At 37.2% G+C, this 128,128-nt stretch overlaps 4 protein-coding genes, 1 long non-coding RNA gene and 3 pseudogenes across 14 annotated transcripts; 4 read left to right on the top strand and 4 right to left on the bottom strand.

Moving 5' to 3' along the window:
* Positions 1 to 18,976: 18,976 nt before the first annotated feature.
* Positions 18,977 to 21,062, bottom strand: LOC126632907 (uncharacterized; annotated as a pseudogene).
* Positions 21,063 to 22,450: 1,388 nt separating this feature from the next.
* LOC126632282 (mechanosensitive ion channel protein 3, chloroplastic-like) lies at positions 22,451 to 28,262 on the top strand. Of its 5 annotated transcripts, none has more exons than XM_050302631.1 (14): positions 22,451 to 22,647; positions 22,966 to 23,199; positions 23,283 to 23,342; positions 23,617 to 23,774; positions 23,973 to 24,096; positions 24,186 to 24,283; positions 24,420 to 24,533; positions 24,925 to 24,985; positions 25,331 to 25,480; positions 25,650 to 25,760; positions 25,977 to 26,144; positions 26,244 to 26,357; positions 26,627 to 26,683; positions 27,195 to 28,262. In XM_050302631.1, exons 2-14 carry the CDS (start codon positions 23,122 to 23,124, stop codon positions 28,029 to 28,031), a joined length of 2,130 nt encoding a protein of 709 aa, XP_050158588.1. In that variant the 5' UTR covers positions 22,451 to 22,647; positions 22,966 to 23,121; the 3' UTR covers positions 28,032 to 28,262. The 5 variants fall into 5 exon arrangements, with proteins under 5 accessions (XP_050158588.1, XP_050158590.1, XP_050158586.1 ...); XM_050302633.1 differs by having other exon boundaries at positions 22,452 to 22,651; positions 23,293 to 23,342; XM_050302629.1 differs by having other exon boundaries at positions 22,452 to 22,651.
* Positions 28,263 to 38,180: 9,918 nt separating this feature from the next.
* LOC126631269 (uncharacterized) lies at positions 38,181 to 43,045 on the top strand. The gene is made up of 2 exons (XR_007626348.1): positions 38,181 to 42,070; positions 42,695 to 43,045. It is a non-coding gene; the product is annotated as an uncharacterized LOC126631269 (long non-coding RNA).
* A 1,719-nt stretch (positions 43,046 to 44,764) lies between these two features.
* LOC126631464 (O-fucosyltransferase 31-like) lies at positions 44,765 to 50,331 on the bottom strand. Its single transcript, XM_050301588.1, has 10 exons — positions 50,216 to 50,331; positions 49,262 to 49,394; positions 49,081 to 49,143; positions 48,356 to 48,440; positions 48,204 to 48,274; positions 47,991 to 48,085; positions 47,691 to 47,894; positions 46,480 to 46,747; positions 45,535 to 45,762; positions 44,765 to 45,250 (listed from the first exon to the last, which is right to left on the bottom strand). The coding sequence occupies exons 1-10, from the start codon at positions 50,329 to 50,331 to the stop codon at positions 45,236 to 45,238; spliced, it is 1,278 nt and encodes a 425-aa protein (XP_050157545.1). The 3' UTR covers positions 44,765 to 45,235.
* A 12,899-nt stretch (positions 50,332 to 63,230) lies between these two features.
* LOC126631820 (probable ubiquitin-like-specific protease 2B) lies at positions 63,231 to 76,364 on the top strand. 2 transcript variants are annotated; one of them, XM_050301975.1, is made up of 16 exons: positions 63,231 to 63,520; positions 64,643 to 64,977; positions 65,080 to 65,167; positions 65,275 to 65,324; positions 65,813 to 66,007; positions 66,096 to 66,171; positions 66,844 to 66,949; positions 68,245 to 68,301; positions 69,014 to 69,145; positions 70,452 to 70,652; positions 70,741 to 70,796; positions 70,875 to 70,968; positions 71,546 to 71,636; positions 72,448 to 72,567; positions 73,899 to 74,324; positions 75,067 to 76,364. In XM_050301975.1, the coding sequence occupies exons 1-16, from the start codon at positions 63,379 to 63,381 to the stop codon at positions 76,186 to 76,188; spliced, it is 3,291 nt and encodes a 1,096-aa protein (XP_050157932.1). In that variant the 5' UTR covers positions 63,231 to 63,378; the 3' UTR covers positions 76,189 to 76,364. The 2 variants fall into 2 exon arrangements, with proteins under 2 accessions (XP_050157932.1, XP_050157931.1); XM_050301974.1 differs by having other exon boundaries at positions 68,242 to 68,301.
* Positions 76,365 to 81,603: 5,239 nt separating this feature from the next.
* On the bottom strand, positions 81,604 to 92,400 carry LOC126631821 (MADS-box protein AGL24-like). Of its 5 annotated transcripts, XM_050301977.1 has the most exons (10): positions 92,252 to 92,400; positions 91,813 to 92,165; positions 90,897 to 91,099; positions 84,292 to 84,370; positions 83,840 to 83,901; positions 83,640 to 83,739; positions 82,992 to 83,033; positions 82,786 to 82,827; positions 82,487 to 82,665; positions 81,604 to 81,877 (listed from the first exon to the last, which is right to left on the bottom strand). In XM_050301977.1, the coding sequence occupies exons 3-10, from the start codon at positions 91,085 to 91,087 to the stop codon at positions 81,868 to 81,870; spliced, it is 705 nt and encodes a 234-aa protein (XP_050157934.1). In that variant the 5' UTR covers positions 91,088 to 91,099; positions 91,813 to 92,165; positions 92,252 to 92,400; the 3' UTR covers positions 81,604 to 81,867. The 5 variants fall into 5 exon arrangements, with proteins under 5 accessions (XP_050157934.1, XP_050157938.1, XP_050157937.1 ...); XM_050301981.1 differs by lacking the exons at positions 91,813 to 92,165; positions 92,252 to 92,400 and adding an exon at positions 91,423 to 91,716; XM_050301980.1 differs by lacking the exons at positions 91,813 to 92,165; positions 92,252 to 92,400 and adding an exon at positions 91,410 to 91,715.
* Positions 92,401 to 92,641: 241 nt separating this feature from the next.
* Positions 92,642 to 100,099, bottom strand: LOC126631822 (MADS-box protein AGL24-like; annotated as a pseudogene).
* Positions 100,100 to 124,226: 24,127 nt separating this feature from the next.
* LOC126631463 (F-box only protein 13-like) lies at positions 124,227 to 125,006 on the top strand (annotated as a pseudogene).
* Positions 125,007 to 128,128: the final 3,122 nt, after the last annotated feature.

The following is a 128,128-nucleotide window of genomic DNA, read 5'->3' as shown; positions in this document are numbered from 1 at the left end:
TGGGATAGAACAGAACGGAACGAAACAGAACAGAGGATCCGTGTTATGTTTGGTACATACATGACAGAACGGAACGGTTGTTCTGTTCTGTGTTTGGTAAGCACAGGACGAAACGAAATCAAAAGATTAAATGACTAACTTACTCTTGTTCCGTCTATTGTTTGGTCAATTTTTTTATATGGAGATTAATTATTAATTTCGCATTAATTAATAGTTAATTTAAATTTAAATTTCAGATTAAATCCAACAGTAGTATATTGTTTGAATTTGAAATTGAATTTGAATCTACCACGTGTCTGTTGTGAAAAGGCATCTGATTGCCTATATATCTGAAACCTACTACCGCATTATTTTAACTGCAACATTCATATAAATTTTCTGGGACAAACACTAAGGAATTCGCCAAAATCAAAGTTGACTTTGATGATAGATAGTTGAACTTTGGTGGAGTTCCAACATACGTATATAAAACTACAAGCACTAAGCAGGGGTAAAATTCGGTTTCAAAGACATTGAAAAATTTGCAAGCCTCTATTTGCAAAACTCGTTCGTTCATTGCTCTCAATTTTGTTTTATTTTTGTTAGTTACTCGATTGTAATATGTATAATTTCATTGTTGTTTGATTTTAATTTTTAATAAAATAATATTCACTGATTGTTCGTTTTACCAACAATAACAAATATACTGCGATTCATGACCACCAACACTTGGTGAAAATGATAATTGACCAAGAGTTAGTTACATATATAGATATGAAAATTTTCTAAAGGGATACTTTGGATGTGGTCCCTAATCTTTAACATTTTTTTACTAAAACCTTAATGGTATTCAAAGTTTGATCAAAGTCCATTGACTTTGTACACCTCATTATATTACAATTAATATTTATAGTTTTATAGTTTTGACATTAATTGTTTGATATTTTATGAGATTTATAATCCTATAAATTTAAAATCCCACATTATAATACTAATAGAAACGGTTACAATACAAAAATTCAAACATTTTAATTGAATAAATGGATAAAAAAAACTATGTAAAAATAAGAAATAATAAATGGCAAAAGAATGTATCCATAGTGTTAAAAAAATTGGTACATTTCACATAGAACAAAGTGGTACATTAATAAACAATAATGGGTACATTATAAATATATTACGTACAGATAAAAGATTAAAAAATTATGAGTACAAATGAATTTTTAAAAAATATAGGCGCTAAAAGAAATTAATACATGGGTACAAAATAAAACTAAAAAGAAAATACTACAAATTTAAAAAAATGTTGCAAATTAAAAGTGGGTACAAACTAAAAATATAAATATATGATACAAAGTTTAGGCATAAAACATAAATATACCATATGTAATTTTTCTATCATTGATTACATATACAATGTTATGTGACGGAATACACATGGATACAAACACAAATAAAACTTTAAAAAATATGGGCACAAAAAGAAACTAATATATGGGTACAAATTAAAAATGAAAAAAAATTGGTATAGATTAAAAATAGGTACAAACTAAAAATAAAAATATATGATAAAAATTTAGCCATAAATATAAATATACTAATTGTAACATTTTTAACACTAAAGGAATCTATTTAAAAATAAAAATATTTTATTATTCAAATAATTAATGATGTTATTAATATCCAAGGACCTTGATCAAAAATTGAAAATGAATAGGATTTTAATCAATGGAGTAGAAAAAAGAAGGATGTGAACCTAATTTCTCCTTTTCTAAATTACAAATGTAACTACTATTTTACCCTTTATATTTTTTTTAATCTAATTCTTTTCTAACAAAATTAACATTTGTTGGGATCTTAATTATAGCACATGTGTGATTGTGTAAATCATTAGTATAGGTATTTAGGATTCCTATATAATCTAAAAGATCTTATTCCTTTTAGATTTGTATTAGTTCCAAGGTAAGACTACTATGTTTGCTATGAATAAATGCACAAGGGATGGGAAACATCATCACATAAATTACTCAACTCTCCATTTTCTCTTTGTCGTCGTACCCGCTCTCTCCCTTCAGTAAAATAGGCCACAAAACATTATAAAGCACGCTTCTGATGTTACGCTAAGGAATTGAAAGTTATTCTCCTTCAAACTCGTTCATAAGATTCATCATTGGAATCCAAGTAACTTCAAAAAATATGGTCTACATGTTGATATTCTTTCAACATTGATTGCATGAAACATTCAACATTGAGCTTAAACTCTAATTTTCGTTTATAGAATTATATATTCTACTTAAATTATTGCTCGTAGATTATACTGTTGTCCAAGTAATTCTCTCAATTATTTAGTATACATAAAGGCACAAGGCGTGAGTAATAATACACAAGTTTCCTCAAGCCCCTTATCTCTCTAGATTCCCTCTCAACTTTCTATTACAATAATTTATAACATTTTTAGTTTGATTTGTTTTTCTATTTATTAGCACAATTTTTCTCATTTTTAAAAGGGGCGTTTTAATATAGACCCCTCATTTTTAGACTTCTTAGATTAAACGTCTATTCATTTTAACAATTTGATTAAACATTCTCCTACAATTTTGGTGCTATGTGTATTTTAATTAACCCATTGTAATGTACCTAAATTACATATATATTTTGCCAAGGCCTTTAACATATTTGTTTCCCATTTCCAGTTTATTCACGCCAAAATGCACACAAGGTTCCTAGACTCTTGCTAACTAATGTCTCAGAGTTTTAATCCGAGAAGAATACTGATTGTTGAATATCAGAAGGATTTGAATTTAAGGATATTAATAATGTTATTTTTCTAGTGAATCTTAATTATCTAGTGAGTTTTAATCCAAGAAGAATACTGATTGTTGAATATCATAAGGATTTGAATTTAAGGATATTAATAATTTTATTTTCCCACGCCAAAATGCAATTTTGGCTTTGTTGAAAATATAAGTTGACTTTGTGCCATATTATTTATGTTTGTGCATTGGCTCAAATGTACCAGTTAACATTTTTAGTTTGGTACATTATTGGACTGCGACCTTGTAATGTACCAAGAGTTTTGTCACACCCTGATCCCGACATACGTCTAGGATCGACACATGACGTCACCAAATACCCGTATCTCAACCTACCCCGCCTCTGAGATATATACATAGCATAATTCAAGATCCAAATCTTATAGAAATTTTTGTATATTTTATGGCTGCATCTAACCTCCTCGTTAGACTGCCTACGTACCCTCAATAGGGATCAAGCCATTCGTAGTTCATTGTTTCACTACAATCGAATATCCATTGTTGGAGATATGCCCCGAAAGTCAATCTTTGGAAGAAACCTTTCAGGACAATGAATGAGTGTATAGATGACTCTTATACATCAAAAAGCAAAGATACTAATTAGGACTGTCTCAATAAACGATATATGTCCTAAATAGTGAATCCATGGACAATTGATCGATGGAAGAAGTAATCTAATGATGTTAGACTGCAGAGACCTTCTTCACATAATCATCATGTCCAAAAAGGTTCCTAGTCATAGGATTGTCAGGGGGATACTGACAATGCATAGACCAGTACATACTATGTCCCCTTCAATTGGAAGGATGGAAAGTCTCATCCCATTCGTGTAGTGACACTAAGACATGTATGTAGCTGCTCATTATGGGAATGAGTTCACTGAACACAATCGAACGAGAGTACTTGCATGGAGGTCTACTCACATGTCAAGCAAGTAACTCTAATGGTTGGAATAATGTAAGTAATCCTTTGACCTGAGACATCATAGTTGTCTTGGGGATACGTTGATGATCATTTTGATAATGAGACGTGACCACACCTCATCTTGGGTGTGTTCTATGCATTGTTGGGGTCAATGATTTATTCTCAGAGGCATGTGAATGATCAACAAGGGATCTCTAATCCTTGTTATGAGAGGATGAATACTCTAAGATATGATTCGGGAATCTTCGGCCGAAGTATCAAGCGTAATAAAGGAAAGCGTTCCTATACGACTCAATTGAATCATATAACATGGAATAATCACATTAGGGGTTTGACATAATATATCCATACCCTAATAATGTGATTGAGAGTATTGTTTTAGAGAATGATCGAATTACATTGTAATTCCAACTGAATAGGTTCTCCGAACAAATTCTACACTAGCTTGGGTAGCCATGATATATGGTTAGATGTCACTCATGGCTTGTGAGTTCTTGTAGATGATTAAATAAGTAGTCGTCAAAGAAGAAGGAGAATTAAAAGTACGTTTTAATTCACTAAGTGATTGGATTAAATATAATCAATTAGATTGGTGTCAATCACCTCACTACCTTGCTAATTAGAACCTAAAATGATTGTACACCGATACACTCTTGTAATGAGACAACTAATGGATGATGGAATAAATTAATTGGATTAATTAAGTGTTATGATTAATTAGAAAATCTAAAGAAATCATAGAAGTGATGAAAGATAGTTTTTTGGACTTAAAGAAAAGTTCGGGTTAATATGGGCCCATTAAGCCCAAACCCATTGGGCTTTTATTTAAGCATAGGATGACTTGAAATAATAAAAGCCCAAAGCCCAAACAACACTAAAGGGGCCGGCCAAATAAAGGGAAAGGGAGAGAGAGGTAGTCAAGTTGTTGGCTAACTATCTTTGAGATATAAAAGGAACTTTTAGTGAAAAGTTTCATTAGGGTTTTGTGTGTTCATTTTTCACAAAAGAAAAAAACATCTCTCTCCAAAAACACACACAAGGCCGGCCACCATAAGGGAGAAGTAGCTAATCATCTGCTCTCCCTTTTGGTTATTCCTCCATCTATCTCACTACACTAGTGAGTGTGGATCTTTAGAGGTCTTCAACCTTGGAGACTAAAGGAGAACCAAGGAGCACTCATTATAGCAAGGTGGAGGAAGTAAGGAGGGAGGCTAGGCTCAAGGAGTTCCAAGAACAAAGAGCTTGGAGGTGGTCAATCATTGGTCTCAAGTCTAGACCAAAAGGTATAAAACTATACCTTCACTTTGTTCTTCAATAATTTCTTAGATGCATCATATATGAACCTATGCTTCTTGAAGGGGATTTGCATGACTATAGCTTTGATATTATGTGATAACATGCTTCCGTTGCTAATGTATATAAATTTGGAATTGTATATGCATGCTAGTCACTAGGAATCCTACATAAATCTCATTATTTCCCTTCATCCATCACATAAAATGTTTTGTCCCTACAATATACCACAATGCATATTATGCGATATATCAAAGAACAACGACGAAACACAACATATTTTCTAGCCATATTTATCAACAAGTCTAATCATAACAAATACAATGATATCCAACATAACCATCCCACATGACGATTAACATTTCCACCTCATCCATCACATAAGTCATCATGTTTCACATATCACCGCAAATCATAGTATGCAACATCTCAAAGAACGGTCAACGAAGCACAATGTTATTATCTAGCCACATTGGTCAACAAGTCTAATCATAATGGCAACAATCACAACCAACATCATTCACAATCACATCAATCAATATCACATATCATAGACCGAAATGCAGGGCTAGAGCGACACAATTTGGCCGAAGACTACATTTCTGGAAAGGGGATTTTGGACCATCCAACAGAATCAAAGCACCAAAGGGGACTCCAGACCATCACTCAACGAAATCCAAATCAGGATACGATTCCGGACCATCACTCAACGGAATCGCGGAGTAGAAGGGATTCTGAACCATCACTCAACGGAATCCAAATCAGGATACGATTCCGGACCATCACTCAACGGAATCCAAGCAGAACTCAGTTCTGGACCATTCAACAGAACCGAACGGAAGTCCAAGAAGCATAACTACGGCTTGAAGGAACAAGACTTGATTCAAGCTAGTCAATTCACGAAAACTAAACGAAACGAAACAATATCGAGCAACAAATCCCCATCACAATGGGTTATCAGTCTATTACCAGACCTCACATCACCCAAGCAATTCAATAAGCATTTCAATCACATGTCACAACCATTTCCAATACACAAGTCAAATCACATTTCACTACATCATACCAATCACTATGTTTCCAACATTATATCTCAATCCATAGCTTGTAACATATTAAGGAATCACGAAGCACAATATTAATATTTAATTACGTTAATCAATCAGTGAGATAGCATATCATTTCACGAATTTAATTAAAGAATTCTACATAATTCCCTACTTGGGTTATGAATAATAACATGGTAATTCTAATTTGTATTCACAAGATCCATTGTGGGTAATTCTCATTCACTCGAATCTAGGGTTCTAGACTAATCTTATGGGAATTAGCGAAAGTAAGGATTCTGGACCACTCAACGGAATCCAACAACATCGGGTTCTAGACCACTCAACGAAACAAAAATATCAAGCGGTTTCTCACAATCTACTCATACATGTTATAGGTAAAATCAATGCCTACATCATGGAAATGGTGCACTAGCCAAACGAAACTCGGATAAGCTGCGGAGCTCGGGTGAGTGACAATAATTCAAGTATGAGATATTCAATAAAAACAGACCATCGATCACAATCTATAAACATCAAGTATAGAATCATGCTTTATGGAATCATAATCAAGTCATTGAAAACTCTGTAGGAGTCACCCAACATCCAATGGCTTTTCCTATTCAACCAACCAAGATTCCCAAAACCCATCGTTCATAAGTGCATTAAAAACTAAAGCTAGAGGGACGCGGTTCGGCCGAAGCCTACATAAGTAACCAAATAGGAAGTGGCCCCCCCAATGCAAATTAACCAAGCAGAGTCATTCCTACAACTATTAGAAAGTGATCACCCAATGCGGATTAACCAAGCATGATCACTCTTAAGTATACATGGTCATAAAGATCGCCCAACGCGGATTAACCAAGCTCGATCCATATATAGTATGGTCCCCCAATGCGGATTAACCAAGCAGAACCACTAATGACCCCCCTAAAGCGGATTAACCAAGCAGGGTCAAGATAATCAGGTAGGTAGTGATCACCTAATGCGGATATACCAAGCATGATCACTCCTACAATGCGTATAGTCCCTTAATGCGGATACACCAAGCAGGACCATCAATGAACAACTACTACATGGTGTAGTAACATCAACACACAACCCACGTACCCTTATCTCATCCGCTATGATTTACATCGTAATCACTTGCACTATCAACTTCTCATTACCACTATCTTATCATACAAGCATAAAAGTTCTACATAAACTTCTCATAAGATTTTGGGTTCACATCATCATAAAAACAATCATATACATCATACTAATCATACATATCTCATAAACGTTTCCAAGCTACAATCGATTCACAATTAATAAACATAGATCGATGCTAAAAAAAAAATAAAGATAACAATTCAATAGAAAGTACATTTAATAAACAAGTATAACTCAATATGGTGCCGCTAAGACGTATATCGAGACATGTCAACTGGAAACGACAAGTCATCGTGATGAGCCAACTAAGCTCCATCAAGCCTCAACAACAAACTAGAGATAAGCGACACCCTAGAGTAGAGCACGTTGACTAGAACATCAACCGTCGATAAGGTAGGTCCATTAAGGTCAACAACCTAAGGTTATTCAATCCGGAAGATCCGCACATCGGATTTTCGATCTGTAAATTCTCAAAGGTCCAACAACTGACTACTAAGGTGTTCACAAAATTGTACAACGAACCAACGATCGAATTGTCATCAATCACACAAATAAGTGGCGGTCCAATTTGATCACTACACCAAACAATTGAATTTCGGGAAATTGAGCTAGACATAGATTCACAGGGTCCCGAGAAGGTATTTGGTACTTAAACAACACTCGTGGACGGTCCCACGCACCGCCACACGCAAGTTAGTCAAGGTGGAGGGTTTAGAAACCCTAAATTTTCAACATTAACTAAATAAGCTCAATTTTACGTGGTAGCTAGAGCTTAGTAAGGGAAACACTTTTCACAATTAGGCCGACGACAAATTCTAACCAGAAACCGCCCAAAATCACCGGTGAAAACCGGATTTCTAAGGTTCTACACACCCAACTCTAAAATGAATACGAAAGCACAAACTAAGCATACCAACTTGAAGATTATGAAGAGTAGATGAAGTTTCATACCTCACTTGAAAACCCACGGGACTTTGCTCCCTCGAACTGGAAAAATTGATAAGAAAATGGAAAATCTAACACTACAAAGTTGTAGGGCTCGTCAAGGGCTTTCCATGGACACCAAGATCACCCAAAACGGAGATCGGATGGAGATACAAGTGGCTCAAGTTTGTGATTTTATGGGTCGAAAACGCCCCAAAACGGGTCAAAAAAAAATCAGACCCCTCCTTCCTTTTTTTTTTCTTTTCAAAAAACTCCTTTCTTTCTAATTGGTCCCTCCGTCTTTTATTAAACTCCCTTAACCTTTAACCCACATGTGAGAATTACATAATTCCCACAATCTATAATTCACAACTTCAAACATCTGTAACTATACCGTTATAACTCGGATTCGCAAACGGCTTTCGCTTATGTGCTCGTGGCTTCGAGACCTATTCGAAAATGTTACTTGTGATCTCAAAAGGTCAACGAATTTTTGATAATTACCTTCCAAACTTCAAACTTCGTAACTAATTTAATTAAAATCTAAATCCAAATAAATTAATATAATTTCTCAAAAATAATATAAAATCTCAATAATACAAATATGTATATTATAATAGTGAAATCCAGGAACAAGATTTCGCAAGTTTGGTATGTCATTTAATGTTATGCTGACATATATTGACACACCCCGTCCCGAAGGAGGGCATGCTGGCCGTCACGTGAGAGTGACGTAACCATTTGCACAGTACGGAAGCTTTAATTAAACAATTTATAAGTTGATACACCCGAAGGTGAGTCCTAATTTTGTCCAATCTGTCAGAACACCGTCGAATTCCTCGTAGTCACCATACCTTTGTGATTCCTGAACCTGGAGGGGCGCAAAACCAAAATTGAGTGGGTCAGTAAAACAATTTTTTTCCAAATCCAAACATTTCTCAAAACGTTGTAACCCCTCTCCGTAAAACCTGTATACTTTCCCAGAAATGTAAAATATAAATATACATATATATTCTCAAAACTTCATTTTTACTATCTCAACATTATCTCTTTATCAATCATGCCATGCCATGTCATCTCAACATTTCTCATATTAATTATGCCATGCCACATCATCTCAACAGTAATAAGGTATGAATGCATCAACATAATCATATCAGGTGCAAGAAAGTAATCAACCGTAGGCCCTCTAATAGCCCTATACGGTTGAACCTAGAGCTCAAAATCTATCATTATCACTCTACCGGAGTCACCTCTGTGACCCGTCCGGCCTTCTGCACACAAGTTACGCTCTAGTGCTTCTCATAAATCATCTGTGCACATAATCTAAGGTCACCCACCAGTCGGAATCTCACTAACACTCTCGCGACTGGTCTGTCGTACCCACTCCGCGTGGACTGTACGACTAGCATCTACTTGGATCCAAGGCGAGCGTGCGATGCGGTGAATACTATAAGCACTAAACCATGGTGCAGGATTTGAGCTCAATATATATCATCATCATCATAACAGTAATTAAATACTCATCTGTGCGTCCACCGCACCATTTCATACATATGCATCATAAATCAATTCTTACCTGTGCGTCCACCGCACCAATTCATACATATGCATCATATATCAATTCTTACCTGTGCGTCCACCGCACCAATTCATACATATGCATCATATATTAATTCATGCATGGCATTTCAACTCACATTTCTATATACTTTTCATATCAATTCTATGCATGGTATTTCACTTCCCGTTTTTCCACATAACTCATATGCATTTCATTTTAAACATAATTTCATGCATTTTCAATTTCTGGGAAAACGTTAAGTATATATATATATACGGAAAACAAAACTGCCCACTCACCTGGAGTTCATCCAACAACTCCCTAGCACCACACATCAAGGCGTCACGACGATCGCCGCCTAGAATAGTAATCAAATCCAACCTCAGAATTCATATCGATAGAATATTTAACTTATATAAAATACGTCACTACGTAGTTCGATCCGGAAGATCTGCCACTCAGATTTTAAATCCATAACTTCCAGAGGTTCACAATATATCTCTAGGATAACATCCTAAAATTTCATTACCATCCAACGGTTGGATTTCCGTCAATTTCCAAAACTAAGTGACGGTTAACATTTTATATTATGGACTTACAATTCCAATTCCGGAAGATCCGTAACTCGGATTCCCAATCCGTAAGTTCCAATAATCCTCAAATATTACGTATTATAACGTATCAAAGTTTGGTGATGATCCAACGGTCGGATCATCAATTCACATTTTCACCTAAATGTGAAAACTATAAAACGTTATTTGAACACCTAACCAACAATCTTCAATAACTTTCTCATACGGTGTTCAATTTAGGTATATGAATATACCACAGTGATCTACTCGACGTCACGGACGTCGACATATTTTTAAAATAATTTTTTTTTTATTTTTTTATTTTTACTGTAGCACCTTCTTCTTCCTTGGGTCGCCGGACTGGTTTTTCCGGCGGCCGTTTTCTGAACAGTTTTTCAAATTGCCATAACTTTGTCATTTCTCAACGAAATCAAGTGATTCAAAAACGAAAGTTGTAGCCCTTGAAGAGACAAAGAGAATGGTACCTTGCAAAACACCTAGTTCGCCGTGGTTTGGCCGGAAACTGCCTCGAAAGCCTTGGAGGTCGCCGGAAACTGGGTATTTTTCAAATGAGTATAACTTCTTCAATACTCAACGAAATTGAGTGAAAAAAAAAGGAAAGTTGTAGTACTTGACGAGACGAAGAGATTGATACCTACCTCGACTCCTAATTCGCCGGGGATTCGCCGGAAAAAGCCTCGAAAGCTCCGGCCAAACTTTGAACTTGTCGATCTCCGTGTTCTTACGTCCAAAAACTTCCAACGAAGCACTCCGAGCTTCCTTGGGATCTCACTAAGCTCACTATGAGCTTGGATTGTCCTAAAAATCAACCAATTCAAAGCTCATGAACAGTACACTTTCATGGGTTTGTTTAGAATCTAGGTTTTCCGAAGTAAAACTTACCTGAAATGGATACCAACGTGATCGTGAAGTCCTCAGGATTCCAATGGTGGTCTCAAACTTGACGTTGGTATAGATTTAGGGTGGTTTTGGTGGTGGTCCGTGTGAGTTCGAAGGAGAGAGACAGAGAGAGTGAGAAATCGTGAAGGAGGAGAGAGAAAGACAGTGAACGGGAAATGAGGAGGGTTTTGAGGGATGTGGGGATCCCACGTGGTCCTTATTCCAATCTCCAAACACCAAACTTTAACATTTTAACCTAAAAATCTAAGTTCCATCCTTATTAAATTCCATTTTATTTTCAAACTTAGGAACCTAGATAATTAGCAACCTGAGCTTCACAAATTTAGTATTTCTTAAGGGCAATTTCGTCCATTCACAGCCACGAATATAATAATTTGGAACGGGCTGTGACAATCTTCCCTCCTTATAGAATTTCGTCCCCGAAATTCCAGCAACCAACCAATTCATCAACACTTATACCAACCTCGGTAAGTTTTTTTTTCATCCGATTCTTTTTCTCCCACGTAATTTTCTTCCACTGAATGATTCCTTCACAAAACTTTTACCATTTACTCTATCTTAACTCTCAGGACCTTCTTTTTCCAATCCAAATTCTACTTTTCTAAGGTGAACACTTCTAAAATATAAAACCATTTACCTTATATACTCGATTAGTGGCATATCCATCTGTTGATGTCTTTTGTCATTCCTGGTTACTTTTAGGTTAACTTAATCACCTGAATACTTTGAGGAGACTCATCAATAGTCTCAGGGTCTACTAAAACTCTTTCTCGATCGAATCTTTCTCTACCCAGAAATATTCCATTCACAAGTCAACAAAACACACACATGACACACTTCATGAACCTTATGGCTTCACTTCGGAAACTGCGCAACCAACATACTTAAGAAACTTAGCAGTTCCGTAATCCAATTCTCTTTCCATTTCCGTTTCGAAACAGAAAATAGCTGTCTCAATCCAAAGGTTTATTTCTTTCTGCCTCAATCTGCTGACCAATAAAAATGTCGAATGGTATGATAAACCTTATTACTTTCGGAATATTGCAGAAGTTGAACAGTGAACTTCGTCCAATATTTGCTTGCTTCAAATCCTCAGCATTAGGTACATACTTTTTGTTTTCTTGTATCCACATACCATTTGAGTCTCGAGTACGACCTTACCAAAAGGCCTAACTTGAAACTTAGCAAGTATAACTTCTTCTCGATCTTTCATTCTTAACTTTACTTTAGTTGATTTCCAATCCACAAGAAGATAATCTTGGCAAGCGTACCAGATATTAATTCTTACTGCAGTCTTCTTATCAAGTGCTTCAGCTAGAACAAACTTTACGATCACCCTGATCGTACAATCATGTTCATTAAGCAATACAATTCACTTTCGCTGCCTCATATCAAAATCCTTCCAAGTAATGGATATTGAAGACTCTTTTGATTTGTAAAATCTTGCATTCTCACTAAAATATAATGTCTCCATAACTTCACAGCAAGGATGGTAATCGTGACTTCCAAATCACTAGTAGGGTAATTCATCTCATGAGATTCCATTTGTCGTGAAACGTATGCAATCACCCTAACATTTGCATTAGTACATATCCAAGAACATTTAATGTAACATCACCATATACCGATAATTATCGCTATCTTCTGGGAATATTAAAATACGTGCATGAGTGAGGAAATACTTCAGTTGTTGAATCCTTTGCTTACAATTCCTTCCCACTCATACATAACCTCTTTTCTCATCAGTCTCGTTAATGACAAAGCAATGACTAAAAATTCTTTCACAACCATCCAAAATAGCCTGGTAAGCTAAGAAATTCCAAATCTCAATTACGACTCGTGGTTGTTCCAAATTCTCAATTTCTGCTATCCTTTAAGGATTCACTTGAATACCTTAAGCAGACATAACAAATTTTAGAATGCCACTTGATCCATTTAACTTTAGCTTTTGCTAAACTTAGCATACAACTAATGTTCTCTCAATCTTTGCTTCATTGACTTAATACGTTTACATACTCTGCTCTGGCTCAGAATATGCCAGAATATCTTCAATGGAAATGATATCAATTTATCAAGGCATTATTGGAATACTTCATCCAATAACTCATAAAACAGCATGAGTATCCATATAGCATCACCAAACTTCATAAAAACTATAACAAGTCCAGAAAACCATCTTATGATCAACGTCACTTATAATATTCAATTGGTAGTAACCAGATCTCAATTCAATCTTTGAATCTTCGCAATTACTTTTGAGCTGGTTAAATAAACATCAGTACATCACCATGGATAACGGTTCTCAATCGTTACCCGACTCCATTATCTATAATCAAGGAATAGTCTTTAAAGTCCATTTTCTTTCTCACCAACAAACTGGTGCTCCTCAACAGTGTTGTACTAGGTTGAATAAAACTTTTATCAACCAATTCTCTCAACTGAATTTCCAATTCCCTTAACTCATCATGAACCAATCTTTAACATAAATTTATACCTGGCAACAAATCAATAATGAACCTCATATCTCTGCCTGAAGACAATCCAGGTATACTTTCAGAGAAGACATCAAGAAAAGTCTAACCCTTTCGACATTATTCACACTACTCCAAACAACATCATTTAGCACCACATGAGCTAAGTATTTTTGACAGCCTTTCAAAACAATCTCTTTGCTTTCACAGCATAAATAATGGCTGAACTCACTTCACTTTGCATACTTACAAAAGTAATCTCTGGTCATCCAGATCGATGGAAAGTGACTGGTTTCCCGTAACAATCCATTTAGTCACAATTATAACCAACCACTCTAATGGAAATAATTTAACCGACACAATACATACTTTATTAATACTGAACATTCTAAATAAGTACAACACTAACATAAAATAACCTACCGGTTTGCTTGCTTAACGAATCCACGAATGAGTTATTAATATTACGGTCTGCAGCCCGCAATACTGATAAATCATCGTTGTCTCGATAAGTAGGCAACCACTCACAAAGATATAACATTACTATTTTGTCACTCAATGCAAAATACATACACTCGTCTCAACTACATTTATTTACCACTCTCTAGGTAATATCATACATAATAAGAAATATATCAGCCGAAGTCAACTAGAATGACCAATACGGTTGATTCAACTCTTATCTCAATAATACGTCGGCCGGATCCACTCCGCGTGGTCGGCACGGCCGAGCCTATAACTCACCAATTTCTCATGTGTCAGTCAAATCCATTTCTCATGGTCCGTACGGCTGAACATATAACTCATCAAATATCTCTGTACTCACGGTCAATCCGACCAAACTACTAAATCCATAACTCTGCTGAATCGACACTATGATTTCATGGAAAATTGTTGAGTACAACTGATTCTAGGGACGATTCACAACTCTGTGTCCCTTCTGTTCACATAAACACATTCATTAATTTCACATTTCCCAAAGTGTTAATTTTGTACCTGCTGCACAAAGTACATTTCCTTTACTCGAGACACCTTGTCTCAAATATCTGGGATTACCAGTATATCCATCACTTTTACTCTGACCAGCGACATTAAAACCTCAGCTGGAAGAATTAACTCTAGCTTCACTTCTTTCGAAGCTCTGAATCCTTCGATATTCTTGATATGACGAATCATTAACTTTATTGTCTTCCTTTAATTCCCATTCTTTTCTTATTCTTCTTTATTCTCGTTGCTCATGTTCTCAGAGTCCTCAAGGCTCAACAACATCTAGCATACTCCTGATAAGAACTACAATGGATAGTGGTCACCCAAAATACCACTTCCCTTTTTGCCACCCAGCTTAAAACAACATAACACCTCCACCAAATTAACAACAATATCTGGATGGAACGAGGCAAGTCTGAAAAATTTCTATAATATCCCTTGATCATCACCTTCCTTGTCTCATATTTGTAAACTCTTGTTTACTACCATCAATAAATGCCGGAGGGATAAACTTTTCCTTAAAAAATTTTAAATCGGCTGATTCCTCTGGTGACAACAATTAACATTCCTGTTTCCACCAGGATGCAAATTCATACCCAAAACCAGGTAGTCGTCTCGACCCACCTGTCAGAAGGAAATTTCCTTTGACTTGCATAATCTGAAACATCTTTTCCAATTGGTTAAACCGTCACTCCGCTCCCTCAGGTTCATCATTTCATAAGGTGATTCAAATTCAACTCATAACCCGTCTTAAAATGTCCATTTTGATAATATACTGAATCACCATAATAATAGTTTCCCCCAAACCGCTAAATCAGGGAGACTAAATTCCTCTAACTACGTGGTTTGCTACGAGGCGGTGTAGTTCTGACAGAATTCACTATAAACTTCTCAAGATGTCCAAGATTGCAACCATGCTCTGATACCAACTGACACACCCCGTCCCGAAGGAGGGCATGCTGGCCGTCACGTGAGAGTGACGTAACCATTTGCACAGTACGGAAGCTTTAATTAAACAATTTATAAGTTGATACACCCGAAGGTGAGTCCTAATTTTGTCCAATCTGTCAGAACACCGTCGAATTCCTCGTAGTCACCATACCTTTGTGATTCCTGAACCTGGAGGGGCGCAAAACCAAAATTGAGTGGGTCAGTAAAACAATTTTTTTCCAAATCCAAACATTTCTCAAAACGTTGTAACCCCTCTCCGTAAAACCTGTATACTTTCCCAGAAATGTAAAATATAAATATACATATATATTCTCAAAACTTCATTTTTACTATCTCAACATTATCTCTTTATCAATCATGCCATGCCATGTCATCTCAACATTTCTCATATTAATTATGCCATGCCACATCATCTCAACAGTAATAAGGTATGAATGCATCAACATAATCATATCAGGTGCAAGAAAGTAATCAACCGTAGGCCCTCTAATAGCCCTATACGGTTGAACCTAGAGCTCAAAATCTATCATTATCACTCTACCGGAGTCACCTCTGTGACCCGTCCGGCCTTCTGCACACAAGTTACGCTCTAGTGCTTCTCATAAATCATCTGTGCACATAATCTAAGGTCACCCACCAGTCGGAATCTCACTAACACTCTCGCGACTGGTCTGTCGTACCCACTCCGCGTGGACTGTACGACTAGCATCTACTTGGATCCAAGGCGAGCGTGCGATGCGGTGAATACTATAAGCACTAAACCATGGTGCAGGATTTGAGCTCAATATATATCATCATCATCATAACAGTAATTAAATACTCATCTGTGCGTCCACCGCACCATTTCATACATATGCATCATAAATCAATTCTTACCTGTGCGTCCACCGCACCAATTCATACATATGCATCATATATCAATTCTTACCTGTGCGTCCACCGCACCAATTCATACATATGCATCATATATTAATTCATGCATGGCATTTCAACTCACATTTCTATATACTTTTCATATCAATTCTATGCATGGTATTTCACTTCCCGTTTTTCCACATAACTCATATGCATTTCATTTTAAACATAATTTCATGCATTTTCAATTTCTGGGAAAACGTTAAGTATATATATATATACGGAAAACAAAACTGCCCACTCACCTGGAGTTCATCCAACAACTCCCTAGCACCACACATCAAGGCGTCACGACGATCGCCGCCTAGAATAGTAATCAAATCCAACCTCAGAATTCATATCGATAGAATATTTAACTTATATAAAATACGTCACTACGTAGTTCGATCCGGAAGATCTGCCACTCAGATTTTAAATCCATAACTTCCAGAGGTTCACAATATATCTCTAGGATAACATCCTAAAATTTCATTACCATCCAACGGTTGGATTTCCGTCAATTTCCAAAACTAAGTGACGGTTAACATTTTATATTATGGACTTACAATTCCAATTCCGGAAGATCCGTAACTCGGATTCCCAATCCGTAAGTTCCAATAATCCTCAAATATTACGTATTATAACGTATCAAAGTTTGGTGATGATCCAACGGTCGGATCATCAATTCACATTTTCACCTAAATGTGAAAACTATAAAACGTTATTTGAACACCTAACCAACAATCTTCAATAACTTTCTCATACGGTGTTCAATTTAGGTATATGAATATACCACAGTGATCTACTCGACGTCACGGACGTCGACATATTTTTAAAATAATTTTTTTTTTATTTTTTTATTTTTACTGTAGCACCTTCTTCTTCCTTGGGTCGCCGGACTGGTTTTTCCGGCGGCCGTTTTCTGAACAGTTTTTCAAATTGCCATAACTTTGTCATTTCTCAACGAAATCAAGTGATTCAAAAACAAAAGTTGTAGCCCTTGAAGAGACAAAGAGAATGGTACCTTGCAAAACACCTAGTTCGCCGTGGTTTGGCCGGAAACTGCCTCGAAAGCCTTGGAGGTCGCCGGAAACTGGGTATTTTTCAAATGAGTATAACTTCTTCAATACTCAACGAAATTGAGTGAAAAAAAGGAAAGTTGTAGTACTTGACGAGACGAAGAGATTGATACCTACCTCGACTCCTAATTCGCCGGGGATTCGCCGGAAAAAGCCTCGAAAGCTCCGGCCAAACTTTGAACTTGTCGATCTCCGTGTTCTTACGTCCAAAAACTTCCAACGAAGCACTCCGAGCTTCCTTGGGATCTCACTAAGCTCACTATGAGCTTGGATTGTCCTAAAAATCAACCAATTCAAAGCTCATGAACAGTACACTTTCATGGGTTTGTTTAGAATCTAGGTTTTCCGAAGTAAAACTTACCTGAAATGGATACCAACGTGATCGTGAAGTCCTCAGGATTCCAATGGTGGTCTCAAACTTGACGTTGGTATAGATTTAGGGTGGTTTTGGTGGTGGTCCGTGTGAGTTCGAAGGAGAGAGACAGAGAGAGTGAGAAATCGTGAAGGAGGAGAGAGAAAGACAGTGAACGGGAAATGAGGAGGGTTTTGAGGGATGTGGGGATCCCACGTGGTCCTTATTCCAATCTCCAAACACCAAACTTTAACATTTTAACCTAAAAATCTAAGTTCCATCCTTATTAAATTCCATTTTATTTTCAAACTTAGGAACCTAGATAATTAGCAACCTGAGCTTCACAAATTTAGTATTTCTTAAGGGCAATTTCGTCCATTCACAGCCACGAATATAATAATTTGGAACGGGCTGTGACATATATTGATCGTTTGGTACATAAAATTTTTATTTTTGAAACGTATCCTTCTGAAGAAAAAAAACGTTATATATGGTGTGTTTGTGATGTACCAAGACTTTGGTATGTTACTTAATGTTACACTGACTCATATTGATTGTTTAGTTCATGAAATAATATTAAATTAGATCATTCCAGGCGTTTGGTACGTAAAGTTTTTTTATTTTTGAAACGTATCTGTCTGGAAAAATGTTATACACTGTATATTTGTAATGTACCATGAGTTTGGTATGTTACTTAATGTTACAGTGACTCATATTAATTGTTTGGTTCATGAAATAATATTAAATTAGATCATTCCAGGCATTTGATACGTAAAGTTTTTTTATTTTTGTAATGTATTTGTCTGGAAAAACGTTGTACAGTGTGTTTGTAATGTATCAGGAGTTTGGTACATTACTTAATGTTACACTGACTCATATTGATAGTTTGGTTCATGATATAATATTAAATTAGATCATTCCAAGCGTTTGGTACGTAAAGTTTTTTATTTTTGAAATGTATCTGTCTGGAAAAACATTATATAGTGTGTGTTTGTAATGTACCAGGAGTTTGGTACGTTACTTAGTTACACCGACACATACTGATCGTTTGGTTCATGATATAATATTAACAAAATATTAATCATTTGGTACGTTATTTAATGTTACATAGACTCATATTTGTCTAGAAAAACGTTATTTAGTGTGGATCTCTTTAACATACCAACCTAACTTTTGGTAAGATAAAACGTCATCACCATGAACCCTTGTCATCGCCATTTCTTTTCCGTACCATGCATTGTAATAGGAAACATCCAAACCATAATTCTTTTTGAAATCATCGACTATCTAAATTGGTTTAATGTGTGGATTGGACCGAATTTGCTCAACCAGTATGGAACACACAATCTTTGAGGTCATCATCCCACTTTTACGTTCTCGAATGCGACCGGTGCATGTGTGCTGATTATTTAATGTTCAGATAACAAAATGGCCATTAGCACTACATATATATGCATGAACACGCCACGGACAACTTCAATATCTTTCTTAATGCAAGAAGTTGTTATCCTTTTATACTCATTTGCGACATACTCAAATTCAAAGCCCATCTCAATATCTTTCTTAATGCCTGAACTCATTCGCTCCACCCTCATAATCCTGACCAGACTAATATAGTTTTTCCAAGGATGCAATAAATATATCTTAGCATTAGGTGTTTCAAATTTCCCCAAAAACTCATTCCCATCGGTGTGCATCACACCTTCATTCAAAAATGGTTCTGTAATACGAATATCTTGACTAGCATTGCCAATTTCATTTGATTCTTTTAAGCTCACCAATATATCAACAAAATACGTGATCTCCTTCGTTACAGGCATGTGCAATACACGCACATCCATGTCACATTTCAAAAGACAACATGCGCATCCATTCATAACATATGTAAGGTTAAATGAACCAACTACCAAACCATTGAACCTTGAGCTAACCTGGTTGCACAATTCAGAAAATGAAGTGTCCTCTCCATTGTTATTAGTTGCTTAATTTTTCTCTTGTTTATTTTGTTAAAAATTGGTGTAAAACATGACTTTCATACGCCTTACATGCCCAAGCAAAATGCATGCAGCACCAATACTTATTGGGGCATTTCATCGAACATGTGTTGGGCAACTTTCAAATCTTAAAAAACTCAGCACAACTTCTTCAGTGTGCATCTTCCAGTGTTATAACTTAACAATATAAATGAGCATTAAACAACAAACCCACAACAAAATAACCATTCCAAATCCCTTTTCAAACCCATACTAAAATCAACAAAACTACAAAAAGGCATTAACTTTATGATAATTATCTGAAACCCCATTAAGCACATTTATATCTAAACAACAATTATCACAATCACTATAAATGAGCTATAAGTATTTATCACAACATACCACAAATAGCAAGGTAGACGTTGTAGAGAATCTCAATAAAACATTCTAAACATATCAGCCTCAAGCCTCCGAATATATACATCTAATTATCTCACATGATATCAATATAAAATAGTGAAAACAACCACTAATTGAATTGGATAAGTCCATTAAAAATTAAAAAATGAGGATCACATAATTCAAACGTGGGAGAAGAATTCTGGAAACACTACCAACAAACCATACGGCTTCCTAGAAAAAAGGCCACGTACAGAAATATATCGGCCTAAAAGGATATATATGGAATTTAATAATTAACATTTAAAAAAAAAAAACACAATGTGTAATCTATATAAATATAAAAATGCTGACATGACTATTGTTTAGGTGCCCTAATCAAATTTCAAAATAGAATCAATGTTTAATCTAAAGACTATTAGAAAAGTGCAGAGGGATTCTAATTTTCCCTTTTTGAAATTAATTATAAGGGCAAATTCTTTTTAAGAGTGATGTGAAAGTGGATCAAAACATGAACAGTGTTAGTGTAATTTTTTAAATTCGAGATTTTTTTTTTAAAATATGATGAATCTCATAAAGTACTAGAAAAATTAATTATTATTTAACACGATTAGTTAAAATCCCGAGTTTTCCAAATGAGACAAAGAAAAGAAAAATCAAATTACTTGACTAATCATGCTACATGGTGCAATCTGACCTTTGACAAAATGACATAGAAGAAGAGGATGAGATTGAACATCTCTTTTAGAATGAATTCCAAAATGATAAGCAAACAAACATCAGCACACCATAAACGTGTCTCATATCCATCATCCATCGCCCATGAAAAATGATAGCAACTTAGGAAACGGACAACTAAAATTCACCCTCAAAATGTATGGTCATAAAAATAAAGTAATCAACTAAAAAATGCAGCCCAATCGATCCAGTTGTCAAAATCATGCAATTCTTGAACTTCACGGTTTTGACAACTGGAGTTTGATTTGAGCTCCACCTAGCAATCCCGGTTCAAGTTTAACGGTTACCTCATTAACGAAAAATCAAGAAGATATTTAAACTTCAAACATCTTTCAATAATTGAGAAGTTTTTTAATTATTACACTCTTTATAACTTTTTTTGTGGTTTGTGTACGAAAGAGCGAGTTTTAGGTTAATAGAAAGCATTCGAAGAATCAATCTCCATTAGAGCTCAATAACTATTAGGCGAGCCTAAACACTTTGGCACTCTCGTTTTGATTCGACTTAATTATAATTACACCTTTCAAACTTTAAAAACCTGATATTTATTTAATAACAAATTATAAAAGAAAACGAAAAAATATGGCATAATTTCAAAATTTATTATCTAAACCATCTATTAACAAGATTTCATTTGTCAACTAAAAGAGGACAAAAAGACAATTTGATCTTATATCACAAAATAAAATCACAAAGAGTATTGTAGTTTCGCACAAACCGATTATTATTTTTTTCTTCTTTCACTTACATGTCATCATAGCATATTTCTAATTTTAAGAAATAAAAATATAAATCTCTCTTCATTCTTCCCGTTTTCTCTTGCTCTCACACCCTCTCCCCTTTACATTTTTTTTTCCAACTCTTCTCTCACATATATTTTTCGAAAAAAAAAAAAAAGCAGCTTCCCACAATGTATGTGGACTTTGGTTAGTTTCTATTATCATTTGGGTAAATTGGGTAGATTCATAAGGAAATGGACCATCTCCGGATCCCTTCTACCAAATTCACCAAGTCAAGTGATTCAGACTCTTGAAATTTGATCAAACAACTAAAAACAAAGGCCCTTTAAAAATTATAATAATTTTAACCATTGAATAAAATTTCAATAATCCAGATTTTTGACTTTGGTGGAAGGGATCCAAAGAGAATCGCTTTCCAATTCGTAATTTTGATTCACACTACCCGTACAAGTCAACTGATAAAAAAAGGTTATATGTTGGACCGACCCGACCCATAGCCGAGAACAACTCGACGCACATGCATAATTATCACCGAGGCAAGAGACCAAAAGGAGGGAAGAACCGATGTCAAATACGCACAACGCGCAAGATAACACTCTACGCGCCACATAAACGATATCCCTCCCTACAGTAGAAAAGGCGGGTCCACGCAACCACACACAAAATCCAAAACGCTGCACTTTCATTTGACCACGCAGCCACCGCGGACGCGATGCCGTGTTACCTTGCACCTCCCGGCGCACGTTAGCACTACCCCAGCTATTTTTTGGGGCTCTAACCTTCTCCACAGTTCCCACACCTCCCTTTCCCTCTCCCTCTCTCTCTCTAAAAGCCAGTTTCCACTACAAGAAAGCCTCTGCTTAAATCCAGTAGGTAATTCCACTGAATTATTTCCTTGTGAATTTTATCATTATTTTACTTTTGCTTCCTCAGAAAATTGGAATTTCTAGTAATTTTTATTATTTATCTCTATTTAGTTCTGAATTTTGGTTTATTATTTCAGGATTTTTTTCACTATTTTTTTGTAGATTTTATCTGTGTAATTTGTTGTAGAATTTTAAGAAATCTAAAAAATTTAACAGTAAAATTCACTTACCTGGTTTAATTGCAAGTTCTTAGCTTTATAATTATGGGTTTTTGTTTATGATTTGAATATGAAGTGAGAATTTGAAGTTTGGGTTTGGCAGGTGTTGTGTTGGTGTACATATTTGGTAGTGTGAGAGAGAGAGAGAGACCCATAATTTGAAGACATAGTCTGCTTAGGTTGAAGGGGGTAATCTGATTTTCAACGACATTACCTTATTGTTGCTCAAAGTTACACCTCTACTGCTTGAGAATCAACCATGCCTCATGCGGCTGCTACGAGGTTTTTGTATGATTGGAGAAGTCACAATAATCGTGGATGCCGTAATCCAGATGCTGTATGTGAGATTTCTTTGTGGTCTTTTTTGCTTCATACTATCTTCGTACTAATGGAGTTTTGTAATTTTTGTTTGATTAAAAGTGTCTTGTAGGAAAGGGTCGAGTGCATATGGTTAGCATCAATCTTCCGTCACATGGTTTGGTATGGTTTTCTCTTTGGTTCAGTTCTTTTTTTCTTTCCAGTCGCTGTTCGTTGATTTGGTATGCAATATGCATAATTGTCACCTGAGTTCTGGGTTTTCTATTTCCCTTTGTGGAACTGTTTGTGTGCGTGCTCGTGTTTCTAAGATTTGCTTATCATTCCTTGTTTCATGGTTTTGTCGAGTGGATGATTATAGTGTAGTGCTTGCTTGGTCTGTGTGTGTGAGTTGAAGGCCATGAATATTCATTTTTGTTTTGTTACGTTGAATTGTTAGCGACAGGGTGCCTGCAGTCTCCATCTTTTAAGCAGTGTACGTGGCCCAATAGGTCCAGTGTCTTCCAGATGCAATGTCTTCGTTTGCAGATCTGTTTTAGGTCCAGGTGGAGGAAACGGGGTTCCTGTTCTGAAATCTGCTACTCTTGTTTTGACAAGGTATGTATACACGTTCCCATTTGAATTCTCAATTCCTTTTTTGTTTTCATTAGAGAACTGCACACACAGCATATAAGGTATTAAATTTTGGGTCCTCCATCCTGTTTAATTGGAAGCAATGCCTCATCATGTTTTCTCTCTCATTAATATTGAAATGTGTGGTGTCTAAAGAAATATACACGTTGACATATTATGCAGGTCCTATGATACTTTACGTGGAAGCCCTGCTTTACTTAAATTGATCCCAGCAGTGGCTATCATTGCTTTTGCTGTTTGGGGTATTGGGCCACTATTGCGTCTCGGCAGGGTTATTTTTCTTCGAGTACGTTATTCTTGCATCACACCTTGCCTGTAGACATGGTTTGATTATGTTATTGAGCTGAATAATTCTTCCATGGTGAGTTTCTGCAGCGGAATGATAATACTTGGATGAAAAGTAGGTCACACTATGTCATGACTTCTTACCTTCAGCCCTTGCTTCTCTGGACTGGAGCGACACTTTTATGCAGGTTCACTTCTACATTAGAAGTAGTTAGTTTCAAATTACAATTTAGGGAACGAAAAATGATGCTAACCTATTTGCTTGTCTTAACCTGATATTTGTTTCCAGTCTATCTGCACTAACTGCCGCAATGTTCATTTCAGAGCATTGGATCCTGTAGTCCTACCTTCAGAAGCTAGCCAGGCTGTCAAGCAACGTCTTATAAATTTTACACAATCATTATCAACAGTGTTGGCATTTGCCTATTGTTTGTCAAGGTGAGTACAATTCTCTGCTGTTATTGTGTCTCAAAAGAAATTTCTTTCATGATTTTGGTGGTCAACCAATAGATCGGTCACCGATGAATTTCATTTTGATATTTGTTTCTTTCAGAAGCAGTCAAGCAACTTAAAAGTAATTTGAACATTGAAAATGGTCCAACGGCCTGGTTCAACAACTTTAGTTCTTCTTATATTAGTTAAAAGTTAATTTCATTTTGTTGGCTTAGTTTTTTATTTTGCTGCTATGCTCTATACGCGGATGTGTCTGTGTGAGTGTTATTTTTCTTTTGCCCATACTGGTCCTATAATCATTGTGGTTATTGATTCTGATGGCTCTGGTTCTGGGGTTTAAAATTTGATTTTCTATAGTGATACTTTTTGTTTACAGCTTAATTCAACAAGCACAAAAGTTCTTTATGGAGACAAGAGACCCAAGTGACACAAGAAATGTATGTTTTTCTTACTTTCTCAGTATGCAACTCCTTTAATTCCTTGTTTAAATGTTATGTTTTCATACTTTGTTTTGGAAAAATTGATTTCCCCTTCCAATTCCAATGCTGAAAAGGAAAATGTCATTAGTGCTAATGCAAAAAAATAACAAAATGTTACTCATTATCATCTACATTAGCTTCTTTTTACCTTTTTTGCAATATATGTAGCATAGTTTTACTTTTCCTGTCAAATTTTTTTTATTTTGTGATTTTGTAATAATATATTAATATACCTATCTTGGTGGCACTTATAGCGTATAAGATCATTTTTCTTTACATAGTCATTGTATCTTGCTTGGACAGATGGGCTTCAATTTCGCTGGAAAGGCGGTTTATTCTGCAGTTTGGGTTGCTGCGGTATCATTGTTCATGGAATTGCTGGGATTCTCAACCCAGAAATGGGTAACGGCTGGGGGTCTTGGCACAGTATTGCTTACCCTTGCTGGTCGTGAGGTAGCGATCTTCCCCTGACTTTGTAAACTGAAATAGCTGCAGTTCGTTGATCATAACTACAAATATTTTATATCTAGTGTATCCTTTTGTTCAAATACTATTAAAATATATAGTTTCTTTCAAGGTTTTTCTGACAACGTTGACCTTAATATTTCTTTTTTTGACTCAGATATTCACAAACTTCCTTTCAAGTGTAATGATCCATGCCACACGCCCATTTGTTGTTAACGAATGGATCCAGACTAAGATTGAAGGTTATGAAGTTTCTGGTACTGTTGAGGTTTGTACATATCTTTGTTAATCTATCATCAAATGAGAACAACAGTTAGGAGGAAAAACATAATGTATGTGCATTATACCTTTGATTACTTCCACCTTAAACATAAGCGGGATTCAACAATTTAGTTCTTTCTGAAACAAATATTGGAAGTGAATTTCTTATCTGCAATTTGACCCCTTTTATTTATTTTTTGATGAATTTGATATATTTTACCAGCATGTGGGTTGGTGGTCTCCAACAATTATAAGGGGCGATGATCGTGAAGCAGTTCACATTCCAAATCACAAGTTCACTGTAAATGTTGTCCGGAATCTTAGCCAGAAAAGTCATTGGCGAATCAAGACTCACCTCGCAGTCAGTCACTTGGATGTAAATAAAATTAATGTGAGTATTAATTTAGTTCACCAGCTTGTTACTTGTTCTCTGGAATATTGTTTGTTCTATCATGTCATACAATAACCTCGGTGGCATTGCTGTCTACAGACTATAGTAGCTGATATGCGCAAGGTTCTGGCAAAAAATCCTCAAGTAGAGCAGCAAAGGTTGCATAGAAGAGTTTTTCTGGACAATATTAATCCAGAAAATCAGGCTCTTATGGTAAGACTTTTATGCTGTCATTTTTCAAAGTTATGAACTTTTCTACTCAAAAAAATACATGACGAAAATTGTTGGTCTTCCAATTCTTCACTTTCATTCCCAAGGTCTTCATAGAACAAATAGGAAAACTCATTTGATTTTCCAATTGATCTTCAATCTCCATATACTCCGCTCCTCCCTTTTGTTTTCTTCCTTTTTATTCATTAATTATTTATTTAATGATTGTTCTTATCTCAAGTTTGTCTTATAAACGTACAATTTTGTGACAGATTTTGGTGTCTTGCTTTGTTAAAACATCTCATATTGAGGAGTATCTCTGCGTCAAGGTAAATACTATTTTATTGGTAGAAGCTTTATGAAATAATGATGCCTGAAAAGCAAAATTATATAATAGAATCTGATATAGTATAAATCTAGACCAACTTTGAAATGGACACCGATACAAATTTCAGGAAGTTTTCTAGAGATGCTGAGTAATAATGACTTTAAAGCCATTGTCTGAGAGTAGGTGCTTTCTAGTTCTCAATTCTGAGAATTACTGCTGAGATTTATTTAGTACAATGGGAATCACATAACCTTGTCTGAATATTCCGACTGTTCGTCGATCTTCCCATCACATACTTGTTCCACGAGCTCATAGTGTTACATAACCTTGGATGCGGATTGTATCATTCGTGTTGTTTGCTGATTCTGGTCTCTTAGTTCCTTATTGTCTGCCTGAACTCTGTAGTTGTTGTTTATGGATATCGTAATACCTTTAAATATTTCATTGTAATTATAGGCTTTGAGAAAACCTTGAATGTATATCTCACGAACTCTATTGATGAAATAATACAGGAGGCAATACTTTTGGATCTTCTCAGAGTTATTAGCCATCACCATGCCCGGCTTGCCACACCCATCCGCACAGTCCAGAAATATTACAGTGAGGCTGACTTGGAAAATGTGCCATTCGCTGACACCATTTTCACTCGTTCTAGGGCAGCCACTAATCGTCCGTATCTACTTATTGAACCATCTTACAAAATCAGTAGTGACGACAAAGGCAAGGCTTCAACTCGCACAATGCGTACAAATGGAGAAAAACAGGCCCAAGCTGAAGCAGCCTCACCATCTGACTCCAAGGGATCAGATGCTAAAGCTGGGCCAGCCGTAACACATGCACAAACTGACGATAAGGTTGCAGCGACTTCAAGTTCCAACTCAAGTACAACCTCTAAGACTTCTGAAATGCCAACACCCGAACCCCAAACTTGGAATCCCACATCTGATGATTCAGTTAGAAACAACTCCGAAATGCTGCAGTCCAAGAACGAGAGTATAAAATATCCAGGGAAGGAGACAGGAGCTGATTCCAAAGGTGTGTCTCCACAAAAGGTGACGGCTAAGAAGCCTCATGTTGCTTCACCCGAGACTGGTAGCGAAAAAGCAGATGTTCCTTTGACCACTACACAGCCAAAGCAAGATGGCGAGAAGCCTGTTGCAGCACCATCGACAGCTAGGCCTCCATTAGAAGAGAATATTATCCTTGGCGTTGCTTTGGAGGGCTCAAAGCGAACGCTTCCAATCGAGGAGGATATGACTCCATCTCCTAATGCAGTATCAAAAGAATTCAGTGGCAGCCGTAATGGTGGCGGGTCTCCTTCCGTTGGCACGGATGTGAAGGATGGTTAGATGTCCATGCGAACTGAATAGCAGGACCGAGAAGGCTACGTACAATGTCATATTCTAATTGAAGTGTAAAAAATGCATGCGGCTGAGTTTTTGAAGCTGCCATTACATTGTCTTCCATGATTGTTTGAAAATCTGTTGGTCTCAGTCTGAAACGACCAGTTTCTCCCATGCCCTGTAATGAATAACTCAAAGGAAAGAAGAAAAAAGGTACCCTTTGGACGCGTTTATTAACCATTTTGTTTTCAGTTTCTTATTTTTATGTTTTTGCAAAATGAAAATTTAAACGAAAAACTTGTTAGGTAAGTGAACCAGCTTTCAAATGAAAAATGAATGAAAAATGAAAGGGAAATTCTATTTGGACCCAATAAACTTATTTCTACACCCATTAAATTTTTGTTAAATTTTATATTTCAATTATGCCCTAAAGAAAATATGGGTGTAGAAAGATATTATCAACTGGCGAAAAATCCAGCCACAATTGGTTGTCGGAAATTGGAAAATGGATTGCTGGAGGGTGGAGAAGAACAGCAAAAATATAGTGGAGGGCGGTTGTGGTCTTCGATGACATCAAGAGAATGTGTCGCCAGAGAAGCTAATAAAATCTCATCAAACCTTAATTTATCTCGTTCATCAACTCCATGGCCAAGGTTGAAGGATCCAAGGATTGTGCGTGCATCCTGAGCTTTTGGAGGAGAGGACATGCATAGCAAGGTTTGCACTAGGGGTGGAATTTTTTCCCGAAAATCCCGAACCGTCCCGATCCCGTCCCGAAATTTTCCCGAAAAAATCCCGAACCGAATTTCCCGAAACCTTCGGTACCCGAAACCGAACCCGTCCCGAAAGTTTCGGGTTGGGATTCGGCCACAGCTTTGAAAGCTTTCGGTAATCCCGAACCGAACCGATTATTATATATATATATATATATTTATTTATTTTTAATTTTTAATTAGAAATTAATTGAACCGTTGGATTTGTTAAAATCAAATCCAACCGTCCATTGAGTTAGGTTAGGTCATTTGTTAAGTGGGTGTTCTTTCTCTCTCAGACTCACTCTTGCTCTCTCGCTCACAGTCCCTCTCTTACAGACTCACACAGTTAGTCGGAGCGAACCCTCTCGCTGTCTCCTTCCTCTCCAGACGTAGTGTCCTCTCACGCTCGGTCGTGGTCCTCTCCAGACGCTATCCTCTCGCACTTGCTCTCCCGGCTGAAGTCCAGGTTCCTCTTCGTCTTCTTCTTCGTTTGAATCCCACCAGTTATTTGTGATTGCCTGTAAGGTGTTTGTCTAATTTCCTGATCTTTGATTTGTTTATTGAGTTTTGTTTTATTTTCGTGTGGAATTATGATTGCCTGTAAGGTGTTCGATGATATTTCTGATGCCCTGCTATTATTTCTTTTGTTTTGTTAAATGTGTCAATGGAGAATTGTGATTGCTTGGAAGGTGTTTGATAAAGTTTCATAGTGTTTTGTTATAGGTGTCTATAGAGAATTGTGATTTCCTGCAAGGTGTTTGATAAATTTCCTGAGTGTATTGTTATCGTTTCGGTTGTTTGGTTTTATGTGTCCATGGAGTGTCCACATTTCCTGCGAGGTGTTTGATAAATTTCCTCAGTGTTTTCTTATCGTTTTGTTCGTTTGGTTTTCTCTGTCCATGGAGTGTTGTGATTGCCTGTGAGTTGTTTGATAAATTTCGTCAGTGATATGTTACTATTCCATTTGCTTTGTTCTTAATTGCCCGCAAGGTATTTGATAAGTTTCCACAGTGACTTGTTACTTCATTTATTTTGGTTTATGGGTTCATGTAATTCAGGTTGGTTTTGTTTGGAATTGCAGGGTTTTAGCTAATGGCAGTTTGTGATACTTAATGGCAGTTTGTTTTTAGCTAATGGCAGTTTGTTTTTAGCTCAGATTTTCAAGTTTCCACAGTGACTTGTTACTTCATTTATTTTGGTTTATGGGTTCATGTAATTCAGGTTAACTCTGCCGTGTAAGTTTATCTTACATTGCCGGTCCCAAGCCCGGATAAAGGAGGAGGGGGAGGGCGTCAGGTAGTCGACAGCCGGTACTCCATGATCACGTCGAATCCTTATGAAAATGAATCCAGAACGAAATCGTGCTAAAGCTAGGGCGTCACCCGTAAGTGGCGCGCTGTGTGGCCCGAGCACAGTGATAAGTGAGCAAGGGTCGCTGTATCTCCATCGGCACCCGGATGCAGTGTTAAATGAGCAAGGGGGCTATAGAAACTTCTTTTCGAACGACTCCACTCAAAGTTGTTTGGGAGCATATGCTCCTATCAACTTTACACGGGACACACAAAAGAAGTACTTTGATCCTATTAGACGGGGAAGGGTGAAGAAGCTAGGACAGAAGGGTAGAGTTCAAGAGAGCAAAATGCGTTTAGGAACGTGGAATATAGAAACCTTGACGGGAAAATCTATGGAAGTAGTAAAAGTTATGATGAGGAGAAGGATAAATATTATGTGCCTACAAGAAACTAAATGGGTTGGTCGTAAGGCAAAGGATCTAGAAAACTCAGGGTTTAAACTATGGTATTCGGGCACAAATAGAATGAGAAACGGTGTTGGCATCATCGTGGACAAGACCTTGACACAAGATGTTGTAGATGTCAAGAGGGTAGGAGATAGAATCATGGCAATCAAGATTGTAATAGGACAAGAACTTATCAATGTGATTAGTGCGTACGCACCTCAAGTAGGGTTGGATACGAGTTCGAAGGAGAAATTTTGGGAAGACCTTGGAGACTTGGTGCAAGGAATTGCTCAGACGGAGAAGTTATTTATAGGAGGAGATTTAAATGGACACGTGGGCAGGGAGACAGGCAACTATGGAGGTTTTCATGGTGGCCATGGTTTTGGGGAGAGAAACGAGGATGGGGAAGCTATCTTGGATTTTGCAATGGCATATGATCTCTTCTTAGCCAACACCTTCTTTAAGAAGAGAGAAGAACATGTGATCACCTACAAGAGTGGGTCGTCAAAAACACAAATAGATTTTCTTCTAATGAGGAAAGGGGATCGTATAACTTGTAAGGATTGCAAAGTTATACTAGGAGAGAGCGTGGCTAATCAACATCGCTTGTTGGTGATGGATGTACATATCAAAAGAGTGAGAAAAAAGAACAAGACTTGGAAGTGCCCAAGGACTAGATGGTGGAATTTAAAAGAAGAAAAACAAGCCATTTTCAAAAAGAAAGTAATCACCCAGTGTGTGTGGGATAGAGAGGGGGAAGCTAACCAAATGTGGGATTCCATGGCTAGTTGTATCCGAAAAGTAGCAAAAGAGGTATTAGGAGAGTCCAAGGGCTTTGCCCCACACCAAAAGGAATCTTGGTGGTGGAATGAGGAGGTACAAACAAAGGTGAAGGCTAAGAAGGAATGTTGTAAAGCCTTATACAAGGATAGGACCGATTAAAATGGTGAAAGGTATAGAAAAGCGAAGCAAGAGGCGAAGAAAGCTGTGAGAGAAGCTAAGTTAGCGGCTTATGACGATATGTATAAGCGACTAGATACCAAAGAAGGAGAGTTGGATATCTATAAACTAGCTAGAGTAAGGGAAAAGAAGACAAGGGACCTAAACCAAGTGAGGTGCATCAAGGATGAGGATGGAAAGGTTCTTGCTACAGAGATCGCGGTTAAAGACAGATGGAAAGGTTATTTTCATAATCTTTTCAATGAAGGACATGAAAGGAGTGCTTCTTTAGGGGAGTTGAGTAACTCAGAAGAGTGTAGAAACTACTCTTTTTATCGTAGAATCCGAAAAGAAGAAGTGGTTGTAGCTTTGAAGAAGATGAAGCATAGAAAAGCAGTAGGCCCAGACGATATACCAATCGAAGTGTGGAAAGTTTTGGGAGAGACAGGTATAACATGGCTCACTGACCTTTTCAATAGGATTTTGAAAACGAAGAAGATGCCAAATGAGTGGCGAATGAGCACTTTGGTGCCTATCTACAAGAATAAGGGCGATGTACAAAATTGCATGAACTATAGGGGTATTAAGCTAATGAGTCATACAATGAAGCTCTGGGAGAGAGTCATTGAGCATAGATTGAGGCAAGAGACACGGGTTTCGGACAACCAATTCGGGTTCATGCCAGGGCGCTCAACCATGGAGGCAATCTATCTCTTACGAAGATTGATGGAAAGATATAGAGATGGGAAAAAGGATTTACACATGGTCTTTATAGATTTGGAAAAAGCGTATGATAGGGTCCCAAGAGACATTCTTTGGAGGATTTTAGATAAGAAAGGAGTACGAGTAGCATATATCCAAGCTATACAGGATATGTATGAAGGAGCAAAGACTGCCGTAAGAACTCATGAAGGACAAACCGAAAGCTTTCCCATAACTGTAGGATTACATCAAGGCTCATCCTTAAGTCCTTACCTTTTTGCGTTGGTAATGGATGAATTAACAGGACATATTCAAGATGATATTCCTTGTTGTATGCTTTTCGCAGACGATATAGTGTTGATAGATGAAACTCAGGAAGGGGTAAATGCAAAGCTTAACCTTTGGAGAGAAGTGTTGGAATCTAAAGGTCTTCGCCTAAGCCGATCAAAGACATAATATATGGAGTGCAAGTTCAGTGCAAATGGAGGCCAAAACGAGTTAGGGGTGAGGATCGGAGATCAAGAAATACCAAAGAGCGACCGTTTTCGTTACCTAGGATCTATCTTGCAAAAGAACGGAGAATTAGATGGAGATCTCAATCATAGAATACAAGCTGGATGGATGAAGTGGAAGAGTGCATCCGGCGTGTTGTGTGACCGCCGTATGCCACTGAAGCTCAAGGGAAAATTTTATAGGACGACAATAAGGCCGGCGATGCTGTATGGCACAGAATGTTGGGCGGTGAAGCATCAGCACGTACACAAAATGGGTGTAGCGGAGATGAGGATGCTTCGTTGGATGTGTGGGCACACGAGAAAGGATAAGATTAGGAATGAGGATATCCGAGGTAAAGTAGTAGTAGCCGAAATTGAAGGAAAGATGAGAGAAAATCGGTTACGGTGGTTTGGACATGTGCAAAGAAGGCCTACTGACGCTCCGATTAGAAGATGCGACTATGGGACAGACGTTCAGGGCCGAAGGGGTAGAGGAAGACCTAGGAAAACTTTGGAAGAGACCCTAAGAAAAGACTTAGAGTACTTGGATCTAACGGAGGACATGACACAGGACAGAACACAATGGCGTTCTAAGATTCATATAGCCGATCCCACTCAGTGACTTGGATTTTCCAAGTCTCCAACCGAGAAGTTTTCCTCACTCGGGAAATTAAGGGAACACTACCTCAACCTACATGCTCCACTCACAAAGCTTCAACATACAAGCTTCAACAAAAGAAAATTCAAAGAACTTAGCGAAGAAGGCTTTGGTGTATTTAACACAATACGTTGAAATGAAGGAAAGCTTATTTATTGATATCCCCGATAAGTTACAAATATGTACATATACTTGAGTCAAAATAAACAAACAAGAGGGAGCCTTCACAAAGGTTGCTTAGGAGAAGTCTCAGCAGTCGGTAGAGCCCCAGAAGGCATCGGAGGGGGATCATTCGGAGCCTCAGTACTGGACAGAACCCTAGAAGGAGGAGGCATCAGAGGTTGATCATTTGGAGCTTCATTACGCGGTACAGCCCCAGAAGACGAAGGCAATAAATGCCTTTGGAACAAACCCACAAATATCTGATGATCAAGTAAAACCTGACCATCAGATTCCTTCATCTGGTCAAGCTTCCTCTTCATGTTTGTAGCATAGTCATGTGCGAGTCGGTGCAACTGTTTATTCTCATGCTTGAGCCCTCTAATCTCCTGTTTGAGACTCATCACTTCAGCCGCCAATGATTCAACTTGGCGGGTTCGAGCAAATAGGCGTTGGGCCATATTAGACACAGAACCTGCACACTGAACACTGAGAGCCAAAGAATCCTTAACAGCCAACTCATCAGACCGTTTGGAAAGTAGTCTGTTATCTTTGGGAGTGAGAAGGTTCCTGGCCACTACCGCAGCGGTCATATCATTCTTCATCACGGAATCCCTAACGGTAAGAGGACCAGTAGGGGAGACGAAGGATGGGCGCCATATGTTGTCTGGAGAAGGCAGGGCTGCCTCTTCAACAAGGTTCAAGTCAAAACGACGGTCGGAGGGGCCAGACATTTTCAAAGGTGTTGAAGAGAGAAGAGGTCGGACAAATCAAGATCTTAGAAGTGCAAGAATGAAGCTTCTACTGGTGGATATTCAAGTGTGCTTTGGAACTTAATGTCAGCCCCTATATAAAAATCTGCACTCGACGAAGCTTCAGAAATCGAAGAGGCGCCTGCTCAGAAATCGAAGAGGCGTTTGCTTTCTCAAAAGCTGGGCTGCTCAGAGACCACGAGGGTCGATCTCAGAAATCGAAGAGGCGTTTGCTTTCTCAAAAGCTGGGCTGCTCAAAGACCACAAAGGCTGATCTCAGAAATCGAAGAGGCTTGCTTTCTCAAAAGCTGGGCTGCTCAAAGATCACGAGGGACGATCTCAGAAATTGAAGAGGCACCTACTTTTCCAGCCTTGTCAGCACCTGTCACACGCACACTCAGCTTTACGGAAATTATGGGCATTCTGTCGAAGATTTCTGGCGAAGTAGAAAGCACATGAATCGTACTGTTCAATCACCCACTTCCCACACGCAACAGTAACTCATGGGTACCACAGATAACTTTACCAAAGTTCTCTGACAAAGTTGAGACACGTGAAGCTTGCAGCTCCCGCTACATCGCTCTGACCAACAAGGGTAAAAGAATTGCAAAGAAACAACACTAACAAAGTTTAGACACATAAATTTTGAAGGTCTAGCTACCATATTATTACCCACAAGGGTAAAGGAATAGTACCACTGCTAGATAATTGGAAAGTCCCGGTGTGTCAACCTCTGTGCTTCGTGGCAAGGTAGACTAGCAAACATGCCCAACCTTTACTCACATTCGAGAAAACACTCCCAACAGGATTGCTTGCTCCAAAATCGAAGAGGCACCTCCCTCCGAATCTCGAGAGCCAGACTCCCAACATGATTACTTTCTCAAAAATCGAAGAGAGGGTAAAGGAACAGTACCACTACTGGATAATTGGAAAGTCCCTGTGTGTCAACCTTTGTGCTTCGTGGCAAGGTAGACTAGCAAACATGCCCAACCTTTACTCACATTCGAGAAAACACTCCCAACAAGATTGCTTGCTCCAAAATCGAAGAGGCACCCGCCCTCCGAATCTCGAGAGCCAGACTCCCAACATGATTACTTTCTCAAAAATCGAAGAGAAGGTAAAGGAACAGTACCACTGTTGGATAATTGGAAAGTCCCTGTGTGTTAACCTCTGTGCTTTGTGGCAAGGTAGACTAGTAAACATGCCCAACCTTCACTCACATTCGAGAAAACACTCCCAACAAGATTGCTTGCTCCAAAATCGAAGAGGCACCGCCATCCGAATCTCGAGAGCCAGACTCCCAACATGATTACTTTCTCAAAAATCGAAGAGACACCGCTCTCCGAATCTCGAGAGCCAGACCCCCAGCAGGATTGCTTTCTCAAAAATCGAAGAGGCATCGTTCTCCGAATCTCGAGAGCCAGATCCCCGACAGGATTGCTTGTTCGAAAACCGAAGAGGCACCACTTTCCCAACTTCAAGAGCTGGATCTCCTTGGATAAAGCTTGTCTGTAATCTTCACACGCAACATCAGCTTCCCAGATACCACAGACCACTTTTTCAAAGTGCTCTGACAGAGTTAAAACATGTGAAGCTGGCAGCTCCCACTACCGTGCTATGACCAAGCAGGGTAAAGGAATAGCATTATTACTTGATGTTAGGGAGACTCCTATATATGTCGACCTCCATCCCTAACGGACAGGCAGACCTGCAAAAATGCTCAACCCTTTCTCTTATCTGAGAGGGCACTCCCAACGAAGCCTTTCGAAATATTCAGCTTTCTTTCCCCCCGATAATACCTCTGTAAACAAGCTATACTAGAGCAAGAATATCTCATATCATCAGGGTTAAAAGCAAGAGTATCCCATATCATGCTTTTTCCCTGTCTTTTCCTTTGGCCTTGTTCTTAACTGCAAGACAAGGAGAAAGAGAGCAATCAGTCAGCACTTGGAATCAAGCTTTCAGCCAGGAACTGACTGCCTGGAACCCCTTACCTGATTACTTACCTGGCATTGCTCTCGAGTACTCATCTTCAACATATTATGCTTCCAAGGAAGATACCGCATCTGCCTGAGAAACAGATAGGGCAAGTGAGAAGGATACAAGGAAGCATGTGGAGACAAGCGTAACAGCACACGTGCCGATACATTCACTACTTTGTCAAAAGCAAAAGTATCCCATATCAGCAGGGTCGAACGTACTCTAGATTTGATGGACTTGTTTTGACCCTCAAATTCTTCAGTCGGCCTTATACTCTGGAGGAAACCAGAAAACCCTCCAGCCCGGTTCAAGAATAAGCCTGTGGAAAGTTACTTCTTCAAAAGCAAAAGTATCCCATATCATCTCTTCTCATTTTTCTTCTCTTTATCCTTCATGCTGCCTGCAAGATAGGGAGAATGTGAACAATCAGCCGGAGCTCTGATTGCTTACCTTGTCTGTCACCTCTTTCAGCAGATCCCCTAGCCCGGCGACTTGGGGGACTCCTACTACATGGTTTGTATCGCGCTTGACCAAGCCTGAAACTACAAGTAAGCTTCAAGTGAAATTGATACATTACCTTGTGCATCTCCACCAGTTACAGATACCACCCCTGGATGGAGGAAGAGTACTTCCAGAGAAGATGCCACATCTACCTATGAGACAGATAAGGCAAGTCAAGACGATACCACACTCCGGTACTTAGAAGTTTCGTGGTTACGAGATCATTCCCCCACAATATTTCCTAATGTCATTTGTACTAAATCATTCACTTGTACTCACTAAAGGAGAGCTTGAACCTATGTACTTGTGTAAACCCTTAACAATTAATGAGAACTCCTTTATTCCGTGGACGTAGCCAATCTGGGTGAACCACGTACATCTTGTGTTTGCTTTCCAATCTCTATCCATTTATATACTTATCCACACTAATGACCGGAGCAATCTAGCGAAGATCACAAAAAGTGACCGTTTTCGCTACCTAGGATCTATCTTGCAAGAGAACGGAGAATTAGATGGAGATCTCAACCATAGAATACAAGCTGGATGGATGAAGTGTAAGAGTGCATCCGGCGTGTTGTGTGACCGTCGTAGGCCACTGAAGCTCAAGGGAAAATTTTATAGGACGGCAATAAGGCCAGCGATGTTGTATGACACATAATGTTGGGCGGTGAAGCATCAACACATACACAAAATGGGTGTAGCGGAGATGAGGATGCTTTGTGGGATGTATAGGCACACGAGAAAGGATAAGATTAGGAATGAGGATATCCGAGGTAAAGTAGGAGTAGCCAAAATTGAAGGAAATATGAGAGAAAATCGGTTCCGGTGGTTTGGACATGTGCAAAGAAGGCCTACTGACGCTCCGGTTCGAAAATGTGACTACGGGACAGAGGTTCAGGGCCGAAGGGGTAGAGGAAGACCTAGAAAAACTTTGGAAGAGACCCTAAGAAAAGACTTGAGTACTTGGATCTAACGGAGGACATGACACAAAACCGAGCGCAATGGCGTTCTAGGATTCATATAGCCGACCCCACTTAGTGGGAAAATGCTTTGTTGTTGTTGTTGTTGTTGTTCATGTAATTCAGGTTGGTTTTGTTTGGAATTGCAGGGTTTTAGCTAAAGGGAATGAATGAATTTAAGCTTGGTTGTGGTTACATGCACTTTCTTGCTTATAATATAAACTATGTTTTGCTTTTGGATTGTAACTTAATCTAAATTCATTTGGAGTTTGGTTTGTAAAACCTAACTTATTTCATTTTGGTTGCATGCACTTTTAATTAACTAGTTTGGTAGACAATTTGGAAGTTTGGTTTGTAAAACTTAACTTATTTCATTTTTGTTGCATGCACTTTTAATTAAATAGTTTGGTAGATAGACTTGTTAGTTGCTTCCTTTATATGAAAATTGAAACATGTGGTATTGTGATATTTGTGGTGAAATTGAAACAGGTGGGCTGGGCAGTGACTGTAACCTTAATTTTTTTTTTTTTGGGCAGTGGCTGGCTGCAATCTTAAAAGCCCAACATTTTGGGCTTCAAGGCCCAATCCCGAAGTATCCCGAAAATCCCGAAACACTTTCGGGAATCCCGAATTTCGGGAAATGCACATTTTCGGTTCGGTTTCGGGATATAAAATCTCATCCCGAAATGTTTTGGTTTGGGATTTGGGAAAGGAGTTTCGGTTCGGGATCCCGACCCGAACCACCCCTAGTTTGCACCATAAGAGGGCTTTGAGATCGGCATGTGAGGCTATCGGTACCCATTGCAATCCAATTGTATGATCTTCAAGAAAGGCTTGGTCTTAACCAGCCTAGCAAGGTTGTCGATTGGTTGCTTGATGACGACCATAATCAAGTCCGGCTGTTGCTAGGGTAGGTGGTTGGGTGGGTTTATATGTTTGTGTAATTTTTTCAAGTTTATCAATTTTGTATTTAAGGGTAAAATGGTAAGTTTGTGGGACAAAATTTCTAAGTTGGGTGTGGAAAGAGGATTAATGGGTTTAAATAAAATTTCCCAAAATGAAAAATGGATCGGCTTTTAAAACAAAATATGTGCAACTCACACATCAATAAGAAAACAGTTTTTCAAGGGCCATAAAGCATTGTGGATAGCGTTGTTCTAAAAGTTTCCGTTTAGTGTCATCTAGGTGCTAGGCGGGTGACCATTGTTCCAATTAATTATTAGGCATTTGAAAATTAAGAAATGGCGTCTAGACTTGCCTAGTCATCCGCGTAGGTCTCGACTTTTACTTAGACATAAAATAATTAACTTTTATTTTGCATTTTTTTTCCATAAATTAAGAGACGTGTTGAGTACTATGACGAACACTCATTATATGTTTGTTCCCCATATTTTCAATATATTCTAATACTTTATAATTTATATGTCATTCTATTTTGCAATATATGTATTCCAATATAATAATTTTTTTTAATATGAATAGACATTTATCTATATGTGATATAATAAATTTAATTAAAATTAAAAAAAAAACTGCCTAGACCCCGCCTAGATACTAGACTCCTGTCTATCACACAACTAGTGGCTAGCGCCTTTTAAAACCTCGGTGGATAGATAGAGGGACGAAAAGAGTTTACCGACTCCACATATGTAGTGTACACTCTCTAGTTTGTCTTACTATTTTTTCTTTTGGCAGTTTCTGTAATTAGTAAGGTATTGATGTTTTTTTTTTGGTTTGGAAACCATCAATATTATCTACACTAAGGGGGAGGGGATGAGCTTAATCTCACAATGAGCTAGTAATAATGTAGTTCAAACTCGGTTTTGGCAAAAATCGAATCTAAAACCTCTTACTTACAAATGAAGAGGAATACCACTAGACGATAGTACTAAATGGTAGTAAGGGTATTGATGTTAGTGCCTATTTTTTTTGTATTTTTATGTCCGCAATGCTAATCAGGTTGTGAGTCCTATTTTAGGTTTAGGATTGGGTAATTTGTGTTATGTACATTCTTTTTTTATAATTAACTAGCCACTTGTTACACGCTGGTGCTTATGACAATTGATTCTTTTTTATTGTTTTTTCACTTTTGTTTCTTGTTTTAATTTTACTTATTCTTTGTAACAGGGGTCGGTCCATTATTTGATAGTTTGAGTTGACGGTATAGTTTTTTTTTTTTTTTTTTTGTCGATTGACTGTATAGTTTGGGAAAAGGACAAAAAAGGCTGGACTGGGCTCTGAGTGAGAAGGGCCGGATTTCAAGCCCATTTTACAGCCCAATTCCCAATTTAATTTAACCAGAGTTGTGAGTGACCCAATTTAATTTATAGCCGTACGACAACCACAAGCCCTAAATCGTAAGAAATGTGTTGAATATTAGGATGAACACTCATTATATGCTTTGTTCTTCATGTTTTCAATATGTTATAATATTTTATAATTTATGTGTCATTTTATTTTACAATTTATGCATTCTAATACAACTATGCATTTTTTAAAGTATAAGTAGACATTTATTTACATGTTATATAATAAATTTAATTAAAATTAAAAAAAAACTGCCTAAACGCCTAAACGCCTAAACGCTAGACTCTTGCCCGTCACCGAAGGATGAAAAATGTTTATACTGCACATAAATAGTGTACACTGTCGAGTTTATTGTATCACTATTTTCTCTTTTGGCAGTTTCTGTATTTATTATGGAGTATTGATGTTAGTGCATTTTTTTTGTTTGTATTTTGTGTTCCACGATGATAATCAGGTTGCGTGTTATTTTTTAGGTTTGGATAATTTGTGTTATGTACATTCTCTCTTTTTGGTTAATTAGCCTCTTGCCACACGTCTACGCGTGTGTCAATTGGTGCTTTTTTATTGTTTTGAATCTTAGTTTCTTGTTTTAATTTTACTTATTTTTTATAAAATGGGTCCATTATTTAATAGTTTGACTTGACGGTCATAGTTTGGGAAAAAAGGAAAGAAAAAAAAAAGGCTCGACTGGGCTCTGAGTCTAAGAAGGCCTGGGTTTCAAGCCCATTTGACAGCCCAATTTCCAATTTAATTTAACCGGAGTCGTGACCCAACTTAATTAATAGCCGTTTTTTACTACCACAAGCCCTAAACTTAACTTTCCCTCTCTCTCTTCGCGCGCTCGCTCGCTCTCGCTCTCTCTCTCGTCAGCTCTCCTCGCTCTCCTCCATCATATCTCTCGATCGCTACTGTTGATCACGACAGAGCTTGAGTGGATTTGGCGGAGACCTTCGCCGTCGCCGTTATCAGCAGGCCTCTTCGTTTGGCGTTTGTGGTGATATATATTCCTTTCTCCTTGTTCTCTCGATTTCTTTATGTAATTTTTTTGTTCGATCGTTTAATTCGATTGTTGGATTTGTTTGATTTGTTGAATTTGTTGAATTTTTTCGATTTTGCCCTAATTTCTGAATTTTTTACATGGCTGACAAAACTAATTTGCTGGCCGCCGATCCTTATTCGGAATTTCTAAGAAATGTGCATGACATTGTAAGGGAGTCGGTGGTGAGTAATGAGAGGCTTTTTCTTGACATTTTTGCTGTAAATGATGTGAGGGAAGAAGTTGAGAGGTTCAAGAGGACCCCTTTTGCACAGAAGGCGGAGAGGGACCAAAAATTGAAAATCCTTTTGTCTTTCCGCTGATTATTCTTTTTTTTTTCTTCTTCTGATATGTACTACTAAATTACTAATTGAGTTCTGTAATTTTGTTTGATAAAAAATTTCTTATAGGAAAAGGTCGAGTACATATGGTTAGCATCAATCTTCCGTCACATGGTTTGATATGGTTTTCTCATTGGTTTAGTTACACACATATCATGTATTTCCAGGTGCTGTATTTGATTTGGTATGTATAATTGTCAGTAGAGTTCTCGGTTTTCTTTGTCCCTTTGCGGAATTGTTGTGTGCGTGCTTGTGTATCTAAAATTTGCTCATCATTCCTTGTTTCAAGGTTTTGTCAAGTTCATGAAGCTAGTGTAGTGCTTGCTTGGTCTGTGTGTGAGTTGGAGGGGTGGGGGGTTTCTAAATAGAGTCGGTGGCCAGGGAAATTTGATTTAGTTTTGTGGCATTTAATTTTTAGCGACATAGGTCCAGTTTCTTCCAGATACAATGTTTTCTTGTGCAGATCTGTTTTTGGCCAAGTGGAGGAAACGGGGTTCCTGTGCTAAAATCTGATAGTCTAGTTTTAACAAGGGATGTATACACGTTCCCATTTGAATTGTCAGTTCCTTTTTGTTTTCATTAGAAAACTGCACACACGACCACATAAGGTGATATATATGTTCTCAGTTCCTCTTTTGCAGTAAACATACAAAGATCAGCTGAAGACATTCTTAATCATGTAATGATATCACAGTCCCATTTTTCCGGACCACTAATCACCCAGGTAATCAGTGTGCCCTCTCTATTTAACATTCATTCTTACAAGGTTATTGTAATTTTATGTGTACTTTGTGTTGTGATTCTTGTGAATAGTGATATTGTATATGTCAATCACAAACAAGGTTGACTTCATTTTTACTTTTTATAATCAGTTTTGTTGTGAAGTTTTAAATTTCCTTTGACATCCAACCTCTCTTCAACACTTTTGGGTTTGTCTGTTAAAGTTAAGCACAAGGGAAGGACATCCGGCAAAAAAGGCCGTCTTTGCCTTTGGACTTACTCAAGTGTTGTAATTCTTTTAATTATTTTGCATAAACTTGGCATACAGCAAGGTTTCCTTCTTCGCTAGCATTCTTGATTGTGTTACTTTCAGTTTACTGCTGATATGATTTTCGTTTAATTTTGAAGTTCTAAAGGCGTGTGAGTGTTAATTTAAAATTTGCATCACATTGATAATTTGATATGTTGGTATCAGTTGGGTGGGTGACCAATTCAGATTTAAAGTTTGTACTTCTACCATGTTTCTATTTTGTTTAGTAGAGGGTTGGTTTTCTCTTTGTAGATTGAGGCTGTTTTTGTGTGTTTACTTGCTGGAATATTTAACGGTGGTTGTTTTTGGGATATGTAGGTGAGACCATCGATGCAAGGGACGTACCATAGGGAATCAGGATGATGGATACACACGGTTCAAGTTCTCAAATGGAGCCAGCTGGGATTACGGCACACCATTCAGAGAGACCAGTCCTTAATCCTCTCTTAAACCACCATCTGCCACAAGTAATCAGTCGCCGCTTCCCAAGTCAGTATTTTGATTTCAATGTCCAATATGTGGTTTCTGCGCATGTGGGAATTTAGATATGTAATGTAACAGTGCTCTGCCATAACTGATAAGACGGTGTGTGTTGCCTGCTAAGGTTTTTCTGATTGTCTTTGTTGAGGAACTTGGTCTTTTAACATGAACATACTGTTAGTACTTGCATCTTCTCCATTCGTTCACATTTTAGGGAAGCAAAGAAATATGATTGGCGTCGGCGTTGCATTGTTAGGTTCGTTGTTCCTCAAAGGACTTGATGATGTTACACTGTTGTTTCTTTTCTTCATTATTGTACAGGATGAATAGGCCTCTTGATTCCATTTGTTTTAGAGGTATTTGTCAGTTTGCCCTCTGAATTTGTATAGAGTTGCCAATTTCTCCCTAAACTTAATTTTAGCTGATTGCCCCCTTAAACTTTTATAATTAGTCAATTTCCGCTTAACTTTAACTTTAGCCAATTCCCCCCCTAGGGTTAGATTTTTAAAAATTTCATCTAATTTTCCATTCTTTTTATGTCCATACATTTGTCATGTGTTGTGTTGTCTACATGATTAAAATGGATGGAAAATCAATGAAAAATTTTAAAATCTAGTCCCGGGGGGGAGGGGGGGGTGGGGATTGGCTATTTATAAAAGTTCATGGGAGTAATTGGCTAAATAGAAGTTTTAGGGGGAGATTGACTAATTATAAAAGTTCAAGAAGGTAATCAGCTAAAACTAAAATTCAGGAGAGAAATTACAGCTCTAAATAAGTTCTGGGGACAAATCGACAAATGAGTTAATCCGTCAATGATTTATATGTTACGATTTTAGTTTACATTCTTTTTTTGTCAATGTTGGCAAATTGAAAAATTCATTAAAGATTTTACAGTTTATCCGTGTTTTTCAGTGAGCTGGTTTTTTGAAGCTGCCTTTTGCAGCTTCAGGTTTTGGGCTTATTTTCATCCAAAACTTTGAAATAAAGCTGATTTGGAGTGTTTACCATACACCAAAAACTCTCACAACTTTTTTTGATACCCAATTTTTTTAAAATTACCTCAGTACCAAACTAGGGCTTACTTTGCCACCCACCATTAAAGGTAAAAACAACGGAATACTATTTTCACACCCACCATTACTCTTAAAATAACTTTAATTTTTTAAACTTTTTTCACTATTTCTACACTATTAAAAAAAATTATATTAGAAAACTTCAAACGCCAACCTAACCGCAAAACCATCCCCCCTCCCACCCCCAACACTTAAAATAACTTTAATTTTTTAAACTTTTTTCACTTTTTCTACACTATTAAAAAAAATTATATTAGAAAACTTCAAACGCCAACCTAACCGCAAAACCATCCCCCCTCCCACCCCCAACACCAGGTGCGCCCACAAACACCCAAAACCCACCCCAGTCCCAAATTTTACAGAACTACCACCACTGCTCCCAAACCGCCTACCTCCTCCACCCATCTAGGCCTCCATCTGTACACATTTTTGTGGCCGAATTTGAATCAATGTGGCACACTATTGTTAACTACATTGCAAAAGATGAAGAATTGGTGCAAAGAAAGAGGAAGAATTGGTAAAGAGAAACGAGAGAAAATGTATTGATTGATTAGAGAAAATGTATACAACTGAACTTAAGGAAATGATAGCTATATAAGGAAATTACTATAATACTCTTCTAACTATATTTCTGTTATATTAGTTATTAACTATCACGAGGGGTTTGTTATGGGTTGGCTGTCATCGTGCAAGAGGGTAAATTTGTCAACAAAATATTTAATTTGATATGGGTGTAAAAATAAGGCAAAAGGGTGAGCATAGGAGCATTCTTATAAAAAGACATTGATGACAGCGTGCTGAAATGTTTGTTCTAAGTTACTCAAAGCCTGGAATCTCGTAGCACCAAAAAAATTCACTGTATTAAATGGAACAGTCAGTGTCGGTGTCGTGGTACGAATGGTGGTTTTGTCATTGAATCTCTCCACTGCCGGCATCATCAATACATAAGAAGTAGCATACTGTACAATAATTAGCTCAAATTAAGCCTATACAAAAATTTCATTAAGCTCGACACATGCAATCAGGAGCAGGGTACGTGTATATCGATTGTTTGTCCTTCCTCAGCCTCATCTGCCCCTGTCTAGTTTTGTGCCCATCTGAAGGCGCACGTTGGAAATCCGACCATTCCATGCTCTTATTCACGAAAAGTTTGCCCGACAACGCCATGTTTGGTCTAATAGTCTTCAAGTTCATGTAAGCCCGGTGACCCACCTGACGATACAATTTTTAATCCTATCGTACCCAGTGCACAAGGCTCCCGCTTTACGCAGAGTCTGGGAGAGGTGAATGTCGGCTAGCCTTACCCCTATTTATGGAGAGGCTGCTCCCAAACAATTTTTAATCCTGTCAGCTCACAATTTTTAATCCTGTCAACATTTATGGAGAAGGAACCTAAGGAATCGCATGAAACGCTTGGGGCTCGTTTGTCAACATTTTTGCTTTTGTTTCAATTGAAGAGAGAGGGAAATGAAAATGACAGAGATGAAGATAAGGAGAATATCTAACTTAAAATGTTCCAAATTTTACAAACAAAAACATCTACAAATGAGCCCCTTGCCATTAGACCCTAAATACCAGCAAAGACATTCTGCTTTTAAGACAAACCTTGTAAGAAGCAAGATAGAGACGGGTGGTATTGTTGAAGCCCAAAGCTGCCAGCAGCAATCCAATCTCTTCAGGAGTCAATGGGCAACGCCCTTGATTTCTTAACTCCTCATCTGTGAACTGAGAATTTAGGACCCTACCCTGCCAGATTACTTGCCGATATTTTGCAAGGGCGAGTTTCTCAGCTTTACCTCCACCAAAATCACACGCTGAATGAGCAGCTATGTCCTGTGTGTATGTGCAGGCAAAGAAGTTATTAGGAAATACTAATCCCGCAGATGTAATTAAGATTCTTAGAAAAAGCTTTAAGATTCTTCAAAAATTATTTTGTACAGTATATATTTCTTAAAACTTATATTAGCCCCAAGACTCCGAAATGATTATGTTTGTACCATACTTGACCAATCCCGAAACTACTGAGCACTGATCAATGTTATACTGTCAAGGACCCACAACAGTTTCCCTCCAACCAGGAGGCCAATCACAGTGCGACACGTGTCGACATCAGAAGCCAATCACAGCGCGACACGTGTCAACATCAGAAGCCAATTACAACACGACACGTGTCAATGTCAGAACAAAGCTAGAAACTCTTCTATAAAAGGAGATCATTCTCCCACAATATTGCCTAATGTCATTTGTACTAAATCATTCACTAGTACTTACTAAAAGAGAGCTTGAACATATGTACTTGTGTAAACCCTTCACAATTAATGAGAACTCCTCTACTCCATGGACGTAGCCAATCTGGGTGAACCACGTACATCTTGTGTTTGCTTCTCTGTCCCTATCCATTTACATACTTATCCACACTAGTGACTGGAACAATCTAGCGAAGGTCGCAAACTTAACACTTTCTGTTGTACCAAAGTCCTCACTGATTTTGTGCATCAACAGATTACATAATCAAACATGCCAAGGATCTAAAGCTAATTAAAAACATACTTTATTGAAGCGAAGATGCAAAACAACATATTTCCCAGATCCTTGTTTCTCAATTTCATTTGCCTTGTCCTGTGAGTCACTACCTCCTTTGGGGTTTCCATTGGGAGGGTAGCGGAGACGATTAACAAGGGTTTCTCCCAATTCCCTGATATGAGGAACAAAGGCTAAAGCTTGAAAGTTGACTTTACAACTTACGCGCTGTATGTTTTGAGGCAAGTTGTCAAAGGCCAAACGATGAGAAAATGGGGAGATAGCAGCAACTCCATATCTGTAGCAGTGAAGCACCTTTTAAGTAATGAAAAGATATTCGTTTAAAATTTAGATCCTAAAAAGTAACCTATTGTACTGAAACATAGGCATATAATTCAGATTGGTAGCTCAAGTTGTGCTCAGAAAAGATACTCTAACATAAAACCAAAGGATATCTCTGGCTTAAAGTTAACCCTAGAAAACCACGCTCTTTCTGTCCACAAATGACTGTCTTGAATTCGTTCCTCTATCTTTCTTGCCTTGGAGCAGCAAGAGGTACACGGGAATCAATTTCTGTAATTCAATATACCTTCCCTTTGAGATCTCTTCTGAAGGTGCAAAAATCTATAATGAATTCCACTTATGGTATTGAATTTTTTAAAACACTGACTCAATCCATCCACAATTAAGGTCGTACCCAGTGCACAAGGCTCCCGCTTTACGCAGGGTCTAGGAGAGGTGAATGTCGGCTAGCCTTACCCCCATTTATGAAGAGGCTGTTCCCAAGTCTCGAACTCGAGACCTACCGCTCATGGGCGAAGGCACTTGCCATCGCACAATTATTTTATTAAAATCCAACACATAATGTAACTTGAAAACCTGATGCCTTGACATGCAGATACATAAGTATTTCTATGATGCATTACTAAGTTCTAACTATATGCCATGCACATTAACCAAACAACCTATTTCCCAAAGTCATGACCCTTATATAATATTACCATGCCAAAACTTACCTTGTTATGACAACTTCTTTCTGCTATTTACCCCGGTAAAAAGATGACAACTAATGTCCAAGTTTGTAACACAAGCTATCACGATCACAACTTTAGGGAATGATACACAGCACGGTCCAATACAAGATGGAATCTGAACTTTAGGACACACAACATATATGATATGGACAATAGTATACGATACAACAACTTTCTACTCAATAAAGGGTCAACGCATTTACTGACCTTTGCAATAAGGGCAAGACGTTTTCCAGATACCAATCAGAAGAAGCGTGAACAGGTGCTGTTTTTATTCTAGTAATCCTTATGCCAGTAGCATAATACTCCCTAGTGCTCCAAGAAAATTCACTAGGAAGGGCTTTAACTATAGAAACTTCACCCTGTAGGGCTTCAATAAAGTGATCCACATCAAAAATGTCCTCAAAGGAGCTGCAAAAGCACAAGGAGTTTCACATCAACGGCTCCCCTTAGACAGAAATAATAATTTTCTAGGAACGGTTCCAGGTTAGCATACTCACTATATACCTCGAATCTTGCCACACAGGATTAACTTCAAGGTGTGGAATAACCAAAGTGGCATTCAAAATTTTAGCAACAGCAACAGCAACTGCATCACAAATCTTTTAGATGAAAAAAAAGACCAAATAAATTAAATTAGACAACATCATTTTGTACACCCAATTGGCTTAATATTACAAGTTATAGCACGACTTCCCTCACAAAATTTTCAAAACTTACCCCCATTTTCTGCTGGTTCAAGCCTTCGTCAAGGAACACCTGAATATACCCGGTAGATTCTTTTGGCGATGCTGCAAGAAAACGAGCGGAAGTACATCAGATAACAATCAATACAAAGTAACATATAATGTGGTCTTATCTTTAATACTCACATGATAAACTATTAGGCTCTTCAGGGCAATGCTTCCATCCGTGGTTGGGCAACGGAGCCCAAAGCTTGCTCTGTTGATCCACAGACTACACAAATTCAAAACCAATATGTAAATACATGTAATCAGATCAACTGTTTATAAGCAAACAACAAATCAAAGGCAAAAACAAAAAAAGGGAAATGGAACTGATAGATTGAAGAAGTAAAGCCGGATTTAGAAGGCGCAAAGCCGGCGTTTCGGAGCATTCCACTCCTGCAAAAAAATACCCATCTCAGTTTAACAATTATTCAACAAAATTAAGCACTTCCATTAACAAAAGCTTCAAACATGTGAGTGTGGTTTGGTGGGAAGGAACTTACCGAGAAGATGGAATGAGCAGTGTGGCTTAATGGGCCAAAGAGGTTTGGCAGGAAGGCTGGAAAGAGGACCACCAGGAGGCCAGTTAAAGCGGTTTTCTGAGACTGGTTGGGGTAGCAGTAGCCATAGTAGTCCTTGTGAAGCTTCATGGGTTGGTTTGGTTTTGATCGAATACCTAAATTTTCACCATTGGTTGCAGATTGTGGTTGTGGGGAAGTAGGGAGGGCGGCGGAGAAGCTCACAGGCAAAGGAGGACTGAATCAGATCAAATTTTAACGTGAGAAAACTGAAAGAGGAAGCATAAGGGTTAATGGTTTATGATTTTGATTCAGCAGCTGGGGAATTCAATGCGAGTGAGAGCTACTCACATGCAGATACAACCGATTTACAGAACAATATTGGACATAGAACGCGCGCCACGCACCACATGTAAGTTATTTTTTATCACATCCGATATTATTTACTTTAAAAATGTGCTGTTTGGATTAATATTTAAACTTTTGATCTAAAAGAAAAAAAGCCCATAAGAACTAAAGGAAGGAGACTTACCCGAAGCCCAGCACCAGGCCCATCCATCCATCTCAAGACAATATGACGGTTCCTCATTAATGCAAAGGCTAAGTGCTTACAAAGGAAGTGATAATCGATGGAAATCAATATACTCTCAGCCCAAAAACACTTTCTGAATGGTAAAACATGTAAAAAATATGATAACTCACTAAGTGCTTTCGGGTAAAGCTTGCAACAGCTAAGATGAAATGCCTATAAAAGGGAAGACAAGGCTTAGAGACAAAGACACTCAACCAATCAAACAAACAAGCATACAAACTCTGCTATCAAGCCAGTTCGTACCCTCCAAACCCTTTTAGCAATAGTTCCCTTAGAAAGTCATCTTTTGTCCAATGTAAAAGCTCTACTACCTTCTCCAGATGATGTAGTATCAATTCCCTCATGTAAACTTGTTTACCACTTATCATTTTCAACACATAAACCTTTGTAATCATAAAGAGAAGAAATTGCAAGATGTTCACCCTTACTCGACAAGGTGAAATCTTGCCCGACTCTCCTTGTTTTATCTTTCAATTAGTAGATCTGGTATTATGATGTACTCTTTAGTATATATTCAAGTCATTTCCAGTCATTTGATGATCAAAGGTTCCATTAGCACTCAGATCTGGTTTATTTAGTAGTTTTACTGCTATAAAAGATTGATTGAACGAGAACTAGACCGATGGCTTAATCAGATCTGGATTTTTAACCTTTAAAGCATACAAGATAATAAAAGTCATTGATCTCAAGACATAGAAAAAAACTTAATGTAGACTTAACCCATCTACGACAATCTTTTCATAACAAGAAGTCAGAATAACTTGAGGTGCAAGTAATCGACTTAAACACACTTCTTCTACATCTGCCATACTGAGATGGCAGTGGCACACCTAAGCACTTAGTTAGTTTTGATTGTGAGCATCAAGGCCTACACCTAAGGCCTTACAAAGGCACCTTTCAGAACTAACTATATCCTCCTCTTGCAGCCTTTCAACAAGCAGGAGCCCGACAGCCAACCAAAGTGCTAACTCATCGGGAAGCTGTGTGCTCGAGTCAGGGGCATTCTCCATGGAAATTCCTGCCCGAACACGAGCTAAATTTTATTAATTTAGTTGAAACTCGATTTTAGAGATAATCGAACCTAAAATTTCTCACTTACATACCACTAGACTATAGTAGTGATAGTTCTCTTTAATTTGAGAGGATATGTTTACTCACGAAGAATGGAATTTAAGAAAATATAATATTTTATTCTTATGGTTTCGACATGAAATTTATAGAGTAAAAATATGTTATTTGTAAACGATGGAATATGCTTATCCCCCAAGGTATGCAAGTATTTCTATTACCTTTTTGTGCTCAAACCTATTATTATTAATTGCATTAGAGTGGGTGTGGAGATAAATTACTGAGGTGAGTAACAATATTTTAAAATTTGGAAATTGGCTACAATACTTACATATATTTTATCCAATTACCATTTTATATTAAATATATATACTCGCATGAAAGTAAGAATACGTAAAATTACATGTATTAAATACAAATGCTTTTCTAGGAGGTCTGGAGAAAGCTGCAGTTAATAGGATTTTCCTAATCCTCATCTCTCGAAGGGAAGAACATGAAATTCTTTTTCCTTTTCACAGGGATTATGAGATTGGATCTAGCTGTATCAAGAATGTTTAGCTAATAAATAACCCCTTCTTGGTCTTCGACCACATCAGTCAACACTAACGCCCATGATCAGTGCAGTGAGATGTGTCTATTTATCTACCTATTGACTCGAAATGGGAGTAAATTTGAAAAAGGATTTTAGAGTGTCTATGATTGGGCCCATAGAATTTCTCAATTTTGACACAAAAGTACTTATTAGGTCTAATAAGTACATTAAATCTAATAGAATTACTTTACTGTATCCAACCTAATACCAACTCAACCCTTTTCATGAATAAAATGTGACAAACCAACAAAAGCGTTTCGTGGTTCAAAAATGTTGAATTTCGTCTAAATCATCACTTGTTAGGATTATTTAGAGTGAGTTCATTGACTTAGATAAGACATTTACTTCATGTCACTATTCCTGGATCCAGGGGAAAAAACGTTCGATGAAATAATTTCTTAGATGTATTGCCATAGTCAAACTTGAACGAACAAAGTGTTGAATTGAATTGTATCAATCTCTAATGGGGGTTATTACTCATTCTTATACTTGCTGTTTTTATTTTTCAATTATTTCTTTAATTAAAACGAAAAAAAAAATAGATAGTAGGAATTCTCTTATCCCATTCGGAAAGATATCATCTCATAGACCTCAACAAAAAACTAAAGAGTAACGACAACAAGTGATTGAGTTAAGTAGTTCCTCATAAAATTATTAACTCTTTTGATAAAATTATTAACTCAAGAGACATAGTTATATAGAGAAGACAAAATTGTTTCAAGCACCTACAAAACCAGAAACGTCCATTGTTTCAGGTATTGTAGCCAATCTCTAAAATTTAACATCTAATGGTCTTAGATAATGAAAAAAAAATCAAACTTAACACCTCGAATATAAGAATGAGTTTTTATCACAAATGGTCCTTGAACTTGACCCACTCAATCATTAAAATTGAAAATCAATCAATGTAATCCCTAAATATGGGTGCTGCAAATCAATATCTATATTGTCATTCCATTATATTTCCGTCAAAACTTCTGTTAGTGTGATGATGCAACACAGGTATCGTGACAGCCCGTCCCGAATGTATATTATTTTATCCTTGATAGCGTGAAGTGACGGTTATGCCCTTGAGCGTTTAGTGGTTGTGTGTGTGTAAACGGACCAAGGATTTGGACCATGTCATGTTTTTCCTAGCTTTTTGGACCCAATTAGATTTTAGTTTTATTTGTTTTTGTTTGGTAGCCCAAAGCTAGAGAACACACACACCCTCACTCACCAATTCTCTCTCTCTCTCTCATCCCTCTCGGATTTTTCCATTCGTCTGTACAATTGTACAGACAAGCCTTCAACTCTCGTCATCTTTTATGGATCGAGATTGTGGATGTTATTTTCGTGCTTCTTTCAAGCTTAAGAGTTGAGCTGTAGTTTTGGTTGGACGTGAGGCCCTCGAAAACCAGAAAACCAAAAACCCCGATGAGGTGCACAGTGACTTTATCGTGATCGTGGAGGTTTCATTGAGTTTTAAGGTTCTAGTGAGCCTTGGACTTATTCATGAAGCTCAGAGAAGAATTTTGGAATGTTTTGAACGTTGGGAAGCCAGGGTTTGGCAAGTTGAAGGGGGACCAGAATATTGAAGGATTTTCCGACGACTTTCCATTTGTTTTAGGACTCTTAAGTGGTAAGAACTTGTTCCTTTCATCCTAAGCTTCATTTTGGTATAAGTTTCATGAATTTTGGTTGAGTTATGAGTGAGAAATGATGGTTTTAAGTTTTTCCCAGTTTTCGGCGACGGTGACAGAATCCGGTGATTCACCGGAGAAGAAGACGAATATTCTGTCAAGTTTGACGGAATATTCTTAACGGCGACTAACAACGTCAGGTAAAAATAACGACATATGCTTTTATTTAACGGAATATTCCCTAACACCGTTAGGGAATCCGTCAGTGTGCCAGGCACGTGCCTGCGCGTGGGCGGCGTGTCTGGCCGTGCCTTGGCCGGTGCGTGAGGGCGTGTGGGACATCGGAAAATTTTTCTAAAAATATGGGGATGTTCCTAAGGTTGAGTAGGCCATGGTGGTATATTCAAATACCTTAATTGAGCAACATATGAGAAGTTATTACCTAGTTTTGATTATGTGCTTAAAACTAACGTTTAAATAGTTGTTTCCCATATAGGTGAGACCTATCCTGAAGACGAGCGCAGTCAAGCAAGGCTCGTGGGTTACGACCCTTCCACATATCAGTGAGTGGACTTTTGGTTTTCAGTACACACACACACACACACACTGGTATTTTCCCAAAAAACTTAATTAAATGGTTTGATACTTTGAAATGCCATGTCAAATGCTCTCTATGTTTAATTGTGCATTAGTATGGTTATATATATATTGTTGCTCGATGCTGTGGACGTTTAGGTAAGCTTCAGGTGAGTAAATTGATGGTAGTAAGTATATGATTTTGAGATATAATTGTGTATGCTATTTTCTGGGAAATATACAGGTTTTACGGCGAGGGGTTATTACTTTTGATAGTGAAATGGTTTTGAAAAGCTTTGTTTTTGCCTAATCACACTTTCTGTTTTGCGCCCCTCCAGGTTTTAGGTAAGAGTGCTCGTTAGTGGCTCACAAGGAATTCACAGCAGCTCTGACAGATTATCACTAATGTATGACCATCTTTGGTGTTGTATAATTAGTAGTTGTCCTGCTGGACTGCACCTAGGATACATACACTCTTGTTATGTTTAGTCACACTTAATTTCGTCCTGCACTTATTCTTATCTAGTGTTTTAGTTAGTTTGGTTTTTATTTATTCGCAATTCTTTATATTGTTATTCTTCCGCACTGCGCACATGGATACATCACCCTCACGTGACGGCCATCATACCTTGATCTAGGTCGGGGTGTGTCAGTTTGGTATCAGAGCCTATGTTTGGCAGTCCTACATATCTTGTGAATATTCTAATTATCTTGGTGTCTTCTGTCAGAACTATGCCGCCTCGTAGAGAGCCACGTCCTTCAGCTGAGCCTAGTTTCCTTGATATTGCTCAATTAGAGGAAGTTATAGCAAATGCTATTAAGTCTTCACTTCATCCTCCCCAAATGACACATCTGGAGACTGTGTATAATCTGAAGTTAAATCATTTCATGGGTAATGAAGAAGCAGAGCGGTGGCTCAATCATATTGAGAAAAATTTCTGTGTGATGCAGAGTCAGTGTAGTCTTTCTCATGATAGGTGGGTCGAGACAACTACCTGGTTTTTAGGTCCCGAACCTGCATCTTGGTGGAGACAAGAGTCGTATCAGTTATCACCAAATGAAGCTGTTGATTGGGAAGTTTTTAAGCAGTTATTTCAGAAGAGATTCATTCTTCCAGAGTATATAGATCCTAAGAAGCAAGAATTCATGCACCTAAACACATGAAAAGATGTCAGCTTATAAGTACTACAAGAGGTTTGCTGATTTGTCTCGTTATGATTTGGAGGTTGCTACTAATACGGGTGAGATGCTTCGTCGTTTCAGGTTGGGTACTCGAAAGAAACGGCGTTCTATGGCGACCACGACTCCTTATGCTACTTACCAGGAGTTTTATGAAATTTTACTGCGGATTGAAGATTCAGAAAATATGCCTAGTGAGAGCGATGGGGAAAAAGATAACCAGAAGAAGAAAGATGATAAAGATAAAGGTCAATCATCTCAGGGACCTCGTAAGACTCAAATTTTTAAGAGAAGTGGTGCCAGTTCTAGTTCTTCTAGCTGAGGTATGAGTTCCACTGGGCAAATGAGAGATGGTAGATTTTCTAGAGGTCCTCATTTTTAGAGGCAGAAAGATTCTGGTGAGTCCGTTTTGTCATAGATGTAATAGTTGACATTTTGGGGATGCAGACATGGTAGTAGAAGATGTTTTATCTTTGGTCAATTGGGGCATAAGGCTATGCATTGTCCTCAGAATCAGCAGAGGCTCTAACAGCTTTTTTTACCACCATCAGTGTCGATCCAGCAAGTTTCAGGACCTAGTGGTTATGCTTAGACGGGTCGTGAAGGTGCTTATCATTACCAAGGCGATGTAGCTCTTTATTCTGCATGGCAGTATCAGTATCCGCATGACCTGTATCAGCAGGGTGGTTATCCTTAGTATTTTGGAGGTTATATGCCATATCTGCCATATTCAGTTGGTGAATCACAATGGTACCCTAGAGGACAGTCCCAGCACGTGGAGGTTGCTTCTAGTAGTGCAGGACCATCGAGGTAACTTAGCCAGCAAGGTCAGGGGCGTAATGTGCAGGGACGTAGTAATCAAGTTAACAAAGGTCATGGAGGACGGCAACAAGCCCAGGAACGTATTCACCACATGACACTACATGATGCTCAGAATAATCCTGATTTGATCATGGGTACATTGAATATTCTTGGTCATTCTGCTAGAGTATTAATTGATAGCCCTTTGTTATTTCTCATACGTTCGCTCAGTTGACTCAACCTCATCCCACACCTCTAGGGTATGATTTAGAGTTTGTTATGCCTAGAAAGGAGATATGTTATGTTAGTTGTGTATATCCAGGATGTCCCGTGTTAGTGGATGATGTTGTTATGCTCGTTAACCTCATCCCGTTAAATATTGTTGATTTTGATGTCATTTTGGGCACAGATTGGTTGCATTATAATCGTGCCAATATAGATTGCTACGGGAAATCAGTTACTTTTCATCGTCCTGGATTGCCTGAGGTTTCATTTGTGGGCGAGCGTAGTGGAGTGAGGCATGATGTTATTTCTGCCATAAGAGCTAAAATGTTGTTTGAGAAGGTTGTTAGGGAAAGGTTGTCAGGGATATTTGGCTCATGTGGTGTTGAATGATAATACTCCTAATAGTGTGGAGAATGTTCGTGTGGTCAGGCATTTTCCTGACGTATTCCATGATGATTTATCTGGATTGCTGCCAAACCGGGACATGGAGTTCACCATTGATTTGCTTCTAGGTACAAATCTTATATCTTTAACTCCCTATCGAATGGCTCCTGCTGAATTGAGGGAATTGAAAATCTAGTTGCAGGAATTAGTTGATAAAGGTTTTATTCAGCCTATTACTTCACCCTAGGGAGCTCCGGTGTTATTCGTGAGGAAGAAATATGGGACTTTGAGGTTATGTATTGATTATAAGCAATTAAATCGGGTAACGATTAAAAACCGTTATCCGTTGCAGCGTATAAATGATTTATTTGATCAGCTTCGAGGCGCCTGTGTGTTTTCTAAGATTGGTTTGAGGTCTGGTTATTATCAATTGAAGATCAGAAGTGAGGATGTCCCTAAGACAGCTTTTGGGACTTGATATGGTCATTATGAGTTTCTTGTGATACTATTCGAGTTGACTAATGCACCTGCAACTTTTATGGATTTGATGAATCTAGTATTCCAGCAATATTTAAACAGGTTTATCATTGTCTTTATTGACGATATCCTGGTGTACTCTAATTCTAAATCAGAGCATGCTCGACATCTCACTTTGGTTTTGAAGAAATTGAGGGAACACCAATTGTATGCTAAGTTTAGCAAGTGCCAATTTTGGCTAGATCAAGTGGCATTTTTGTGACATGTTATATCAGCTCAAGGTATTCTGGTGGATCCTTAAAAGGTAGCAACTGTTGAAAATTGGGAGCAACCATGAACCGTCACCGAGGTACGGAGTTTTCTTGGCCTAGCTGGTTATTATAGACGGTTTGTTAAGGATTTTTCAGTTATTGCATTACCACTGATAAGGTTAACTAGGAATGATGTTAAATTTGAGTGGGATGATAACTGTGAGTGGAGTTTCCAGCAGTTGAAGTATTGTCTCACTCATGCATTTGTTTTAGCACTTCCAGATGATAGTGGTAACTTTGAGATTTACAGTGATGCTTCCTTGAATGGTCTGGGATGTGTGTTGATGCAGCATGGTAGGGTGATTGCTTATACTTCACGACAGTTGAAGCCTTATGAGATGAATTATCCTACTCATGATCTTGAATTAGCAGCTATTATCTTTGCCTTGAAGATGTGGAGACATTATCTTTATGGTGAAAAATGTAAGATTTTTACAGATCATATGAGTCTTCAGTATCTTTTCACTAAGAGGGATCTTAATCTTCGACAACGAAGATGGATAGAGTTGCTCAGTGATTATGATTGCACGATTGATTATCACCCTGGTCGTTCAAATGTGGTGGCAGATGCGCTTAGTAGGAAGCCTCAAGTGAGAATTAATGCTTTGTACGCTTGTCATGTTCCTCTTCTTGCGGATTTGAGATCCATTAGAGTGAAGTTAGAGGTGGAAGAACGCGAGGAAGCCTTACTTGCTAATTTTCAGGTTAGACCAATTTTAATTGATCGAGTGCTCGAGGCTCAGATGAATGATGAGGAAACCCATGAATTAATTTAAGCAAGAAATGATGGGAAAAAGAAAGATCTAAGGATTAGAGAATTGGATGACATGCTTGTGCAGGAGGGAATAATGTATGTGCCGAATAATGCGGACTTAAAGAAAGAAATTCTTAATGAAGCACATGTATCGGCGTATGCAATGCATCCTGTAGGTACTAAAATGTATCATACTATTCAACCATTTTATTATTGGCCGGGTATGAAAAGGGAAATTGCTGAGTATGTGAGTAGGTGTGCCATTTGTCAACAAGTCAAAGCTGAGAGGAAAAAACAATTCGGATTGATGCAACCACTTCCCGTGCCACAATGGAAGTGGGAAGATATTACTATGGATTTCGTGTACAAGCTTCTTCGTACACAAAATGGTTATGATGGCATTTGGGTGATAGTTGATCGGCTTACTAAGTCAGCGCATTTTATTCTTGTGAGGAAGAAATATTTTTTAAGCTGATTAGCTGAATTATTTTTATCGAAGATTGTTAAATACCATGGGGTTCCAGTTAGTATTATCTTGGACCGAGATCCTAAGTTCACTTCTAAGTTCTGGATGGCATTTCAGGAGACTCTTGGTTCGAGGTTACTTTATAGTACGACATATCATCCTTAAACAGATGTGCAATTTGAGAGGACTTTTTAGACGTTGGAAGATATGCTGAGATCTTCGGTATTGCAGTTTGGTGACGCCTGGCATTAGCGGTTAGATTTGATGGAGTTTGCATATAATAACAGCTATCATACGAGTATTGGTATGTCACCTTTTGAGGCACTTTATGGCAAGTCTTGTCGTACTCCTTTGTGTTGGTCAGAGGTTGGTGAAAGAGTTTTAGTGGGCCCTGAGATTGTAAAGGAGACTACTCAGAATATTCAGATAATTAAGTTTAACCTGAAAACGGCTTATGATCGACAGAAGAGTCTAGCAGACAAGCATGCCACTGATCGAGTGTATAAAGTTGGTGATTGGGTGTTTTTGAAGCTATCACCGTGGAAAGGTGTAGTGCGGTTCGGGAAAAAGGGTAAGCTAAGTCCTAGGTACATCGGACCGTATCAGATCATTGAGCGAGTCGGTAAAGTTGTTTACAGGCTTGAGTTGCCACCGGAGTTGTCTAAAGTGCACGATGTTTTTCATGTCTCTAGGCTTCGTCATTATATATTTGATCCATCACTTGTGATACCTCCTCAACCATTGGAAATTAATTCAAATTTGACTTATGATGAGGAGCCAGTGATGATTTTGGATTGGAAAGATAAGGTTTTGAGGAATAAGACCGTGCGTTTAGTGAAAGTTTTGTGGAGAAATCATTCAGTGGAGGAAGCTACATGGGAGACGGATGACCATATGAAGGAAATGTATCCACGTTTATTTTATGGTTATTAGTGGTTGTACATTATTGTATGGAATTTCGGGGACAAAATTTTCTTAAGGGGGTAGGTTGTGATAGCCCATCTCGAATGTATATTATTTTATCCTTGATAGCGTGAAGTGGCGGTTATGCCCTTGAGTGTTTAGTGGTTGTGTATGTGTAAACGGGCTAAGGATTTGGACCATGTCATGTTTTTCCTAACTTTTTGGACCCAATTAGATTTTAGTTTTATTTGTTTTTGTTTGGTAGCCCAAAGTTGGACCACACACACACCTTCACTCTCCCGTAGTCTCTCTCTCTCTCATCCCTCTCGGATTTTTCCATTCGTCCGTACAATTGTACCGATAAGCCTTCAACTCTCGTCATCTCTCACGGATCAAGGTTGTGGATGTTATTTTCGTGCTTCTTTCAAGCTCAAGAGTCGAGTTGTAGTTTTGGTTGGACGTGAGGCCCTAAAAAACCCGAGAACCAAAAACCCCGATGAGGTGCACATTGATTTCGTCGTGATCGCGGAGGTTTCATCGAGTTTTAAGGTTTTAGTGAGCCTTAGGACTTCTTCATGAAGCTCAAAGAAGAATTTTGGAAGGTTTTGAACGTCGGGAAGCTCAGGTTTGGCGAGTTGCAGGAGTGACCGGAATATCGAAGGATTTTCTAGCGACTTTCCATTTGTTTTAGGACTATTAAGTGGTAAAAACTTGTTCCTTTTGTCCTAAGCTTCATTTTTGTATAAGTTTCATGAATTTCGATTGAGTTATGAGTGAGAAATGATGGTTTGAAGTTTTTCCCAGTTTCCTGTGACTGCGACGGAATCTGGTGATTCACCAGAGAAGAAGACAAATATTCTGTCAACTTTGACGGAATATTCCTAACAGCGACTAACGGCGTTATGTAAAAATAACTGCATATGCTTTTATTTAACGGAATATTCTCTAACGTTGTTAGGGAATCCGTCAGTGTGCCAGGCACGTGCCTGCACATGGGCGGCGCGTCTGGTTGTGCCTTGGCCGGCGCGTGAGGGCGTGTGGGACATCAGAAATTTTTTCTAAAAATATGGGGATGTTCTTGAGGTTGAGTAGGCCACAGTAGTATATTCAAATACCCCAATTGAGCAACATATGAGAAGTTATTACCTAGTTTTGATTATGTGCTTAAAAATAACGTTTAAATAGTTGTTTCGCATATAGGTGAGACTTATCTTGAGGACGAGCGCAGTCAAGCAAGGCTCAGGGGTTACGACTCTTCCACATATCAGTGAGTGGGCTTTTGGTTTTCAGTACACACACACACACACACACACACACACACACACACACTTGGTATTTTCCCAGAAAACTTAATTAAATGGTTTGATACTTTGAAATGTCATGTCAAATGCTCTCTATGTTTAATTGTGCATTAGTATGGTTATATATATATATATATATATATATATATATATATATATATATATATTGTTGCTCGACGATGTGGACGCTCAGGTAAGCTTCAGGTGAGTATATTGATGGTAGTGAGTATAATAGTGCTGAGATATATTTCGAGCTTATTATCCTGCACCCTGGTGTTAGTACTCTGCACGAGGACAGGGCCTAACCTTCACATGATCGTTCACCTCCTACACCACACGCTCACCTTGGATCCAAGGCAGGTGCTAGCCTGCCGTACAGACAACTTTAGGTGGTTCCGACTCGTAGATGACTTGCGATACTTCGCACAGCCTTCACGTGACCGTAGCACTTGAGTGTACTTATTTACACCTAGCTGGTTGTACATACCACTTTAGGTGGTTCCGACTTGTGTGCAAAGAACTAGTTGATGAGTTATAGATCTAGCCGGACATGTCACGTTATGTGACTTCGGTCTGCATACTATTTCATATTGATTTATTTCACATGGCTTACTTATTTTCTTTTTGAGATTTGACATGGTATATTCGATGGATTTGCTATGTTGAATATGATTTTGAGATATAATCGTGTATGCTATTTTCTGGGAATTATACAAGTTTTACGACAAGGGGTTACTACTTTGATAGTGAAATGGTTTTGAAAAGCTTTGTTTTTGCCCACTCACACTTTTTGCTTTGTGCCCCTCCAGGTTTTAGGTATGAGTGCTCGTTGGTGGCTTACGAGGAATTCACGGCAGCTCTGAAAGATTATCACTAATGTAGGACCATCTTTGGTATTGTATAATTAGTATTTGTCCTGCTGGACTGCACCTAAGATACCTACGCTCTGATTATGTTTAGTCACACTTAATTTCGTCCTGCACTTATTCTTATCTAGTGTTTTAGTTAGTTTGGTTTTTATTTATTCTCAATTCTTTACATTATTATTCTTCCGCATTGCGCATATGGCTACGTCACCCTCATGTGATGACAAGCATGCCTCGATCTAGGTCGGGGTGTGTCACGTATCGGTCCCACATAAATTAAAAAAATTAAATTTTTTTTTCTATTCTAAAAATAATAACAAATAAATTTAAAAAAAAAGCTTCGTGAAAGGCTGTGACCTGTGAGCACCTAAACCAAGCACCAAGCCACCATCTTTCCCACCATGTTTTGTAGAAAGACACGATCTTTGAGAGACCAAGAGGAGGGGAAAAGAGAGGTCGAAATCGTGGGTTGGTTTCTTGCATGTTTTGGTTCTTCCAAAGACAAAAAAACGCAGGATCAGAGGGAGTAATCACTAATTAGGACATCAAGGTGGTGTGTGGAAGGGATTATCGGATTGGGTTGGAGGGAAAAGAGATCGTCCAATCTCCTATGTTCTTTTTTTTTTTCATTTTTAAATTTATTTAAAAGATGGTGGTGGCGGCTTGGATTTGCAGGAATTTGGAATTCGATTTGCAGGGATTTGGTTTAGAAGGGAGGGAGGGAGGAAGGGTCCAAGGATTTGGATTTGCAGGGAGGAAGGAAGGAAGGATGTATAGATTTGGATTTGCAGGGAGAGAGGAAGGGTCCAGGGAGGGAGGAAGGGTGCAGTGAAGTAGGGTGCTGACTCAATCTCGGGCGATCCTAACAACACTATGACTGGGCTCGACTTCGTGGACATGGCAACAGCTGGGCTGTAGACGGAGGGAGGAATTAGACCTCACAATGGTGGATGTGGTTCAGCGAGAACCAATTGGAATAGCTGGAAATATTTAATTAGATTAGGTCCCACATATATGCCACGTTACGTTAGCCACTAACAGAAGTTCTGATAGTAATTTAACGGAACGACGATATTGATTTTCAACATTCATATCAAAAGATTACATTGATCGAATTTGAATTTTAAAGACCACCTTAAATGAGTGGGTTAATTTCAAAGACTATTTATGATAAAAACTCTATAAGAATAAATACTTTTAACCACTCACCAACCCAAATACATTTTGTTTAGGGTAAATTACACAGTAACTCTTTAGGTTTGAGATCTTGCACAAACTCATACAACATCTTTAAAACATTTCACTTTCATACCTTACGTACCATTTTATTTCAAAATAATACGTCCGTTAGTTTTTTCATCTATTAATCAGTTAAGTGCTGACGTGGCTGCCAAATGTGTGCCACATGGCAATTTTATTTTATTTTTTTACTTTTTTTTCAAAAAACCTAAATCTTCTAAAAAAAAAAAATTAAAAAAAAAAAACTGAAACCTTCCCTCATCCTCCTCTCTTCTCCCTGCAACCCCAAAAGCCATATCCCCATCTTCATCTTCTTCCCTGCAACCCAGAAAGAAAAAAAAAAAAAAAAAACTGAAACCTTCCCTCATCCTCCTCTCTTCTCATCGTAACCCCTAAACCCATATCCCCCAGCTCTTCTCTTCTCCCCCATCTTCATCTTTTTCCCCCTGCAACCCAGAAAAGAAAGGGAAGAAAAAAAAAAAACCCAGATCGTGTCTACGCTGCCATCGCCGGGTTCGTGAGGTGAAATCAGGTGCGAGGATGGGTGTGGGTGCGGAGGAAGACGAACTGGGTTGTTTTTTTTTTTTTGTGGGTTGTAGGAAGGGGTTTCGGGGGAATAAGATGAACATGGAGGATGGAGAAAGGGAAGGAGAATGGGGAGGGAGGGTGAATGTGGGTGCGAGGAGAAGACGAACTGGTTGCAGGAATGGGGATCTGGGAAGGGAGGGTTGTGGGTTGGGGATTGTTTTGGGTTTCTGGTTTTGGGGTGGGGGGGGGTTACGGGGGTGGGGTTATCATTTCAGTTTTTTTTATTTTTTAGGTTTTTTAAAAAAAATTAATTTTTTTTTTGCCATGTGACACACATTTGGCAGCCACGTGGTAGCCACATCGCAGCCACATCAGCACTTAACAAATTAATAGATGAAAAAACTAACAGACGTATTATTTTGAAATAAAATGGTACGTGAGGTATGAAAGTGAAATGTTTTAAAGATGTTGTATGAGTTTGTGCAAGACCTCAAACCTAAGGGGTTACTGTGTAATTTACTCTTTTATTTATTTATTTATTTCTAAAAAATTATAGAAAATTGTAAAAGAAAAATGAAAAGAGAAGGAAGTTGTCTCTGATTGGCTGGTTACCTACAAATTTAAAGCAACGACAGAACCCCTCGTCTTCAGCTCTCTCGCACTGCTCTCTCTCCGATTTGACCGAGTTTCGCAACCCCCTGTGCTCACTCACCGAGTCAATTTTTGACTCGCCCGAGTTTCCACTCCAAACCCGTTACCTTCGCGATGAAGACTAGCGGTCTCGAAGTCTTCGACTTCAGCGAGGAGGACGACCACTCGGAATCGCTCCAGGGGAAATATTTTGGCAAGTTAAAAAACCCTAGGTTCGATACGAATCCGAATTTCAAGTACGATTTTCTCCAGAATGGTACGTTTGCTTTCCGCAATGTCTAAAATATGTAAGCTAGACTTCTGTGTTTGGTTGCCGAGAATCTGTGGGGAAAATAATCTGGTGTGAAATGAATAAAAGTTCAATAATTTTGTCTGAATTTTTATGTTAATGCTTCGAATTACAACTTTGGCACTTGCTGCTATGATAATCGATCGTTGGGAATTGTTACTATGCTAGCTTTGAGCTATGATGGAAATTTGTCCTGTTTGGAGTTGATCTTTATCGATAAGCTAATCGTTCGTATAGGATTAAGTAGTTTTTTTGAGTTCCTGGTTAATTGTTCTTCAGGTTTATTGTTTTTATAACAAATTTGTACTAAAATGAGGGATCTGTTTACTGTCTCATACTAAAAATTATCTTTGTATGGTGAAAATTTTAATAATTTGGCGGTTGATTTCTTAGTTAACTGCATTGTCTAATCTGTAAATTGAGGTTATCATATCGTAGAAAGAGGTAGAGATTTTTTGGTGGAGTTGGATAAATGTTTGAAAGAACTGGGTATTTACAGACGGATCTTCCAGTAATCCTAGTTTTATATATGGTAACCTTTGACCATTAATAATCACTTTGTATGCAGTAGGCTACTTACAGTTCCGTATTTTGCATGATCTGGTAAATATGTAACATTGTTGTTAGGTCCCGTTTGTATGTCAAATCTGCATTCCAATCCCCTGTTTACAATGGTTTCGCACCTTTTTGTAAAAATGCTGATTTACTTGTTGGTTATTCCGGTTTTGGTTGATGTGCTAATCCAGCCACTAATCTTCTGACATCTGTCAACACTCCCCCTCAATCTCAACTGCAGAATCCCAGTTTGAGATTGGAACAGTGTTTAAAAAATACAGGACTATGAACCCCTTTTGTCAGAATCTCTGCAACTTGTCATCAGTTGGAATGTACTGCACATTTATATCTCCCTTTTGCACCCTTTCATGAACAATGTGGTTGTTAGTAGCAAGATGTTGCCCTGAATCTTGTTGATACGTTGTTGTTGGTGTTTATATTTCTTTTTCTCTGTTAGCTAAAAAATGAAAATGGTTTATGTGTGTCATCAGTGTCAGCTATAAAGTATACTAATTCATCTAAATATGTTTCTAGTTGCGCAGGGAGCCAAACTTGAATCAAAAGATATTGGCAGCATACCTTGTGTAGATGTTGATTCAGTTGACCAAGATCATTGTTGTGATAATGCCATTTCATATTCCCCCGTGGGAACAATTGAAGAGAGCCTTGCTACCAAGATAGAGTATATGGAATTGGATGCTGCACCACAATTCAAATGTTTGAGTCATGAACAACACTCTGATTCCAAATTAGATAGTCATGGATCCAGAAGTCCTGTTTCTGAGCCAGAGAGAAGAGGTTCAAATGCTATGTCATCATCGTCATGGAAAAGCCAGTTACACTCTGCCCTTGAGGTGTCTCCGTCCAGTGTACGTCAACTGTCATATACCTGCTGAAGTATATCCTTAATGGAGAGATTAACTATCAAAATTATGCTTTCTGAATTTTTTTTGTGTTATTTTTTTTTTCAGAATGACCCAGTTGATGTGATTTTAGATGCTGATGAAAGCTCGAGTGACTCTCCATCAAGTCCTGCTTCTGAAATTGAAGAGGATGACGGTATTTCCTTGTTAATTGGAGGACTGCTAATCTTTAGTTTGTGCCTTCCCTAGTCATTTCTGTCGTGCATCTTGGTGTTCTTACTATTATTTGTTGTTCACTTTCAGATTCTTTGGGTACATATAAACCGTATCATTGCTCTGGTGATTTGGAAATGGTAATCTCTTTTCTCTTTTATTAGCCGTCCAATACATGTGAGATTGCTCCTTGCATAACTACATATTTGGGGTTACAAAAATAGAAAAAATAAAGAAGTGAAAGTGCATGTTGATGGTTAAACAAAATAAGTGTCAAGAAAGAAAGTGGGGTTGTTTGTGGGATATTCATATTCTGAGTAGTGTAATGGGTAGTTTAGGTGAGTATTGGGTACTTTTTTGTTTCATGTCACAAATACAAAGAATATTTGGTGAGCTATTAAAGGGATGTGTAAGGTAACCCAGTATGCACCATCAGGGCATGTTTTGGTGAGGGAGACTATCTATTCTTTGAATAAGTGTAATGCAGCAAAATAAATAAGCAAATATAATGTTACTTACCTTCTAAATAAGTTTTCTATACCATTTTTTTGCAGATTTTTTAATATTTTGTTAATCCACTTTTAGAAGGTTTTTAATTGTGACTTTCATACTGTTGCATAATCTGCAGGATAATATAAATATGACGGTTGTTCTTTATCCTGATTATGTTATATATCGGGATAGTTATTGTACAGAACCTCAGTTAACCTTTTCTCCCGGTTGCATCAAAATCAGTGGTTCAACATCCGAACGCCCTGGAACCTTTAGTTTTGAATGGGAAGTCGGTGATCTCATTGATGTAGAGTGTCAGTGGTTTCAAAAAGTGAGTCCTGAAACTCTCCTATTGGATGTCACCAATTACTATATATACTTGGTATTGAATATGTACAGTTTATTATACTGGCATTCAGGTTGAATTTGTCATGATAAAACTTCGTGTTGTATCAAAGAATGCCACGGAAGATGATGGTGCACCCAGTACTTCTGGTCAGTGCACTTTTACTAGCAAGCTCTTTTCTTTTTGTTGGTTTTTGCATTCATTTAGTGAGATTGGTGCTGCAAGTGTATTTTGGGTATTTTGGGAGACTTCTCTTTCTTGAAATTCCACCAGATTTTTTATGGGTAGATTATTTAACTTGCTGTTCACTTGTCAAAACTAATGTGACCCTTCTGAAAAAGTTTGGTCAATTTTCACTCTGGTTCTATGCAAGCTCCCAGATCTCATTCTATGATGTTTGAGCTATGAAGCTAGGACACTGATAAAGAGGGTTTCTGGTTAAAGGTTGTGTATACATTATATAGAAAGTCTTATGGTGAGGACACACTCTATGTAGTCATATGTGTGACTGGAAAATATTTGTGACCCAAGTGTTATAAGTAAAATAGACCAGTACTTTGTAATCCAAGTATTAATGAGGCATCTTTCAACACTGCAGATTACTTTTAGCAAGTAGTATGTGTCATATGAGAATCTGTGCTTCTTTGTAATTCAGAAAAGAAAATAAAGTTCTAGATTTTTAATCCTTTTTTTGAACAGTGTGTGGGTTAAATTCTGTCCCAACTAGTTTTATTTTCCTTTTGGGACTTGAAACTCTTAAGCTGAGTGTGGCTTCTCTCTTTTTTTTTTCTGGCATTATCTGCTACCTAAACTTCTCCTAGGCACTGAAGAGTTGAAGATTGCAAGTGTTGAACCCAACTGGTTCGAGCAACAACAAAGGATAATGTCTTTGAATGCAAAATATATCAATTCATGGGTTTTGCATGAGTAAGTTTGTTTATGTTTCATTGGTTAATACAAAATGTAATTTGTATTTCTTGATGTTCAAAGCTTTATGCCAAGTAGCTGTATAATTTGATGGCCTATACTCTTAATAATACTACTTCTTTTTCTATCTAATTATGTGGTGTATGACTGTAATTATATTTGTGTTGAATGTTGGAAATGAAATGACAACATGTTTCTTTTTGGTAATTCCTTTTTCTTTTTGTGTAGAAAAGCAATATTTAATAATTTTATAAAAGGAACAGCATTGGACACTATGCTTTCATTACTTCAGATAGACTAGGATATTATGTGTTTAGGAATCCTAGTTTCAGGCTTTCAATTCTGCACATGATGTTTGATTACTGTAATTTAATACGTTGGATATGCTTTTTATAGTCTTAACTAGATTTAAAGTTCCATATTTTCTCTTTACTCTCATTTGTACCAACATTGACAAAAGTATAGCCACAAACATACACAAATTAGAGACAACTTATCTAAATATCCAAGAAATGGTCAATTTAATCTGTTTTAAGAATTACACTTTGTCAGTGCAATGAAATTCAATCTCATCAAGATCATAAATTCCTTTTTTGTGTTTTCAAAGGCTTAGTGTTAGGATGAAATGAACTAAATGGCATTTTGGGGGATTACAATGACAGATTTAAGGGGATACATAGTTCAGTAGCAAAAGGGATTGCTGTGAGAGACATCTGATGTCCACTCTTGAATTTAGAACTTCGAAGTAATAGTGTGAAGTGAACCATCCAGCTTGCGTTTTTATTATAAGAATTGGTGCTGAAAAAACCCAGTAAACATTAAATCTATTAGTTTTAAGGCTCTTGGTTTATAGCTATGTTCTCTATTTATATTAGTGCTGAGTTTGTATGCATTTAATTTATACGGTATCTGTTCAACCATGCTGCTGTGTTGCTGTGGGCCGGGCATAGTGTCCAGTTGGTTTTCCTCTTTACAGGGATGATGTACTGCTGTGGTGATAAGTATTGCGTGTGTTTTTAGTGGTTTGCAAATTAGAATGGTTCGACCATACTTTTGAAAAGAATAAAAAAGGAATGGTTCAATCGTACATTTTTGTTAGTTCATTCACATATATCTAGCTTAGAAATGCAAGGTAATTGTTTGGATTCACAATGTATTTTTCCTTGGTGAATTATTTGCCACAACTGTAAATATGTACTAGTTCTGTGTATGGTGTATTGTTGTATCAATTCATTTTACTTCAGTAGTACTGCACAATCTTAAATTTATATTTTTTCCCATTTTGATACAAGTAGCATGGGCATGGAAACAGATGAGGACGATTCAATTGGGCAGAGGCATCATTTTCCGAAGTGAGTTAAAGTGGTCCTAGTTCCTTTTCTCTGTAACTATGATGACACAAATTATATTCCTTTCTGTATTATTAGTAGTTAAATGATGTTTCCTTAACCTTCCTTTTCCTTTCTTTGTTTTCAGATTCTTTGTTCTGTCATTTTGAGTTCTTTAGTTGTTTACAGTTGTTACGCTTTCTAGTATTTTTTTTTCTTTTCTCTCTTAAATGGTGAGGATTGGATAAGGTTTTGAACTCTTTGTTCCTCGGTATCACATAATCCATTTGTAAGGCTTTCTTGATCACTTTGAATTTATGGGATTTGTTTTTCAAGTGTAAAGAATTATTAAATTATTTCTGTATGTAATGTGGACGTATGCTTTTTTTGCTTAACTCATACCTGTGGCCCAAAATCCATCATCGGCTAAACAGTCATTTAGTTTTTCCATTTCTCTTTAACTCATACAACAAACGGAAGAAGGATCAATTTAAAGAGACGCAGAATCAATTTATGTGGTCCCTTTGTTATTGCCCGTAAAACTATTAAGTATTTAGGGAGTTTGGCTCTGGTCGAAACTGTTTGTGTTTATGTTGCTTAGTAATATACCAAATGGTAGAATACTTGTTTGGTTCTATGAAAATGAACATGATTGATTTGGTTTACAGTTCAGTTTCTATTTCTTTCTCAGTGTTGTTTTATGATGTTTTCTAAACATATTTGAGATGCTATACAGTTTTGATGAGCCTTTTGAAGATGTTGTATATCCGAAAGGGGACTCAGATGCTGTTTCCATCAGCAAGAGAGATGTTGATCTCTTACAGCCAGAGACATTTATTAATGATACAATTATTGACTTCTATATCAAGTAAGCTTGCGTGGATAACCTCACATGCATAATTTATACTCTTTATATTAAAGACTTGCATGTTTTGGGATTCTAAATACTTAGTTCCATTATGCACAGCTATCATTATCTGGGACTTGGTTTTGTCAGTTTTATTAATAAGAGTTTTAAGGTCAAAAGAAATTAAAAATGTTGGGAGGTAACATCCCTTTCCTTGGTCTCAAACAGGAGATATGAGAACCAAGTGTGTCCATTAAAGTACATTGTTTTGTATAGATTTTTTTTTAATTGCTTAGTTCTTCTTAATCATTCAAAAGGGAAAATGTAACCACTGATAAATTCATGATTTTACTAATAAATAAAGCTAATTTCGTATTTATATGTGTTCAAGTGACTCTTGCATACCTTAATATAAAAAAGTACCAATAATCACATACTAATAATCATTTCGTTGTTAGGGGTCAGCAATTTTACAAAGTTGAGCAACTTGGCCCGTTTGATAACATTTTTATTTTCAGGTTTTAGTTTTCTTTTTTTATTTGTTAGGAATATAGGTGAAATACAGGGGAAAAATGGTAAGAGCAAAGCTGGAGGAAGGATGGTTGGAAAAAAGTGGAACAAAGTACACAAATCAAAAACCGAAAACTGAAAACAATTTTAAGTAGGTTTTCTTTTCTAATTATTGCTACTTACTTTTTCCTCTACCCTTCATCCATCCTTCTTTATTCCTCGTTCCTCCATAGAGATTTCCTCTATCTTTATGAAGAAAATATGAATCCTATAAACAAAAAATGAAATGGTTATCAAACTGGCCCGTAATTTCCCAAATTTATCTTTACTTTGTCATTCTTTCATCTGGTTAGTCCTACACTGGATCAATCTTCTCTACCATCAATATCCTCACTATCCTCAACGAAACCCTTGGGCTTGTGTTTTAGGAACTTTTAAATTGCTAGACCTTTTTTTACCTGAGTATATAAATAAATAATATATTTCAAGTAAGTTGATATATAATCACCGAAATCGTAGATGAAAGCGTTGAGAAACTGTTAATTTGGACGATTCTTCAATTTATGAACTGCTAATGAATTTAAAGACATGATAATGAGAGTACATCATGTAATGATATAAGATCATTGAAATACTAATCCTTTGAAGTTTGAGACAGCGTTTGAAAATGTAATAAATAATATTTGTTAATTACCAAAAGATGATGCTAACCTCCGACAAGGCTAATGCTAATTGCTATTGCCTTTATTAGCACTTAATGTGATTGTAGGTTTTGAAAATTTTATAATTCACCTGTTAAAATATACTCTATTGACAGGTATCTGAAGAATCAGATTCAGCCTGAGAAAAGGCATAGGTTCCACTTTTTCAATAGTTTTTTCTTTCGGAAGCTGGCTGACCTGGACAAAGATCCATCCAGTGTTTCCGATGGCAGAGCTGCTTTTCAACGAGTTCGTAAATGGACGAGGAAAGTGGATTTATTTGAAAGGGATTACATCTTCATTCCTATAAACTTCAAGTATGATCCTTTGACCAAACTTTTTGCCTTTGTAATAAGCTCAATTTACTGGGGTGCTGATACGTAGCTTTTGTGCTTTAATTGTCAGTCTACACTGGAGCCTAATAGTCATATGCCATCTTGGTGAAGTGCCTAAACATAATGGTAAGTTTCTCCTTGATTGCGCAATGTGCATCTCATCTCTTCTTCATCCTGTCATTTATATACTTTTTCCATGTTCAGATGGAGAATCAGGAAATTCACGTAAAGTACCTTGTATTTTACACATGGATTCTATCAAAGGAAGTCATACGGGTCTGAAAAATCTAATTCAAAGGTATCTATTAGCTGTTAAAGTTAATTTTTTTTATTACTTCTAATCGCTCATGCTCGACTCTTGATGTTCTTTTTATGAAAACTTGATGATATTAGTAACAGTCTGGCTATTGCGATATAACCATTGGATATTAATACAAGCATTAGGTTAGGTTGAAGTTTCTTTTTTTTTGTTGGGAGGGGGAAGGAGACACTTGGACAATTCTCAAGTCAGTAGACATATTTTTCTATTTTATGGGATAATATGGGATAGAGGTCGCACTTGGTGCGATGGCAAGTGCCTTCGTCCATGAGCGGTAGGTCTCGGGTTCGAGACTTGGGAGCAGCCTCTCCATAAAATGGGGGTAAGGCTAGCCGACATTCACCTCTCCCAGACCTTGCGTAAAGCGGGAGCCTTGTGCACTGGGTACGACCTTTATGGGATAATATGGGATATTTTATGTTTGTGTTTGATGGTTTGATCTTGGAATAGGGTACTCAGTACTTGGGGGTTTTGAATGGCATATGCACTCTTTAATACAACTTCAGAACTTAGATATTCTAAATTGTGACATCAAAGTTTGATCTTGAAATGATAGTTATCTGTGGGAAGAGTGGAAAGAAAGGAAAAAGGAGACATCTGAAGAAATCTCATCAAAGTTTCACAACCTGCGATTTGTCTCACTTGAGGTATTGCTCCAGTCGTATGTAACAGTTTTAGAGAGGGGAAACAATAAAAATCTGTATTATATGGGCATATTGTATTCTTATGATCATATTGTTGTGTATGCTTACTACCCTTGTGATTTCATAGGCCACATGGAAGAATGATTTCATAGGACACTGTGGGGTAGAGATAATTTGAAGTATCATATATAAATGCTACCCTTCTTGTCTTAATAAAAACTGCTACTACTTGGGTAAATTTTTGTCCAAATGTCCTTGCTTCATTGGCACGGGACGCCAGGTGGCGGTGTACTCGTTCCATGGAAGTTGTTTTCTAAGTGAAGGGCATTACTATCTTGAAACCACCTTTTTTTTTAATATAAAAAGAAGAATATACAAAGAAATTTGTGGATATTAAGATTGTCTTTTATATTTACGGGGTCGAATTAGTATGATAGTCTGGTATTCAAGATATGCACTAAGTCATTATAGGTTAAGTTCTAGATGCAGTACGGCAAATTGATTGTTTTGTAACTATAAAAACTACTAAAATGTTCTTTCCCTTTTGGCCTAAATCTTTTATAAATATATATCAGATGAATGGATTCAATGGAATAGCTTGCACATGTGCATCTTCATTTGTGATCATTCTGTCTTTGAGCTCCTGCAATAGATGTATGCTCTCTTTGTACAATTACATGACATATTTTTGTCACTATAAAGTTTTATCTTTCGCTCCCTCATTTTTTTTGTGGTTTTAGATAAAGAAGTGTTGAATAGTTTTTCCTGATGGTAAAATGTTAGAACTTCTGACACTGGTACGTGTTCTTATTAGCTACCGCAACAGGAAAATTCGTTCGATTGTGGCCTGTTTTTACTCCACTATTTGGAGCTCTTTTTGGCAGAAGCTCCTGTTCATTTCAGCCCTTTCAAAATAACCAAGTTTTCCAACTTTGTAAGTGGTCTACTTTGTCTTTTGTTTTTCCTTAGTTTCACTAAGTCTTTAAATTCTACCGTTTACCTTGTTGAAATCCTTGATGTGGCATGTGAATTTTATATATCTGATACGCAGCCCTAACATCTTTAACTTCTAAATTGTACTGCCCACCACCTGGTTGTGTTCATACTTTTGTTTTTTCTTATTGAAAACATAATTACAGTGTTTATAAATTAGGGTGATGCTTGTGAATGCTTGATTGAAGCCATTGGGGTGAAAATCAAGTATTGTTCTTCTCTTGTTCGTTTGTATTATTACTTTATAACATATATATGGAGGAGTGTCCAATCACCGAGCAATTTAAGAGGAAACATAGCACATTCAAAGTCATTGGATGTAAATGTCATGGTTTAAAGGAGAGCACTTACTTTCTCTCAATGTTTTAAAAGGCAAAGGTGAAGGGGCGAAGCCAAGGCGTTTCATGGATAGCCTTGCCTAGGCGATAGGCGTAAGGCTATCGCCTCACGTTACCTAAAATTATTATAATACTTCCTATATATAAAATATAATACTTTGTAAAACAATCAAGCAAGCATGGCAAGCAATCAAATATTTGACTATTATTATTATTTCTCTAATTCGCATCATAAAGTCATAATAAACTATTAGAAACTAAGAAACATAAAATTAGCATGAATTTTATAAAAAAAACCTGCCCAAAATGACGTCGTTTTGGGTTTGGGCTTTTAAAAAAAATAAAAAATTCAAACTCCCAGGTGGCGCCTAGGGTAGTCTATAACCCACTTCCGCTGGGCAGAGGCGTTTTCTTGATAACCCCACCCATGAAATCGCTTAGGCTAGTCTCAATACTAGTTTTTTAAAACATTGCTTTCTATTAACTGCTGCATGAAAACCCAACTAAGATATCATACTTTAAGCATTGCATGTTTTCCTATTAATTGATGGATGAAACGTTAAAACATATCAACAATTACTTATTGGATATTTGAATTCTCAAAAGTCCTTAATGCGAAGTGTTAGAATACTTCTGTATGCGTATCTATGTTAGTATGTTGATTTACAGTTTCTAGCATGCATCACATCTGAAGATTCTAGGATTTTCTTTTTCTCAAATAGAAAGTCTTTCAGTTCTGTTGCCTAACAATGAATTGGGACAGAATCAGATTTTAGATACAAATGTTGGGACTTTAAATGGGGTTTCTGTGCATAAAACTCGTACCTTTTCCCCATTATTTCTTGTTTCCTTTTAATTATGATCCTCCTGTAATTTAATTGCAAGCTTTATGTTTCAAATTTTTGTTATGCATAATCACAATTTCTGTTGCCAGCTTAATGCAAATTGGTTTCTTCCGTCCGAGGCATCTCTCAAGCGTACCCTTATTCAAAGGTTAATTTTTGAGCTACTTGAAGATCGTTGTCGGGGACTCTCTTCAGCAGCTTCCAGTGATGAAGACCAGGCTAAGTTTCCAGAATGTAACAAGCATGAAACTGGTGTGCAGTCTTTTTCAGGAAGATGTGGTCCTGCTGTAGCTTGCCAAGAAAATATGTCAAGTTCTCAAGCAGGCCAGGGAATTGAAATCACTCTATTATCCTCATCTTCTCTAAGGAGTTCTGAGTGTGTTAATGATGCAGGCTTGGTTCTCCAGGAACTTTTAGAGCCAGGAGCCACCCCCGGCTCACTCTATGGAGAATATCAATCATTTGACCAAAAATCATCTTTTTACCGTCTTAATGGAGCTATATCACCGATGGAGGTAACATTATTTATTCTTGTTCTGTTGGGAACAATATTCGTTCTTACTATTAGATAGTTGGGATTGAAAAGCATGAGCATGATTAATGTTGGCTTTTGCGCTGTTTTGGAGTTCTTTTGGGTGTTGCTTTTTAGTTCATGTGTGTGTTTGGGAGAGAGGTATTGGAAGGGCCATGTTATAGGTTCTGTTTTTACGTTTTGCTTAAAAATTACTTTTAAAGGATAGTCCTTTTTTTTTAAAAGAGAAATTGGAGTATTGGTCCCTAATTGGAGCTTTGGTCCCCAAACTAAAAATCTGTTTGTATTTGTCCCTAAACATGTTACAACGTGGAGCAATGGTCCTTTTGGGTAACTTCGTTAAAATTTCCCTTCAAACTAAAACATTTAAAGTGCAATTAAGGTAGGGAAGTTCTAATGGAGTTACCCAAATGGACTATTGGTCCACATTGTCACAAGTTCAAAAACCATTACTCACCGATTTTCAATTCAATCTCTCATTTTAATTTTCTTTTAGCCAGTAAATGCTTTGAGAATCATTTCTATCATTATTTAAAAGTCGCAGATTTATGTAGACCTGTGATGCAGGCTGGTACACCCTTTTTTTTTTTTGTTTTTTTTTGGGGGGGTGGTTCCTTTATGGGCAGAGAACTATATAGGACAAAAAATGTATTATAAATGGATCATTTTACGTAGTTTCGTTTAAGAGAGCACAATACTTGCACTTACCTTTTGTTTCATTACAGGACGACACCAAAACTGGAGAGCAGTTCGCTTTTATGCCTACAGGAGACTCTGGTTTTCAGCAAATAACTGGAATTACATCTCAAACTTGTGACATTGAGCATACATCAAGAGCTTATGGCGTTGAGACTGACTTTAACTTGGCGCAAGCGGAAAATGGAAACACTGATTCATCCCCTAAACTATCAATGTGTGTCTCTGACCAATCTGAATATATAGCGGTCATTGAGAACCATTCAGTTGGGGAAGGTTTGGGTTCGAGTCAGAAAGAAGAAATGGATGTAAACCATTCTCATTTTGTGGAAAACGTCACATGTTTAATAGATGTCCTTGTTTCTGCTCCAAGCAAGATGCAGGACGCTTCCATTATAGAATTAGAAGGTTCTCAAGATCATGTGCATGACTGGAATGAAAATGGAGATTCTCAAGACCATGATGCTTTCCATGATGGCAACGGAAGTTGTCAAGACCATTATAAGGTGCATGATGGCAACAAAAATGGAGGTTCTGAAGACCATGGTAAGGTGCGTGATGGCAAAAATGGAGGTTCCCAAGACCATGATATAGTGCTGGATGCCAATGAAAATAGAGGTTCTCAAGACCATGATAGATTGCATCATGGCAACAAAACTACAGGTTTTCAAGACCATGATAAGGTGCATGCTGTCAACGTAAATGGAGCTTCTCAAGACCATGATAAGGTGCAGGATGGCAACGAAATTGGAGGCTCTCAAGACCATGATAAGGTGCTTGATGGCTACGAAAATGGAGCTTCTGAAGACCATGATGAGGTGCAGGATGGCAACGAAAATGGAGGCTTTCAGGACCATGATAAGGTGCAAGATGGCAACAGAAATGGAGCTTCTGAACACCATGGTATGGTGCAGGAAGCGGCTCCAATTCCCTCGTGCCAAGAAAATCCCGATGTACAAATGGATCAAGACTCCGATATGGTAGACAACAGGACAGTCTCATGTTATGATGATGTTCAAATTTCCGATGGACCAACGCCTGACGATGGTCTGATACCCGAGTCGCTAGAGCAACGCGCTGCAAAAAGGCTGCGGCTTACACCTCCAGTTGAAGGGGATAAATGTGTCACAAGAAGCCTTGTTGAAGACTGAAAGTCGTGAGGCCACCAATTCTCTTTTTGCAAGTATTTTGATAGTTATTTGACTTGAATGGTCTGTCCATATGAGGTATGTGGGATGTATTTAGAGTTGAACAGTTAGGTAATATGACGCTTTTGATCTAAAATGTTAGTGAATTTATTCGTCTGAAAAAAAAAGCTTTGATTTAATCTTGCTGAATGGTGAGGTTCTCTGCATCTTCAAGAGTGACCGGTAGAATTTATACCCAAACTTGTTAACATGTAAAAGAACAAACAACCGCAAGTAAGCCTAGGACCGGGAGGGGATGAACCGGTTAAAGGCTCTTTGACAGTCAAGTTAGTAAGCAATATTAAACTCAAGCAATAGGCAAGAGAACAAGTATGTAGATATTGCGTAACCAGATAAAAACCCTAAAAGGTGTATTTCTACTAGTGGAAGAGATGAGCTTTTAGGATAGTAGAATCCATATTAAATCGAAAGAATCCCAGAGGATATCTAATATTGCATCCTCTTAAGATTGATTATCACATGCCAATTCTTAGATTGTAAGGACTCCAAGATTATAGGAAACTTGTAGATTCCTTGTTGGATTAGTTTCCGAATCTTGCGGAACAAAATGGTATATCTCAGCAAGGTCGACAGACTTTGCCCACTTACTCCGGAACAGGATGATGGTGGCATCGTTGATCTGTTTAGCCAACTTTGCAATGGAGGCTGTTGAGTCCGTCATCAGACTTGTGAAGTAGGCGTATTCTGATCCGTCTTACTTCACCCCTAGAAAATTATGGTCCATAATTGCCCCTATCTAGGCATAAAAAATGACTGGTTCCCCTTAAAAATGGGTAGTTACTTAGAGACCAAGCCTTTCAGAATAAGTCGGAATACGTACCGTTTTCTTCCTTCAGAGCGTGGAGTCTCAACTTCGTTTCTTGTGAACTTTTGACGTTCCAGATTCAGTTGTGCGATCTTGAATATTGAGAAGGAGAGGCAACAATGATGAACATGTAACCGTGATTTTTCCTCCAGCTTAGCCTTTAGTTTTCATCATGAAACCTCCTTTTCTATTTCATGCCTTACATTCCAAACCCAGTTCTCTCTTTGAACCTTAGCCATATTTATCTTTGTCAACGACTGAACTTCATTGGCGTTTTCTGACGACGACTGAACTTCATCAGAGTTAATGGTCCTGGCCAAATCTGTTTTATAGCTTCCATATGAAAATTTGCATGTTAGGTGTAAGGGCTTGTCTCCCCCAAGTAATTATAACTTTTTTGCCCTGTTCATGAGACTTTATAACAAACATGTATTTACACGTTATAAACACTTGCAATTTTATTCATGCCATTTATCCTATTTGAATAAAATGTTGGAAATTTTTCCATCCCTTGCTTCCCAATCATGGAATAATCTGGTAATCCGACAAATTTCTTCAAAGTAATTTAACTTCGAAGTAATATGTAATATAATAGAATATGAGCAAGCTTGTAGGCCCCAGATAGAGCTCAAAAGCCCCCTAGGTAACATTGATTCGGAAAAATGTTACCTCTCAAACTTGGTATCCATGAAGATTCCCACTGCGATTAGGAGTACCACCTTACTCCGACACCGGGTCTAATGCCCATGAAAAATCCTTTTACTATATATTTTTCATAATGTATTTGTCGAATTAAAGACGAAAAAGTGATAAGTCTTACCCAGAATGACCTCCAGAGTTCAAAGTCAAATAAGTGTTCCTTTCTCAATATGTTGTCTTGTTCGTTGACCTTGCCCTGTTTTGGGTTAGAGGATTTTAGATATGCCTATAACTCAGAAAAGGTTTCCTACTCAGTCCTGATTGCTGGTTTGTCCTTAGTGAATATTAAACAAAAGTTCGTCAGGGACTTGGTCACCTACATGTGGATTGAAAACACTTTTCAAATCCTTTTGTCAGACCCTGTGCACCAGACCAGAGTGTTTCCGACCAGACTACACTTAGTTGGCTTGGCTAAGGCACTTCCGTGTATCGGAGCTCTATTGGAATAAAATTCCTCTTGAGGACTTCCTAGTCCAAATGCCTCATTCAGACCTGCTTAACATATATGGTGTTGCAAAACTTACTTGGCTTAGTACGCTGGTTTAGGATAAGAGTGATCGTACTCAGGGTTGGGACTCAGAGCCACCCTTCAGATTATTCTCGGATCGCCTTTACATTCATTCCCTCGAATGCATAGAGCATAGATTTGAATGTTATAACTCATAACCCACAACCTTCAGGTTGCATAATCTTTTTCAAGAGTTGGATGGTGCACTGGAGTTCCAAATCAAGGGGTTATGTGACATGTCCCCATGCCCGTTACCCGCTAATCGTAACCACACTTGTTATGCTTCGAGTCTCCCAAATTGCTAACTGAACAATACGCGAAGTTTCAAAGTTTTGTGTTATTTGGGCTTTTTAGGTATTTTCACTACCGCAAAAAAAAAAAAAAAAAAAAAAAGAACGAACAAGTGCGTATCATAACTCTGAGAATAAAGATAAAAATAAAAACTCTGAGAATTCTTTTATTGAAAAAAGACTTATGTTGACAAAGGGGTGTGATTGAATCCGAAAAGGATTGCCTACATATTCTCGGAAAAGGGAACCAAATTATTGGTGTAGTTCAAGAAAGATGGTACAATGTAAAAAATTTTCATTGGACCATTCTTTGATGAATAGCCTATGGTGAGGCGATACAGAAATGAGTTCTCCAGGGACTTGTATACGCGTAGACGGCAACGTGTTAGGCATAGTATCGTCTGAGCTTGGTGATGTTCCACCGCTTGGTGATCGGAGTTCCATCCATGCGCTCAAGGTTGTAAGCAATATTAAGACTCAAGTAGTAGGTAAGAGAATAAGTATGCATAGATTGCGTTACCAGAGATGAACCCTAGAAGGGTGTATTTATACCAGTCGAGGAGATAACATTTTAGCATAGTAGAATCCGTATTAAACCTGCAGAATCCCATAGGATATCTAGGAAGTAGATATTGCATCCTCCTGGGAGTTTGATTACTTGCGGCGCATGCCAATCCTTTGATTATAATAACTCCAAGATTATAGGAAACCTGTTGATTCCTTATTGGATTGGGTTCTCGAATCTTGCGGTACAAGAATGGTCTATCTTAGCGAAGTCGACGAACATCAACTTCACCCAATGATTCCGGAACATGATGACGGTGGCATCGCTAATCCATTTAGTCAACTCCTAATGGAGATTGTTGAGTCCATGACCAAACTCCTGAGGTTGGCATATTCGGATTCGTCTTACTCCGGTCCTGGAAAATCATGGCCCACAATCATGATAATGTCTCCTCGGAGTAGATGATCTATTGGCAGTCCTTTCTTTAAAGCTGTCCAAGCGACTGTTTTGTCTTAACCGATAATCTTGGCTTTTTTAGTAAGGAAGTGCCGAGTATACTCCCTGATAAACTAGTTGGGCTTCTTGACTACACTGAAGAGATAGACAGACAAATTATTGACAACATAGTCAAAATTAGCCACAATATGATAAGAACTTCTATATTCTATAAGGTTCTATGTTTACATTTATATAATCACATTCTTAAAAATAACTATTTTCGCATTAGGAAAGATGTGAACTCAATAATTATGTGTCGCGAAAAAGGACCACACATAGACAACATGGTCAAGATAACCATAATAACCTTATCACATATGCTATTGGTTGATCTTGGATGATGTTGAGAAAAACAAGGCAAAATGAAACACATATGTAAGTCTCAGGGGAGGTTGAATATCAACTTTTTGGGTGCAAAATAAGACTCAAATTTGTTTTAGAGGTTGACACAGTTTGGTTTGGTGAGATTCTAGGTTGAAATCAAAACCAAAATCGAATTCTTTTGATGTGTGGTTTGATGCGATTTTGAAGCTTGAACATAAATAGAACCAAACCATTTAGTTGCAGTTCAGTTCAATTTCAAATGGTTTTGGTTTCAATTTTATACCATTTCCAAATTTGAAAAGAAATTCATGATCACAAAGCTAAAATTCAACTTCAAATAAAGTTCAACATCAAAGGGCCTTATGGCATTACTTTAGGAAAAACTCAATTGAAAAGGTTAAGTTCTAAAACTAAAGTTTAAACAAATTTCAACATCAAAATGCCTTGTGGCATTAGTAGTATAACCCAAAAAAATAAATTGTTTCATACTGTTCAACAAAAAGGTTTTGGTGCTTCAATTTTTAAGTCACTACTTTACATTGTTCAACCCTCTCTTTCCCTCTCCTTTTGGAAATTTACTTTTCGAAGGTTGAGGATGTCTTTGAGCTTGTGAACAAGCTTGAGAAGGCGGTACTTGAGAAGACCTTGGACCTTGTGAAAGTGAAATTGATGGATGAGAAGCCAATAGACCTTCTGAACTAGAAGTTTGAGATTGCCTTGAAACTTGTTGTGGTTGTGGATTAAGAGTAAGAGAGGCGATACTTGAATTCAAATTGGCCAACTCTACACAATACAAATACATGAACAATATAAATTACATTAGTTGTTATAAACTTTAAAAATTCCACAAAAATTTCAAACACACATTGAAAAAATAAAATTAACAAAGCCTACAATATAAGTTACCTAATATCAGTATTAAATTAACTATCCCTTTTTATTAATTTTCTAGGTACTTGAATTTTTCATTTTTATTTGCTGTTTTCATTCCACACATGTAGGTAGACAACAACGAATCAGTTACAATCAAAGAAAAACACCAACCTTTCACCCATTCAAGTACATAAATAGATGGAAAATTCAGTTCACATAGGTAGTTTAATTTCATTCCACCCCTAAATATAAACAACAACAACAACTAAGAATCAACAACAACTAAGAATCAACAAAAAATGAACATTGAACATTGAACATAAGCTACCTGTTCTACAGAAACCCACAAACTCTAATTCACACGTATTTAAAACCCAAACTCATGCATGCATTGATTGTTGTAGGAATCATATATATCTCATAATACAACGCATGAATTAGGAAGATTTTGGTTCTTTTCAAAATCATTGGAATCGACGAGATAAGGGTTTGGAGAAACGTGTAAAAACTTAACGCCCTAAAAATCGTTGGAATTTGGTAAATTCATTTCAAATACTATACAGTGATAAGTACTGAAATTCATGTAAAACTTATGGACATAAATAATTAACATGGAGATATAATCTCTTAGTAGACCCCAACTAGGATGATTTGACACTAGTGGACTCCTTTCAAATCAGCCTTATAAAACTGGATTCATATTTAAAAACCCCTTTATTTAATTTTTAATTTTTGGGGTTCGATTTTCGGTCTAAGTCCCCAACCTTTAAGGCAGAAATGAATATTTAAGCATAATTACAAAACATAATAACTTTTAGCCATCCCCAACAAATCCACAAAACAAGACAAAACTGAATTAGAGTCCAAATTCATAGGCCTGCATTTGCATAAAGCTTTGTATACAATACAAGTTATATTCTAGATCAATGTCATGCTTTGCATGGAATACAAATACAGTTTTACATATAACACACAGTCACAGTACTTCCCCAGAGATGTCTTCCAATTTGTTTTCGAGTGAAGACACATAGATCACTCGTATGTTACAATAACTCGACTTTATTTAGAAATTATAAGGAAGTGCAACTCTCCACCTGTCTCCACCTCTTAACCAGAGAAACTAAGGAAGCCTGAAAATACCGAATACAAAAACCGATTAGCAACTTCATTGAAGATGTTGAAGAATAAAAGCATCATAGCGGTACAATTATACTTAACGAACATCATGAATTTGTGATACGCTGAGGAAAGGAGCCAAACGGCCCAAAGAAACATGAGGTACAGGAGAAAGGAAAAAATAGCATAGCCCAGATGAGCACTTGAGCTAATCACAGGCTAAAAACAAAACAAAAAACCTACATCAAAACTCAACGGCAACGAAGGCGTGGCAACCCCACTGCTATCTTTGAAAACAAGATCGTGCCACGAAGGAGATGGACTATGTTCAACCCAAGCTTTCATTAAAACCTTCCCTAAATGGCTTTTTTTACTTAAAAGAAATGAAAATTAAAAATTTTAAAATTGGTAATGTGTAAAATTCGACCAGATCATGCTGAGATGAATAAGCTTGAGAGAATAAGCAAGCAAACCCTCCGCGTCGACAGCAAAATATCCCTTATCTACACAGCTCCCTAGTATTTTACTACCTTTATTCTTCGTCGTATCATCAAATAAGCACAATCCAAAAGTCAAAAGCAAAAGCCACCAGCAAATAGCATATATATTAGCAAGCGGCTCACCCCAGTTTGAGAGACAAGATGTCGGAGCAGTCATCTTCGAGAGAAAGAGCACTGCTGGAGCAGGCGGTGACATTTGTGGCTGATTCAGATGTCATGCCTTCTTCTCCAACATTATTCAGGTTTTCCAACTCCATGATCGCCGCCGGTTCGATATCTCCTCCAGCGGATAACATCACCAACTGCCAAGCAAAAACAACAAAGAAAAAGATCGCCCAAATTTAATTTTTAATTAAGATTTATTACTTTCATTAAATAAAAATAAAATAGAAGAAAAAATATAAATGGTGGTAGTTTCTTACCCTCTGCTTTAGTTGGTTGTTAGCTTCTATAAGCTCAGCTCCCTGCATGTATAATCAGGGCATAGAAGAGGACAACAAAGCAAAAATTCATTAATAATTCATTAATGTTTACTATTATTCTTTTCGGGAAATTCTGGACTATTTGTATATATTTGTAGCTATTCCATAAATAGACACAGACAACAATCATCTATTTAATTACAAACCTTGTTCGTAAGTGCCATAATCTCACTCATTATCTTTTTTTCCTGAAATAAATGGGAAATTTGGAATTAGATGTTGCTATATAAACATATATAATCCAAAATATTTCTTTAGTAAAATAACCTAAGTAAAGTACGGAAAAGAAATGGTCAAGTCTACATTCAATTTGACCAAAGTCTAAATTTGAAAGATACGCCTGCAAAAGAATAGTCAGATTAGAAACTTGTTGACTTTTTTATTAGGGTAATGTTAGGAAGACTAAATATTGTAAACTAAATCACTTACTTAAGTATTGATTAACGTGCTTATTTCTTATTGACGACACATCATTTAATTTGCAAATTTAAGTATAAAATTCAGTCTACCTAGCATTACTCTTTTGATTAAAAAGGTGTATATGAGGCACAATGTGCTGATCTATTTATTTGATTAAGCTCGGTCATAGCTCACTCAAGCATAGGGCAAAAAGTTAAGAGGAGGAAGTGCAATATTATTTTATGGAGTGTTAATAACAAATTTCTTATTTGAACAAAATTAAGATATTTGTCTTATTCTTTCCAAGAACAATATTTAAACAATGACTAATTAAGTAATAAATCTTCCGGATCATTGCACAATAATATGTATTAAGCCTCAGTGTTAAGCAATACCTTAGTTTTTATTACACGGCCAATGCTTACTTCCACCAATTTTTCTAACTTGTTCAGTTGATCCAGATCCAAGTCTTGAAGGTCCTCACCCTTCATATGCCTTTTGCATGCCAAACCAGTTTCAGCAGACTTGTCAAACGATCATACCAGCCTAATTAACCACCATATATCTTACAAACAAATCGATAAATTATAATTACCTCAGCTTGCGGGTCTTATCCTCAAGTTCCTTACTCAGCCTGATCGTGTTTTCTTTCTCCGACTAATTAAATGGGAAAGATATTTATATCATCATTTAGATAATCTACTCTGTCACGTGAAAAACTTATAAACATCAGGCTCAAAAAGAAACAAGAAAGAAAAAAAATGTAATCTGTCACATGAAAACTTAGAATGTTCAATGGAAGTTAAAACTATAACTTGGAGTCATTACTCAACCCCAAGTACTTGCACATATTTAGTCTAACAGGCCAACCCTGCTGCATGCATATATAGAAGTCTAACTTGTAATGCTGTAAAAATATATTCCGATGCTCCAAGTGCAGATCAAAGAAAATATTACACTCACTTGGCACAATTAATTGTTGTACCATTAAAAATGTAAATTCTAGAGCAAAGATGAAAAAAAAAAACTAATATTGAACTGAATAACCTGCAGTTGGTGAAGCGTGATTTGATCCGATTTTTCCCCACCAGTATGTGATTTGTACCTTGCAATCACATCCTTGGTACTTGACATCATAAAGGGATAAACTATAATTAGTATGTTTCATTATTACTTATAAATTATTCACATAAAAATAAAATTATATCCAACATAAAACCAGCTTGCATGTTGCACTTGCAAACACTTTTGCAATAATCCCAATAAATTAGTACTTGCATGTTGTATGCGGCTTTGTGCTCTTTTCTGGTTTAATTTTTTTTTACAAAAATAATTTAAAAACCGAGACTGAAATCAACCAACTTTGAACATGCATGCAAACAAAAAAACTGCTAGAATAAAATACCCCAAAAACATGCACATGACATGCAGGAGGTCTAATTTACCAAGAAGAAAACAAAATTAGGACAAATCAATACGATTTGGAGATAATTCATCAAGATTAACCAGCCACAACATGTCAACAACCATCTCTTTGGAGATATTTGGTTCTAACCTGTTGCAATCCAACCAGCCAAAAGGCCCAAAACATTAGGGCAAAGCTTTTTGGAGGCCTTATTGCTTGGTCTGGTTAGCCATATCAAAAGGTCAAGTCGGAATATTATATATGAGATAATGAGATCAGCTACTAAGGATACAGAACAACAAAAAGGCAAAACCTACGTTGGGACTATCAGGTAACTAAAAGTGGGACTACAAGTCTAAGTCAGCTCCTCTCACTCGAGCACCATTGCTATCAGGTAACTAAAAGTGGGACTACAAGTCTAAGTCAGCTCCTCTCACTCGAGCACCATTGCAAATAGGATAATGCTTAGGCACTCACTTATAAGGAGGGGGATTCTCTCTCCTCTTAATCTCTCTTCCTTTCATTCTCCTCTTATTTGAACGATCACGGTTAAGACACATTAACATCTTATATTAATTTTTTTTATAGAGGCAATAAGACAAAAGACGATGTGTGAAAGGAGGAGAGGGAAAATGATGAGAATAGAGGAGGGAGAGAATCCTACTCCCACTAATGAGTAGTCTACATACATACTTTTTTATTTTAATCTAATGATATTTTAACACATTATTTAATATTTTAAACAATAATAGGCATGGCTTCAATAAAACAAAGAACACTTGGCATTTTTTGATTGATAGTAAGCACTTAAGTATTATTCTTGCAAATGTACTCACTTTTGATTTTGACCCAATAATATTGTACATGTTATATTATTTAAAAAAAATTAATAGACATGTTTAATTTTTCTTGAGTTTTAAAAACAAGAAACATGTAATATCTTTTGATTGAATCAAATTAAAAGGTGAGTATATGATGACATGCCTAAGTATGATCATTTTTTTGTTGGCTTGATTGGTCTCTTTGATCCTGAATTTGTCAATGATCAACAATATTTTCAAAAGGTTTTTGATACAATAAAACAAATAGAAATAAAAACAAGCAATTCTTGCTAACTTTTGACCATTTTTTTTCCTTGGCAAAGTTTTCCAGTTTCTACCTTGTGCTTTTAATCTCGTCCACTGCCGCACAACAAAAAAAAAAGGGATAAAAAGAGAGAATCACATACATCTAACCAACTTAATAACTCTACTTACAAGTAATGACTGATTTGATAATTTACTAAGTCCATCTAGTTAGAGCCATCCAACTTTATTGGAAAAGACCTAAACATAATGCACTTAATTTGGAGGGATATCTTGGGGAAACGAGAGTTAATATAATAATTGTTTTCCTTGTATATTTTCAAAAGGTGAATGATCCTATGAGTTGTTTCCTGGACTATTAAGACTCATTTATACGACCTTAATATTATAAGTAAATGAATTGTGTTTCCTTATTAATTGGAAGATTAATCTAAGCACATAGTATTCGAAAAAAAAAAAAAAAATCTAAGCACATAGTACTCTTTTATTGGTCTTATGTATCTTAGGACTTAATTAGGAGGCTTATTATTGTAGCACTGATTCCACAATTGTCAAGTCTTCACTATCTGCTGATGCAAGAATGTTGAGGTACACCTTCCAAGTCAACCCTCTTTCACATTTGGTTCCTATGATAGTTCCCTTAAGAAGACCACTCTCCGGAACACTGGAAGCCTCCTCCGAAAGTGGGTGTTGGTGGGTGGGGGTGCTTATATATTCTGTACTATAGTACGTAAGGACTTTAGCTTCGTAATCAATCGAATACAAGATGTTAGAAGGCGGGCCAACTCTATTACATGAAGCCACTTGATCTTGGACAAATATCCTTAAATTCCATAACCCTACATTTGTTAAGACAACATTTCATCAATCACTCAAAACTAGTACTAAAGGACTATCCATAAGCTATACAAAACTTAACATGCACTTACTTGACCATAATTTAGGGCAATATTGGCAATCCATTCTCATGTTTACCGCAAAAATGGAGGCACCTAACCTTGTATATACTTCATTGATGTGTCGTGTTCAACTGTTGCTGCATGAGATTCTCAAATGAGAAATCCTCTTTTCACATCCGCTCAAGGGGATGCAGGCAAGTAACATGTTGAAAATTTTAGTATGATAAATTTTTTAATATTTTATATTTAGATAGGTGAGGAACTTTAATAGTATGTTTTATCCAGCTTTAGACGACGTTATTATGAGTAGTCTATAAATTGCATAAACATATCACACACACATGCATTGTATATTATTTGTTTGATATATTTGGAGAGAAGTTGGGCTTGTAAAGAGGTGAATGAAACCTAATTTGTGTCCCCCAATTTTGAGTTTGTGAGAACAATGTCCAAAGCATCTTGAACGAGAAGCTAGCTATAAAGAATGCTTTGATATTCTTATAGCAACTAAAAAATGCTTGGTTTGATGTTATGTTAAAATTTTGGACCCAAAAAAAAAATGTTAGGTTAAAATGCTTTCGGTGCTGGTGAAGTGTATCCGATGGCTTTGAGAAAGATTTTTAACTATGAAAAAAATATTCTAAACTTTCCATGATAGCTTGAGATGTAGGATCCCCAAAGCCCCAAGTTTAGTAAATAAGTTGGTGGTTGGTGTTGGCTAAACTTGGATTTAGCATCAAGGCTAAAGTGTTTACGGTGGTCGACGAATTTTGTCCATGGAGCTTGGGTTTCAAAAGTAAGAGAGTAAAAAGAGCTTAAAAACTTGAGGTTATGGAAGAAAAAATTGTACTTGAGGTTATGGAAGAAAAAATTGTAGTCATACTTGTGGATGGCTTATTGGGAAGCTTGCAGCAGCCAAGACAGATTTCTTGCAGCTAGGAGAAGGAAGTCCTCCATACCAACAGTTGATGGAAGTAATAGAAAATGCTTTATGCTAGAATGCTTGCAGTACCAATATCCTCTCCTCTTGTTTTCTTAATATACGCCCAATATATAGAGGTTGAACCACTGTCTTATTTCTAGTGAGCAAAAGGAGGCACTAGAACAATAACAACAATAAAATCTTATCCACTAAATGAGGTCAACTATTGTGTTTTTGATGACCTGCTCTTGTTGGTGACCACATGCTCTTCTATCTTTTTAAAGAAAGTATCGACTAAAAAGAGATCACATGCCAATGCAAAATCTAAGATGTTGGCCAGTATATATAGGTTCAAAAATTATCTTCTTTACAGCGAGTAAGAAGAGGCGTTGGGATCAAAATCTTCTTATATCTTACGAATGAAAGATATAAATTATTTAAAAGGACACTAGAATATATCTCTTCCTCTTACCCATCAAGGGAAAGCTAGATCACATGCTCTTCTATCCTTTTAAAGAAAGTATTGGCTAAAAAGAGATTACATGCCAATGCAAAATCCAAGATGTTGGCCAAAAAAAAAAAAAAAAAAAAACAAATATATAGAGGTTGAAAAATTATTTCTTTATAGTGAGTAAGAAGAGGCATTGGAAACTACTTGTTTTCAGTGGGTATCAGAATCTTCTTATATCTTATGTATGAAAGATATAAATTATTTTAAAAAAACACTAGAAGATATCTCTTTCTCTTACCGATCAAGGGAAAGCTATAAATTTTTTAGTGAGTATCGGAATTTTCTTATATCTTATGAATGAAAGTCATAAATTATTTAAAAAAACAAAATAAAGTATCTCTTTCTCTTACCCATCAAAGGGAAGCTATAAGTAATGGATTGGACTTCCATGCTCCAAAAGTAGCTTTTTGTTCTTTCTTAATTTACAAAAGCATTTTCAATTTGTTCCTTTGTTGCTTTAGATAATGTTTATAGAGGTGTATTATTGGGAAGTAAACACATATTTTTGGATCAAAATCAAAGGAATAATGGTAGTAGACCGAGGTGAGGTGAGCTCTAGCACGGTAATAACAGATCATGCACAAGGCAATGAGATTTGAGTGGTTCGGCTTAGATGGGCTGCATCCACTTCGTGTTGTATTTAATAATTATTTAACATGTGCATCACTTGGAAATCTTTTAAGATTTAGGAGACTTTCACAAGAAGAATGGGAGAGGTGGGAGAAATCGAGAGTGATTCCAGAGGAAGTAAGCCTAATCTTTTGCTTGGAGGTGGCTGCTTTATATATCCATGAGAGACCCCACAGCTGGTTGACATGTGGCTCAATCCAGGTGATGGAGAGTATATAAAAACACAACTGGTCAAAAATAGCCTTTCCAGCCTCGAGGCACCAATATCTAATCATATCTGATCGACATCTGGCATCTCAGAATGGGATGGGGTGAAAGGGCTTTATGGTCGACACGTGCCCTACATATAATGCCCAAGCCAACATGGTACTAATCAACAATTAAACAAGAGCAACTCGGCTCAGGTATATGGCCTGGCTATCAACAAAAGGAATGAGGTCAGCTTTCCTTGGTTATCAGGTGGTGATGACAACAGCTTAGTCAAGTTGACATGGATGATGTCCCTAAACTCTAAATTCACGCGACGATTCCTTATTGGTGCATCCGATTTGGATAAGGAATAGATAAAGAGTCTAATAGTAAAATGGGAAGATCTAGATAACAAAAAGCTCATTCACTCTCTACCAAATAGATGTGTTTAACATCTTATAAACTAGTTTTAGATTTTCATTAACAAAATAAACGATGTAAAAGACACCACCATACAATAAAGGCATCTTTTCTATGCACGCTGATTTGGAATGACAGATTGATATACTAAATCCTATAGTATACATTCTAGGTTAAATAAACCACTTTAGAAATGGTATTTCAGTTTTATTAATATTGTCATCACTTACTATGTGGAGATAATATTTTTTTAACTAAAACATAAGCACAACTTTATCTAAATTCTTATTCCACAATTACATTTCTACATATTAATCTCACCCTTCCCCTCATGCACATTATTTATGGAAGTAGCTAGGTCTTAATCTTTGCAACTACTCAAGTTCGTTTATTGTTTCATGCATGCATATGAAAAAACAGGTTATATACGGCCAATAGCTGCACCGCTCATTGCCCTACTTGACGCATGCATACATATTTCCTTCTCAAGGGTCGTCTTCAAGGCTTCTATGAAGAATCCCCAAGTTTTCATCATATCACTTTATTCCTAGTAAGAAAAATCCAAAGCATATATATATATATATATATATATATATAATTGAATGTTCGTATTTTAAGTCCTTAGAAATTAACCGTCATTGTAGTTTAGGTGGGGAGGATGAAGGACAACTTTTGGAACATAACCCAACATCATGTGTTGAAGTTGACATGGATATACATATACATATTGGTATGTATATATATATTGTAAGTAGATAGTGCTACACTCTTTTACTAGCTAGAGTATTTTTTAATTATTTTATGTTGTCAAATTATTTATTTATAACTGATTATTTGAATTCTAGTAAGAATGATGGTCTAAGAAATAATATATCGTGTATCTAGAAAGGGACACGGTGTACCCCATTTAAAAGGATACACATATACTCTTCATTTCATAAGCCCCAACTAATATTTTATATATTATTATCTACAACCGATTTGTGATAGGTAGGGGAAATCAGATTAAAGCGGCAAGATAAACTATGAAACTGTCAAATAGTAATAAGATTACATATTACTAGACAAGTGGCTTATATATATATAGATTTCTGCATGGCGGACACGATTGCATTTAGCATGAACAGCAAAGAGATCAGCAAGTAACTTAAAAAGAATCACCACAATTCCACACATTGAAAGCACGTAAAACTACGAAAAATGTTCTCAAACTTGGACACCTAGCTAGAAGTTGTCTCAATCAAAAGTACACCTGAACTGGAAATTATATAGTTATCCTCGTACTAGCTGGTTAACTCTCTCTCTCTCTGGGTGAAAGTTTTTAGATTCTCTAGCCTTTCTTCTGTGCCTTATCTAGCTGACACCATAAATTATGTGTGCTTGTGTACATGCGTGGATGATCTATCTAGCTAGTTAGCACTTTCCTCCTTATATATACATATAATTTTTTTTTATTCTAATGCTGAATCTCTCTCTCTCTCTCTCTCTCTGAAAGAGAAGTCAGGTCATGTACTTGGTTATATTAATTTGTTCAGGTAAGGAAAATTCGAAAGAAATTAGAAGGCGGTGGGATGTTGTACAGTATTGGTACCTGGTGCTTGAGTAATCAAAGAGCTTGCCAGTTTGAGAAAAGATGATAACAGCAACTTCAGATTCACACAGAATCGACAGCTCTTCAGCTTTCTTGAAAATCCCTCTTCTCCTCTTTGAGAAGGTCACCTGCCTTGCCGGCAAGTAGTCGATCCTCCTGATCTTAATCTTCTCATTCATCCTTTTCACCATTTCTTCCTACCCCTGCAAAAACAACTAAATCAAATAAATAAAATAAACCAACCACTTTTCACATATATATAATCGTTGACAAACTAAAAAACTAGCATATATTTTCTGCGTTTTTTTTCTTCATAATTTTAAAGATTATTGACCTCAAACCCTAGCATCTCAGATCTAATAAGATATTATTGACCTCAAACCCTAGCATCTCAGATCTATATAAGAAAAACAAAACACAGAAAAAACTGACCACAATCAACTGTCCAACAAGCCTACAGTATTTACCATAAGAAGAAGAAGAAGAAGAAGAAGAAAAAGAAGAAGACCATACATAAATTAATTACCCTGGGTTTTCCGTTATTATTTGTTTACCTTCGTTGGGGGGTTCAGGTCTGAAGTTTTGGGAAATTTGCAGAACAGTGAAAGAAAAGCCAGCAATTCTGGAAAGAGAAGAAGATAGAGAAGAGAGAGAGTTGGGGTGCCGCCGGCAGTTCAAGAAAGGAAAGGTTGCTAAATTAATTTTCCTATTTATGGAAAAATAGGAAATATCTTACTTTGGTATCCACTGTTTGTGCCTTTTTCTTTTTTTAGATATTTTTTGGGAAAACAAGGTTAGAAACGTGGAACGCTAATCAGTTGGTGTGATGAGTGATGAATGCGATCACGACCGTCTATAATATGTGGACTGAACGACAGTACGGCTGGGGATTCTCAGTTTAATTCTTTTTACGTACCACACCGTTTGATTTTCCTCGCCCACTTCGTCTCTCTCACTTCTTTATCCCAAAGAGCAGCGGTAGCTGCTAGCAGCGATCACTGCGACACTTGCTGACAATACTCATTCCCACTTGTGAAACAAAACTCCCCAAATCCCACCCCCCGAGTTTTCAGTAGCCGCATTCTCCAAACCCTCTTCCACCATGGCCATCCCGGCCCTCTCGTTTTCTCTGCAGAGCAATATCGTCATATGATTTTACTAATTTAAATAAATTATGGTCGGTGGTTCTGTATCTCCCTCTCCTCTTCTCTGCAATCTCGTCAGGCGACTGAATCTTCATTTTCTTCTGAGGCGGTGGTTTGTTGAGATCTGTAAAAAAACCAAAATTATTTTCATGTATCTGCAGAATATGTAAGTTCGCTGAGCCGCGGCACCGCTAACAGATCAAAGAATACCTGTTGCCAATCCACCAGTATAGGTCCCGCCTAACTCCCGGAAGGCTCCTTCTCCTGTACCCAACAGATTTGATTTAGGGTTTGTCAGACAGACGGCGGCAGGAGAAGGGCGCATCGCCGACATAAAGGACAGAAAATGCGAAATGAAATATGGTAAGAGAGAATGCATGGCAGTAAGTGTATGAATAGGAAAAGCAGGGATATCTAATTGGAAAACCGAGCGAATGTACAATTATAACTTATAACGGACACGTGTCAATTCCAATCTTTGAATTTAATGTCAACTTTATCTGAATTATTGAAATAGTAATGTTTAGAAGCATCTTCCATTTAAGTCATATTTTACAAATTGTATTTTATAAATCATATGACTTTGTCCGAATCATATAATTTTATCGTCGATAATTGAATTATTATTTAATTATTGATTAGCATGTTTATTTTCTATTAATGACACATCACAAAATTTACAAATACGGTCTAAAGAATTAATCTATTGCCATGCCGCATGGAACACAAATATAACACAAAATGGCACTCCCCCGGATGTCTTCCAATAACTCGACTTCATTTACTAATTTTAAGGAAGTGTGCTCTCCATCTTGGTCAACTTCTTAACTAGGAAAACTAAGGAAGCCTGAAAATAGAGAACACAAATTAATTAGCAATTTCACTGAAAATGTTGTAGCATCCTGGGCGTACAGTTATACCAACATCATGAATTTGCGATCTCGTACGAAATCATGCAAGTGATTTTATATGCCGTTTGCTGTAGTATTGAGACAGTGGAATCCCATACTTCGGTTGAATAACGGCCTATTCAACCGGTGATCGTCACTGTAACAATCTATTAGTTGACAACTTAAACATGAAATCATGCAAGTGATTCACATTGAATAAAATAAATATGCATAGGTAGTGCAAGTAATGGAGAATTTATCGTATGATCAATGTTAGATACTAATCCAGTAGCTAGGTTAGACGATTCAGATAATATTTGTAGAAAAGTAAAGAAAAAAAAAAAAAGAGGATAACACATCTGTGCTATCCTCCACTATTTACCTTTGGTTTTCTCCAGATTTTTCTTTTGGGTGAGGAAACAAACCAAACGGCCCAAAAAAACATTAGGTACATGAAAAAATTCAGAACAAAACCCAGATGAGCACTCGAGCTAATCTATGGACGTACAAAACAAAAAATTCACAACAGTCGGTTTTTCTTTAATTTGGTACAAACTAGTTGGTTTCTTCAAATATTAATTCTCTGTTTATAAGTAATCACGGGCTAAAATAAAAAACAGGAAAACCTATATCAAAACTCAACGTCAAAGAAGGCGTGGCAATCCCAATTTTATCTTTGAACACGAGCTCGAGCTCACCATGAAGGAGATGGACTACGTTCAACCCAAGCTTTTATGAAGACCTTTCCTAATGGCCTTTTTTTTTTCCCTTAAAAGAAAAGAAAATTTAAGTGCTTTAAACTGGTAATGTGTAAAATTCGACCTGATCATGCTGAAATGAATCAGCTTGAGAGAACCACCCACGATACGTAAGCAAAAGCTCCGCGAGGACAGCAAAATATCCCTTGTTAGCTTCTAGCAGCTCAGCTCCCTGCATGTATAATCAGTGAATGCAGAGGACAACAAAGGAAAAGTTCATTAGTGATAATTATTTTCTTTCTGGAAACTCTATTTTATATATAGACACAGAGACAACAATCATTTATTTAACTACAAACCTTTTTCTCACTCGTAATTTTTTTTTTCCCTAAAAGATGGAAAATTTGAAATTAGATGTTGCTGTATAGATATATAATCCATAACAAAATGTTATTCTTACCATATTTTTCATACCACGTTTGTACAACATTTCTGACAAAGGAATGGCCTCAGATGTGGTACAAATATGGTATAGAAAACGTGATAAGAGTAGCATTATGTCTTTCGTAAAATAACCTAATTAAAGTATATATACTTGGGTTAAGTTTACATTCTTTACAACCGCCCCCAAAAAAAAAGAAGGTAAAGTTTACATTCAAATTAACCAAAGGTGTAACGTGTTGATCTATTTATTTTATTAAACCCAGCCATAGTTCACTCATGATAGTGAAAAATATGAAATTAGAGGAAGAAGTGCAATATTACTTTTATGGAGAGCTAATAACAGATTCTCTATTTGAACGTTATCAAGACATTTGTTTTATTTTGCAAGAATGATATTTGAACAAAGACTAATTAAGCAATAGATCATCCGGATCATTGCACAATAATACGTACTACGACTCAAAAATGTTTTCCTCTATCCAAGGGATACCTAGATTTTAGAAGCCATGATCAGATGTATTCACTTGTAACAGTATAAATTAGCTAGCTAGAACGTACCTTAGTTACAATCACACAGCCAAGGCTTGCTTCCACCTATTTTTCTAACTTCTGCAGTTCATCCAGACCCAAGTCTTGACGGTCCTCACCTTTCATCTGCCTTTTGCATGCCAAACCAATTTCAGCTGACTCTCGTCAAACGATCATCCCAGCTTAATTAACCACCATATATCTTACAAGCAAACTGATAAAATATATTTACCTCGGCTTGCGGGTCTTATCCTCAAGTTCCTTAGTCAACATGATCTTGTTTTCTTTCTCCAACTATTTAACGGGAAATATATTTATACCAAACCATCATTTAGATACTCTAATCTGTCAGACTCACATGAAAAGCTTATAAACATCAAGCCCAAAAAGAAACAAGAAAGAAGAAAATCTTAGAACAGCACATAGCACAAAATTGGATATCGCCTATTTTTATGGCAAAAGATGTTTCGTTTATAGATTCCAAATGTCTCAGTGAAGGGAAGGGAAAAAAGGGGCAAAAGATGGACTACTTAAACATGCTTGAGCATGGATATTCAATTGTAGCAATCTCCAGGTCATTTGATTCCTACGTAACAAGAAACCAAACATGAAACTTTTTTCCATGAGCAAAACTCAATGATTCAAATTAATACTAACTAATAACACAAGTTAGAATTTATCCAAGAAAAAAAAAAAACCAACTTAGAACGTCAATGGAAGTCAAAACTATGACTTGGGAGTCATTACTTAACCCCAGGTACTAGCACATATTTAGCCCAAGAGGCCAACCATGATAATGTGACAACTATGGGCCCCACATTTTGATTCAAATTTGTGCCACATGGACAAACAAACAATTAAAATTGGATACAACTATGATTCTAGGCTGAGCGGAGGGTCGTCTGATTTTGGGCTCCGTGGGTTCATTCTTCAAAATATTTTTTAAATTTAATTTAATTTTATAATTTATATATTTTCAATTAGTTGTTTGTCCATATGGCATAAATTTGACATCACATTATTAAAAATGTGAGACTCACAGTTGACACATCATCATTTAACATTAAATTAACAGACCCACAAACGGATGTATGATTTTTCAACGAAATAGTAAGTTGATGTATGAAATAACAATGTTCAAAAATGAGTTACGAGTTTGTTATGAGATCCAAACCTGAGGATGCAAAATGTAATTTACCTTTTTATTTATGTTAAAGAAATAAAATGCTGTAAAATTACATTCCATAGCTCCAAGTGTATAGATCACAGAATGTGATACATTCACATGACACAGTTAATTGTTATACCACTAAAATTGGAAAATTAAAGAGCAATTAGGATGGGAAAAAGGAAAACCAATATTCAACTGAATTACCTGTAGTTGATCAAACGTGGGTTGATCTGATTTTTCCCCAGAAGTATGTGATTTGTACCTTGCAATCACATCCTTGGTACTTCACAACATAAAAGGATAAAATATAATTAGCATGTTTCATTATTATTTATAAATTATGACACATCTATAATAATAATATACAACAACAAAAAAGAGACAGAGAATTGGTTAGTGCTTGCAAACACTTTTGCAATAATCCCAATAAGTTAGTACTTGCATGTTGTATGCAACCTTGTATGAGATTGTTATTAATATGTTATTTTCCGGTTTAATTTTTCTTTTACAAAAATAATATAAAAACTGTGACTGAAATCAACCACTTTGAACATGCATGCAAACAGAATAACTGCTAGAATAAAATACCCCAAAACAATAAGAAAAAAACATGCACAGTTAAACGCTACAGAACTAATTTACCAACAAGAAAACAAAATTACAACAAATTAATACAGATTTGGAGATAATTCATCAAGATTAACCATCCACAACAATCTCACTTTGGAGATATTTGGTTCTGTTGCAAACCAACCAGCCAAAAGGCCCAGAACATTAAGGCAAAGCTTTCTGGAGGTTTTATTGCTTGGTCTGGTTACCCGGATCAAAATGTCCAATCGGAATATTATACATGAGATAATGAGATCACCAACTGAGGATACACGCAACAAAAAGGCAAAACCAACGTTGGGACTATCAGGTTAACTAAGCAAATGGGCCTAAAAAGTCCAAGTCAGTTCCTCTCACATCAACTCAGACATCAATGCAAATATGCTTTAATTGTTATATTCACTACGGCCACTTTTTGTGGGTGGCTTGATTACCAATCCTGAATTTGTCAATGCTTTGCTACCATAGTTAGCAAAATAAAATAAGAATAAGAACGACATACATAATTGTATGAACTATAAGCATATTAAGTTAACGAGTCATACAATGAAGTTTTGGAAGGGAGAAATTAGGTATAAATTGAGGGAAGAGACATGATTGTCACACATTTAATTTGAGTTCATGCTAGAGCGCTCGACTACAAAAGTAATCTATCTCTTATAGAGATCGATGGAATGATGCAGAGATATGTAAGAGAATTGCACATGGTCTTTATAGATGTGAAAAAGGCATATGATAGGGTACCAAGAGAGTTTGAAAGACTAGAGACGAAAGGAATATGAGTAGCATATATCGAAGCAATCAAGAATATGTATGATAAGAGAAAAGATTGTAGCTAGAATTCATGAAGAACAAATTGAAAACTTTCCCCATAACTATATGATTACACCAGACCTTAGCTTTATGTCCTTACTTTTTTGCCCTTTATAACTCAAAAGTCGCCACTTTACTCTTCGGAACTTAAAATTCGTTCAAGTTTGATTTCTTTAAACTCGATTTTGATCCAATTTTGCCCATTAACTCAAAAGTCGTCATTTTACTCTATAAAACTCAAATTCGCTCCAGATTGCCTTAATTTTGTTAATTTTGTTATGTTGGATGCTGACGCATAATGAAGATTTATTATACTTTCTATTAATTTCGTCATTTTACTCTATAACGATTTTAATATTTTTGATTATTGAATGTTACCATATGAAGATTTATAATCAAATTCATTGGAATGTGTGCATAGTCTTATTAGGTGGTGGATCCCACATGTTTCAGGGAGGTGACTTTTAAGTTGCAGAGAGAAGAAATAGTCCACAAGTCAAAGTATAAGGAATTTTGAGTTTCATGGATTAAAATGTTGATTTTGAGTTATAGGTGGCAAAGTGAGATCAAAATTGAGTTCCAGAGTGTAGTTGTAAATAAACCTAAGTTTTATCCTCTAGAAGAATTTATTATGAGTGATCTACAAATTGCATAAACATCACACACAACGGACATATTAATATTATTTCTTTTAGATACTCGGACACTAATTTATGTTGTACTTATGGCGAAATGTTTTGTAGTTAATAGTTGACAGGAATGATGGAATTTCATGAGTGGAATTGATATGGCTTGATGGGAAGCTTGCAATAGCCGATATAGGAATTCTACCAGCTAGGAGAAGAAGTCCTTCTCCATGCCCACTTGAAGGAACATGATAGAAAACGCTTGATGCTAGAATGCTTGCAGCACTAGAATCCTCTCCTCTCGTTCTATCACCAAATATATGGAGGTTGAAAAGTTCTCATTGACGGTGTGTAAAATAGTACTTATTTCCAGTAAATATTGAATTCTTTATATATCTTATGGCTATCAACAAGGGGAATGAGGTCAACTCACCATGGTTATCAAGTGCTGATGACCACATCTTAGTCAAGTCGACCTAGATGATGTCCCTCTTCCACTCGTTCATCATAGTCAACCAAGACAATGAGGTCAGCTCGAATTGCCCACTGTGTGGAGACTTTGGTGGTGTAAAAAGCCCCTCTATATGTGGGAGTATATCAGCCCTAATCCACGCCACAATTCCCTATCGATATATTTGGTTTGGAATGGTATAGAAAAAAAATGTCGAATAGTAAAAATAGGAATATCTAGATGACAAAAAGGTTATACACTATCTAGTAAACTCTTAGAACCTACCCCTCAACAAGATTTTTTCTGACACAATAGACAAGTTAAAAACACCATCCTACAATAAGGGCATCCTTCCATGAGTGCTGATTTTGGATGTCAAATTGATAAAGTAATCCTATATAACACATTTCAGGTTAAAGGAACCACTTTAAAAGTGATATTTCCTATTTTATTAATAAAAATGACATCATCACTTACTATGGGGAGTGTCTTTTTCTTTTTCTTTACTAAAACAAAAGCACAACTTTATCTTAATTCTTATTCCACAATTACATGTCAAGATATTAATCTCACCCTTCCTCATGCACAATATTTATGGAAGAAGGTTTTAATCTTTGCAACTACTCAAGTTAGTTCATTATTTCATGCATGATTGTGGAAAAACAGGTTATATATGGCCATGACTGCACCACTGATTGCCCTACTTGACGCAGGCATACATATTCCTTCTCAAAGGATCTTCAAAGCTTCTATGATGAATTCCCAAGTTTTCATCACATCACTTTCTTCCTAGTAAGAAAAATCCGAAGCATATATAATTGAATGTTCATATTTTCAGTCTTTAGCAAGTTCACCGTATTCATTTACAGGTATTTTAGTTTAGGTGGGGAGAATGAAGGACAACTTTTGGAACATAGCCTAACATCGTGTGTTGAAGTTGTCATGCGTGTATATATATGGTACGTAGAGAGTAAGTCACTCTTTTACTAGCCAGAGTATTTTATCTATCATTTTGATTTTATGTTGTTAGATTATTTATTTCGAATTGATGATTATCTGAATTCCAGTGAGAATGACGGTCTAAGATCAAGGCGGCAAGATAAACTATGAAACTGTAAAATAGTAATAAGATTACATAATTCACTAGACCAGTGGTTCTTATATATATAGACTTCTGCATGGCGGACACGATTGCATGTAGCATGAAAAGCAAAGAGATCAGCATCACGTAAAAAATCGGCACCACTTCACAGATTGAAAGCATGTAAAAGTAATAAAATGTTAATTTCTCAAACTAGGACACCTAGCTAGAAGTTGTCTCAATCAAAAGTAAACCTCACTTTCCTGAACTAGATATTCTAGATAGCATTCTTAGCACCTTATCTGGTTAAAACTCACACTCTCTCTCTCTGTCTTTGTGTTCATGCATAGATTATCTATCTAGCTATTTAGCACTCTCTGGTCATTTGGGAATATATAGCTTTTTGATCCAAATGACTGAATCTCTCTCTCTCTCTCTCTCAGAAAGAGAGAAGTTATCAAGTCATGTACATGATTATATTTGTTGAAGTTGGGAAAATTCGAAGAATTTATAAGGCGGTGGGATGTTGTACAGGGTTGGTACCTGGAGCTTGAGAAATCAAAGAGCTTGCCAGTTTGAGAAAAGATAATAACAGCAGCTTCAGATTCACATAGAATCGACAGCTCTCTAGCTTTCTTCAAAATCCCCTCTTCTCCTCTTTGAGAAGTTCACCTGCCTTGCCGGCAAGCAGTCGATCTTCCTGATCTTGATCTTCTCCCTCATCATTTTCTCCAATTCTTCCTACCCCCTTCAGAAACAATAATTCAAGTAAAATAAAATAAACCAACCACTTCGAATTTCCACATATATATAAATGTCCACAAACTCCAAAACTACCTTATATTTTCTGGGTTTCTGATAATTTTAAGGATTATTGACCACAAACCCTAGCGTTTCAAATCTAAATAAGTAAAACAAAACCAGATCAACCCACCAACCACAATCAACTGTCCAATATTTCGTATTTACCATAAATAGAAGAAGAAGAAGAAAGGAAAACCATACAGAAATTAATAACTGGATTTTCCTCTGTTTTTTTGTTTACCTTCGTTGGGGTGGTTTCAGGTCTGAAGTTTTGGTCCGACCAGGAAATTTGCAGAGCAGTGAAAGCCAGCAATTTTGGAAAGAGAAGGAGCGAGAGAGAGGAGAGAGAGAGTTGGGCGCAGCTGGTTTGTTCAAGAAAGGAAAGGCAGCGAAATTTCTTTCCCATTTATGGAAATTTCCCATTGTGCCTTTTTCTATTTTTGTGGATATTTTTTTGGAAATTAAGGTAATAAAACCTGGAACGCAGATCAGCAGGGGACCGATCACCACCGTTTAGTTTATATGCGGACCGATCACCGATCTAAGAGATTATCGGTTCTATTGTTCCTCTGCCGCTGGTTGTGCAGTTGACACGCAGCTGCCCTTTTGCCATGCGTTTTCTATGTTATTTACTCTTTTGCCATGGCCTTTCTGGATCACCTGCTGCTGCAGCACATGCATTTTAACTCACTAGTGTTAAAATTAGGACACGTGTCAATTTCAAGCTGTGAATGATTTGTTTGTTTGAATTACAGAAATGGTTTTTCCTTCAGGGTTAAGAAAAAGGAAAAGAAGGGCGATAGAGGATACGAAAGGGGTGAGCGCCTGGGGAGGCAAATTCAAAGAATGTCAGGGGAGTAAATAAGTAGAAACAGATGGCTGTACATTTGTTAGTTATAAAATCCATAGAAGACGGTCAATTACGCAAGCAGCGACTGAGGACAGATTTTTCGGTGTGTGGACACGGATTTACGTTTTTTCCAGTGTCTATCTTATTATATATAACATGTGTTGTTATGTTCTGTGTTTTAGAAACGTTGAAAAATTTCTCAATTAAGAAAGACTTTGTTGAAAAACCCGAGTTCAACTTGAGTAGCGAACCTGAAAAGCTTAGTAGTTGGTCAGGAAAGTTGGAGTAGAACGCACACTGGATAAGCGAATAAAGTCAAATTTTCACGAATTCTAGGCGGTTGTAGAAGGATTAAGCATTCTTTTGCATGCAGAAACGTTGAAAAATTTCTCGATTGTTGTAGAAAGAGAATATATTATATTATCATCACTACTACTAATGTCATCTCTTTATATTATAAAAATATTAAATTAAACATGTCTTAACAGATATTTTTGACAATTCAGTGAGTTGATTCGCACTTGGGAAGCAAAAATATTCCCTTCAAGCAATTGGTGCTAGGATCCCTTTTGTTTTGCTTTGTTTTGTTTTTGTTTTTCTTTTATGTGGACAATGGCGTTCAGTACAGCTCATTCGTTCTTGTGTAACTAGGTTAAGTTATCATGTGATGCGACACTTGACTTTGTCTTTATTTTGCTCAGGTGACCTACTCTTTTTATTTGGTAAAATGACTAATTAAGAAATCTCTGCATCGAAGTTTAGTTCTTGTGCATCATGCTCCTCGTCCACATCAAACCTCTAGTGCAAGAGTTTGCAACTTGCAAGTCTGGATAGGATCAATACATATTTATAAACATCGGATTCTACCACAAACTTTAAGTACCACTCTTGGTAGAATAAAAAAGGAATTTCATTTCTTGTATTAGACATGTAATCAATCATGCACCCAGTCAAAATCAATAACTTACTATCCCTCCCCCGCCACTTTAATTTCCAATCAGCCAATGTTACACTAGCCTACCTATTTGCGTAGGAGAATCCGGTTAAGGTTTTATTAGTCTTTAGCAATATTAATTTCAATATTTAAGGGCGATTCGAGACGTTTGATCAAAAGTCAAATCTCGGTCAACATGTTTAACGGTAGGGTTAATAACTCAACGTAGTCTAATTCAAAAGATTTACACAACAAATTTTCAAATTCCTAAGATCCTTACATATTATGCATAACCACATACTATAATTTTGAGATGATCCAATGGTCGGATTTTTGTCCACTACAAATGTCAATAATCCAAGATTCTTCAACTGGAAGACCCCACTGTCAAATTTCCGTTTCACAATTTCTCAAGGTCCATCAATCGATGAATAGCATGCTCATTAAACTTACCGACGATCCAATGGTTAAGTTGACGTCAATTACAAAAATCAAAAGTCAATACCCATATTTCGAATAACCAAACCATTGTATCAAGTTTCAACAAAAACGAACCTTGGATTTAGGCTCTGGACATCAAGGAAGTATCATTGTCGAAAATCCAGATAGCTAGAGTTTCACATGTGCCACCTAACACGCCGCCATGCGTGGTGATTTCCGGCTAACGTAAACTGAAATTTCTGACAAACTCCAAACATCATAAAACCACAGAGACGTAGAACAAGACAAGGGAAGATTTTTATAGCTAGGCCGACTTCTAAAAAGTGATCGACAGGCAGTGAAAACCACCAGAGAAGTCTTGGAGCCCATGAATGGTGCACCCAAGGTGCAATTTTGTTTGTTGTCCGATGGACGATCAGATAACTCGAATTTCAATCTGGTGTTGGATTTCAAGTTTGTGCCATAAAGCTGTCAATCTCCCCATCTACCCCTTGGCGGTCGGAAAGCTCTTTACATATCTTGGTTATGCTAAGCTCATAGATGGTCGGCTATAGTGCTCGGGGTATCCTCTTCTAAGACCCTTGGGCCTTAGGATTCTCAATTTTCTTAGGCTTTTCGTGGCTTCTTTATTGGCCAACATCAACACTTATATTTTAGTAAGTTTTTATAATATCTTATTTTTTGTACATTGTATATCTGTTGAAGCTTGAAATGTGAAAAGGAAAGATAGTATGTTTAATTATTTGATGATAGTGTGTACTTAATTAAAAAACTATAATTAAAAAAATATTATCAGGATTCTATGAAATATTATAATCCTGGTTTCTTTTTGGCCGAAAGGAATGGCACTATCCCACGTATAAAAAGTAAACAAAACTTAAGAGGCAATTCTCTAAAATGATGTGATTTAGTTAAATTGATTTTTCTACTAGTGTAAAAATATCGATGTACTCAATAAAAAAAAAAAAATCTCTAAAATGATGCGGTTTAAACAGTAAAAATTTTGGACTAAATCCAATCATAACTCAAAATTTTGGACCTAGATCAAGTACCTCATTTGAAAACGCACTAATGGTTGGGAGTTTTAGGTGCTTAACTCTTTCTTCTTCTTTTTTAATATAAAGAGAACAAATAAGTATTAAAAAGAACAAATAACGTGAAGAAAACATCATTCATCTTTACTCATTGTGGTCGCCCTATTTGGGGATTTACGTAAGGGTAGAGTTAGTAATTTTATACCGAGTGGGTTTGCTTAAAGATTTAAATGTGGTCTTTCGTTAAAGTGAACAGTACCGAGAGTTTTTCATTAAAGTTCTTGATAAGTTCATATTATACTATATATTTCACCTTATTCTTAGTATTAATTTATTGGTTATTTTGGTAGGATTTTGATACTTTGTTTTATATTTTTAATATAGGATATTAGACTTTCTCTGGAGCAAAACTTGTTCAAACGAATGAATTTTGGAGTGATTCAAATTGGAGGATGTTCGTGTGTTCCTTAGCTTGTTCGTGTCAAAACTTGGGATTTTTTTACCAAGCAATTATTTTCTGGTGATTAAATGAAGGAGCAGTGTGCTTTGTTGGAAAGTAACATTTCTGGGCTTAAATTGCGTTTTTGAAGCCAATATGACCTCAGATGGGTTCGTGGCCTTATGGAGAAGTTTTCAGAATAGTCCAAACTTTAATTACAGCTATTTTGGGCCAGTTATGGAGCTGATTTAGGTCCAAAACGTGGCTGTGCAGATTTTTGAACGAATTTATTAGTTCTCATTAAAATAAGGACACACAAGTTGATTTCAAGCTGTGAATGTTTTGTTTGTTTGAATTGCAGAAATGCTTTTTCCTTCTGGGTTAAGTAAAAGGAAAAGAAGGGAAATAGAGGATACGAAAGGGGTGAGTGCCCGTTTTCAAAAAAGAAAAAAGGGGTGGGGGGGGAGGGGGGGTTTGGGGAGTTGGGGGGTTCAAAGAATGTCAAGGGAGTAAATAAGTAGAAACAGATGGCTATACATTTGTTAGTTATAAAATCCATAGAAGACAGTCAATTACGCAAGCAGCGACTGAGGAGAGATTTTTCGTGTGTGTACACGGCTGTACATTTTTTCAAGTGTCGTTGTTTTGTCTTGTGTTCTAGGAACATTGAAAAGTTTCTCAATTGTTGCAGTAAGAGAATATATGTGCCCAACACATTTCAGCCTTAAGGACCACATGTTGGCGCTCGAGTTTAACCTACAAATGTTGATATAATTAATTACTACGATTTGGTGGTATTCCTCTTTATTTGTAAATGAGACGTTTTATGTTCGAATCTCGTAAATGACGAATTAGATGTCAGATTAGATTGTTTAATGTGTGGTTTAACCGAACTCTTCTCTCCTCTTAGTGTACAAATACTTCGTTGTACTAAAAAAAAACCTATAATCCATTGGAGTTGCTTAGATACTTTTGTTTTCACTTATGTACTTGGGCGGAATTACCTAGTACATTTCACATTAGGAGACATTTGGGCTTGAGGTAAAGAGCATGAGCTTAGCCCATAATCCCTGAAGTTACTTAAGTGATAATCTAGACTTGTCCCCACCTTTGAGATCCATAAAATGGACGATCATGGACCATTCTGAAACGAAGCCCAACTAGTCCATGATCACTGTTTGTAATCATGTTGGACTAAGCTTTCTTCCTAAAGGTCAACTTTAGGTTTTGGATTAACATTACAGTACTAGCCCATCTCATTTATCATGACATCAAACAAATATGCACAAAGAATAATTTGGGCATGACATGCATTTTTATTGTGAGTTGGGATTTGTGTTTGGATTACTTGTCATATTTTTGTCACTAAAGTTTTATCTTTCGCTCCCTCATTTTTTTTTTGTGGTTTTAGATAAAGAAGTGTTGAATAGTTTTTCCTGATGGTAAAATGTTAGAATTTCTGACACTGGTTCGTGTTCTCATTAGCTACCGCAACAGGAAAGTTCGTTCGATTCTGGCCTGTTTTAACTCCACTATTTGGAGCTCTTTTTGGCAGAAGCTCCTGTTCATTTCAGCCCTTTCAAAATAACCAAGTTTTCCAACTTTGTAAGTGGTCTACTTTGTCTTTTGTTTTTGTTTAGTTTCAGTAAGTCTTTTAAATTTTACCGTTTACTTTGTTGAAATCCTTGATGTGGCATGTGAATTTTATATATCTGATACGCAACCCTAACATCTTTAATTTTTAAATTGTGCTGCCCACCACCTGGTTGTGTTCATACTTTGTTTTTTCTTATTGAAAACATAATTACAGTGTTTATAAATTAGGGTGATGCTTGTGAATGCTTGTTTGAAGCCATTGAGGTGAAAATCAAATATTGTTCTTCTCTTGTTCGTTTGTGTTATTACTTTGTAACATATATATGGAGGAGTGTCCGATCACCAAGCAATTTAAGAGGAAACATAGCACATTCGAAACCATTTGATGTGTTCAGGCCAGATCTATCATTCGCACAATTCTTCGGGGTCTTACCTGTCGGGCAAGGTTTGCTGCTTGGTGTGCTGCAATATGAGTTTGCTATTAGTAGGCTCACAATAAAAACTAAAAAGGATCTGAGCGTGCCACTGTTATTTTGTATAACAGATTGTTTTTTTTTTGGTTATTAATTGGGTTGATTACTTGCGCCATAAGTTACTTAGACTTCTTGATCTTGCTGGATTGTTACTGATGGGTTAAGTTTGTATAAGGTTATTTTTCTTACCTTGTAAACAAGGACTTTTACTCATAATATTGTATGTCCAGTTAAAGGGAGTTCATGGCCCTTCCAACTATTTCTTTGATTACAGTTAACACTAAAGAAGCACGATTAATTAGTTTAGCTAGATTAAACACGAATGAACTTTGAAAAATAGTTGAAATTGGTTAGAACATAAAGAAAGATGCATTAAACAACATATCTACTTTATGTAAGCACAAACAAAAGAGACTTGAGCAAGATTTTAACCTTGTTAGGCAAGGTTCATCTTCTTGCGACCACCTCTCTTTGTATATTACAAGGGTTGCAATCCTTAGAGAATGAAAGGTAAAACGGGTTTACATAAGGGATTCGATACTACAATGCTATGGAAAAGTAGCAGAGCTTCTAAAACTTGACAAAAGATGGCTTTCTAAGGTGGACCTAGGACTAATAAAGCAGAGTATGGACAAACTAAAGCTTTCTGGTTTCTTGCTTGTCTGAGAGCAAAGTGAGATGTCTTTTGATTGATCGGTTAAGTGTCATTGTCTTTGATGTCCCTTGATGCTTTTATAGACTTCTTAGCCCGATTGTCCCAGCCTTGCCTTTTGGTGATGGCCTTCAGAGGATGGTAAGTCACCATTTATTTACCTATCCATGCCCTTGAAAAGTACTTTTTGTTGGAGGTGAGCTGTCATTTGTTACCCATCACTTCTCACATAGGCTTGTTGCCTATTTCTTGTAAAAAATGATTTTTTTTTAAAAATTCTTCCTGGGCCGTCGACTTGTTCGAGCCCAATCCCCCCTTTGCTTTTGTGTTCTTGGGCCCTCTCTGACATGCCCTACCCCGACCCCGATATCCTCTAAAACACCAGGGTAGGCACGTGCTGGCCGACACCTGAGGGTGACGATCCATATTAACATGCATGCAAAAATATGAAGAAAGAACAAACGTAAAATAAAACACATAAACTTAACTATAATGAATATGCAAATGTGGAAAACGTGTTGAGAGCATACAACTAATCAAGAATACTATACAATGAAAAGTTACGAACAAAGGAATGGGTCCTACACCGAGAGGACTCAAAGATACCACTACGAGAGTGCCTTGACACTGGGATTGTACGCCTCGATTCTAAGTCCTGAAGATGGCACAAAACAAAGCATGAGTGGACCAAGTTTATATATAAGTAATATGAAAATCAATTACTCTTCAACGTACTAACCCCCAGTTTTAGAAAACTCATATAGCTAATAAGTAATAGGTTTTCTGAAAAACCTAGCATGCCATAAAACTTTCATAAAACATATATCGTATATAGTGCGCTTAGTAATGATATCACAATCCCGAAAGCCCTACATCACCCGCCCGAAGACATATATAAATCATTCACCCGAAGGCCCTACATCACCCATCTGAAGGCATATATAAATCTTCCGCCTGAAGGCCCTACATCGCCCACCCGAAGGCATATATAAATCTCCCGCCCGAAGACCCTACATCGCCCGCCTGAAGACATATATAAATATCATTCACCCTTAGGCACATAGTATGAATAACCACTAAGTAAGCACATAAAATCATGGACATAATCTTTTCAAAATATATCTCATGGGAGCTCAATAGCTCAAATATCATATCATAAATCCATGTTCATAAATATCTCAGTAAACATAAATTCAATAAAGCATAATATTTCATAAAGCGTAAATCCGATTTACTCATAAACGTTTCATAAAATGTAGTCATAAAATCATGCTTTTCATGTATGCAGTTCTAGTAATTAAATCATGTATTTTGGAAGGGGTCCACTCACAATACTCTGTTGCCGAAAAGCCGTTTGAACTAGAGAGGACGGGGTTGCCACTAACAAATGCACTTAAGCACATAAAGGGACCAAATAGGTAAAACCCTACTAAAGAAATTGAATTCGGGAAAATGGAGCGCGGATTTGGAATCAAGGCGTCGAATTACCTTAAGAGGGGTCCCCTGACAAATTTCGTAAAAGTCAACAAAAAGTCAACGCAAGTATATTCTAGGAATATTTTGAAGAATATTTCAGAGAATATTCCCTAACGGAATATTCCATCGGGTTCGGGACGGGTCGGATCCAGGTCAACGGGTTGGGTTGACCGGGACACCAGAAACCCACTGGAAACTGGGGTTTGGCCCAATTTTTGGGTATTATTTGAAGTTTCATAACTTCTTCAATACTCAATAAAATTGAGTGATTTAAAAACGAAAATCATACTTCTCGACGAAATGAAGAGAATGGTACCTTTCTTGATTGCTAACTCATCATGGTTTGGCCGGAAAATGGCTCGAAAGCTACGGAGGTTGTCGAAAACTGGGTAAACTTTATAAGGTTATAACTTCCTCATTTCTTAGCTAACTCATCATGGTGTGGCCGAAGATGACTGAAAAATGCCTGCAAACTCACGGGTCTCGTTGAAAAACTGGGGAAGAGTCCCCTTGTCGTTTTTGGGTTCGTGGGGTTCCAATAGAGGGTGAGGGATGGTGGTGTGCAGTTGCGGCTATTGTTTTTGTGTTTGTGTGCTTTCCTAGAGAGGGGAGGTTAGAGAAATATAAGAGAGATGAGAGAAGATAGAGTTTTAGAGAGAGTGAAGGCAGGGAAAGAGAGTGACGGGGAGAGGGAAGAAAGAGAGGGCAGGGAGACCAAGGGGACATGTGGGCCCCTAGTGGCTCACAAAACAAGGTCCACTAAAGACAAAAAAAATACAAATATCTCCCAAACATGAAATTACAAAATTGTCCTTGACGTTCCGTGCTTCTTAAAATCTGGGACGGGTCGTTACAATCTACCCTCGGTAAGAAAATTCATCCCCCAAATTTGAAATAACTTGCTACACGTAAAAACTCGAAGATAGGAAGCAAATATATATAAAGAAGAAATCAAGTCAAAGCGGTTGCATAAAAGAGAATGCCACTCCGTTGTGATCGGATTGTAATGATTCCTTTTTCATGCCTCCAAGCTCATACTATCTTCCCTAACAATACAATAGTAGTATCATATCTGTAAATAATAAAATATAGTCGAAATATATAATATCGTAAGGTCAAAAATATGTACATATAGTAAGATAATGTCAAAATCGATATGTATTAACATAGAAGCCGAAACTTGTACTGAATTTAAAACTGAAAGTGGAAATGACTCACCCAAACATTTGTAACGTCAAAAATACAAATATATAACTATAATAATGTAAGTTAAAATACTTGCACTAAAAATTAAAACTGAAAATGAAAATTGGTCTCGCCCAAGCATTCGTAATGTCACGTACTTTGAAAATAGGTGTGTGTGACTTTGGGTTGAGCCCAAACAATAATTAATCAGTAACTGCTACTGTAGACGGGTCTACTTGCCCACTTGCTTAACGAACCAAATGAATAAGCCATCGATATTACAGTCTGTAGCCCGCAATGTCGACAACACATTGTTGTCTCGATAAACAAAAAGTAACTTCCCAAGGGTGCAAAATTGCCATTTTGTTCAACTCCAAGGCGACATCATTTGTGGCACATAGTTTCCCATATCGAAAAATCGATCATTCGAATACCAGTTTGCAATACTCTTATGTTTAACAAGTGTCGCTTGCAGAATCTCTCATACCATGTCTCAAATTGTGCCATACCGAAACTGAAAATAATAATCGTTGTCGTAAACAACTCCAATAAAGATCGGTGCAATTTCTAATCCTGCTGAAACCACAAAATGGATGAACACAACACGTCCTCCAAGGTCTGGATAGTTCGTTCAGACTAGCCAACAATCTGAGAATGAAATATGGTACTGGACAACAACTTAGTACCCATGGCCTTCTAGAAGGCTTCACAAGACTTGGAAGTGAAATGCGCATCACAATGAGGTACAATAGTGATGAAACACCCTATAACCAAACAATGTGATTCACAAAGCTTAAGCGAGCTGATTCATTGAAAATTTCTCTCAGATATAGAGAAAGGCTATGCCGAGAAGGCTAAAAGAACACTCAAGAATTTAAGGGTCAAAACAAGTCCATCAAATGTAGAGTACAAGATAACATGATTGAATGTGTAACCTTGATGCAAGAACACGTATGAGTACCTAACTTGATTATATGGCGGCAAGTCAAGATGGTTGAGCGCAGACTCAACTTGATTAGTAGTCTAAAGTAATATGATAAGCGGGAATTTAACCTTTTCCCATTCCAATATTCATAACAACTTGTTACAACAATAACCTCAGGGATATTCAATCACCAGTGGAAATGGTTCGCTCGATAGAGTGTTAGTGGGTGATTGAATGACTGATGGTCTTAGCAAAAACTTTCGAATCTGAGTGGTCTTCCTGAATGGTCTGTCTACTTTAGAAATGATACGAAGTGTTGTAGGGTAGACACTAACCCAAAGTTGACTATAATGCCTTCCAGTACCACAAGGTGAATATGGGATTACGGTTGAAATCGATGTTAATCGAGACGTCAGTCTAACGAAGTCTAGAATGAAGAATTCTACCAAGTGGTCGAAAGTATAGTCTTCACGGACTGGTAGATAATATGCTGAGTGAGTTGATCAACAAATACCGAAACGTCATCATAGTCTCTACTAGGGATGGGCAAAATACCTATAGGTTTGGGTAACCACGGTTATCCGCCCATTTAAAGTTCACAGTTACGATTATGGGTAACCGTTTAGATGAACAAACAGTTATGGGTATAACCGTTTATCCATGAAATTTAAATGGGCGATTATGGGTATTACCCGCGATTATAATGGGTATCCATTTACCCATTTAATTTCTTGTTTTTGCATTACAAAATTTGACTGACTATTTGGGGACAATCTGTTTCCCATCTTTCGCATTTGGTTATGTGTCAAATTTTGGGTATGCTAAAATTCTGAGTACAGGTTCATGGTGCAGGCTTTGGCCATGAACTCTTTCATGCAAAGTGCAAATGCAATAACAACATATATATATATATATATATATATATATATTAATACAAATTACACAATATAATTAATCAATTAAAATACATACAATTATCTAGTTGATTTGGTCACTATGTCTGTATGTGCTATCAATAGAACATCTGTGACTTGCCATCTTGATAGTTAATATGATGATATATCATTTTGTAATTTTCAATTTGTTAAAAAAAAAACATGTAGACGGGTAAAAAAGGGATAAATGGGTAAAAAAAGGATAAACGGGTTGAAAAACAGGTAAACGGGTATGGTTATGGTTAAATGGGTACACGGTTATGGGTATGGTTAACCGTTTATAAACGGTTATGGGTATGGGTATAACCATTTATGCAATTACCCAACGGGTAAACGATTATGCAGGTATGAACATAAACGGTTATGGGTAAATAACAGCGGCTATCTGCCTGCCATAATCATTGCCCATCCATAGTCTCCACATGTACAAGGTGGTTTGTATAGGAAATCTATGGTGACATTCACCCGTTTCCATTCGCATCCCTAGTGGGACTTGACAACCTGAAAAAAAAAAGAAAAAGAAAGACAACCATGGAAATTTCTTCCCACCTCCAAACAGGAATAGAAATAAATTGAGATAAGCCTGATGACTTCCATCTCTCCACTTACACTTACTAGTAAAACAAATATTTCCTCACATATTCAACGATATCCCATTCATACAATACTTGTAATAAAAATGGACGAAAACAGTGGTACAATTTAGTATTGCTAACACTCGTGTCATACACTGTAATATGAGCCTCATCAAGAATTTTCCTTTTTCATAGCTTCATTACCTTTAGGCAAAAACAATTTGTTTCTTATCAACAAAGTTCCAACTCCTCAGACTTTCTGATCCCATCTCATGTCATCCGACACTTGCTTCTTCAAACTCGCACATTACTGATCGAACTCTTGGGTTTTTTACCCGAAATCTACCGATACAGGTTTGATTTAGAAGTGAGCCGACAATACTCATAGTGGATCGGGTGCCAAAGTAAAGCCAATTCCTCGAAGAGAAAACAATAGTGGGACATGGATAACTCGGATAGAGGTAAGTTGTCCATGGGATTTTTGACTAAGAGCATCAGCTACGACAGTTGCCTAACCAAGATGATACTAAAAAATGCAATCAAAATCACCGATGAGTTCCATTCACTTTTGCTGTCTCAAACTCAACTCATTCTATGTGAAAACACATTTCAATTTCTATGGTAAGAAAGGATGCAACACTCATTGTCGTAGAGAAAGGTCACCAGATTTTACAGCAAGGAAAATTGTTACCAGCTTTAGGTCATGAATAGGAAAATTCTTTCATTGAGGTTTGAGATGTCCGAGAGCATAGGCAATGACCTTCCTATGCTACATCAGAAAATAACGCCAAATGTGACAAGGATGCAAAACAAGAGACTTTAAAACTCACCACAAACGTCAAGAAAGGCAGGGACGGGAGCATGAGTAAAACAATGATCCAAACTCCAAAAAGTTATGTTCCTAACCTTTGTTCCACACAAATTTCTACAAAGAAAGGGTATCATTAGGTTTTCAAGTAAAACGGTAACCATTGGCTCAAGGTCATAAATAGGATGGTTCACAACGTGCAGTTCCAACTGTCACGAGGCACACGCGTTACTCAGTCGTGCTGCGCCATCGTGTAGCCAAACAATCAATAAAATATCACCGTAGAGTTAAAAATTTATTGATGTCATAAAAAAGTGTAAGAACAATGATCAAGTGAGACAATACTTCCATTGTTAGAAACTTCGTTCACCCTCAACATATCAAACAGAATTGACAAGTATCTTAGCCAAAAAGGAAATAGGGCTATGCCCAAGGAATCGTTAAGAACTATCGATAGAAATTGACAGGACCAAAGATATTTTGTATTTCACAACACCTAGTGAGGATTTTCAATTTTCAATGGTCGTAACCTTTTTGGAAATTGATAAGAGCATCAGCTACAATAGAGTCTCCTAAGAAAAGTATCTAATCTAAACAAAATCAACGTTTTAAGAATTTGGTGTAAAGCTGACTGTTGATGTTTAGTGAACTTGACCTTGTTGTAAGAGTAGATAAAAAGATTATCGATAAGAAAATCACCAATTCGTCGTAATTGTAAACACGAAAATTCTGTATCAATTGAAAGGAGAACACGTGTACAAAGTAGATTTGTATTCATTTGAATTTTTCTGTTACAAACTTTGTTTACAATTTTCCTTCGATCTAGTCTTCAAATTTGTTATAGATGCATAGGTTGTTGATCCAAGGGTCACGATGACTTGATCTCGGACGAACGATTGAATGATTGTTTCAAGTTTTGAGCTTGAAACAATGCGTGGATAGTCTTCACCTTAAAGCTGCGGCAAAGGTAGTGTTGATTTAGGATTTTGTTGATTCAAGGGTCTTGGCGACTTGATCTTGAAACAAATGTCATTACAAGTTTTGAGCTTGCAACAAAGTCTTGAAGGAATCGACACGAGTGCTTGTTGATTCTTCAAGGGAATGCTTCAGCTTTGGTCGAAAGAAAGATTCAGCTTTGGTTATATGTTCTTTGAATAGAGCTTTGGCAGCGTATTAGTCTTCAAAGATTTGGCAGAGGTTCTCCTTTTGTGAGAATTTCGGCCCTTCAATGTAGAAATTGTCGAACTTATGCTTGTCTTGGGACCTTGTATTTATATACTTCCAAAGCCATGTCTTTGGATGGATTTGTCTTTGATTTGTGTCTTGATTCGTCCATGGGAGAATTTAGGCATGTTTTGTGTCATAATTTCAACCACTTTCCCTTGCTTGGCTGAATTATAGGGCTTTCTTGCCTATTTTTGTGAGCAATCTTCAATTCGTACTTGTTTTGTGAAGATGCTTTCTTTCCCTTGCTTGGTTGAATTATAGGGCTTTCTTGGATCCCTTGACAATTTTAAAGGATTTTTCCCCCTTTTTGCCGACTTTTGGGAAGGTTTTGTATTTCCTTTGCTTGATTTGTGCCACATGTCATTGATGACTTGTCTATTTGTGAGGAGTCATATGCCACGTGGAGCTTTGTGATGCATCATTTGTATGTAATGAAATTTACATGTCTATGGTAATATAGGTGGAATAACTAGTCGGTTAGGTTCATGAACGTTGTTGGAGCATTTGTCTACTTGTTAGGAAAAACAATCACTGAGAAATCTTTTGAGGGTTTAAACGAATTCCCTCAGCGGAAACAACAAGCTCGAGGACATTGATTTGGTCCGACCAAACTAACACTTGATAAACTTCACATACTGTAGACACGTAAATTTCGTTGCATACAAATGATGAATCACAAAGCTCCACGTGGCACATGAATCATCACAAATGGACAAGTCATCAATGACATGTGGCGCAAATCAAGCAAAGGAAGTAGAAAACTTCCCAAAAAACTCGGCAAACAAGGGAGAAGTCATCAATGACATGTGGCGTAAATCAAACACTACTTTTGCCACACCCTTGAGGTAAAGATCATCCACGCGTTGTTTTCAAGCTCAAAACATGAAGCAATCGTTCAACCGTTCATCCGTTCATCTGAGATTAAGTCATCGCGACCCTTGGATCAACAATCACTCATCTACATCAAATTTGAAGACTGAATCAGAGGAAAAGTTGTAAATAGAGATTGTAACCTACAAATTCAAATCAATACAAATTTACTTTATACATGTGTTCTCGTTTCATTCGATACATAATTTTCATGTTTACAAATTTGGCACGCCCAGTGGGACATCTCTGCCTCTCATCTCTATCTTCAAATCCGCAAAGGAAAGGATCAAGCTATTCCCTCTATCAATGCAAAAAACAAGGGTATCCTTGCCGCAAGTGGTGGCACTTTGGGCGTCATAACCCGAAGCAAGGCAAGAACTTTCCCTGCTGTGCCTTTAAAGGAAGAATTTGGCTACAAAGCCTTATTACAAAAAGAGCGAAAGCAAAGAAGGCCTAAAGTAGAAAAGATGGAAGACACTACTTGAAAGCTATGTCCTTAAAACAGTGACGATGATCTTCAAGCAAGCCTTCCAAAGTCTTCAAAGCCTCTACATTGGTAGGAGACACGGTGGGCACTTCCATGGCCGCACCTTTCCCTTGCTCTAGCCATGAAATCTCCTCCTATGTTGAGAAAGTGTAGCTTTCTGCTTTAAGAGAACACCTTGAAGGACGGAAAAAGTTGACGTTGTCTTTGGGGAATACAAACTTACAAAGCCAACAAGCTAAGCAAGTGGCTAAGTAAGATTCTTCCACGTGCTCTGACGCTACGCCAAGTTCGTCATACACTTTCAAATCGGCAGAAGCACGGCACTCAGCTGAACCAATAACACTTGACAGATCCAAGTCTCCCTTCGGCTTCATCGTCTTGTTGCGGCCACTTTTCTTCGAAGGTCTCTTGTACTCATGGTATAAAATATCGATGATATCAAAAATATCGGTAGTCCAAAACATGGAAATTTCGATGAAAATATCGGGATATTATCGATATTGATAAAATTTGAATAAAAACCACGGAAATTGTAAGAAAAACTTGGAAATTTTTATTGAAACTTTGGAAAATGTTTATTTAGTCAATTATCTATTAGTTTATCAAAAAAAAAAATTAGAAGGAAATGCATTACATGATGGATTTAACTAATTTAAGTTGATTATACAGCGAGTTGGCAAACACTGTGAGTATAGAAAATATGTAGTAATTAATGAAAAAAAGATAAAACACACCATAATCATTTATATATAATGATTTACTACAATATTTTACACTTTATACATTGCATGGTAAGATACATGAGTGATTTAGTACCACATAAAGTTCCTATGAGGTTCAAAATTTTCACTATCTTCATCATCTCTATGTGTAGAGTAAGTTTATTGTGAAGAGTATTCATCAAATGATAAATCCCCAAAATAGTTTTGCATGTAATTGTTAACATGCCACTCATATAAATATAAATATTTTAGCATATTATCACTAAAACGTAAGTGATATATGGTGGTTACGGTGTTGGAGGATTAAAATGGGAGGGGTTCAAATCCCCTTTATGTTTGTTTTTCCTCCCCTTTTTCCTTTTTTTTCTTTTTTTTTCTTTTTTTTCCTTCTTTTACATCGATATTTTCGATATTTTAGCGATATTACACCGATATCGATATTTTCCGATATTATCGTCGATATTGTCGATATTTGTACGATATGTACTTGGATATGTTTCGAAATATCCGTGATTCGTCGATATTATCGATATTTCAGACTATGCTTGTACTTATTGGAAGCCCGATACCAAAATTCGATCCATAAAGACATCTTTGAGCTACTCACAATAAAACTTAGCAAAGACAGGCCTTCCAATAGTCGACAGGATGCCATTCCAAGTTATAGCTCTGCTATAGACGTGATCGCCAAGAAGCTCAAATGAAGCCGGTGAATTGTCACGAGCATGGTGTGAAGGATTCAAAATAAGAATCCTCGACGTACACGCCTTCTTCTTCGTAGTTGAATGACCAAAATCTATCACCTCCCAAGACACTTCAGAAGACCACGACTTGATGTGCATCAAGTTGTCTTTGGCAGGAAGAACAAGCACCTTAGGGCCAGTTAACGGCACGCAAAGCTTCAATGTTGTTCCCATATCTTGTGGATCGCTTTCCTTCGCAAGAATGGTGATGGTATTATTCTTAAAGCACTTGAAAAATACCATGGATGCAACAAAATAAACAAAGCAACATAAGTACAAAAGTGGGGCGGCAAAGAAAGAAAGAAAGAAAAAATCATTTACTAAAGCAAAAGGCATGTGAGACAAACCTCATGAATGTTGAAGAATGACGATGACAACGTCATAACAACAAAAAGAAATCAGCCACGAAGCTTGATCAAACACGGCAAAGAGGGAAGCTGCAAGATGTTCCTTCATGGCACGCTACAGTAGTAAAGAAAACCAAAACGCCACGTAATCGCACTATGCAACCCCGGAGCAATTACGTAAGCAGTTTCTTGCACCGAACGACGAAAAGGGCAGCTATAGGATGGTCCTTCAAAGCGTGCTACAGTAGAAAATAAAACCAAAATGCTACTCTATCGCACTACGCAGCCTCCACAACGATTGCGCAAGCAGTTTCTTGCACTGCACGACAATGTCACCACTGAGGAAAGCTGTAACCAAAAGGCACTACACAGCGTAAAAATGCTGCAATCTTTTGCACAACCCCACATGGTGGAAGTGACGCATTGCAACAAGCTCCAAGCAGCGGCAAGAGACACAACAACGTCACCAATGAGGAAAGTTGTGACCAAAAGGCATTACACAGCGTAAAAACGCTGCAGTCTTTGGCACAACCCCACATGGTAAAAGTGACACATTGCAACAAGCTCCAAGTGGCAAGAAGGGCACGGCAGCAGTAGCTATAGGGCACGACAACAACAGCAAACCCACGGTAAAAGCTTCAAGGTAGGCCACTACAAGCAATTGTGTGTGAAAAAAAATGCACACCCAATTGTCCTATAAATAGGGGTCAATTGCTTTCTAATGCTATGAGGGAAATACATACCCAAATAGAAAAAGGAAATTCAAAAGAAGGAAGAACATTCCCACCAAAAGAAGGAAGCAAATTCCAAGCAAAAAAAAAAAAAAAATGGCAAGTTTCAGCCAATCTATGCAGGCAGGACGTTTTTGGTAATAATTTAACTTTCCGGAAGAGTTTTGATACAAGGCCAATTGGAGAAGGAATCTAAGTAGCTGAGGATCATTGTCCAAATTTCATAATTTTCCCTAGAGCCGAACGGTCCAGTTTTCAAAATCATTCCCGTTAGGATTGCGCAGCAGTAGGCAATTGCAAAGTTGAAGGCCTTCCCGATTTTTCCTAGTGGCATGCGACATATGCCTGGAAATATAAGGGATAAAACTACGTTTCCCTTATTTTTACAGAATTTTCCAGAAGAGAAATCAACTTCAAACTGGGCTTGCAAGTGAGATGACATGTTTTCCAAAACAAAAAAAAAGGAAAAGAGAAATACCTCTTTGTCGTGGGGAATCAAAAGGAGTAAGAAAAATACTCCTCATTCATTGCATACAATTGATGCATCACAAAGTTCCACGTGGCATATGACTCATCATAAATGGACAAGTTATCAATGATATGTGGCGCAAATCAAGCAAAGGAAGTGGAAAACTTCCCTAAAAACTCAGCAAACAAGGGAGAATCCCTTTTAAATTAGGCAAGGGATCAAAATACTCTCAAAACCGGAAAGAAAGTTAAGGCATCTTCATAAAACAAGCAAGAATTGATGATTGCTCACAAAATAGCCAACAAGGCCTCATAATTTCGGCCAAGGGAGTAAAGTGGTTGAAATTTAGACACAAAACATCCCTAAATTCTCCCATGGACAAATTAGGACATAAATCAAAGCCAAATCCACCCAAAAGCAAGCCTATAAATACAAGGTCCTTCCACAAGCATAAGGGTCGAAAAATCTCTACACAAAAGAACCTCTACCCAACCTTTGAAGACTAATACGCTGCCAAAGTTCTATTCGAAGAACATTCAACCAAAGCCAAAGCTTTCTCTCAACCAAAGCCGAATCACTTCCTTGAAGAATCAACAAGTGCTCGTGCCGATTCCTTCAAGACTTTGTTGCAAGCTTATAAACTTGTAGCAATGTTCGTTTCAAGATCAAGTCGCCAAGACCCTTGAAGCAATGAAATCCCGTATCAAACATTACCTTTGCTGCACCCTTGAGGTAAAGATCATGTTGGAAGTATGCCCACAAAGCCACTCATTTGATGTAATAGCTTTTGGAATACTTAATGTATTAAACTTTTATATGTTTAATGAAGGGCAAAGCTTATTGTTAATCACTATTTATTGTATCTTGTGTTTAAGCAATAAGGGAATCCAAGGAATGTATTTGATCTAAGAGATAAGTGATTTAAGTAAGTTAGATTAACGAGACCTTTCTCTTATGTTCATTCCTAAAACGTTCCTAGCCATAGGATTGCCAATTGGGCATTGACAATCCGCTAAGGTTAGTATGTGTTATGTCGACTTAAGCGCGAGTATGACAAGTCTCAAGTCATTTAGTGTTGGACACTAAGACAAACACATAGGTGCTCGAAAGAGTAATTGAGTACACTGAACAACGATCAAAAGAGAGTTCAAACATACATGTCATGTAAGAACTCGATAGTTGCAATATGCAAAGTAGTCCTTTGACCTGAGGCATCATAGATGTCTAATGGTTAGGTCCTTGATCTTTGATCATGTTAAATGGCATTCCATTGGAGTGTCCACGACATTGTTGGGATCAAGCTATCTAGTCATGTAGGCATATGTATGTACAACAAGGGATCTCTAACCTTCCATGGTGGAAGGAGAATACTCTAAGATATGATTCGGGAGTCTTTGGCCAAAGCGTATGAATATGACTTAGGAAGTTTGTTCCAAATCATGTTCAATTGAATCATATAGAGAAGTATCACATTGGATAGTAGACATAAAACAAACTATCACTTAAATAATGTGATTAAGAGTATTGTATTAGAGAAGGACCGTATTGCATTGTAGTTGTAACTGGATAGGTTCTCCAACCAATTCTACTTAGCTTGGGTAACCATGACATACTGCTAGGTGTCACTCATGGTTTGTGGAAGCCCTAATGATTAGCAAACACTAATTTTAAGGGAGAATTGAAATGTGGTTTCAATTCACAATCGATCGTTAAGAGTAACAATCGCCCACTACCTCGCTGAATGGAACCTAATGGATCGTACATCAAGTAAGGATGATAGTGAAGAAATAAATAAGATGGATATGCAATTAAATTGTTTAATTGAAAAATGGTCAAGATTAATTAATTAGTTAATTAATTATACGAAATGTTCGTATTAGGCTTTTAAATTGGTTTTGGTCCACAAGGCCCATTATGTTTAAGTTGTATGACAACTAAAACAAAATGGGCAAATTAGCCCAATAACAAGGTAAGGCCGGCCATAGGGTGAGGGGTTGCAAATTTGGATTAATTACAAGTTTGCCACTCACTTAAAATGAAGTATAAAATCAACTTTATAGCTTTATTTCTCATTAGGGTTTTTCTTGGTGAAATGAGGTGAAACACTTTCTCTCATTTTCTCTAAAGAGGCCGGCCACTTAGAGGGGATTTAGCTAGCAATCTTTTCTTCTCTAAGTCATCCATTTTCATCTTCACACTTCATCCTTGGTGTGGAGACTTAGAGACATCAAGCTTTTGATGTTTTGGAGAACTAATCCTCAAATCCTCAAAGAAGAAAAGGAGCACTAAAAGGAGGAAAATCACAAGGAAGATCCAAGGAGCATGGAGGTGACTTGAAGGCCCTCCACTTGGGTGAATCCCTTGTGTAAACAAGGATGAGCTTCAAGGGTAAAGAATCTCTAAATTCTTAATTCTCTTTAATGTTGTTAAAGAGTCTTTGAAGGAAACATTTTGTCCTAACTAAGAACATGTAAGAACATTTGAATACATATGCAAACTATTAACACTTTAAAGTAGGCATGCATTAAAAAACAATTCATAAAACCCATGACTTTCAAAGCCTAGTATATGGTGAATCAATAAACTCTTTAACAACATTAAAGAGAAGTAAAGATTTAGAGTTTCTTTACCCTTGAAGCTCATCCTTGTTTACACAAGGGATTCACCCAAGTGGAGGGCCTTCAAGTCACCTCCTAGCTCCTTGGATATTCATTGTGATTTTCCTCCTTTTAGTGCTCCTTTGCTTCTTTGAGGATTTAAGGATTTGTTCTCCAAAACACCAAAAGTTTGATGCCTCTAAGTCTCTTCACCAAGGATGTATCTTGTGAAGATGATATGGATGACTTAGGGAAGAAGAGATTGCTAGATGTCCCTCCCCTAAGTGGCCGGCCTCTTTAGAGAAAAAGGAGAGAAAATGTTTCACCCAATTTCTTCAAGAAAACCCTTTTATGAAAATAAAGCTATAAAGTTGCTTTTATACTTCATTACAAGTGAGTGGCAAACTTGTAATTAATCCAAGTTTGCATCATCCACCCTAATGGCCGGCCATATTAATGTTATTGGGCTATTTGCCCATTTTGTTTTAGTTGTCATACAACTTAAACATAATAGGCCTTGTGGACCAAAATGCTTTTGGGCCCCGAAACCCAAAACCAACATATAAGCCCAATACGAACATTTCGTATAATTAATTAACTAATTAATTAACCTTGACCATTCTTCAATTAAACCATTTAATTGCTTATCCATTTCATTTAATTTCTTCACATACATCCTTACTCGGTGTACGATCCATTAAGTTCCAATTAGCGAAGGTAGTGGGCGATTGTTACTCTTAACGATCGATTGTGAATTGAAACCACATTTCAATTCTCCCTTAATGATTAGTGTTTGCTAATCATTAGGGCTTCCACAAACCATGAGTGACACCTAGCAGTATGTCATGGTTACCCAAGCTAAGTAGAAGTGGTTGGAGAACCTATCCAGTTACAACTACAATGCAATACGGTCATTCTCTAATACAATACTCTTAATCACATTGTTTAAGTGATAGTTTGTTTCATGTCTACTATCCAATGTGATACTTATCTATATGATTCCCTTGAATATGATTTGGAACAAACTTCCTAAGTCATATTCATATGCTTTGGCCAAAGACTTTAGAATCATATCTTAGAGTATTCTCCTTCCACCATGGAAGGTTAGAGATCCCTTGTTGTGCATTCATATGCCTACATGACTAGATAGCTTGACCCCAACAATGCCGTGGACACTCCGATGGAATGCCGTTGACATGATCAAAGATCAAGGACCTAACCATTAGACATCTATGATGCCTCAGGTCAAATGACTACTTTGCATATTGCAACTTTCGAGTTCTTACATGACATGTATGTTCGAACTCTCTTTTGATCGTTGTTCAGTGTACTTGATTACTCTTTCGAGCACCTATGTGTTTGTCTTAGTGTTCAACACCAAATGACTTGAGACTAGTCATACTCAAGCTTGAGTTGACATAACACATACTAACCTTAGCGGATTGTCAATACCCAATTGGCAATCCTATGGCTAGGAACGTTTTAGGAATGAACATAAGAGAATGGTCTCGATAATCTAACTCACTTAGATCACTTGTCTCTTAGATCAAATACATCCCTAGGATTCCCTTATTGCTTAAACACATGATACAATAAATAGTGATTAACAATAAGCTTTGCCCTTCATTAAACATATAAAAGTTTAATACATTAAGTATTCCAAAAAGCTATTACATCAAATGAGTGGCTTTGTGGGCATACTTCCAACAGTCTTTTGGTTCACCATATACTAGGCTTTGAAAGTCATGGGTTTTATGAATTGTTTTTGAATGCATGCCTACTTTAATGTGTTAATAGTTTGCATATGTATTCAAATGTTCTTACTTGTTCTAAGCTAGGACAAATTTTTTCCTTCAGATCATCCATGCATTGTTTTGAAGCTCAAAACTTGAAGTAATCGTTCAACCGTTCGTCCGAGATTAAGTCATTGCGATCCTTGGATCAACAATTACGCATCTACATCAAATTTAAAGACTGAATCAGAGGAAAAATTATAAACAGAGATTGTAACTTACAAATTTAAATCAATACAAATTCACTTTGTACACGTGTTCTCGTTTCATTCGATATAGAATTTTTGTGTTTACAAATTTGGCATGCCCGGTGGGATGTCTCTGCCTCTCATCCCTGTCTTCAAATCCGTAAAAGGCACAAATGGCATCAAGAAAGGATCAAGCTATTCCCTTCACCAACGCGAAGAACAAGGGCATCCTTGCTCCAAGTGGTGGCACCCGAAGGAAGGCAAGAACTCTCTTTGCCGTGCCTTCCACCCCTCCATCAACTTTGCCTAAAGAGCAAGAGCACCCGAGGCACAAACTTGTGATCACCCTGGCTTCGCTAAATGGGTTAAGGGAAGAAAGCCCGATGAGGTACTCTGAGTCTTTGACTTTTGACGCCGACTCAAGCAACTCGTGTCCCGTAGTCATGCAAGTCATGACTATTGGCGCGACGTCCATCAAGGAGCAGCTGGCCCAACTAAGTGAAGCAGTTGCAAGGCTGACAAGGACCGTGGAAGAGAAGAACTTACAAATTGCTATGCTAGTCAACCATCTAGAGACGTAGCACGACGACTAAGCTGACCCGAAGGTTGATCCACAAAAGGAAGAAACTGACGAAAAGGAAGAACCTCTGGTGGATAAAGCAGAGAAGAAGCTAGACCAACCAACAACGTTCATGAGATCTCTTTCTATCCAGTAGTTGCAGAGATGATCACTAGCACCATCAAGGCGCAGTACCAAGGAAGCCCGCATGACTCCATGTTGTACTCAAAGCCCTACTCTAAGAAGATTAACGCCTTGAGGATGGCAAGGGGTTATCAGCCGCCAAAGTTTATGCAATTCAATGGAAAGGGCAATCCGAAACAACATATTGCCCATTTCACCAAAACTTGCAACAACGCTGGGACAGAGGGAGGCTACCTCATCATGTAGTTTGTTCGCTCGCTGAAAGGTAATGCCTTTGATTGGTACACCGACCTCGAGCTCGAATCCATCAACAGCTGGGATCAACTTGAAAGGGAATTCTTTAACCACTTCTACAACACTCGTTGCACTGTAAACATGTTGGAATTGACGAGTACAAAGTAATGGAAGGATGAACCTATCGTCGGTTACATCAACATATGGTGTTCATTAAGTCTGGATTACAAGGATCGGCTTTTTGAAACCTCCGCCATTGAGATGTGCGTTCAAGGCATGCATTGGGGGCTACACTACATTCTCAAAAGCATAAAGCCAAGGATATTTGAGGAACTGGCGATTCGTTCGCACGACATGGAGCTAGGGGTAGGCCCGGTTCGGTTTGGTGCGGTTTTGAGTGAAACTAAAACCAAAACCGTAAGTTTTTACGGTTTGGTTCGGTGTGGTTTTGAGGCTAAAACCGAAATGAAACCAAACCATTTGGTTCAATTTTGTTTGGTTTTAAACGGTTTTGGTTTGGTTTCGTTGTTTGAAATAACTATTATGGTTACCTAGTTGTATCTTATTTCATTTTCCTTTGATATACACTTCAATTCTCTTCTATGAGCAACATTTACTGTTTGTTTTTCATTTTGCATGTCGTCTATTACTGCATTGTTCAAGCATGCATACAATATTAAAATTCAATCAAGTCCCAAGTATGATCAATCATCTTACAAGCTTATTATAGTCTTCGGCGAGCTTCCAAAATTGTCCTTCTGAGTGTATAACTCATGCACTGTCTATTGGGAAGAAGAGACGCCTTGTGTAAAAACTTAGAGGATGATGATTTTACAGAATCTGACTCAAACGATGATAGTGCCATTTACTTCCTTAGCAAGGTTGGAAATGTAGTGGCAACCAACATGCAAAGAAGCCCATCCTAGCAATACTCATCCGTTATCACTTCAAAAAAGGGCGAGGAGACAGTCTATTTCCTCAACTCATCAGGCTCAATTGTGGCCTGCAACCTGACCACCAAGTGCTTCTCCGAGTACCCGAAGCTACTCCCCATCTTCCTTGAGTACTCCATTGACTTGGTAGAATGATGAGGCCGAATGCTGGTGGTTCTTCTCTCAAAATTCTTTGAAAGCGCAAACCTCAGGGTGTGGTGCTACAATGAGGAAGTTCGATCATGACAACAAATCGCAGCAATGCCTCCAATGATGTCACACAGGTGGTATCGTAATAATGTGGACACACTGTGTTGGTGCTGGTAACCAGATACTGATCTGCTTAAGCTCTGTAGAGATTTCGAGCTATGATTTGTGTGATTTGGCTGCCAATGATTGGATTGAATTGCCCAAATGTTTTGTGGATGGTGAAACCATCAAGTTCTTATGTGGCCATGTTATGATGTGGTTGAGTCCATATTAAATGAATGGACTCAATAAAATAACCAATTAGAATTTAACATTTAATAAAGTTATGTGGTTTCGGTTTTAGTTCAGTTACAGATGGCCGGAATTGAAACTAAACCATTTTCTACTTTGCGGTTCGGTTTCAAAATCGAAATCGTTTCAAAACTGCAAAACCAAACCGTTCGGTGCGGTTCGATTTGGTTCATGTTTCAGTTTCGGTTTTTGGTTCCAAGTGCCCACCCCTACATGGAGCTGAGTATCGCCAACCATGGGAAAAATGAGTCAATCACCGACTTCAAGAAGGACAAGGTGTTCACTGAAGGAAAATTTTTGGGAAAACAAGTTCATTTGAACAACATTTATGCATGTTATTAACAGTTAAATGTGGAATCATGCTTGTATGCACTTAAAAACAAAACTTTACCCATGAAATTCAAGGCCTAGTAGTTGTGGTGAACCAAGACTGAACTCAAATCTTAAAGAAAAGAGTTGAGAAGAGTTGAAAAGAGTTGAGAAGAGTTGAGAATAGATGATTGACCTAGGAAGAAATGGATGCTAGTCCATTCTTCCTAGGGTGGCCGACCTCATAAGAGAAGAGAGAGCTTTTGTGTTTTTCTCCTTTCTCTCTAGAAAACCCTTATAAGGGAATGAGTTATAATTTCCTTTCTATAGCCATTTACATTGAGTGACATAATTGAAATTAAAACCAATTCTCCCTTACACTCTCTATGGCCAGCCATGTGGGTTCATTGGGCTTTCATGCCCTTTGTGTTTTTAAGTTGTTATACAACTTGAGTTATTGGACTTGACATTCGAAGCCCATTGGGCCTTGAGGCCCAAAACTAACCCGAGGTCTAAAACGAACTTATTTGTTTGATTAATTAACATATTAATTAAACTTAGCCATAAATAATTAAACCATTTAATTATTCTTACTCATCTCCATTGTTTCTTCAATCTTTACCTTACACGGTGTACAATCCATTAGGTTCCTTTTAGCCAGGCAGTGGGTGATTAGAACTCTTCAAATTGATTGTGAATTGAAACTTTTCAATTCTCCCTTTAGTGATTATACACCTTTAGGGCTTTCACAAACCATGAGTGACACCTAGCAGTATGTCATGGCTACCCAAGCTAATCAGAAGAGGTGGAAAACCTATTCAGTTTAGGATTACAATGCAATATGGTCTTTCTCTAATACAATATTTTTTACCACATTGTTTGATTTGATAGTTTATTCATGTCTACTATCCAATGTGATTCTTTTACTTATATGATTACCTTGAATGTGATTTGGAACGAATTCCTAATCTCATTCATACTCTGGCTAGAGATTCTTAATCATATCATAGAGTATTCTCCCATAAACGGTTTGAAGGTTAGAGATACCTTGTTGTGCACGGACTTGCCTCCATGGTTAAGTGGCTTAACCCCAACTATGCTGTGGACACCCTTTGATGGAGTGACTTTGACATAGTCAAAGATCAATGACCTAACCATAAGACAACTATGATGTCTCAGGTCAAATGACTACATTGGATTATCCCAACCATGAATTTTCATATGACATGAGTATGAGAACTCCTTGTTGATCACATTCAGTGGACTCATTCTCTATTGAGCACCGACATGCTTGTCTTGGTGTTAGTCACACCAATGACTTGAGACCAGTCACTTTCTCTAAAAGAAGACATAACATGTACTGATCTTAACGGACTGTTAATGCCCAATTGGCAATCCTATGATCATGAACGTTTAGGATATGTATACGAAAGAGAATGGTCTCATGAATCTAACTTCTTTATATCACATTCTCCCAATTACATATTCCATGGACTTATCGTTTAAGCATATAACATTTATATGAGACAGCTTTAAACAATAATAGTTACCCTTTATATTAAACTAGATTAGTTTAACATGTGAAATGTCTGTAAAGTATCATCATATGATTGGCTTTAGGGCACATTTCCAACATTCGCTCCTAAGGTAGATAGGACTGGGAAGAAGCCTGCCAAGGAAGTTTTTTTCGTCAACACTACCCCCATTAAGATCTCCCTTGTGCCCATCAAGATCTCCTCCAAGAACAAATCAAAGGAGATAAAAAGAAGTGAGCCTTCTTGCACCTAAGATCGGTACAAAAACACCTTGAAGGAGCTGGAGAAGAAGACCTACCCTTTTTCAAACTTTGACGTGGCCGCAATGCTAGACGACCTACTAGAGAAGAAAGTGATCAGGCTGCTTGAATGCAAGCACCTCGAAGAGATGAATCACGTTAACGATCCTAAGTACTGTAAATACCATCGTATTATGAGCCATCTTGTTGGTAAATGCTTCGTCCTTAAGGAGCTCATCATGAAGCTGGCACAACAAGGGCAAATTAAACTTGACCTTGAAGACATGGCCGCAACACACACTACTGCGATTGTGTTTAGATCCTTTGATCCTGTGCCTCTTCAAGTGACGCATGTCCACTTCCATCCCTGCTCAAGCTACACGACACCTTCTACACAACCATCGTTGGGGGCAAGTAACCAAAATACGCTTACCGACAATAAAGAAGGATGGATACTGGTGAACTATAAAAAGACAAGGAAGCCAAGACCCCAAGCCACAAAGCTAAGGGGTGGAACAAAGGAGAAAGCACCGCTGCCGCAACAATAGGAAGCTTAAAAAAAACGTAAGAATTGCTAAGCTGACATACGCTGAGGAACCTATGGAGTAAGAGTCGCGCATTCCCGTCTCTTTGCATGAGTATTTCTCGAAGGATTTTTTCCAACAGTGCACTACCGCTGCCTGTCATATGGTTGAAGTAGAGATAGAAGAACACTCAAAAGGCAAAGCTATCATCGTTGAGGAAGAGAAAACTTCTACGCCTAAAGAATGTTGGAAATATGCCCTGGAAGTCAATCTTTGGAAGAAACCTTTCAGGACAAATGAAACGATGTATAGATGACTCTTATACATCAAATGGCAAAGATACTAATTAGAACTATCTCAATAAACGATATATGTCCTAAATAGTGAATCCATGGACAATGGATCGATTGAAGAAGTAATCTAATGATGTTAGACTACAGAGACCTTCTTCACATAACCATTATGTCCAAAAAGGTTCCTGGTCATTGGATTGTCGGA

This window comes from Malus sylvestris, chromosome 8 (genome assembly GCF_916048215.2).
Source record: "Malus sylvestris chromosome 8, drMalSylv7.2, whole genome shotgun sequence".
In the NCBI taxonomy this organism is placed as follows: Eukaryota; Viridiplantae; Streptophyta; class Magnoliopsida; order Rosales; family Rosaceae; genus Malus; species Malus sylvestris.
Note: the sequence above shows the minus strand (reverse complement) of the source record. Positions and strands in the feature narration are given on the sequence as shown.

Bases quoted from the DNA above. Each gene is read 5' to 3' on its own strand.
- LOC126632282 (XM_050302631.1), top strand. From the start codon at position 23,122: ATGCCTCATGCGGCTGCTACGAGGTTTTTGTATGATTGGAGAAGTCAC. The intron at 23,343-23,616 runs GTATGGTTTTCT...TTGAATTGTTAG, and splicing joins ATCTTCCGTCACATGGTTTG to CGACAGGGTGCCTGCAGTCT. The intron at 24,284-24,419 runs GTTCACTTCTAC...TGTTCATTTCAG, and splicing joins GGAGCGACACTTTTATGCAG to AGCATTGGATCCTGTAGTCC.
- LOC126631464 (XM_050301588.1), bottom strand. From the start codon at position 50,331: ATGGAGAATGCCCCTGACTCGAGCACACAGCTTCCCGATGAGTTAGCA. The intron at 48,086-48,203 runs GTAAGTTTTGAA...TTCATCTAAAAG, and splicing joins TGAACCAGCAGAAAATGGGG to ATTTGTGATGCAGTTGCTGT. The intron at 47,895-47,990 runs GTATATAGTGAG...GTGCTTTTGCAG, and splicing joins CCTGTGTGGCAAGATTCGAG to CTCCTTTGAGGACATTTTTG.
- LOC126631820 (XM_050301974.1), top strand. From the start codon at position 63,379: ATGAAGACTAGCGGTCTCGAAGTCTTCGACTTCAGCGAGGAGGACGAC. The intron at 66,950-68,241 runs GTAAGTTTGTTT...TTTTGATACAAG, and splicing joins AATTCATGGGTTTTGCATGA to TAGCATGGGCATGGAAACAG. The intron at 74,325-75,066 runs GTAACATTATTT...GTTTCATTACAG, and splicing joins GAGCTATATCACCGATGGAG to GACGACACCAAAACTGGAGA.
- LOC126631821 (XM_050301977.1), bottom strand. From the start codon at position 91,087: ATGGTGAAAAGGATGAATGAGAAGATTAAGATCAGGAGGATCGACTAC. The intron at 84,371-90,896 runs GTACCAATACTG...TATGATGTCAAG, and splicing joins TTTGATTACTCAAGCACCAG to TACCAAGGATGTGATTGCAA. The intron at 82,828-82,991 runs GTTTGTAATTAA...TTATACATGCAG, and splicing joins TTATGGCACTTACGAACAAG to GGAGCTGAGCTTATAGAAGC.